Source organism: Centrocercus urophasianus, unplaced genomic scaffold (genome assembly GCF_019232065.1).
Source record: "Centrocercus urophasianus isolate 14NV4802_14NV808 unplaced genomic scaffold, USGS_Curo_1.0 seq_9, whole genome shotgun sequence".
In the NCBI taxonomy this organism is placed as follows: Eukaryota; Metazoa; Chordata; class Aves; order Galliformes; family Phasianidae; genus Centrocercus; species Centrocercus urophasianus.
In genome coordinates this window covers 31,015,359-31,140,856 of record NW_024885532.1, presented here as the reverse complement: position 1 = coordinate 31,140,856, position 125,498 = coordinate 31,015,359, and the positions used below count along the sequence as shown (strand labels likewise).

The 125,498-nt window shown below is 41.9% G+C and overlaps 2 protein-coding genes across 7 annotated transcripts in view; both read left to right on the top strand.

The window, feature by feature from the left end:
- Positions 1–5,756: 5,756 nt before the first annotated feature.
- Positions 5,757–71,522, top strand: CDK8 (cyclin dependent kinase 8). Of its 5 annotated transcripts, none has more exons than XM_042838914.1 (13): positions 5,757–5,917; positions 24,249–24,324; positions 31,472–31,582; positions 33,072–33,212; positions 50,395–50,452; positions 53,216–53,347; positions 55,794–55,937; positions 57,944–58,013; positions 59,066–59,138; positions 64,699–64,796; positions 66,153–66,231; positions 66,354–66,509; positions 70,224–71,522. In XM_042838914.1, the coding sequence occupies exons 1-13, from the start codon at positions 5,790–5,792 to the stop codon at positions 70,347–70,349; spliced, it is 1,392 nt and encodes a 463-aa protein (XP_042694848.1). In that variant the 5' UTR covers positions 5,757–5,789; the 3' UTR covers positions 70,350–71,522. The 5 variants fall into 5 exon arrangements, with proteins under 5 accessions (XP_042694848.1, XP_042694847.1, XP_042694849.1 ...); XM_042838913.1 differs by having other exon boundaries at positions 66,351–66,509; XM_042838916.1 differs by having other exon boundaries at positions 5,785–5,867; positions 66,351–66,509.
- Positions 71,523–115,210: 43,688 nt separating this feature from the next.
- Positions 115,211–125,498, top strand: part of WASF3 (WASP family member 3) — a 62,568-nt gene continuing 52,280 nt past the window's right edge. For both annotated transcript variants that reach the window (XM_042839265.1, XM_042839264.1), the window contains exon 1: positions 115,211–115,263. The gene's annotated coding sequence lies outside the window, so the exon portion shown is untranslated. The remainder of the gene's footprint in view (positions 115,264–125,498) is intronic.

Genomic DNA, 125,498 nt, shown 5'->3' with positions numbered 1-125,498 from the left:
AACGACCGTTGGGTCGCGCGCCGGACAAAGGCCGACGGCCGGGGCGCGCGCCTGGCGGCGGCAGCGCGCCAAGCTGTGCGGCGGCGCGCGGCCATTGTCGGCTCGGAGCCGTTACCGGTCTGCGGGGCGGCCGCGGCCGATCGGGGGCCAGGAGCTCGGGGAAAAAACTCCTCGCGTTCGCCCGGCTGTCCGCGGGCAGCCCGTGAGCTCCCTGCACGGCCCCGCGCCGCCTCTCTGTACGCGTCCGCGCTAACGCTGATCTCCTCGCTCCTAACTGCCGTCCTCGACACGTTCTCTCCCGTTAAACGCAGAAGGAAGTCTGCTCGGGTGTTGGCGTTTCGTTAGCCAGCCCGCTGTGGGTCACAACTCGCATCGCTGTCTCCAGGCGGGTGTGAGCCCTGACTGAGGGCGGATAGACTTTCACAGGCAGGATTTCGCCATGCATCCCTTCTCGGCACCGGAATATCCTCTCCGTTCCGGTGATCACTGCTGCACGTTGGCAAACCAGCGTAGGACTGCAGCTTCAGCTGCTTCTGGTGCTCCATATCTTATTCTTTACAAGAGCTGGCTTTTTTCCTGCTCTTCCCTTCCCAGGTTTGCTTTTTTTGGATAGGATGATTGTATTTTCCATGTGACTCTGTGCCTTTCCTTTCTGCCTTTCTATTTCCTTCACTTTTCTGCCATTGTCTCCCTTCACCTTTTCCATTTTCCGAAGAGAGCCTCCAAGAGCTCAGTGCCGTTGCAGAAGCTGTGACTTCAGTCACTTTGTAGCATAGAACTTTGCACACAAGCTCCAAACGCTATTACAAAGTTGACGTGCACACTGCTGCTATGCTAACAACGTGCACAGGCTTTCTTTCCTGTGTTGCTTCCATTGGTAGCTTCTACGCTAATCCAAGGGATGGAACACCTCCCTAGAGGACAGGCTGAGAACTGGGGCTGTTCAGCCTGGAGAAGAGGAGGCTATGGGAAGACCTGAGAGCAGCCTTTCAGTGTGTGAAGGGGGACTGTAAGAAAGAAGAGGTCAGAATCTCTAGCAGGGCGTGTTGCCATAGGACAAGGGGAAACAGTTTCAAACTACAAGAGATTTAGACTGGATGTAAGGAAGAGGTTTTTTTACAATAAGCATGATGCGGTGGCCCAGGTTGCCCAAAGAGGGGGTAGGTGCCCCATCACTGTGCAGGATCACAGTGGATGGGGGTCTGAGCAACCCAATGGATCTGTAGGTAACCCTGCTCACTGCAGGACAGTTGGACTAGATGGCCTTTAAGGGCTCCTTTCAACTCAAAACGATTCTGTGATTCTACACAGGGCAGAAGCTGATGGGCTGTGACAGATGGAGCATTCCACACCTTGTATAAACTATTTGAATCAGCAGAACAGGAGACCTCAGTAAAATCACCTCGTTCCTAGGATATCCAAATTGCTGGTACTTTTGCTCAAATTTCCTCAGAGAAATAAAATATGGATATTCTGCAGTTGGTCTTGATGCAAAAACAAGTCCTCATGAATAAGGGAGGTGATAGGAAGGGCTGAGGGCAGTGTCCAGGAAGACACTTCTATTCCCTTCTTTACATACTGCACAATTTGTGTATACTTTTTGAGAAAGAAGTGTAAGGAAGAGTTACATTTAGGTTTCTTACTAGTTTATACTGTTTTTTTTTTTTTTTTGGTGTGTGTGTGTGTGTGTTTTTGTTTGTTTGTTTATTTGTTTTTTGCCAGTTCATGCTATCTATGTAGGGATGCAACAGGAAGGACACTTTTAGCACAGAGGCTATTCTGATGCTCAAGGCTACTCTTTTCTACTAGGTTTATTCAAGGGTTCAACCCTTGTTATTCATGTTTCTCATCACACCATAAAAGTCAGTGATTGCTGAAGTGTGCTTTGGCTTCCTTTGCCTGATATAACTAAAATATGTGTTTCCTGAAGACAGATTTCACTCTTGTAATAGGAGTCTGAGTATCTGCCTTGCATACAAAGTAGTGCCCTGCTCCCTTGACAATTTCTTCATGGTTTCCTGTTGTCCTCTCCTGGCAGTCCTTTTCTCTCACACTCTGATGTTTAGTAATCACAGTCAAACTCAGCATCTTCTCTGGTATCAAGGCACACATGAGCTGCTCATCCAGAATAAGGTTATGCTACGTTTTGGGAAGATAGATAAATAATTCCATGTTTCTTTACTCAAAGCTTAGACTGAAACAGTCCTTTTTCTACGGTGCACAATTCTCTGTTCATTTCCTACTCATATTTATATTTCACAGAAGTGCAGTGTAAGTATTTGATTATTTTATGCTCTTATTTGTGTTGTTAATACCGAAATAACAATAGTAAATCTTTCCTCTAACATTATTATTGTTGCAGCAGCAACTTCCCCACACATAAAATACCTCTTTTAGGACGATAATAGAAGTAGCCTGTAGAGGGCAGCAAACCTCAGGAAACTGGTTTTAATCTTAAAGTAAGCTCTATAAACCTGGTTTCATTCAATTATTCAGTCATTTAATTTCTTTAGAAAGTAACTTTATGCTATTATGTGTCGGGTTTTTTTTATATACAGTCAGGAGTGCACCCCTGCAGCAAGGAAAGCTAATGACACACATATGTTGTTGGGAAGTGGTTTCCTCTTACTTGGTGCTTGATTGCCGTCACGTGGAATACCATGCTACCATGCTATGTCTGGGGGGTCTTCAGCAGAACAATATTCATACAGAAAATTGTTGACAAACTGGAAGGAATTCAGCAGACAGCACCAAGATGCACGGGCTGCACGCTTCTATGTGAGGCTGTGGGCACCTGGGCTTGTTCAGCTGGGAGAAGGGGCAGCCTGCCAGCACTCGCAAGGAAGTTGCTGAGAAGACAGAGCCAGACTTTTTAGCCAAGTGCACAGTGGGAGGGCAGACGGTAGCCATGAATTTGATAGACGTTCAGCATCAAAATAAGGACAAGTGTTTTTATCCTGAGGACAGTCAAGAGGCTGTGGAATCTCCCTCCTCAGAGTTTTTTTCTCAAGCAGCCTGAATTTAATAGCAATCCTGCTTTAAGCAGGATATTAAACTAACAAACCTCTTAAGGTCTCCTGCTATGATTCTTACTGTTGAACTAACATACATCTCTAACATAGTTGTCAGTATTAGAGTTTATTTCCCTAAGAAACGGCTCTAAAAAGTAGACAGATGTTTGTTCCTAGGCAGAATTTTGAAGTCAAGACTCTTGAGGACCAACACTCTGGCTTCTTCAGGGGCATAAAACAATCAGACAGATAGTGATGATGGTCATGTGTCTGGCAAACAGATGTTCTGCTAACACAGCTCTCCGGATCTGGATCCAAACTACAGGTGTATGTTTGTTGATGACTTGCACTCATGCCAGAATCTAAGACACCTTGTTAAGTGCATCAGTGGTCTGATCAACTTTATAGCAAAGGGCAGCTGAGCACACAATAAAGAGTACTTAACTTTATATATCAATTTGTGGGAGTAGCACTTCAGCTTCTTAAATGCTGTCAGTATTCAGCTAACATAGCTGCATGTTATCAACTGCAAGGTTCCTAGGAAATGCTCACACTATGCAAGTATAATAGCTTTTCTTTACACACAGGAAAGTTAAAAGAAAAGACCACAAACACCACATCATTCATTTGCTTTCAGCTTTCACTGCTCTAAGCAGAAAAAGTACAGTGTTTAGGAGGATTGGCTCTTTTTCACTCAGTACCAACCTGAGAACATCTAAGCTACAGAATATCACTTTGGGGAAATAAAGAAAAAATTTAGCCATTTCAGAGTGGCTATTCTGAAATGAAAAAGTCTCCAAATAGCCAAAATTTGTTCAAATTTGGCAAATTGGTAAATGGAGCAAGTGGATATTATGGTGACATGGGGATGTGTTGTGGTAACTATCTCCAACCCTCTGCACATGATCAGTGCTAACATGGCAGTGGTTGCTTTTCTGTGGAGATCTCTGATTTTCTTTAAAGGTGTGGTTGTAAAGAAAAAAATGTCTAAACTATGTGTGCTGGAAACATTAGAAACAACACAAGCTTGGGACAGGACATTGTAACACAAGCCAGAAATGCTAGGAAAAAAAAATAGAATAAAGTAGATGTTAAGAGTTGTTAAGAATTTATTTTAAAATTGACTTCTGAGACAGCATGAAAGGAAAGAAGGCAAAAGAATAAGAAATAAGAAATGTTATCAATTTAAAGAGCCACTGTGGTACTTCAGGAAGAGCAGATTGTGGCCTGGCCATCTCTTTCTTTTTAAGAACAGATTCCTAAACTAACCTTTTCTTAAAATTATGTCATATTTTGACAGATTTTTAAAATAAATCACACAAGAGTGTATTTTTTCATGAAGCAGAATTAAAAGTTGGTCTTGAAATGTCCATGTTGGTTTCTTGTCGTTAAGAAGTTCAACTTGCGCTTCGTTTGAAATTTCTTATGACTTCAGAACCACCCATCTGAATCGATAAAATTCAATGCTGCCAACAATTGAAGTGCTGGAAGCGCAAACAGAGTGAAGAAGCAGAGAAAAAATCCACCAATTCTGGATGGTGCGCAATCCCAGTGGTGGGAAAAGCTAAAGGAAGAAAGATCTGCAGAAAGACAGACTTCTGAACATTCCTAGAAAAGGAAAAAAGTCCTAAAAGAGAGGAAAAAGTTTTTTTCTGTTGTGGTTTTGACTTGTGAGGTTTTCTTTGTCAAAGCAAGGAATTCTTTCCATATGGTTTATGCAAAGGAGACAAAGAGCAGGAGTCTTCAGAAGGCCTTCTGGCTGCCGCATCCTTGTGTTTATTCATGCACTCATTGTTCCTCCACACCCCACGGTGCCGCAGCTGGGACAGCCTAACCTCACCCATTACTGCCTCCCGGTAACAGCAGCTGCGTGAAGGAGACTGCAGATCTATCGCCCCTGTGAGAGTGCTGCACTGCGCACAGCTCGGCCAGCAGGGCTGCGCTCTGGCGCTGGCCGGTAGGAGCGGGGTGCTGGATGAGGCCGTGCCAGCTCGCTCTGCTCACAACGCCTGCCCAGTGCCCTTCCAGCGGGCATCAGGTCCCTCACGGCTACACAGCAATCCCACAGCTGGTACTGGGCCTGTGGCACAGTGCCAGCACAGGAGGCTCGTACAGCCGTTCCTCCAAGTTTCAGGAATCCTGAAGGTGTAAATTAAACACAAACGCTCTCTGGGCGGTCCACAAAACGTGGTTTCTTCTTTCAATACCCGGGAGCTGGGCCGGCAGGACTACAGCTGCCAGCATGCCCCGCGCCGTGCCCCTCCCCCAGCACTACAGCTCCCAGCATGCCCCGCGCCAAAGTCCCTCCCCCGGCACTACAGCTCCCAGCATGCCCTGCGCCGTGCCTCTCCCCCGGCACTACAGCTGCCAGCACGCCTCGCACCGCGCCGCAAGGCACGCCGGGCCGCGGGAGGGTGGGGCTGTGGTCGGAGCCCGCTGCCTTCCACGCGGTGCGCTGTCCGCCGTGCCCGGGGCGGCGCCCGCTGTTTGCGACGCTTCTTTGCAGCAGTGCGGCCAGGCGCGGCCGCCGTATTCCGCGCGCAGCCCGGCTGTTGTGCCGCGAGCCGGCGGGCAGGAGGGGAGCGGCCGGAGACGGAGCGCGGAGGGAAGGAGCGAGGAGCTCCGCCGCCGCCGCCTCCCGGCCCTGCATGCTCCGCGGGGCGGCCCGGGGGCCTCCTCTTCCACCTCTTCCTCCTGCCGCTGCTGCTGCTGCCGCCGCTGCCGGGGGGCGGCGGGGCGGGGTGCGCGGCCGCCGAGAGGCGTCGCGGGGCGGCGAAGATGGACTATGACTTCAAGGTGAAGCTGACCGGCGAGCGGGAGCGGGTGGAGGACCTGTTCGAGTACGAGGGCTGCAAGGTGGGCAGGGGCACCTACGGGCACGTCTACAAAGCCAAGCGCAAGGACGGGTGAGTGAGGAGCGGGGCTCCCTTCTGACCGCCCCAGTCCCGGCCCCGTCCCTGCGGCGGCGGCCGCCGCTCGGCCCCTGCGGCTCCTGCCCCCCGGAGCGGCTTTCTGCACCGCCGCCCCCCTCACCTCCTCCCTCGCCACCGCCCCGGTGCCGGGCTGGCGGCCGCTGGAGGAAAAATGCCACGGCTGGGATAAGAGGCGGCACTCAGCGGGTTTTCCTTTTTAAGAAGCCGGCGGCCCCCAGACGTCAGCCCGCCCGCCGGCTTCGTAAAGCTGAGCTCGGTTCCTCTTTCCTTTTGAACGCTTTTTGTCTGGTTTATTCCTTGTAGTCACCATTTTGGGTGTTGTTGCCGGCTGCCCCTGTAGCCCAAGTCTCCTTTAGGATGCTTTCGAAGGTCTGTATTTGAGTACAGACCGCGGTAAGTGAATTTCCCCGCAGAAATCCCGTCTAGGAAGATGCAGGTGTGTCACCTGGCTCTCGGTGACACGGCGTCGGTGCCAGAACAATGGGCGGTGGGGGGCGAGGGCAGCGGGAGAGGCAGCGCTGTGCTCTAACAGGTCCCGCTGCTCCCTCGCACCCGGCTTTTCTGTCCACCTCCTCGAACTCCGTGTTTTCTCATTGAAAAGATGTGCGTTTGAAAGCCTGGGCGTTGTTTCTACCTGTGGTAAATCAGCTTAGAGCTGACTGTGGTCAGCCACGGCAGAAATGCGATCGGGTTCCCTTTATGTAAGCTCTTAGCGCTGTCTGCAGAGCGCTTGCAGTGGGGCTGCTGCCCGGCTCTGCACGCACCGCTATTCATCGGAGTGCTGTTATTTCACCATGGGTTTTGTCTGCTCCTGGGATTCAGATAACTACTTCACACCTTACATGTGAATCTTTCAGACCGTTGGCAGGAGTAATTCTTACCTAGTCTGATTTTTTTTTCTTTTTCTTTTTTTTTTTTTTTTTTTTTAGAGGGGGGGGTGCAAGGGCATACACTGCGGTGAGTTAGGTAAGCTGTTGCAGCAGATCTCCTTATCTGCAGGTGTTCTTCAGTTCCTCTTTTCCAGTCTCTTCCCCCAGTGCTTCTCATTTCTCTGCCAGATTGCTGAGAACTCTCAAATATGCTGGGTAATTGCATTTGGACAATATCTGAAACACTTAAGATATAACTGTCTGTGGATGCTTCTGTAGCATATGGCACAGTGGTACATAGGTGGCCTTAAGTGATGTGGGTGGAATTAGGATTGAAGGGGAAGATTCCATTTTGATTCCTTTATCACAAAGAAATGAATTACAGAAGCAGGTCTCTAATAGCAATTCAGTTTCCTGACACTATGATAACGTATGGATGGTCACTGTACATCTTACAGTGTGAGCTTATGAAAGGTAGAGCTCAGTACTGCTATATACAAAGCATCACTGCTGTAAAATTTCCCCACATGTTGTATAATGCTAGAGGAGAAACCTTTTTGTTTGTAGTTCTTGCACAGCTCAAACTTTCTTTGTGTGTGAAATTCTTTCTTCCTGCTGAATTTGCATGCGTTTTTCCCTTAAAGGTGTGCATTTACTTTAAATTTCATTATATGATTCTAAATCCTGTTTTAAATAACTGAAGTCCCATGTTTATTATGCGTCACAATTTTTTAAGTGCTTGAGCTACAGGACTGCAAATGTTTTATTAAAAATAGAGGCTGCTCTTTCTTAAATGACATTCTATACACGGATGTCTAATGAATAGGATAAACACAGGAAAGAACTATATTTTAATAATTCATCCTGTGCAAACGTTTAAAAACTCAGTGATGAATATCCATCTTACAAGCAAAAGGATCTAGTGCCTTCTGTATAGCAGTGGTCTTCACCCCTTCTTGCTGATTGCCTTCGTGAAACTAGATTAACAGGTATGGGTCCAAACAGTAGGAATGTAATTGTTGTAATAATATGTAAATAAATGTAATAGTTGTTAAACTATGAGGGGTTGCTTTGGGGGACAGTTACATGGTCATTTTGGTGCAGCAAGGAGCCTTAAAAGGAGTGAAGGATGCTGTGTGTTCTTGACGTACTGATGAAGGCGTAACATGGTTTTTATGCCCTGCACCAGCAAAAAAGCCAATCCAGCTATGCCTTGTCCTTTGCCACAAGGTGAGTCGTTGAGAATTTTGCACGGGGAGTCACCAGGTGCACTTCCGTGGATGTTTCTGATATAGTGCCTGCCAAAACTTGAACATAGCACCATACATGAGTACTCAGCTGATGCGACAGCTAAGCTCTGTGTGGCACATGGCCTGCAGCAAAGCTGCGTTCAGTTCCCAAGTTCTCATTTCCATTCCTTGTGTCATCAGCTTTGTAGCCCTGTGGTTGAAAAGAATCTTCCCGGCTTTTCAAGTGGTGCTGGTGGCCCTGCACCTCTGAGCAGGCTGACTGCATTGGTGACTGATGTAGCAGCAGAGTGCATGAGGTGGCAGTTCCTTCTACTGGCAGGCAGGAAGGGAACGGTGTGCCATGCTCAGTGTCACTCTGTACCTAAGGAAACTTGCTCTTGTCTCTAATGGCAGTAGGACAGTTTACTTTTTATTGTTTGGGGAATTTCAGTTATTTCCTGCATTGAAGCTGCTCTGCGTGCTGTTTGGGTGCTCATTCAGGAATGTTGCTCAGCACAGATTTTAAAACTACCTGTTTAACTTGCAGCAGAACTAGAAAATAGGCCAGCATTTTCTAGCTTTTGGGGCTAGAAACGTAGTTGAGGTGGTTGCTTTGTTTAATTGAAGAGATCAGACTCCTGCTGAGTTCCTCAGGAACTGACTCCCAGCTGATGGCTGCAGCATGCTGAGGTGCTTGGAAACTGGAGGGCTTGGCCCAGAGTGTGCAGCAGATGCTTTGTTACCTCTCAGGCTGTGATTTCTGTGCTGGCAGAGCACGGTGGTAGTGTGCTGACTCCTCAGTGGTGTCTGACTTTAATGGAGTTGATCTTGCACTGTTTTACTTGCTGTCCTGTGCCTTCGATTCTTAGCATATAGCTGATGTCTGAGGTCTCTGAGAAGCATATGCTGTTGTGCAAGGATGTCTCCTTCAGTGGCAGTTTGGGACTGTTTCCAAATAGCTGTTCTTCCTGTTTATTGGTTGTGGTTTGGATGAGAATAAGGAACTATTGAATGTCACTGTAAGGCCATTTCTAACTCTTTAATTACAGCAGCAGAAAATGACATAATTGAAAATCCCAGTCTGTAGTAACATCTCCCACGTGTTATTGGAAGGGAAGATCTTCTCACTCTTCAGGAGAAGAGGACTTTGGAGACTGTGCTCATGGTTGGGAACACATGGTCAGTAAGCTCATGCTTCCCAGCTTATTCTCAGGAAATACAAGGAGTGATCTAAGAGCCCAACAGAAGTACAGCTGATTTTTTTATTTTTTTTTTAATTCTCATTTCAGCCATTAGTTCTGCGTTGGAAGTATTTCTGTAAATGGAGGGACACATTCTTTCTTTTGGATGTACTAACACTTAGCTGAAAGCATGAAAATACATTTATGTATTGAACTTGTACCTTTCAAAGAATCAAATCCATATGTGGCTTTTCTTTTCCTTGAGGGTCTGCATGAGTTGTATTAAAAAAGCAGCGGCGGAGAAAGTAGTGGCATCCAGTGAATGACTGGTTTGCTTCATCTTCAGTATGACATGTGGTAGTTTCTACTTACCTGGAAAAGAGTATTGCAAGAATTACGATGATTCTGTTTCAGAAATGTGTGGTTTGAAGCTAAAGAGATGGAAACCATGTTTAAGTAGTATGAAACAGTGCATGTTGTGGGTATTTACGGGTATGTGTTGATTGACCTACTTGAGATCATAGATCGTTCACTTATTTGGGGCGATGTTAATATAAAACTGACTTTAGTGAGAGGAATGTGGAGCTTGGGAGTGCCACAAATAGAAGCAATGAGTCTAGCAAGGACATTTTGGCAAGAAGGCAAGCAACAGACCTAGGCTTCCAGCTTCTGGATTAATTCTGCGTTGAGTCTTTGCTGGAGCTGTGTCATGGAGTTCATCCTGTTAGCTTTCAGATTGAACTGACAAACAGCTCTTGTCTTCTCGCTGTTTAAGAAACACAGCATATTTTTTTCTTACCTGTATTCACATGTCAAGTTGAACTCCTTTGAACAGAAGCAGTGGCACTGCACCAGGTGATGTGCACGGAATGAAAGTGTGAAGTCAGAATGCAGGCACTTGGCTTGCCACTACTGTGAACAATGGGGTGGAATTTCTAAATGTCACAGACTTTATTTAGTGCCTACGTAATATGTCTGCATTATCTTGTTAAAATATATGCCCTGAGTCTCTTTTGGATCCATTACCATAGTTGTTGGAAATCTAATTAAATTCTATCTGCATAATGAGATATGTGTGCTGTGTTGCATTGAGTCTTGTGCTCTTTAATTTTTTTTTGGTAAAACTCATATAGCTAGCTATCTTCCCATCTGCTTCCTTCCCTTCTCATCCTCTTAGGCATCTCCAGGCTTTGTATCTTTTAAGGTCAGTTGGCCCATCTTCACCATGAGCTCTTTGCTGAGCCTTGGGCTTTCCTTGGTACAGTCTTTTTGTAATCTTGCCACATGCCTCAATTAATGTTGGTAGCCAGCAGCAAAGGTGGAACTGTGTAGCCTTGAGTGTTTCACTGCTATCTGAGGCCATTAGCAAGCACACAGAGGAGGGTGTGAGAGCCGAGATCGGTATCTGCTTTATTCTAGGTTACAAATTGGAATAATAGAACATGTAAATAACAGGGCATGTACTGCTGTGCCTGGTTTCTCATTAACAGATTTTGAAGGTGCTGATTGTAGAGAAAGTGTGTGTTAGAGAGTGCTGCCCTTGGTCAAATGGCACTGAGGTTGTATGCTTGCTCTAGCTCTTGGGTATTCTTGGGTTCTCGTGTTTAAACATTAAAGTTTACAGCTGTTTTGTATCTTTTTTTTTTAATGTCCTTTAGCAGAGGAGTTGGAAAGGCTGTAACTCGCAGATGGTTGAAGTAGAACCTGTGATTTTTTTTTCTTAAGAATAGGGTTTTGTTTTTTTTTTTTTTTTTTAAGAAATATAAGACCTACAATAGAAACACCTTTAGGGCACAGGAACTGGGGCTTGCCTATGTGAGATTGTAGCCCAGCAGTGTGTAATGATGGCAGGCGCTTCCCCAGGACTCCCAAATTACAGTACTGATGTGTCTGTTTTGTCGTTGAAGCCTGGTAGTTGTCTGCCATTGTCCAGTGTACCTTACAGCTGTGGAATTGCAACGATGTGGAAAGCAGACTGGAGTCAGTATGGCACCTGGGCTGCTGGGGAGGCTGCTTTTCCTACCTGTGCATGATTAATGCTGGTAGCTGCAGCTCCAGCTTCTCTTCGAATTTAAATTGCAAATGCATGAGAAATGGAAGAACTGTGGGGATAAAGGTTTAGAGTAGAGAAGTCCATCTGGTGTGGGTGGATGGGAGTAAGGTTGAGGCTTCTCCCCCCATCTGACTCTTGTGCCCCCCTTCCCTTCCCACTCTCTTTTTCTGCAAGAGCCTGGCAATGGTGCTGTGTTGCCACTGCGTGCAGGCTGATGGCTGTCCAGAGAGTTTTGTGTGCTCGCTGGCCTGCTGTTTTTACCTTGTCGTCTCAGAGGCTCAACAAATGGTTTCTGAGACCTTGTCAAGCCCCTCTAATAGCACATTTGGGATTACAGAATAGATTATCCATAGTGATGTGTTTTTGCTAGGTACAAGGCTGCTTATGAACTAGGTACTTTTGTGTCTTGTAGACTTTCCATTTAATAAATATATATTTGAAGAAATTTATTGAAATTTGTGTAGAAATGTGAAATCTTTCTTAGCTGATACAGGAGAGGTACTGGTTAGACAGTTTAACCTGTAGAGAATTCTGCTGATGTCCCTTAGAGCAGGGGACATCCCAGCCAAAGACTGTCCCAAGCTTTTGAAGATAAGGATGTAGAATGTTTTGTAGTTCTTGAACAGAAAGAAGCTGCTGTTCAGGCAACACTTTCAATTCAACTGCTTTAAACTACCTTGAGTGGTAAGAAGTATAGCAAGGTGTGTTGGGTGGTTAATTCAGTATTTGTGGGAAAAGAATGGTAAACCAGGATTTGAGCTGTAGATATGTTCCTTAAAGACCAAAATGTTCAAGAGAACATGTTGTTTTTTTTTTTAAGCTACTATGGATGATAGCCTAAACATCCAAAATTAAAATGAGTCTTGGAAAAAATGCACATGTTCTGTCAATATGGAAGAACACAACGAAAGGTCACTGAGACAATCTGCCTGTTTTTTTGGGAATGCTCCATTCTGTGTGCTTGTAACACCTTGCATACAAGATGTTGACATTTGAGTAAAGGACACTTGAGAGTTGCTGTAAAAAAGAAGACTCAGTTCATTACTGTGTGTTTGACTAATATGTGCGACTGAACTCAAATACAAAGGGATCTGAATTGCATTAAATCCCCAGATTCTGCCTTGTGTTTCTGGCTGCGTTTTCTGGGAGAGAAACCTTGTCCTATGAATGATAGCCCTTGCTGCAGGTGTACTTTCAATTAGAGTTTGCATTCAGACACTGGATAATCCCCCAGTGAAGCCTCAGAAAATCAGGTTTCATGAACGCAGTTGTTCTCACGGAGCTACTGTACGAGGTATGGAGCTTAATAGAAGCAACTGGGGCAAGTGCTGCCTGCGTGGACTTTAAGGCAGAAAGTTTGTCTCTGAATGTAATTTGGATCTTATCTAACTTTTTGTACTTGAACTGTTTGGAGTTCAAACTCTTTGCTTCCAGAGTGGACTGCAATCCTATTTCAACAGGGTTGGACAAAACAACTGCTCACAAATGAGTGCCCCAATAGTGGCATTCATTCTTGGGTTAATTCAGCTCAATTGGAAGCTTATCTGACTTCCAGATGAGTGTCAGATACCAAAGTACTCAGTTCAACCTCCCAAAAAATACCTGTTGCAGCACTGGAATCTGTACAGGTAGAATTCCAGGCACACATAAAGGACATGCCAAAAAAATAGCAAATAGCATTACTGCTGCCTGACTCTAGTTTGTCTGTGTAAGATTAGAGTGGCTGCAGAGCAAACAGTAAAGAAAAGCATGTTGCCTAATTTAGTTTAGGTAGATGCTCTGTCAGGGGGAGATACCAAGACAATCCTGGGGACAGTGAGTAGCTCCTTATGAATCAGCTGGTCATGGGACCCATGCAGGGAGAAACAACTCATGGCTTTGTCTGCAGTGGGATGTCAGAGCTGATTCTGAGTATTACTGCTGAGGGCTGTGACAAACGTGATTTGTTCTTTGCATTTGGAGGGGTGCTGGATCTAAGCAGGGTTAAGTAATCCACTAAAGTACCACTTAACTTCATTCATTCAATGATTCCTTTTTAAGAAAGGAGGTGGCAGTGGGAGGAAGATACAGCTTCTTAAAGCTAAAAGTGAGCTGAAAAGGTGAGATGTTGCAAGCTACTTGAGAACAGATTTAAATTTTGGTGGGTATGTATCACTCACCAAGATAATGTAAAACCATTGGTCAAAAGCATCTGGCACAGCTAAATAGTACAAGAAAGGAAGCTGTTGTGAATAAGAACACTGAAAAATTAAATACTACATTTTCTATGTGTTATGGAGATGGAAAAGAATGAAACAATAGGCTCAGTATGAAAATGCAGTGTCATAGCCCTCTGGCACCCTCTGCATCTAACCCTTCAAAACACACAAGTCTCAATCTCCCCTCTCAATCCTGAAGTGGGCATAAAATTAATCTTCCATTTTCTACACTGTTCTGAAGCATCTGTAACACCACATTACCTGTAGAACCAGAGGACCACTGATCTTACAAGAGAAGCATTTAGAGAAGGTGAAATGACAGCAGGAAACGAGCTTTGCTTTTGTGTGTTACAGAAGAACTTAAAGCATTGGAAGTTAAAGAATGCCACAGGAGATCCCAAATTGCAGTGCATGGAGGAGGTGCTGCCTGAACAAACTGAAGGGCGGTCACTTGTCAAGATGAAACATTCACACATCTGAAGGAGTTCAAAAGTATAATGGATTGCTAACTACAGATCATAACCCGATGCTTCGAATTGAGCCATAAATGACTGGAAAGGCGCAACAGTGACTTTTTTGAAGGAGTTATTGGAAGAGTGGAAACCACCAACTAGTAAGGTGGGCTGACAGCAGAGCTGGTGGACCCATAAAAGGTTCTGAGGAGAAGAGACAATTTAAGTTTTATATTGTCTGGAAATTACTTATATATAGTTGGGAAACAGCTTTGCCTGGAGGTAGTTATTTGGGGTAGTGAAGGTGAGGGCTGATTGTGAAGGCTCAGGAAAGGACCTTGCAAGACTGAGGGGATGGAATCATAGAATCACAAGGTTGGAAACGACCTGTAAGATCATCTAGTCCAACCGTCTTCTCATTATCACTGCTACCACAGACTAAACCATATCTTGTAGCTCCTCATCCAGACGCCTCTTGAACACCGCCAGGAATGGTGACTCCACCACCTCCCTGGGCAGCCATTCCAGTGCCTGACCACTCTCTGAGATAAAAAGTTTCTCCTTATGTCTAATCTAAACCTCCTCTGGTACAACTTGTGGCCGTTTCCCCAGGTCCTGTTCGTTGCCTGGGAGAAGAAGCCAAATCCCTCCATGAAAACTTTCATTTCAGGCTGGCAGTGAAATTATAGTTTTGTGGGGGGAAAAAAAAAGGGAATCCCAGGCATTCTTGCTTCTGTGGGCATTCTGTGCTGGAGTTGATCACTAGGATAGGTGGATGGGTTGTTCTGTTTCTGTTGTTTAGTTTCATTTCTTTTTGACTTGCGGCCAAGCACGCTCACTGTGTGTCACTGCTTCCAGAAGGGGAAACTGGCAGAGAAGCGTCTTTTCTCTTCCACCTCTCCATCTCCTCTACCATCCATCCCCTCATCTTTTGCTCGTACCACATGCTTTGTTGCTGGTTTGGATACTCATCAAACTGTTCTGTAGCCTAACGTACTTTGTTATCCAAATTGCTTATCTGTTTCTTGGGGATATCTCGTTGGAGGGGGTGAATCAGCTGGTGGAGGAGTGTGGCACAGATCAGAGTGTCAGAAGGGAGGGATTTCTGGCTGGGAGCAGGGAGGAGGAGATGGCAAGGAAACACTTTTCTTTTGACAGCAGCAAATTATCGGGTCAGAAGAACAGCATGTACAGTGTATCGTTAAATTTATTCCTTTACTTTGAACTTCTTGCCAAACTATGTGTTGTGGCAAAAGGTGTTAATTAAAAAAATAAATCAAAGAACAAAAGGAAGAAAGTGATAAATTGCCATTTGCCACATAGTATTAGCTGTCTCAGAAATGTGGTTTACTGGCTTGCTGTTGCTGGTTTTTCCTCCAGCTGTGGAATATGCTTTACTAACAAATAGGTCTGATTGCTAGAGGATTTGTTTTGAAGTAGAAAATGCTCTCTGCACAAGCCTTGCTCTCTGGTAAGAATAATGATGCTCTTCTGGCATATCAGCTGTGCCATGTTCTGCAAGCATCTTGGTAATAAAGAAAGCCTTGAATTTCTTAACTGGAGGCTTAACTCTCCCAGCACATCTTCCCTTCCATGTTTTTCTTTCTGTTAGTATTTCCTTGAGTACTATGGCCTTCTATTTTTACATGACATATTGCAAATTTAGTTCCAAGTCCACAACATGGGCTTCAGTCACAGATTGTGTTCCTTGTAATCTTTTATTCTTTTCTAAAGGTTTCTTTGTCTCCTTAAAGAATGCTATATTTAAAAATTGAATACTGAAGAGTTAGCAAGATTGAGTCACACTGGAAAATTTCAGGATAAAATGTATGTTTCTGAAGTAGGGGCTGTAATAGTAAAAAGAGTGCATAACTTAAAATATGCTGTTTTACCTGTTCTCATTTTTGTGGTTAATAGACATACCTTAAAAGGAAAAACATGCAGAGTGTTGAAATGCATCTTTAGGTTTGTTTTTTTTGTGTGCTAGGTTTCTTCAGGATTTAAATGTTAATGTTAGAAATTATTGGCAGACAGGTAATCAGTATATTACTTTCTTGATTCTTGATACTTTAATTCTCTAGATGAAAAGGAGAGAACAAAGCAATTAAACATTTCTGTCAATTTCTCTGAATTCTCAAATTTATTCAAATATGACTATCTGTACACTTTCTGACTCCTCAGGAGTTACTGTGGTCACGCATCACATAGAAACTTGGAGTGAGTAACATCCACGCAACTTGTGACATGACATGCCTTCATAAAATGATGTATTAGTTACTGAGCAGTTCTCCTCAGTCATAGGAAAGGTGTACTGACTTGTCTTTGACAGCTCTAGCAATCTTTAGAAAGTAAAGTAAGATGAGGGCATGTAGTGTTGATTTCCTAGTGACATGTTCCTGCTTCATCAGCTATCCACAGCCATTGTCTTAGAGTGAAAAGAAAATTGAGATCCTGGATTTCTGCTGCAGTGTTCACTTACTGTTGCTCTTGCTCTCTTTAGAACGTGGTGCATACATTATTTTTTGCCTTGAACTAATTGTATTCTGTTGAGAAAAGATTCAGCTGGTCGTCCCAATATTAGCTGTGTACCAGTTTCATTGAGAGCCCTTGCACATCGGTGACACCTGGAAAAAAAAACACAGATGCCCTGGAAGTGCACACATTGTAGTAGCACGGCTCTGCGGGTGTTGCACTCTGATTTTGTTATAGACCAGAACTCAGTCCCGAGGTCATTAGCTGCAGTGGGACCTGGCCTGGTGCTGCACAGCAGGTGCGGATGCCAGCAGCCACATCAGAAGCAGTACGGAGCACTGCTTCTAGTAGTAAGCACAAACAAGTCTGAAGTCACAATGTTTTGGGCACTGAATTTGTTGTTCTCTACAGCTGAACAAGTACAAACTGCTCTTTATTCACCTGTACCTGGAAAGTGTTCGTAGAGCAGAGGAGGATAGCTGCAAGTACGCTTCCAAGCTGACATCCTTTACAAAGTAGCTTTTCTGACTGGCAGACGTTATCCTTTCTCATTTATTAATACATAAGAGGCTTTCATGACAGAATCTGTTTTTTATCTGGTTTTTGACTGATATCTTCTGTGCAGGAAACAAGTAACAATCTGTGCTGGGATGAACCTTAAGCCGGTTGTAAATACTTTTAAATACTCTGGACTTGAATAAATCTGAACTTTCATATACAGCCGTGTTTTTGTTGTATACAGAAAATTTATAATAGAGAAGACAATTTTATCTTCTGTGTTTCACTTATGCTAAATAACTGTTCTCATTTTCATAGTGTTTTAAAATTCAGTCAAGTGAAGAACTAATTGTTTGACCTAATGTATTTAATTCAGTATTGCTTCATCCAACTTGTTTTAGGTAATAGTTTTGTTTTGTTTTAAAGGCAGAAAAAAAAAGTGTCTCATAGAAAATTCAGAGATTTTTAGAATTATTTCTTTGTAGTGATATATGTAATGCATAGAGCACCAGTGAAAGTAAAACAGCTTGAAAGGAACCTTCAGACAGCTAGAAGTACACAATGTAGTTTTACTTCAGGTTGTTTCTATATGTTGGAAAAGAAGTATACTTTAGTTTTCCCTCAACATTGCAGTGGGTATAGAACTCAACTGCGGCCTTCTGCAAAGGTGAGTGTAGTATCTCAAGCTGACTTGGAAGGATGATACTAGTTAGAAGACGTGCTAACTTAATCTTGAATGAAGCAGCTGTGCCTGTGTTAGTTCTGATTGATCTCTTCTTTCAGAGCACTTCAGCACTTAGCTGAGCATACAGCAGCCCCTTTTGTCCTTTTGGTGAGATTTTTCTCAATTTTTATCTGAAGGTATACAGCCATTGATCAGACTTGCTGTGTGTGCTAATTAGTTTTGACAAGTGTTTGGATTCAAAGTGTTTTCTGGTAAATCAGGTGCCTATTATGCAGTTTATCAAACTTTGTACCGCTTGTGTTGTAACAAGCACCTTGTCAGTGTGCAGTGTTCTTTGGGAGGTGGGGGAAGGCAGGCTGTGTAAGTCAGCCTCCTGTAGGGGTGAAAGGATTTTGTGATCTTTGTGTAAGCTAAAAGTATGCTGGTAAGTTATGGAATCTAAGTTAAAGCTGCTGAATTGCAGCTCAGGCGATTTCATTAAGGTTGGAAAGGCTGCTAAGATCATGGAGTCGCACCATCAGCCCACACCTCTGCTCTACACCATGTCCCTGAATGTGACATCTCCCCTTTCCTTGTATACCTCCAGCGATGGTGATTCTTCCACCTCCCCAGCCAGCCATTCCAATGCCTTACCACTCTTCTGAGATTTTTTCTTAATATTCAACCTGAACCTTTTCTGGCACAATTTGTAGCCTTTTCTACCTGTTCTATTCCTTTTTCTTCGTGTTACATGGGAGATGAGGCTGACCTCGTCCTCACACACCCTCTGTTCAGGCAGTTGTAGAGAGCAATAAGGTGTCCCCTGAGCCTCCTCTTACCCAGACTGAACAATCTCAACTCCTTCAGCCGCTCCTTCCATCTCACATGTGCAGTAAGACCACACAGCTGCTATGACCAGCTTCACTAGAAGTTTTCTTCTTTTCCTCTCCGAACTCGATTGCTACAGTTAATTCACAGAATAACTGAATTGTTTTTAATTTCATGTTATCTCTTTCTTCCTTGGTAGTAAATTAAATCTTTGCTATCGAATTCCATTTTGATGTTTATCAGTATAATAAAACCTCTTATTCGTCCATGCCCTTCTTTGAAGTTCTAATAGATAGGGCAACACTTAATATTTCTTGCATGGCTTTCTAGCATGTATGAAAGTTCCTGTCCACGTTTTACTGTTAATAATGGGGACGTTCTGCTGGTTGCACAGCTATGGGTTCAGTGTTACTTGACATTCATCTGATAAGCTGCTCAAAGCTAAGATGTCTATAGCACAAATTCACTTTCAACTGCAAAAACCAAGGTCATTGTCAGTAGAAGCCTGGGGCATGTAAGAATGGAGTGCAGACCTCCCAAGACGGACCGGGGGGTACTGCTGGATGAGAGCCAACAATGTACCTTCATAGCCCAGAAAGCCAACTGTATCCTGGGCTGCATCCAAAGCAGCATGGCCAGCAGGGCAAGGGAGTGATCCTGCCCCTCTGCTCTGTGCTGTGAGACTTCACTTCAAGTACTACATCCATATGTGGAGTCTTCAGTACAGGAGTGGCACATACCTGCTGGAGCATGTCCTGAGGAGAGCCACAAAAACATCCAGGCTGAGGGAGCTGGGGCTGTTCAGCTTGGAGAAGAGAAGGCTGTGGTGGAGACCTGAGAGCAGCCTTTCAGTATATGAAGGGGGACTGTAAGAAGGAAGAGGACAGACTTTAGCAGAGCTTGTTGTGATAGGGTAAGGGAAAATGATTTCAAACTAAAAGTAGGGAGAATTAGGGAGGATATAAGGAAGGAGTGTTTTACAGTGAGGGTGGTGAGACACTGGCACAGGTTGCTGGAAGAGGTGGTGGATGCCCTGTCCCTGGAAGCATTGAAGGTCGGGCTGTACAGGGCTCTCAGCAGCTGATGGAGCTGTAGGTTTCCCTGTTCACTGCAGGAAGTTGGACTGGATGCCCTTTAAGGATCCCTTCTCACTCAAAAGATTCTGTGATAGCACATTCAGTGGATTTTGGATTAATACTGCTGAGACTGAGTCACTTTAACAGTACTATGACAGCTGTGCTTAGGATTTTTTATTTTTATTACTATTGATATTAATGGAATTCTCAAAGGTAGAATGAAACATTCATTTTTTTTTAATCCTATGTTTTGTTAGTATCCTTATCTTTAATTATGAGCATTTTCATATTCTTTAGAGAATAAGAACCGTAAACAATTACTGGGTTCATTAATTTTCTACTGAATAGATGCTGCATTTAAAGTTCCCTTTGGTAGTTTTACGACAGTAGAAGCTGTTTCCTCAGATGTTTAGCTGCTGACAAATGTTCCATTTCCTTATTTTTAAAGAACTGTTCCTAAGTTATGACTAGTTAATTTCAAATTTCTGACCTGTTTTTAACAGTAGTGTAAATTTGGAATAACAACCATTGATTTCTAAGTCTTTAGTACTTCTGTTTTTATTACTCACTTTTTAACTGATCTCATGATCAGCATTTGGGATATCCTTTAGTGCAGTATCAGTATATTTGTACAACATGCATGATATGAAATAACAGTAACACTGATGTTTATTTAAGGTATTTTTTAAGCCCCCTTTTCTTCCAGGTGTAGCATATATGCTTATATATGCTTTAATTATTCTTTCTAACAAATGGTAAAAATACCAGGCATTGCAACACTAGAGCTGTGCGGAGTGCTTGCATTTGGCAGGCATCTGTTCCTACTCTTCGCTGCTTTTTGTTGTGTTCTTTTCACATTAATTATTCCTTTAGGTTCCATTGTACTTATCAGTTCAGTTTGATTTTGTTGTTGTTGTTGTTGTGGAAGGTATTATAGTACTTCAGAGGTACGGATGGGGCACTCACAGCTCTCTGGGCAGCTGTGCCAGTGCCTCATTGCACCCTGAGTAAGAGCTTCCCAGCAGTGGTGTACAAAGGAAGTTCCCTTATTCTTGTCACTTGACAGCTGTTACTAATAAGGAGTATTCCTGTGCTGAAAATGCCAGCCTACTTAAACACAAGAATATATGATGGTAGTAGCTGGGATATAATTGTGCAGATTTACCATCCTCTCTAAGCATGCTGTGCTGTGGAGGATCTGCTTGGGCTTACTGGAAGTCTCACTCACACAACTGAGAAAATGGTCAGGTTTTCCCAATGTGATCCTTCTGTTAGAACTGTAGGTAAACTACGGTTTGAGTCTTTCTGTGCCCTTAAAATGTAAGCTGATAAAGCTGGTGCTGTTGCTTAGTTTGCTAGGGAATACATTTACAGTTCATTTTTAAAAAATTTTTTCCTGCCTTGTCACACACACTGAGTATCTTCAAAGATAGTGGAACAGGCTGCCCAGGGAGGTGGTGGAGTCTCCTTCTCTGGAGATGTTCAAGACCTGCCTGGATGCCTACCTGTGCGACCTGCTGTAGGGAACCTGCTTTGGCAGGGGGGTTGGACACGATGATCTCTGGAGGTCCCTTCCAACCCCTACAATTCTGTGATTCTGTGATTATCCATGCAAACACAGAGAGGCTCTTTAGGCTGTGTTATGGTAAACGCAGACTATGGGTTAAGTGTTTCTAGAAGTTGTGTAAAATAAGCTCAGTCACTTTGACCTTTCCTTTGATTTCATAACACTTCAAAAAGTTCTTATTCCTCCCTCTAAAAAAAAAAATATTCTCCTAATTCTCATGATTACCAAGGAATTATGGAAAGCCAGTCTAGCTTGGCTCAATCAAACTTGGTTTCTCCTGCTTTTGTTAATGGAATAGCTGACACTAATGTTGTAGAGGGTAACCATTGCAGTTTTTCAGTCTCAGTGTAGAACAGATGTTTGAATATTGCTTTATAACTCAACTGCATGTGCACCATCTAGTGAATTTAAGCCTTAAGTCATCTGTTATTTTCTCTCTTGTTCTGGAAGAGAGCATAGTGCAGTGCTTACAGTGAGCTTTACCCCTAAATTTTACTTATTTTTTAACTGTATGCAATTATAGAATGGCCTGGTATAAGATCATTATACAGATGTTGTAAAGTATTGGATGATCATTATGCACACAGAGAAGTTAAGCAAGTAAGCTTATCACGTTGGAAAAGATAATCAGAAATGAAAAGTGCTCACTGGTGTTGTAGGCTTGCAAGAAACTCCACAAGAGGCAATCTCCAGAGAAAGATCCTTCCTTAGTGGCAGTCAGCCCTTAAATGGGGTCTAGGAGAGGTGGAGCCAGGCTCCATCCCTTCCAGTCACACAGCTGAATCGCCTTCACCTATGCTCCCACAACTGACTCAGTGCTTGCCAAAGGTGATCAATCAGAGGTTCAGGCCATGATTCAACAGTTCCAATACACCTGGGTTGAAAAGGACCACAATGATCATCTAGTTCCAACCCCCTGCCATGGGCAAGGACACCAACCACCATACCAGGCTGCCCAGAACCACATCCGGACTGGCCTTGAATGCCTCCAGTTCCAATGCATCACCACTCTCTGGGTGAAAAACTTCCTCCTAATATCTAACCTGAACCTCCCCTGTCTCAGTTTAAAACCATTCCCCCTTGTCCTGTCACTATCTGCCCTCATAAACAGGCGTTTTCCCTCCTGTTTATAAGCTCCCTTTAGGTACTGGAAGGCCACAATGAGGTCTCCCCGGAGCCTTCTCTTCTCCAAGCTAAACAAGTCCAGTTCTCTCAACCTTTCCTCATAGGAGAGGTGCTCCAGCCCTCTGATCATCTCAGTGCCCTCCTCTGGACCTGCTCCAAGAGCTCCACGTCCTTCTTGTACTGCCTGGATGCAGTTCTGCAGAGGGGGCTTCACAAGAGCTGAGTAGAGGGGGACAGTCACCTCCCTCTCCTGCTGGCCACCCTTTTTTAGTGTAAAATAAGTGTAAAATAAGCCTTCCGGGCTGCAAGCACACACTGCTGGCTCACATCGAGCTTCTTGTCCACCAGGACCCCCAAGTCCTTCTCTGCAGGGCTGCTCTCAAAGTGATCTTCCCCCTGTTTGTGTAAATACCTGGGATTGCCCTGACCCAAATGCAGCACACTGCGTTTGGCCTTGTTGAACCTGGTTAGGTTTTCATGGGCCCACTTCTCCAGCCTGTCCAGGTCCCTCTGGATGGCTTCCCTTCTGTCCAGTGTATCAACCTATGCTTATGTTTCCTCTCAAACGTTTGTGTAGTGGAGGACAGGGCAGAGCCTCCTTGCTTCCAGTAGCAGAGTGCAGCATTTTAGCAGCTGGGAGGAGCAGAGGAGCAAGTGGTGAAGGGGACACAGCCACAGAGAGCTGCATGGCTGGGCACAGCATCTCAGAGCTCAGGTCAGAAACTGTTCTTCAGTTTGAAAAATCTTATTTTTCCCAACTTCTTATTTCATCCAATGTGAGTATGTTCTTGTGAGGAGAAAGAGGACGCAATGTTATTGCACCCCCCCCCCCCCCCATTAAAGTGATAATTCTAGAACATTCAGCAAGAACAAATGCATGTGTTTTTTTTTCCAGTTTTGTTCTAGGAAACAGCTGAAGTTATTTTTTTCTAAGAATTCCCAGAGAAAGTACCATCTGTTATGGAAAATTTTAATCTAGACTTTTAATTTGGCAAAAAATTAATCAGTTAAAAATAGAGGTCCACAATCCTAAGTATAAGGCAGCAGTCAGCGCTACCAGAAGTGCTTGTAACACCATTTGTAGGGCAGCACTTCTTTCTGTACTGAGTTCTCCTGTTGCCGTGAAATCAAAGCAGGCAGGTCAATGGCAGACCCTCAGTCTGAGCGGTCCTGCGCCATGTCCTGTCCCTGGTAGTGCTTGTATGAGCAGCAGTTGTGTAGTAGCACTTCTCCTGCAATAACGATCCCTCCAAATACCTTGAAAATAGGGTGTGTAAGTGAATAGAACAATGAGAATAACCTCCTGTCCAATCCATTTTGCTTCATATTTATATCCAATAATGGCTGCAAGCCTTTACCAGCTAAGGGAGATAGAAAAGACAGAGGGGAGTTTTTCTAGCTCAAAATCATTTCACCTTTCATCAGCAGCATAGGAAAGCCCTGTGCTAGCTGCCTGGAGCGCTCTGTGAATCTCCTGTCCATCATAAATGTCTCATTTGATTTGAAGTCTGCTTATGCTTTTCATTCTTAGAACAGCGTCATCGTTAGGCATGTGGTTTAATTATGTGCGTAATAATGAAAGTTTATTGTTTTCAGGCTTCACACTACTAACATTCCTATAAGGTGAAAAATAGAGAATTGCTCCATATTTGGGTTTTTTTTGATTGTTTTGGATGTGTGAATGAGTTTGTGCTCATTATTGTCTCGATCTGTTTTCCAGGACAGTAAGTTTTAAATTTTTATCATATAGAAGCATTTTAATGCCTTCTGTCTTTGTCCTCCTTGCTCCTTTTTTCCTGTGTCAGCTCTTGTGTGTCCCCTCTCTTTTATCTTTCTGATTTGGTGTAATTGCCCTCTTGCTGAAATCTGTTCTCGCCCACTCACAGTTTCATTCCATTCTTTTTCCCCATTAACCATGTTCGTATTCTGTCCATTAATCTACTTTTTCCTCTTTTCTGTTTAGAAAGGTTGATGCGAACAGTGGGTTGTCTTTGAGCCCTGTGAAAAACCTCTTGGATGGACATGGTGGTAAAGAGCTCTCATTGAATTCGTAGTGCTATTTTTAAAACAAATTTCTTTTCTTCTTTCACAGGAAAGATGATAAAGATTACGCTTTAAAGCAGATAGAAGGTACTGGAATTTCTATGTCTGCATGCAGAGAAATAGCAGTAAGTAACAGCTCTTTCTACTAGCTAACAGGCTTATTAAAAGTACAGATTAAGTGCATGTTTTTATTTGCTGAATCATGTTATTCTACTATGGGTCCTATATTTGTATCGTGGAGGTATAAAACAAATAGAAATGTCATGGAAATGCATGCACCTGTTTTACTTGCTGGTGAATGCCTGTTTTTCAGTTAAAGTTTACTGCTTGCCTCAGGCAGATTAAAAGCAGAATTTCAAGATGTGATTGGAATCAGTGGTTTAAATGACTTATTTGATCTGACTTCTGCGTTACTACAATTATTTCTTAAAGAGATACTAATTCTTTTTGGCTCAGAAAAATCAGAGCATGCTCTAAAGGCCCCAAAATCATAGTGGAAGTGGTCATCAAGACCGAAAGGTGGAGTGGAGCCCAGAAGTGATTATGGGGATAGAAAGTTGGAGTAACCTGAAGCAGCACTTCTTGAGCACCTGTTGGCTCTGCTTTGTTTTCCATCTGAGTTTTGGTGTGCTGATGTGATCAAATTTCCCTGCAGTTGATTTAATAGTTCATCATGGAATTTAGTATTTGGTTTATTTACCTGTTTTTCCTTACTTTTCTTGTGATGTTGTTTTGGGGAGTTAAGAAGAAAATCACCTCCATATCCCCTCCAAATTATTTCTTCTTTTTTTTTTTTTTTTAAATTCCATTAAACAGATTTCCCCATTTCTGTGAAATAATGTTGTGTTTAAAAAAAAAATGGAGCTTCATATGGAGAAGGATCAAATCAAAGATAATACCTAGATTGTTTATATTATGTTGTTGTAATATATGTGTGTATGTGTATATATATATATATTACAACTACATAATATAAACTATATATGAATACGGAGTTAATCAGAAGTGAACTATATAAACTATATATGAATACTGAGTTAATCAGAAGTGCTGTGTCCTAAGATGGAATCTGTATATCTAATTAATAAACTTATTATTTGTCATACTTAAAATTCAGGTCTGAATGGCGGACTAGCAGTGTGTTCTAGACTATTCCAGTGAATGCTTTTTATGAGCACAGTGGTATTGAGAGGAAGTTAGACACAACTTGTTTTGTGTGTGAAATATATCCACTTCACTTTCTTTGGAGGCTGAAGCTTTTGTATGTTAGTCACAATAGCAGAATCACTTAAGCAATCACTGTGATGTATATCAAACTATGAACTCATTTTTTAGAACTATACAGTGAATATTCTTTCTTGTAATGACTATCTAGTTTAGGACTCAAGTGACCTTTTTAAGTATAAAAATGCCCATAGCCTACTTCTCTAAGTCATCTATTTGAGGCAAACATCCAGGCTGATGTCTGACGGTGTCAAACCATCTGAAAGTGCAATAGTTATTGAACGACATCAGTTAAAAGTAAGAGCTGTGACTAGGACAGGGACCAGAGCTGAAATGGCTGCCTTGGTTTATAGGATGAGCTTAACGCTGCGTGTGTGTCTGAAAGACTCTTGCTCTTCAGAGGGTGGTGATGCACTGGAATAGGTTGCCCAAGGAGGCTGTGGATGCCCCATCCCTGGAGGCATTCAAGGCTGGGCTGGATGTGGCTCTGGGCAGCCTGGTCTGCTGGTTGGTGACCCCGCATATAGTAGGGGGGTTGGAACTGGATGATCTTTGTGGTCCTTTTCAACCCAGGCCATTCTGTGATTCTATGGTTCAGTATTTCCTGAAGCTTGAGAATTTCTACACGCTGTTCTAGCTAATCTCTTGTCCTGTTGAAATAAGAGATTTTGTTGTTGTTGCTTTTACTTAAACTAATCAGCAGGTAGAATTAAGGGGTTTTGCTAAGGATGCTAATTGTGACTGAGTATAATATCAAGATAGTTACAGTTGGAGATATTGAGGCATTCTTAGGATTTTGTAGTATGATACATTAAGTTCATTTTCACCCAGTGGAAAGTTTTGTTGGCTTTCCATGTGAAGAAGCTGAATTGAACCCTCCTTCAATCATAGCATTGCTCAGTTCAACTCGGAGGAAGTGATACGACCTTACAGCGTGGCTTGAGTGTAATGCAGGCTTGCAGTCTGATGGTCATGTCTGAGTATAGACAAAAGAGATTTCTGTTTCTAGGGCAGGAGGCTCAGGGCCCAGTACAGCCCTCCTGCTGCCCTTACCTGAACAGAATGCCTCTGCAGCTGTCCTGTCCAGCTCTCCAGCTGCCATCATCCTGGCTTTCTGCTCCTGTGCCAGAAGGTGGTGGGGCAGTAGGGACAGGTGAAGCAGCAGCCCTGTGCCTGAGTGGGTGAGGAGGGAGTCCATCTGCCTTTTGAGTTGTGATCTTGGCTGAATTGACTTCAGTGGAGGAGGCAGGTTTCTCAGTTCATGGGGTGGCTGTTGTGTTCCTTCCACATTAGCAGTGAAAGCAGTCTCCCACAAAAGCAAATAGAGAAAAATAAATACAGTGCTCATCTTGGTGAGTGCAGTCCTTGTTTTAGAAGACAAGTAGTGGTTTTCTTGGCAACACTTCTGTGTGATAAGAGGCTGGAAAACATCTTTGATTTGACTCCCTTCGACCAGTCTAATGACTCTCACGTGCTGTAATTTAATTGGTATGTATACAGGCAATATGATAGAGAGATTTTGTATAAAAGGAAGTAGTAATAGCTCTGTGAAAAGGGAATAAAATACCAATTAAATGTTAAAAGTGGGCTCCTAAGGAGTAAACATTTTCTGTGAACAGCAGAATCTGCTGAGCTTGGTGACAGGTGCCCATGTCACTGGGATTCTTCATCTACTTCCTTAGTTCTAGCAGACCCTGAACATTTCAGTAACTTCTAATAGTTTGAATGTGCTTGGACATGAGAGATGCTGGCAAATATTGCCTTTTATGTGTGATGTGGAAGACTCAATTATTTTGGAAACCACAAAAGTTAAATCAGCAATATGCCTTTTTTTTTTTTCTCCTCTTGGCATTTTGTGTCATCAGGACACTCACTTACTGTCCCTCAGCTGCCCATAGGTGTGGGGTATTTCTGCATCTGAAGAGGGAGATAGAGGAACCTCAGTATGAGCCCAAGATTTGCTATTAGGATGCTATTAGGAACCAATTGCTGTTGGTTCTCTTGCTGTGTCTTGAACAATGTTTATGAAAACAAGGGCAAGCCCAGATGGGACACACATAAGGTTATGTCCCTGAAGTCAAACAGGATGTATCATCATCTTCATCAGCTGCAGATTTGTATTTCTTTGAATGTGAGCCAGGTTTTGCCTTTCTGATCTAAGTGAAATCTTTCTGCCTGTGGAAACAATTTTGAATCATCATATTAATTGCAGATGAAAAAGACAGTCACTTGCTGAGAGCTAGGGTGAACGATTTTTGTCTACTTTCTGTGTTTTCTGTAGAACTAAACCAGGGTATGAGAGTCCTTAGGCCAAGAAGCAATATCGTGCTGGTTGCATACTCTGTTTCTTGCAGTGTTTTTTCTTCATTGATCTCTGTCAGCTGCTAGACTTGAGGCAAATGGGAAAGGCACATGCTATTTGTGTTGGAGAGGCCTGGTTCATGGAGAGTGAGGTTGCTGGAAATGCAGCCCACGTGATGCATGAGCTCTTCTGTCCTGCAGACAGCGTCTGCATTTATTGCTCTGTTATCTCTGTCCTGGAGCATTTCAGCCTTTCCAAGACAGTAATTCAGGGATCGTCTGTCATCACTGCAGCAATCATTTCCTCATTCTGATGGTTTTGCTGATGTGCATTAGCCATCCTGTTCACTGAAATGCTTGTGGCTGTCTTGCTTTGACCAAATGCATCAGCTTTTAAAGCAGGCTGTAAGAATATGTGGTTAACAGCTATTCAGCATAAAAGACAAGGATAAAAAGCCAGCAGGAATGATAATACTGAGAACACAGATGCATGAATCATAAACAGCCTGTATGAATGGCAGTAACAAAAGCCAGAATTCTTAAAGCACTGATGATGGGCCACATAAGGAGTCTCTCAGGCTTATCCTTGACTAGACTCAATGAGGGCTTTGTAACTGGTGAGAGGGAAAGTAAGATGGCTGCAAGTATTACAGGAAAATGCGGAGGTGTTACTGAGTATTTGGGAGGGATGCTGAGGTTGTGTAGAACTTACTGTAGGATGATCAGGGAAAGGGTAAAAGGCAGGAAGGGTTGAGATCAAGGTGGGTTTGGGAGAAATAAGCATGTGGAAGTGGGGAGGGGAGATAAGTATCTGATTCCATGTGAGCAGGCTGGGCGTTGGCTCCTTGCTTCTCTGTGGCTGTGTTGCTCAGTAAGGTGGTGAAGTTTTGTGCCTGTGTGCCTGCAAAGGAGGTGCTGTTCTGTTGCCTTTGTTATCGGTGACTGGTCATGTCTGCACTTTGTGTGTTTACATGTACGGGTCTGTATGTGTGCCCATTTTGGAAATATACCCTCTGCCACTTAGACCTTGCCTCTGGCTGAATTTGGAAGTGGGAAAGCAGCAGCTTGGCACGTAGCAGATCAGAAGGAATGCTATGAATTTAATAATCCACAGTATTGGCTATTCCTGGCATGAATAAAGGAGGATTATGTTTATATTGCTTGGCTGTGCAGACAGGGCACCATTCTGCTGGGTTACTGGAGGTTTCTCATCTCTGCATTGTGTTCTGGTCCAGCTTTGGTGATAGATTCTTTTTGTGTTCTTTAAGATGGATGACATTTGATGTGAAGAGGATGGGTTTTTAAAGCTGATGATTTTTGTTACATGGAGAACAAGGAGTCAGGTGGACTTAAAATGGAACAGAAGGTGAAGAGAAGGGTAATGGATACTTTCTGGAGCCCTGACTATTGTCATCCTCTTTTATCCGGGAGTTGTATGGGTGTGAAGGGTTGGACTGCTGATTCAAGTGTCATCAGACCATAGGAGATATGGTTAGATTTTGGTCTGGGAGATATAATTATGTACTGTCATGAAATATTCTGGTTACAGTCAGTTCATCAAAATGTTTGGTATAAATTGGAGCTAGCACCGTGAATTTATACTGAATGAACAAAAAGTTCTTCTGGCTTTAAGGACTGGAATGGTGCGTTCTTGAGCCTTATAACCTCATTCCCTTTTAAGAGGTTGACTCCTACTTTTGGTCTTCAATGCTGTAGTAGGTCTGGATGAGATGAAGTTCATTTTCCTCATAGCAGCATGTGTTGTGTTTCAGATTTGTGACTAAAATAGTGTTGATAACATACCAGTGCATTGACTTGTTCTTACTTTGCCCCCACAGTGAGAGGGCTGGCTGGGAGGGGTCACAGCAGGGACAGCTGAGCCAGATTGCCCACAGGGGTAGTCTGCTGCCTTATAATGTCATTCTTGGCATTAAAAACTGAGGGGAAATGGATTTGGGGTAGGTCGCCATTGGTGGGAGGCAGTCTGCATCAGTCTGCTTATGGAAGGTGATGAGTTAGTGCTTTTAGATTACTTTCTTCTCCCGATTCTTCACTTATTAAACTGTTTTTATCTTGACCCAAAAGTATTCTCACCTGTGCTCTTCCTTCTTGGGGGCTTAGCTGCTGGCTAGGCTCAACCCAACACCAATGTTCCCCACCTGTAACGGACAAAAACAAACAGGCATTTCTGTGGTGTTCTCCCTCTCACCCCAATCCTTATGCTGTGTAGGGATCATAGACGTTTACAGAACTCCACACTTGTTTTTTCAGATCTTGCCTTAAAATTCCTCTGTGGAATGCTTTTAAATGTGTTAAGAATTTTAGCATACTGGAACTGTACAGTTTTCCTATGTACAGAACATTGGCAGGCAGGTTCAGCTCTATTGCCACAATACCAACATCCACCTCTGATGTCACGAGCCAACATCATGCAATAGGAGGTATTACTTTTGGGACAGCCCTTCTACTTTCTAAATAGCAGCTAAAATGTTAGCATGAAACTGAATTATCAATGGAAAGGAACTAATTATCTCGTTTCCTCTATTGTCTAATAAATCAAAATTCTCCTATTAGATTCAATCTTGGACATAAAATACTAATTTTCTAATTTTTAATTTTATATTAAAGAACTTGTTTGAATTGTCCTTGGCTTTAAAAAAAAAAAAAAAAAAGCTGGCCACTCTTTTATTTAAAATGTTATAATTTCCAGCAGACTTAACTGTTCCATTCACCATCTGTAATTCACCATCTGTAAGCTGACAAAAAATTCCTCCAACCTTGTGGATCCATGCTTGAGAGTAGTTTGCTTAGGGACTTGTGAGAAGTTTTTTTGTTTCAGCAATTGTGTGAGTACAGTAAAGTGTAACATGACTGGTAAGGCTTATACTCATTCTCTCTGCATTCAGTTCTTGTGCTGTCTGTTATGTTTTCCTTTTAAAGGTGACTAAGCTTGCAGTTTCTAAAGGCAGCAGAGCTGATTTAGTGGCCCGCTGCTGCTGAAAGTCTTTGCTCCAAGCTGTGTTCTGTCCTTTTGCTGCTGCTGGGTCTGCTGTTAGTGCCACGATTCACTGCAGCTCTGTAACCCAGCAGAAAATTGCCACCTTTGTGTATCTGGGTTAGTTTTCTTCTGAACTGGTGAACTGTTTTGGTGGATGGCTTCTGTGAGTGCCATAGCTGGCGTATGTTGTGGGAGGGAGCTGGGCTGCCTTCTTTTGGTGGAGCTGACCTTTTACATCAGCTGACTCCATCCTGTGAACCACAGCTTCATTTAGCTGACTGCATTGACAGGAGCTCCATGAGTCATGAGCTTCTGCCTGGAATGACTGCAACCAAAATGCAGGGTTTCCAAGATAATTTGGAATCCGGAGAAAATTGGATACCCCAAATGGCTGTATCAAAGATTAGAGCCTATAGGAAGGGGCAGCTGCCACAGCTGGCTATTCAGGGAGCATTGTGATCCTGGATAATAGTGAGATTTACTGAGATTTAAAGAAAATTAATAGGAAGTGTTTGCTCTAAGGGGGTTACAAACTCTGCGTTTGGCTTTGGTTTCAAACTAGTGACTGATTCTGTCATTTAAAAAAATAAGAAAAAAGGGGAAAAAGATGCTATTTTCTTTCAGTTTTTGTCATTGTTGTTTGTATTGTAGAATACATAGCAAATGCTATTATTACTCTTCATTTTTCTAGCCCTTCCACAGCTCTGGATGTGTGGATATAACCATTATGGTCTTTATTTATTTTGCAGTTGCTGCGGGAGCTCAAGCATCCAAATGTCATTTCTCTGCAAAAGGTCTTTCTTTCTCATGCTGACAGGAAAGTGTGGCTTCTCTTTGACTATGCTGAACATGACCTCTGGGTAAGGTGAATTACTTATAGATAACAGTCAGTTTTATGTGCAGAAAAGGGGAAAGGTCAAGGAAGAGGCATTGATTTAAAAACAGTATAGCCTCTTACTCTCAGTGTGTGTTGGAAACTTTTTCAGTACCAAAGGAAAAGCAATGGAAAATGTTGGGCAACCACACAATACAGCTAGCTTGTGAGCTCTTTAAGACAAAAACCTGCATTCAGCCCTCAGTAGCTAAAAATCTAGTTAAATGCAGATATAATCCTTTGCTACAGCTAAAATGATGTGTGTGGGGAAAGTGTAATTGGTGGTGTAAAAGGTGGATTGCCTTGGAAAAATAATATACATTGAGCAAATAGGGTAGAGTTTCACCTACCCTGTGTGTCACCTATGATTAAAAGATGTCAAAGTAACAGCAGTGCACAGAATGGGGACATCATCCATATGTTACAGTAAAAGAGCTTTTTACTCAATGTTGTTCTGAAATGTCACATATGTGCTGGGCACAGCTAGTGCAGCAGTTTGCTATAATGAGACTGGGGAGAGAACACTGTGTTAGAGGAGGGGTTGAGTAGTCAAGTACCCAGGGGGCATCTGGAACTTGAGGAACACAGTGAGAAGAGAGGACCTTCCTCATTACAATAGGAAGAACATGTGGCAGCAGTTTGAAGCCAAGTTTTGGGTGGGTGAGGGTGGGATTAGGTTCTGATTATCACATGAGTGTGATAATCACGTGAGCCATCACAGACAGTGCTTGTTCTAGAAATTACCCCTCTCTCAAAAGGACAGAAATGAGATAATGGTTACCAAGACTGACACACATGCTATGGCATAAAGCCATTAATGCTAGTGGCATCTGGGATTTGAGTGTTAGGACAACATAGGTTTTTGGACTCTCTCATGTTGCTAGATGTCGTTGCCTGTGTATGCAGACAATTGCTGAAGGTTTTTCTGTGTGTGGCCTGGTGACTGATGTTAAGATAGACAAACTTGTAGCTTTGTTCAGTCAGCAACAGCTCTTTTGTATGATGTTTTTGAGAGTATGGACTGAGCTCAGATTAATTTCTTGATTAAATTAAAGGTTAGAAACTCCTCATATAGTTTCAAAGAACCTGGCTTTAAATCTTGAATGTTAGTGTCACGACCGTAAGAGAAAACGTAAAGTAAAATGATCCAGGAGTAAAGTAATTTAATTCTGTGCTGTGATATATAGAGATATCAGCCTCAAATAAAAATATTCTCCAGAAACTTCAGACCTACGGAAGATCAGTGCGAGGCAGTTTGCACTGATGATTTCATTTCTGAGAGATGGTGTTAGTCTTATTTCATATAGTACTCATTTTCTAGTTCGTAAGGGTTTTTAATTTGGAAAATGAATTATGAAAGCTTGCAAAAAACTGTCATCTATGTAAGGAATTGGCTGGCAATATTTTTCTGTAATGCTGAAGTTTAAAAGAAAAAAATCTACTTTTTTAAATTTTGATTTCTTTCCTCTTTACAGCATATAATCAAGTTTCACAGGGCTTCTAAAGCAAACAAGAAACCAGTTCAGTTACCTCGGGGAATGGTGAAGTCACTGTTATATCAGATCCTAGATGGTATTCACTACCTGCATGCTAACTGGGTGTTGCACAGGGATTTGGTAAGTTCATCTGCAGTGGGTTTAGTACTGGGATGACAAAGGGCAAGGATTTTTTATTTTTGTTTTTTTTTTGGGGGAACCAATCTTCTGTGCTAAGGGCAAGTGGCCCTTAATTAAAATAAAATGAATATTTTTATACAGCAGTCAGCCAGCCCTGTGTGCAAATTTTCAAAGCCTGCTATGTTGTAATAAGCTTATGGAAGTGAAGCGTATCAGACGGCTGGTTTACTTTTTTCTAAATGAACTGTTTTTGACTGTTAATTTAAATAACAGGCATGTTGAACTACAGAATGTGCCTCTGGTAGTATGACTGCAGGCCTGAGAAATAGTTGATAGTGCATGCGGGTAGGTGTGAGAGAAGATGGTTGACTACAAGAGCTGCTGAAATGAAGATTAAACGAAAAATCTACCTTCCTAACACTGTCAGTTTCACTTAAGTTAATGGCATTCAAGAGTTAGCTTTTTAGAGCATTTATATCACAAATGTAGCCATACTAACTGCTGAAGACTTAATGTTTATCCCAACTGCAATGTAAGGAAAGCATTTGAACTTGAACTAGTATTTCTTAACCAACAGATTCCATTAAATGTTTTAAATGAGTAAATCCTGCCAATTCTTAAGTATTTGCTTCTAAAATATGCCCATAGTTTTGTTTTGGCATATGACAGTGTTCTATAATTTTGAAGTCTGGTTGTTTTCCTGACCCAGTTGTCCATACCTCTTACATATTATAGCGTTCTTCAATATTATATGATATGTGAGACTTCTAATTACTGAAATTTCATGAGAGCATAATGAGTTTCACCTGTCATTCCCATGAGTAGATATTACCAGCACTATTCTATGCTTGGTGCCTTCCATATTGCTCCTCAGGAACTGCTAGAATCAATTTTTGTCTTTGAAATAGCTTTAATAGTGTTCCTTGAAATCTGGTCAATGACTAGTTATTTTTTTGTTTCTGTGTCTAATGAATGCATCTGTAGTGTGCTAGTCTCTTTAAACTGATGGTGAAACATCTATATTTGAAAAAATAATAATGTTTTCAGAACTGAAGAACAAGGAAGCTTGTTTTCTTACAACAGTGTTGCATGAATATTGTTTCTAATTTGATCCTGGTTTTAGAAACTGAACAAAAGGTTCAGCACTGAGGGGAAAAAAATAATCTTGTGTTGGTTTAGTCATCACTCCATGAAATACTGGAGCAAAAAGTAATATAAGAATATATAGTATGTTACTGCACAGACATCTGGTTTTAAACCAGAAGGTAATGTCTTGCCCTTACTACATGCCTGCAACAGTACTCTTCAATTTTTGTGGCATATGGAAAACAAATGACCTGTCATCAAGAATCTGAATTTTCTGGTGTTTTACTTTATAAGGCTTCAGAAAATTTATGAACTTAAGTAGAAAAGTATTAATGTAATTGAGTGGAAAAAATAATGCATGTTGTTGACTGGATGGCTCAGGAGATTGGCAATTTATTACAGAGCCTTTCACATCTAGGTCTGTAGCTCAAATACAGCTTGTTGGCAACAGCCAAAACAAGTACCATCTCATTTTCTGACCTATGTGAAATGAGTTGGTGGTCTCAGTCCAGCAAAAAACCACCATCACAACCGAGTATCTTCTGGTAGCTAAGGAGAAGGCGAAAGCTTGAGGCAGAGTCTGAGAGGTCATTTAACTGGAATCTTGTCAAGCCATGTGGATGAGGAAGCATACGAAAGCTGTGCAGGGGCTGCATGCAGTGTCCTTCTTAGGGAGACCATTGGGTTCTTTACAAAATGTTCAGTTTGAGGTATGTGACTAATAGAAAACTTGTGGAGTATGGATGGCGTGTATTCCATGCAGCAGCAAAAAACAGAATTGTATGTCAAATACTTTCTTCATGTGTTCAGTTTTTGGAAATATCTTGAATAAGGGAAGGGGTTCTTGCTAATATTCTGTCTTAGCAAGACAGGGGCATATTGGTGCCTGGTTAATGCTTGTAAGTTGAGACTTTAATAGCATGCACATTCTGATGTAAAGCAAAATCATCTCAGTTGATGCTTATTCTGAGATGTTTCTGTTCCAGGATATCTGTAATATTAGCCTTCAGAAATGTTAGTCACCAGTTTCACCTCCTGACAGGGTGACTGGATAGACTGTCTTTTAAGTGGTATATTTATATCTGAACATATATGCACGCTGACACAGAGTTGACCAAGTAGCACGCTTATGTTCATTTCACATGTTAGCTCTGAGTGATGTTGTTTGGCTGTGGTAAGGAGCTGAAGAATATAATACTTTAGCAGAAAAATCTGTTCTTTGGTACATCTGTCTTACAGGGTAAGGATTTTTTTTTAAGATTAAGGTTTGTTTTTTGAGAAATTGGTCTCTGAAGTGCAATTTTGTAGTGTTTTTTAAGATGCATTATTGAAGTTAGCATTAGGTAGGTCAAGTTTTGGAGGTTTTTTGAGATCTGATTTTTGTAACCAGAAAGAAAACATAGCATAGAGCAATGTTCTTGCTAGCATCCACAAAACAGACAGTGAAATTCAATGATTATTGAAACCACATGAGCTTAGATTGTGAAATGTCTTCATAGCAGAGGAACTGGAGAGGCTTAATTTGTATAAGATTTGTATAAAGTGAGTGTATGAAATAGTAACTGCAGGAAGACATTTAATCTGCTCTTTTTAGTCCTTGTTTGTTTTTTACAAAGTGAATGAATGCAGACCTCAGCAATAACTTAACTGTCTTCAGTTTCTTTTTTACTACTTATCTGAAAGCCAGTTCACCATTTCTATTAGCAAGCAAGATGCTGATTATCTTTGAGTAGTGCTGTGCTGAAGAAGTTAGCTTTTTCATGTCTTTGAAACGTACTATGAAATTTCTCAGCAAGTGTCATTCCTTTCAAAATTTCATATTTGACTTGAATATTCTTTAGCTTTTTTTAATTTTATGATTGAAGCAATTGAAAACAGATTGTTTATTCATTCTCTGTAGCAGGAAGGAAATAAGAACACGTAATTACCACAAAGTGGATCAATTATAGTTTTAATATTTTGAATTTAGTTATCAAGCGTGCTTGAAACATACAGCGTTTTGCTGACTACTCTTCCTTGTCTTTGTTCTACTTCATTTTATCCAACTATCAGACTTCTTCCTGTACTTAGGAGCTTATTTACGCTAAAAATAAGCATAAGTAGAAAACTGGCCATAAATCTGTTTTCATCAATCTGCATTCTCAGCAACATAAGGAAAGAAAGGATGGTCTCTGCAGTGTGCTTGGAAGATTTCAAGTACTGGGCTCAAAATAGAGGCCCCTTTGCATGTTACAGCAACTTTTATGGTAATGTTGGAAAATGCATTATTATGTGACATTATTGCATGGTAGGCCTGTCCAAAGGTTGGTTCCAGTCTTGGCTAAGAGATGCACACTTCTCCATTGGTTTTGTGTGATGACAGTAAGATTAAGCTGTGATTTAACTTGATTTTCACCAAAAATATTTGATGTACTCACCTCGTAGTGCAATGCTGAAAACAAAAAAAGAGAATCTTATGGCTCTTCCTTAAAGTTCTGCAGCTGAGGTGCTGTTACAAGGCACTTTTTGTTGGCAAACCTTTGGATTATGTTGTCTGGCCTGTTACTTTGTGCACGGTGTGACTGGATGTGTTGCCACTTGGCAAGCCAGGTGTGGATGTCGGTAGCACAGTGTTGCATTTCTGCTTCCCATTGCTGTCCTCCAGTCTCTTGTTAAAGCACTGATAGTCTTCGTCAGGCTTTGTCAATAACATTAACGTCCTGAATAGTCTGGAATTGCATTATGATCTACATGACCATATGCATACTAGAGATAGCACATGATACTGCAACATTTTTAATGTATTCCTAGCTTGCAGCTCAGCTGCTGTTTTGGGGTGAGCACTTCTTGGTAATGAGCTTTCAGGTGGGTAAAATACAGTGCTGGTTGGAAGCTCACTTCCTCAGATTGGGCTCTTCCCAAGAATGCCTATTGCCAGCTTTGGGATCAGCAGCAATACTGAAGATATGCTTTCAGTAAGTGAGGAGAAGCCTCTGCCAGGGTGGTTTTTTTTTTTGTAGGCCAGCATCTTAGTCACTTTCCAGGCTCTAGTTGTGAATCACTTAAATAAGTGCCTTAGGCAAAGTGAAATATATGGAACTTTTATTGTGCCATTTTACCATTTTCCACATTAGAGCTCTTGAATCAAAGGATGTTAACCTCCATCAGTATTCAAACACTACTTCAGAAATGCAGGAATGCCCTTCAGTGCTGCTCTAGTGCTCACAAAACTAAGACCATTTGCACAAAGAGCTGATAGAAGCTATATTTGTTATTAGAAAGTAGTTAATGGCTTTTAAAAGCAGTGTGGTCTTTCAGTCTCTTTACACCTATAACCAGGTATTAGCATTGCTTACTAAATGGCATTTTACTGACTTACTGGTGATTTTTGAAAGGAGTTAAAAAGAAAACAAAAAAAACTTCAGTTGTCACCTGTTGCATTTTTCAAGGTTTTTGATTCCAAGGTATGCACAAGCATTTTGTGCACATGAAAGAATGTTTCTGGCAGAATATTTTTCTCTTGCTTAGGTTATGACAACTTGGGTTTTCCTATGAATTGTAATTTTGAATATCCTGTAGTTCAAATACTGTTATCTATTGATTCTTAATCCAGATCTTTACAGTGGCCACAACTACTTCCTTGCTTGCCTTTTTGAGTGTTTGTTTTCCCCCTTTTTTAATATTAGACTCAAAGTTCAAAACAGTAACTAAATAGAGTGGAAATGATCAGATTAGACTGCAAAAGCAAATATCCCATGCTCATATCAGTGACTTTTCAAAAAAAGAAGAAATAAACATGTTGAAGATCTTTACCATTTTTAAGACCAGCTCTGCTAACTAGAATCCATTTTACTTTGTGTGCTTCTTGGGCCTTGTTGACAACGGTCTCCAAGGTAAAACAAACAAAAAATACTTCAATAAAGTCTGTCAGTCTACAAATATGTAGAAATGAAGATTTGAAGCTAGAAATACAAAGTGTTGCTACCATGCTACCAGCCTTGCGGCCAGAAAAGTTGAAAGCATTCTTATCAGATCTTTGAACTCACCATAGGAAAGCTTATAGACATACCTTAAATCACTGGCTTTGTAAAATCAAGTTGTTTTAAGGCCACTCTTTGAAAGGTCATAGCAATCAGGGGAGGTTCCTGAGGGGTGGGGTGGGAAGGGAAGGCAGTGTCACCCCGATCTAAAGAAGGACAAAAAGGTGGATCTGGGAAACTACATGCGAGCTGCTCTCACCTTGATGACGGATCACATCTTCTTGGAAGCCATTTTAAAACATAATGAAAGACATGGTGGGAATTGAGAGTAGTTAGCATGGATTTATGAAGGTAAAATCACACTTAACCAACCTGAAAACCTTTTGGGACAAAACGGCTAGCCTGATGAATGAGGAAAGAGCTCTGGATGTTGTTTATCTTGACTTTAGGAATGTTTTCAACACTTCACCTTGTAGCATCCTCATGGACAAACTTAGTGAAGTACAGACTAGGTAAGTGGACAGGGAAGTGAATCAAAAACTGGTTGAGCTGATGGTCTTAGAGAGAGTCATGATCTGCATCACAAAGTCACGCTGTATGCCAGTCAGTAGCAGGGAATCCCCAGGGGTGATGCTGGGTCAATGCTGCTTAACATCTTCATTAATGATCTGGATAATGGGACAGAGTGTACCATTAACCAGTTTGCAGAAGATTCCCAGAGGTGCCTTCCAACCCCCGATTGTGCTGTACGTTCACAGATATGTTTACAGAAATTCACTTATTGCTTTCTCAAAATCTGAAATCTGGCTCACAACAGATCAATTAAAGAGAATGGGGTGGGGGAAGGAGTATTAGGATAGATGTAAGAAAATGAAAGATTAAATAGCTTATACAGAATGTGTCAGAACCTCTACATCGAAAATTTCTCCTATTTCTCCTGACTGCGGCAGGGAAAGAGAGGAAATTCATAGTTTTTGATTATTTTTTTTTTCCCTAGAGGAAAAAAGATGCTGTATCCCAAGTAATGTTTTTTGGAAGCTGTGTGGCTATAAAATAAAAGATGTCTTACTACTGGATTGTCAAATTGCATGAGAAAGTAGGAATTAGTAAGTGGGTGAAGGTCCACTTTTTATTTTAATCTTTAGGGTTTTTTTTTAGCCAGGAATTAATTGTCTTTTCCTTTAGGGCGCTAATTAAATATTCTGAACATCAGGATGACTCATTAGTAAATTACTTTTCCAGCTGCTTGCTGGGGAAAAACAAAAACTTGTCTTTATGTGGCTTTTTAACCTTTATATATTTGAGCCAACTTTGGCTATGAAGAACTTCCATAACCGCAGTAGCTCTAGGAAAAGATATTTGAGTTCTGAAAGAATAAAAAATGAACTACTTCTATGTTGATGGAAGTGTAACTGGATTTCATATTTTTAGAGCTCTCTTGGATTAGTGCTCTCATATTCTTGGCTGGAATATGATTCCTATTGTGCTAAAGTTGGTTAATGCTGAAATAAAACTTGAAAAGATAAATGAAAACACTGTATTCAAGTGCCTCTCCATTGGTATGTGGGTTTCCAATACATCATTTATTAGTGTTGTTTGTTTGTTTTTTTACAGATAGACTAGGTCTTTTAAAATTCATAGATCAATTCATAGAATTTGAAGGTTCCTGATTTTTAACCTCAGATCTTATAACCATGGGCAAGGTCACTGAATTTTTGGGTAAGAACCATGGAAAGGGTAGAGTGAAACTACAAAATAGATTATAATGTGTGAGATCAACAGATATACATGAAAATAAATCTTTATCCATGCAACCAATGCTCTTGAAAAATGGAAAACATTTTTCTAAACATTTTTGGTCTTTTATCTCACAGTGGTGTTAGATTCTTACAAAGTCAAGTGCTGAATAGGTAGACTTGTAGTAGTGGTTTTTCTGATTGCAATTAAGAAGCCTGTCTGTAGAGTTCATTCACGAGTGCAGGGAAGGTCAGAAATCTCCCAACTTCAAAAACGCTTTCCAAGTTCACCTCTTTTAGACAACTGCTTTTGTTCCAGATTATATTGACTTGTTGATAAAGTCCAACCTTATCCGAGTATCATAAAGATGACTAAATTTATTAAGCCTTTCATTATCTTATACTGATAGAGTCCAACTCTGATAGTTTGTCTTATGTATCAGTATTGACTTGTGGTTGGTGTGTTTTTTTTGTTTTTTTTTTTTTTTTTTTTGTTTTGTTTTTTTTACTGAAACCTAAATTTAGGTCATCAATACCTTTCCTGGTTTTTAGTTCGATATTTTTCTTCTATAAATAATTCTAAAAATAATTGGAGATAATAGTGAAGTCCAACATCACTGTAGTGAAGTTGTAATTTTCAGATGACAGCACTTTGGCTTTATGTGAGAATATCTTGCTTTGAAACTGCAGTAAACACAGTCTTTGCCCAGAGCTGCAGATCAAGGTGGAACAAAATTATTAGAAGTTTGCCAATTAAGCAAGGCAATAATGTGAGCAAAAGTAGGCAGACTTACTTTTAAACTGTTACTACCTTGAGTAAATGCATTTAAAGATTCTCAGTTTTCCATAGTTAGTGTAAACTTTCACATCGGCAACATATAAGATATAATAAAAAAAAGAAGAGTGGAGAACATAAGGCTGCTTATTAACCACCAGATGGCTCAGGGATGAATGATTATTTGGAGGCATGAAGTTACACTGCACTCATCTAACAGCGTGGATAATATTTGCAAACCTGCAGTCATTTACAATTCGTTGATACTTCTTCAGTGAGATTTTTCACTTATCTGCTGTGGAACTGTCAAACATGAAGCAGTGCACACAACACACTTTTTCCTGATGTTTCAATGTCATTGTGAATCACATTCTTTTTAAACTTTGACCTCAGACCACCTAGGTGTGAAGAATCTTATTACCTGCAGAGGAATTGCACGTCTGAGGATGCTGCTTTTTGTTTTCTCTCCTCCTTCTGCAGAAGCCCCTCAGCGTGGGATGGAATGTTTCAGGGCCGATGTTAAAAACTGTTTACATCCTCACCTTGCTGTGAAGTCAGGGAAGGCCTTTTCAGTGTCCCAAAGAATTAAATAATGTTGTATTAGTTTTAGTGAGGTTTGTCCTTGTTCAGTGGAACATATTCAGTAACAGTACCACAGATGTCCTTGTCTGCTTATTGTTTACTGATTTCTAAAATGAAAACATGGTGGTACTTTAGAGCATTTTAGAAGAAATGACAGCATTATTACTTTAATTTCTAGAGAGATGGCTGGAACAGCATAAGTGGGAACAAAGCTGAAATGAGTGTTCGGTTTTTGCTAGTTCCCTCACGTAACCTTTGTATTTATCAAATTTCAAATATATGTGATGAAAAGATAAAGTATCAAAGCCATGACGTTTTTTAGAAACTTCACAAAAAGAAGTAATCAGGTAAAGGAGAACATGTTTGGGGAGGGATGACTGGGAGCTGTACCAAGGCCATTTCAGTCGGGCTTGCCTTCATTCCTTTGACAGTGATTCACCGGGCATTTATACCACACGCCTCTCCTGGCTCACTTTACTTGGTCCTCAAAGCAGATAGGGGATGGGAGGGGTGCTAGAGGATTCTGGAGGTGGACAAGGGAAACAAGATGGTGCTGGAATGCAGTGAGAAATGCAGGAGAATGCAGGACTTGGATGCTGAGAACGTAGCATTGCCTTCAGGAAAACGCCTCCACTTGTTAAGGTGCTTTAGACTGAAATATGTAATGATGCAATGGAGAAAATGTGAACAGATTAATATATTAAATATGTGAAATATTTTTAATTTTATTTTCAGTGAAGGCTTTTAAGATTCCATGTCTTTGTCTTTTCCTGGAGTTATTGAAAGCTCTCAAGCATCCTTTACCTTTTCCCTTACAGATTAAGGACTGCAGTATCTTGATTGGTGCCTCAGATATTAAATTTGCCAGAGTTAATACCAGCTCCTGTAAATTGTGAATGCTCAAAAGGGCTCCAGCCTACTTAAAATAATGCATAATGTGTTTGTTTTGTTGGATCTCTGACAGGATGGGATAGCCTTTAGAAGCCTGATTTAATTGCGAGAGAAGGGTAAATAAGAAGCAAAGTACAATGGAATACGTTGACAATTCTTTGTAGCAAAAGTAAACAGGTAGTGCAAAAAGTGTTTGGAAGGTGTTTTCCGAGTATTACTACATTTAAATTGAAGATGTTAAGGATTTTTGTGATGAATGTTTGGATAAGAATATATAGAATGGAGAAACTTTTTAAGAATACGGAAGAGTGTTTGGGGGAATTTTTTTGACCCCATACTGATTACAAAAGCAATACATTTTATGTTCCGTGTAATTGTATATTGTTTTTTCGTTATTTTGACCATGAGAGAACTGGGCCATCAAAAAGTTTTATGCAAGTATTTTCCTTGGGAAGATGTATGAGCTCCTCGTGAAAGTTGCCATCGCTGTTTAGCTGTCCAGAAGGCTTGAGGTTTCTATTAATGGCTCTCTGCTAAGCAGCTTGCACAATTAAGTGTTTAAAAATACAGTGTTCCAAACTTCTTTAATCGGCTGCTCAAAACTGTTTGACAGATGAAGGATCCCATCTCTTCGTACAGGCAGAGCTTGGTATTTTCAGTCAGTCATAAACTCAGTAGTAGTTAATGCAGCAGTCTCACAGTCTGTTTTTACTGCTTTCACAAATGCTTCGGAAGAGAAAAAATAAGTTGTTTGTGAAAGGAACATGCATTATAAACCATGCTTGCTTTATTCTGCCATGCAATATAAAACATGGAAGTGAGGGGATGAAGCAACAGAAAGATGCATCTGTTTGAATGGAAAGAAAGATGGTCAGATGACTGTAATGTTCTTTTCTCGCTTGTATTTCATTTCCTGAATATTTATTTCTCAGCTGTCATTTTGGATGTTTTCTGTATTTCATAGCTATTTTTAACTGAAGTGTTGGAAACTGTTCTACTTCCTGCTAGTTTCAGTAACTGAAGATTTCTGATTTATTCTAATCCTTGATCTATAGCTGAAGATTTCAATAACTGCAGTGAAGATGCTTTCCAAACAGATGTAGTTACTATATTATTCTGTCTTGGACTTCGGCATCTTTCAGAAAGCAGGAAGACCATGTGCAGAACTAGCATTTTTATGTTTTGTTTATTATGTATTTTTAAAAATACTTCTGCTACTTTTTTTTTTTTACTTCCGAAGGATTGAAGTATATTGATAATGGAAGAATCATCTTAAGTGTCATTTAGGTAATACATTGAAGGATATCATTCATGTATGTATAATCGTATCATTTGTGTGTGTGTATTTGTGTGTGAAGACTTCACTAAAGTAACTTGAGTGGTTTTGTCCTTTCAAGGGCAGAAGTCCTGCCTGAGTTAGGTTGAATTCTTGGGATGCAAATACATGAACTGATGGGCACACTATACCAGATTTTTCTTGTCTGTAGTTTTAAATGTGTTCTTTTGTTACTAGCCTGGTTTTTCATATGATGGCTTTGCAAACTGTCCAGATATCTGATTGTGATGCTAGGCACAGACCCTGCTTCCAGTGTGTTCACAGGAAGCAGCCGCCCAGACCCACGGAGATGAGAATCGCTTGTAGCAAAATACACAGGAAGTGCATTTGTGCCAGTCTGTCTGTCTTAGTTCAAGTTTCTTATTGCATGTTTGGGTGATACAATAACCATGGTTTACATGCTAGTAACTTTTCTTGCAGAAATTGCTTTTCTTGCCTATGATATCTACCTTTTTGTCCTTGGAGACTTTGTACAGAAAGCTGCACCTTCTAGCTTAGTCTGATGTACACTTTTACTGGATGGGACAGTTGGCTTGAAAAGCGTAATTACATCTTCCAGTATGATGCATTTCTAATCAAAGTGATAGAAAAGCCTGCATGTTACGCACAGATCTTAATAAATTACATTGCCCCGTGTTTTCAGTAACTGAATAATAGTAACTGAAATAAATTCTTGAAGCTTGTTGAAAGCATTAAAAAAAAAAAAGCCAGCTTTCATCAGGATGAAGCAGAGATGTAATATGCTGATAGTACCTAGCAGAAGGATTCCCTGGCATAGACATGGCATCCATGTAACTTCTGTCCTGTACAAATACCTTTTGTACCTTGAAAATTTAACAGTTCCTGGTTTAAATACTAATTTTTAAATGTTTGAATATTTTCTTATCTCCAAAACAAAAAGAGAAAACCCACAACACCCAAGAAACCAAAAATCGAAACGTAACCCTCTGAGCTGTCTTTTTTTATAAGAAAATTAATTTGTTAACAGAATTCATATACTTTTAATTGAAAATACTTCAATGATTAGATTCAGTACACATTGAATTCTGTATTATTTTCCATTAAAAGTTACATTGCTTATGGTGGTCTTTTGATTATTTATGTTAAAGACCAACTCAGTTAATGTATCACTAAAAATGTTTCAGTTGTGAATGCCCATCTTTTAATACAAAGAAAAGATTAACTTCAGAAAATTGCTGATGCTATCAGCTGTATACAGTAATACTGATATTTTCACAGTGCTGCAGTGCTGTTTAGCATTGTAGTATTGAGTTTTGTTCCCAATGGAAGTGTAACTGAATTATTTTCTGTGACCATAAAATGCTCGAAAATGAGGTAGAATTGCTAAGAATGCAGCACAGGCACATGTCTCATTGAGGTGAATATTTTTAGTGTATGTTACAATTATTTGAAGACCAACAACGTTGCTCAGCAAACCAATGTAGCTTAAGAAGTGTGAGGCTTTGCAGCTCACAGACCGTGAAATTGGGTGTGAATTTTACCAGGCCAAACGAAGGCTCCTTTTTTTTTTTGTACATGTGTGTGTACAGCTTTTCTTCTCACAGGACCTCACTGTGAAGTGAGAAATAACATCAGGATTTTAGATTTCTGCTTCAGTCACAAAAACTGTTTTCCTCAGAAGGGAACAATTTGATACTGGAAAGCCTTTGCAATTGTGGAGTTGTACATTTGAATCTCTTCCTATATGGCTTAATACTTAAGAGTGAAATACTAAAAAGTTATTAATTCTTAATCTTAATAGAATCATTGCTGAAACTGATTGCTAAGGCAAAATAACTTAGGGATAAAACCACTGTGCTGAGTATTGTTCTCAAAGCTGCTGTTTCAAATGAAAACAAGCGTTAACTAATTCGGCTGTCTTGGCTCATCACACATAGAAATACATGGCATGGTCAGTTCTGAAAACTGTCTGTGAGACCATCAGATGCACGATCAGTGGTCTGGAAAAGTCAGTGCTGTAAGTCACCCCTCTACTGTTTTAGCAGCCAAACTATGGGATTAGCCCAAGTGAGAATCAGGATAATGCTTAAACCTTATTAGAAGTTTGCATTAAAACGGAAGTAACAAAGAAGGTCAGGCTGCTCTTTCTTTCTGTGTCAGACTACTGCAAACCTTTAATAAGTGGCAAGCAAAAAAAGGTCACATCTACATTATAATACCATAGATAAATCAAAGGAGTTCTGGTTATTCATTGATATGTGTATAGCCTTTAAAACAAACTGGTTCGTATGCAGTATAGTAGTGAAAAATATATAGAGTAGTAATTTCTACAGTCTGGTTCAGTGTTAAAAGTAGTAGCAAAACAATTGCTACGCTTTCCAAAAACTCTATTTCTTTCCCTCTTCACTGCTTTGAATGAAACTTACTGAAAGTAGATTCTGACAGTGCTTTTACTGGAGCACAAAAAATGCCGCATGGTTTCCAATCACTTAGCATGAGGACAAGTAATCATTTCCTGCTCTTATTTGTAACTCGCTGCAAGCAACACAAATGTCTTTTTTGATCTATGATTACTTGTCATTGAGAAGGATTGGTACAATTTTCATGTAGTTTGCATTTTTATCTTCAAAATAGAAAATGGAATACGTTTTAAAGCCTGGAATTCCTCTCTGAATGAACCTAAACATTTTTACTGTATGTTTAGAAGCAGTGTGGGAGTGTAATGTTTTGTTCAAATGGAGGAATGTTTTTAAAAAGCAGTTGTTCTGCAGAAAAGATGTGAAGGAAATGCATGGCTCATAACCTCAACGTGAATCAATCACCTTGTGACTGGCAAAACCATATACCCTTCTGGGATTGTATGTAAGGGAAGACTATATGCCAGGCATGTAAAATAATCACTTGTATTTAGCATTAGTGAAGCCTCAACAGAAGCAGCGTGCAATTTGGGGTGCTCCAGTTCGAATGAATAGGTGGCCCTGGGGCAGAACTACAGGGAGAGGAATCAGTAAAAAATATCCTACTAGGAAACACTGAGCAGAAGAACTTCTTTCAATCTGGATAAAGGGACTGAAAAGAGATGTAGGTATTCAAAGATGTCTGCTGAAGTTTAAGAAAAGAAGCAATGGATATAACATCATTGCTTGCCTGAAAAGTTTGGGAAAGATATTGCAGTAATAAAAGTGAAGGAAGGTGGTCTGCCTGGAAGGATTGTGCAGCCTTCTGTCCCAGACTTGGGGGTCAGAGTAAGGAGGCAGTGGTGTATTTCACATGTTAGATGAGGCAGATGGAAGAGGAAGACTGCCTGAAGATCTTTAATTCTATCAGTGTATCCTCTATTTGTTATAGCTTCTCTATTTGATATTAGCTTGCTTCTTAGGAATTGTGTGCAGTTTACAAATACTGATTAAAGCAAGCGTATATAAAATATTTTAATGAACATATTTATTCTCTCTTTAAAGATATAGTGATTAATTGCACTACACAGGTCTTGTCTAGGAGTCCTTCAAAGTGAGATTTTGGATAAGATTTAGTTGCTGTGCCATGGTCACAAATCTGTTTGTCCATGAGAATGAATTAGTCCATTACTGATGAGACTAAGTGGGTTGGGTGGGGAGGGATTAGTTTTCATCTTATAAAGGTATCTGAATGTTGCTTTATTAGTCTTTGCCAAGTACTCAGCAGTTCATTACTGCATGGCTTTTCACGTTTGGTTTAGGATCTCAGCAGTTTTCTCATTTATGTTTAGCTGGCATAATAAGCAAATTGTTTTATTTGAAGGCAAAAATAAATGTGTCTCAGCTGCAACAAAAATAAGTGACTTTCAAAAGTTACTTATTAGTAATTATAAAAAAAGATTACTGTTTTAAAATAGTTTGCTTTCAGAACTCAATGTAAAAAATAGCTGTAAGATTTTTTTTTCTTTGCTTGCATAGCCCAAGGGATTTGAATAAGCACTTTAAACCTTCATTTTCTGTGAATAATGAAAATTAAACGAAAACTACATTAAACTGATGTTTGTCTGGATTTGTCTCTTCTGTTTCTAATGATTGCTTATTTTTCTTTGCAATTAGAGTTGTCTAATATGTACTCAGTTTCTCCCAGTCTGTCTCTTTTGGTGGTGCTTTTTTCTCCAGATGGTGGACTTGGGTTGGAACTAGAGGGTCTTTAAGGTCCCTTTAAGCCTAATCCATTTTATGACTAGAGACAGATCTATATAAGAGTTCCTGACCCGTGTTTTGAATTTTGTTAGTGGACTCGATTGTTGTTTTTTTTTGTTTGTTTTTTTGGTGGTTTTTTTTGAGAGTCCCCAGTATGTTTTAGGAGTGCCCACGCTGTCCTTGTACTGCTTTGTGGTAGAACTTCTTCCATAGAATTTTGATATTGGGAAATTCCAGGTTGTAATCCTTGTTTTAAATATGATGTTGTCTCTCTTTACAGTGATAAGTATTGTCTGCAATAAGAATCTTTTTCAAACAGATCTTTTGCAGAGAAGGGCCTTTGACTTTAGAAAGAGGTGAACTGCTGTGAATGATTATTCAGAATTGATGGCTGAGATTTTTTAGTAATTTGTGGCTTCCAAAGACTCCTACATGGAATTCTAAATTGTCTGTGGTTTTAAAATTTCTCTGTGAATCCTGAGAGGAAAAATACAAACCCTGAGCATGAATCAAGTTACTTGTTGCTGTTGTTGCCTGTTTTGCTAACCAGTTCTGTCTCATCTTTGTATTTTCTCCTGTGCACCTACCCTGATCTAAGGGTAGAGGCATTTCAGGCAGGCGTTACCCTGTGCTGTGCTGATTAATCATCTGTTGTATTGGAGCCCAGGTGTGAGAATGGCTTCTTACCCCCATCACAGTCCATGTAGTAATTTTTATTTTTTAAGGTAAAAGAATAAGGAGGATGTTATAAGCATTTTTGTAAAGAGTGTTACCAACATGTAAAATATGAGGTTTCAGAATAGCATACGATTTACCTGAAAAACTTTGGTGCTTTTGTAATCTTTCTGCTAAAAATATATTAATTAGGCAAATAGCTCATTAACATCCTAGATACACTGAAGCAGCTTTCGTAAAATAAATGTATATTTTCTCCTTGAATCAATGTGTAGCAAGAGAGTGTGGCAGGATTGTCTTTCTTGAATAGTAGTTTGAATTGCTTTAAACTTCAGCATTACCTCTGGATTTGAAGACTTACGTGGCTTGCTTATTTCTGAGCTTCTCCTGAAACAACTGAATTTGATGCTTTGTGGGCCGTGTGCGCACATACTGCTTTTTTTTTTTGTGCTGAAGCACTGCTGGCATGGAATGTATACCTGTATGTAAAGAAAGAAAAAATAAAGTAAAAAAAAAAAAAAAATAAAAAGAAAAAAAAAAAAAAGAAAACAAAAAAGATGGGGTTGGTGGTGTGGGACACAAATTCTTCTGCACATCACTGAGCTAGTACAGCTCAGGTGTGCTCTGCTGAGCTGTAATTGCTATCAGAAAGTCTTTGGTCAGCCAAGCTGTAACACCAGCTTTCGTCTTTACCCTGTGCTCCATTTATGTATTCTGTACGTGGGTTGTGCAGCTTCAGAAACCCCCATTGGAGCTTTTCATTGGCCCAAGTAATAAAGTTTCTCAAGGATTTTTTTTTTTCCAGTTATTACCTTTCACCTAGTTTTGTGCAATATGAATTATTACTAGATTGGTATTTAACTGTGGCCTTCTAACTCTTTGAATGTGCTTTATGCCAAAATCTAATAGGTTCAGTAATAGTGAATGTTTGGTAGATCACACTTTGCTCTCTACAAGAGATACTAGGATTCATTCTCTTAATTTTTAAGTAGCCTAAATTTTCTTGCTGGACTGCTTTCTTCAGGTCCAAGTAAAGTGGGAAAAAGAAGCTAGATTGTAACTTCACCTTATTGCAGTTCTTCTAATGGACAACTGATTAGGACCCCATTTTGTCCAAGAATCACAGTATGAGTAGATATCTAAATCACTCAATTTAAGATAAAATTTAAAAAACAAAAACAAACAAAAAAAAATCACACTGGTATAAATTTTAAAATTTCATTGTGAATTTCATTGCTTTCTTCTTCAAAATAAGCAGTGAAGCTTGATTTATATGCAGCGTGTTAGCATGTGAGGAATCTTCTGACGGAGATACAGAGACTGGGTTATAAGAACTTAACTTTGAGAACAGAAACTAGAGGATGGGAGAATGGATTAAGGAGCAAGTGGTTGTCTTACTCATCAGCTGAGCTCCAGCTCAGTTCTGTGACTCACCTCTAGTAAAAGAAAGAAGGGGAAGAATTGGTATTTTTCTATCAAAATAACGGAGAGAAAGATAGCACAATGGGAACACTTTCTGGTTTCACGCTGTCTGAATTGGTATATACTTGTAAATAGGAATAATCCAGATGATCTTTGTCTCCCATATAAAACTGTATGGCAATGTACTTTTTTCATGGAAAACGTGTCTGCAGAGGTGCCTGATGACTCCTACACCCAGTGCCAAGGGATGCTGAGCAGCCAGGGTCTGCCTCCTGCCCAGCGCACCGGGTTGAATACCAGGGGTTCCACAGCAATGTGGGAGGCTGCAGAGTGCCTGCTGGGGTGGCTGACGGTAGGGCAGCAGCATAGGGAGCACAGTGCTGGAGCACAGCCATACTGGGAGGAAACGTGAGGGAGATGCAGTCAGGGAGAGCCCGTGGCTGGGCCCTTGCACAGCTTTACCGTGGTAGAGAAACTTGTCATTTTGATCAAAACAAAACTGGTTTAAAACTGGCAAAACAAAGCTTAACTAACTTTTCAGAGACTGTGTTTAGGTTTATCGTGGTATATGTATTGTATATTTATTTTTTTTTCCACAGAAACCTGCTAATATTTTAGTTATGGGTGAAGGTCCTGAGCGAGGAAGAGTAAAAATTGGTATGTTGATATCTTTGATAAGTCCCAGTGTAGCATTTAAGTTAGAATGTTCTGGAGGTGCGGTTGTACCCCTTAAAGTAGTTACTGTCATACTAGTATTTGCTGGAGACATTGTCTAAATGCTGTGTTTGAGTGACTGGCTCCTTGATGTTAGATCCCTGCCAATGAAATGTGGTAGCCTTACCAATCAAAGCTGGAAAATGTCAATATGTTTTGTTTAAATGGGTGTTTGTGTGGGGCGGTGGGTGTTGATGTGGGGGTAAGGGAGTCAGCAAGGGAGGAGAGGAGAAAGAAATGGGGTTTTAAAACTTCTCCCATTTGCCCTAGTAATGTCATGACATTATCTTGCTGCTGCTTCCAAAATCTAAATAGGAACTATCCACTGCTACTCCTAAAAACCTTAAAACTTCTTAATGAAATCAGAGATGGCATCAAGCCTACAACATGTTTTTGAAAGGGCAGACAGGTCTCTTGGAGATCAGCATGAGGGATCCTAAAGTCCAGAAAACACAGGAATTCAGACAAAACATTGACTGAGAACTCCTGCTAAATGCTCCAAATGGGCTGTAAGTGGGTAGGAGTGACCCAGCGCTTCCCCACTGCTGTAGAATTTTTTGTGGGAATTCCTGCTCAGAGTGAAGGGGATAACTCACAGAACTTCAATTGTTTTAAATTAAAGTAAATAAATACATAAAAACTAACCATAGCCTAACAGTACTAAGCAATAGCAGGCTGTGCATTAGTGTGTCAGTCCTGTGGGAACAGGCTGCTAATGCACAGCCTCCTTATATCTGTTATGCGAATACAGCCCCATCTTATAGGCTTTTATTTATTTTTAGTTTATTTTAAAGGTAGTTCGTCTTTTTCACTTCCCTCTGGCTCTCTTTTATGAAGTGGTTCTTCTGCACTGTTGCTCTGTACACTTACTGTTTTGTTTATCTGAACTATAACGTTAATCACTAGTGTAAAGGACAGGGCTATAGGACTTCCAGGGAGCGTTTGGTGCTGCTCTAGCTCTGCCCTCCCTTCTTGAAACCCAAGGGAATAGATAGGCCAGGGCTGAACACTTCTGCACATCCTACCCTGAAAGATTTTAGTGCCCCTCTAAGCCTTAGGGTTGACAGCAGAACTTGAGGTCTTTACGTACAAAAGAGGGACAGCACAGACAGCAGAAGTGACTATTTCTTCCTACTGCCATATTCTTCATGGAGCAGTTGCTTCCAAAATGAAGAACGTAGGTTGTTCTCTGGGCATGTGCAGTTTGAACTGTGGTGGTGGTGTTTGCTGAACACAGCTATTTGCTAATATTTGCACACAGACCACCAATTTATCTCTTAATGGATAGTTTTGAATTAATTTGGGAATAAGTTTGAACACAACCAAATTTAGTCAGACTGATCATGGACGGGTGAAAGATTCTGGATTGTACCACCAGTCCTCTGAGCCATCCATTCCCAGGGGGAGGAGGGTGGGGGGACCCTGCATTTCTAAGTGTGTTATCAAAATGTAGATTATTTTTTTTCTTATATTCTTAAGATATTACCACAGCAGGAAAAAAATGCAGAAATTAAACCCATAACAAGGGCATCCACTTTTCCAGTGCAACTAATTTCTCTAAAAAATACATAACTGGCATTTAACTTAAAATAACTTTTATAAGCTTTTTGCGTCATTTTGAGTATAAAAAAAAAGCCAAACAATTTCTGCAGGCTATTAATTTTTTATAGATGCTAGTGACTTGATCGTATCTTCAGTAATCTATAATTTAGAAAATGGCAAAATGTTTCTCTTTTTAAATGCATTAAAACAATCATAAATAGGAATGCATATGAAAAAGTAGTTCAAGTTGTCTAGTCAAGTTAGAGACCCATATTACACCGCAGATTTCCCCCCAGCCAGTGAGCTATAACAGATAGTTTCTTGCCCTCTGAATGGCTGCTCATGTCCTTTCAATCTTTCTCAGCATGTGTATACCCCTGCACCAGAGTCCCTGTTCTTGGGATTTGGGGAGCACTGGGTAGACAAGCAGATCCAGTGGGTGAAATTGCACATTTTAGTCTCTGCCCATTTTTTTCCTGTATCATTTCTATTGCCAGCTAGCTCAGGCAGCTTCCTAGGAAGATATATATATTACCAATTCTAAAAAGCAGTTTTTAATCCCCCAAGCACAGCTTAAAATCAGAACCTTAATGATGTCTAGTACTGTTATGTTGGTGCTGGAAACTTCTTGACAGAATTGCTAGGGAGGCAGGTGCTGTAGGCTTAGTTTCTTTTTCTGTGGAGGAAAACTTGCTACAGCTAACTTCACGAGTAGGTAGCTTTTGTGGCATGCACGTATGTATTATAAATCATTCTAACCTGTGCAGAACTTGTGTTTTGCTCACATGTAAAATGCTTCTTGAAAGACCATGCAGTATAATGGATTATTTTACCGGAGAACATCAGGTAAAATGAGTCAGGATTTACCAGTGTCCTGAGAGAAGTGAATGATACGCTTTTTCAGAACAATGGTTAATTCTTCGTTCTAAATGGCTCGTGTTAGTAATGATTTATAATGATGTACTTTATAGGTGATGGCATCCAGTAACTTCTACAAAAGCTTTAAGAACATGAAATCTGCTCACAGAATTCCTATCTGCTGCAGTCTGTCTTTGTGTTTATTTAGCACAGTGATGGTAGCTCTAACAAACTCAATCAGTTCATTATAAAAAATATATGGTAGTTTTCCAAAAAGACTAAAACACCTCTCTTTAAATTTTGCAGCTGATATGGGCTTTGCCCGATTATTTAATTCACCTCTGAAGCCTTTAGCAGACTTGGATCCAGTAGTTGTAACGTTCTGGTATCGAGCTCCAGAGTTGCTTCTTGGAGCAAGGCATTATACCAAAGCTATCGGTAAGTAAAATGGAGGATAACCTGCCGTACTATTGTTCATGCAAATTGCACCCAGACATTGAATACTATTAAACTGTACAAAGGTCAGCAGCTGTGATACTGAACTCTTGAGGAAACGCTTAACTTTGACAAGTTGTTTGTGGTTTCTGACTAGCTGTAGGAATGAAACATTTCTGGGTTTGGTTCAGAGTGCCCTGCAATGCAGTGTAATGGCTGCTCCTCAAGAATTTCCTAGCTGCTGTTAGATTTAAAGTGATAGGGATGCATCTTCAAACTGTTGGTAATACCCATGTGATGATGAGACATAATGTGTTGATTTCATTGTAGAGGTTTTCATCTAGTTATATAAATGCTTGGGAAATATACTTGGGAAAGCATAGGATGGAGAATGTATTCACTGCACTGACCTGTATCAGTGAAGTTTAATGCAACGTGGCATTTTACTTGCTACTCCTCACTTCTGCACCTGTCAAAGTTTGCGAGAAATTAATCATGTTAAGTTTGCTATTTGGTATGTGTTTCTCTTCAGTGGACGGAAGTTGCCAATAACAGGTTCTGATCTGTCAGGCCTGTTTTAGCCCATCCCTTGAGGCGTTCAAGGCCAGGTTGGATCAACCCTGGGCAGCCCAAGCAGTGTCAGCCCATGGCAAGGGGTTAAAGCTCAGTGAGCATTAAGGTCCCTTCCAGCCCATGCCATTCTATGATTCTGTCTTTTTGGAAGCACACAAGTGCCTCAGAATTGCTTGAGGCAGTGGTCAGTGCCCTGCAGCAGGAGGGGCTGTGGGCACACCCAGACCTGCAGCCTGGCAGTATGCAGGCACTGTGAGGATGGTGTTCATTCCATCAGCCGAATGCTGCCAGCTCCTTATTTCATCACTCCTACTCACCAGTCTGAGTGGCCATCACTGTGCTGGCCTTTCCCCTTGCCGCTGTGCGGTACGAGTGTCCCCAAATCCAGAGCCATGGTAGGCTGTGGCTGGAGGGCGGGGAGAGGCCTGGGCACCTGGGAACGGTGTTCACCTCAGTGAGGGGAGTGAGAGACCCTAAGGAAGAGATCCGGGAAATTTTCCGTCTCAAGCTGCTCGTTTTCAAAATCTGTGTTAAAGCTTGACACCTGTTTCTGGGGAAACAATTTCCCCTGCAGGGCTCCTCTTATTCTGCACAAACGTGGAGGCTGTGCATTGGCACAGATGTTGTTATTTCCGTAACCTGAAGTTCTCCTGTCAGACTGCACATTCTTTTCTTCATATTGTGTCAGTGTTTTTCTCAGAGATTTTAATCTTTGATTCAAATGTATTTTCAGCAACTATGTTAGTACCATATTTCTTGTATTAAGTACATTCTTTTTAACTGCTTTTTTTATAGTGTTTGCGTGTTCTTTTGTTTTATTGGCGTTTCCTTCTGGTTGCAGTATGTGAAACTGCATGGATAACCATGGCCTTTAGTGCATAATTTTTTTCAGCACTGATAAAAACTGGCTGCATGCAAGCACTGAGCAGTGGGGTTGTGTTCTCTGCATCATTGGCTTTTGTCCTTGTTCCTGACCTTTCCTTGTTCATTCAAGGTTTGATGTGGCTTTAGTATGTGTAACTTAGAAACTGCTCTTGTGTATACTAGGAAAAAATGGGGGAAGCAATTCAGAAGATTTAGACTGATTTTGCGGACTGTGACAAAGCAGTTAAAAATGAAAGTATTTTTGTTTTAAAAAATAATAACAAAAAAAAAAAAAACCCAGGTTGAGGAGAACATTATCCAGAAAGAAAAGCATAACTTTTTTTCTTAAAAAAAGAATTTTATTTATTTATTTATTTATTTTTTTAAAGAGGGTGAGATGCTTGCGCACAGAGCAGTTTTATTATTTTACTGCAAAACTTTGTAGCTGGAGTTTGGTTATTTCTCTATCACTGCTCATATTTTTTAGGGACCTTTCAGTATTTGTTAAAATGAGGGGCTGATCAGAGAGAGCAAATGTTTTGATGGGAGCAGTGTGACCTTGAGCAGGTGACGTGTTGGTTGGTTCTCCAGTTGTGTTTGTGTGGACAGCTAATCAAATAGCTTTTGTTGGGGTTTTTTTTCTTTCTTTTTTTTAAATCACACTCACTTTTACCAGTGTGGTAACCGTGTTTAAAAATGAGCAAACAAAAATAAATGAGCAACAGCACTGAACACACACAGACACACAAAAACCCACCAGAATAAAGCACACAAAATGAACAACAACAACAAAAAAAAAAAAAAAAAAGCCCCACTAAACTTGTATGATACTTGTGTTACTGAATTATGGACCTGTAGCTGAAAGGGAAATCTTAAGAAGTGTTGTACAATAGAAACTTGCAATTTTCCATGTAGGAACCTTAACCCATAAGTGGAAAACTAACATTTTACTTCACCAAGATGCTTTTGGAAAGATTCATTTGACGTTTATTTCTGTTCTCCTTTTCTAAAGATATTTGGGCCATAGGGTGTATATTTGCAGAGCTGCTAACATCAGAGCCAATATTCCATTGTCGACAAGAGGATATCAAAACTAGTAATCCTTATCACCATGACCAGCTGGACAGAATATTCAACGTTATGGGATTTCCTGCAGGTACGTGTTGTCTTTTTTATCACGGCTGTTCAAAGAAAGATATCTGTATTGTATTTTTTGCATATGAAGGTGGCAGCTGACAAAAGCAGCAAAGCTGTTTAAACACAAACTTTGTCATGAGTCACCTAGAATCTAATAGTTACATCAAATATTTTTCCTGTTATTACTGATGTGTTTATCTATGCCTATAAATATATCAATATTCTGTTTTTAAAAGATCTCTTTAAATGATGGATGATTAAAAACAGTATAGAATATTTCTGGGACTTCTCCAGGGTTGATTTTATGTTTGAAAAGTGATCTATGATTGTATAAAACCAAGAACAATACCTACATTTTCTGAATATTATGCATATGCTAAATTAAAGAAAGATTACATTTGGAATTAGAGGAGGGTGTTTCTTTTTTTGTTTCTCCCTTGTAGAAAGGTTACATTCTGGAGAAATAATATTTTGTCCAAATGAGAAGAAAGAACTGGTCACATGAGCCAAAACAAATCACAGTGTGGATGTCTCCTGTTGCATTTTCCTCTCAGTGTTGGTCGTATCTTTTATTCTACAGGCTATCTTGAATACTTTCATTTCAATGTTTTTCTTCTAGTACTTATATGATTGCAGGTGTCTGAATTGCAGGGGGCTTATTTTTACCTTTCAATCATCTTTCTCTTCACTGCTTGTGTTCCCTGTATTCTCTGTTCCCATTTAGTATTAGTAACCTCTTTCTTTGCTGTGCTGGTGGACTTTCTCCTTCTCATCACACAAAGTTTGTGGTCTCTATTTCTGTGTGATTATAGAATTTTGTTCTTAAAATTGCTCTCATGTTTTCCTTTGACTTTCTTTTTTCCTTTATTTAGTTTGCTTCCATACTGCTGTATGAGATTGCTATAAGTGTTGCCTTTGCACATGAGGTGGCTTAATTTTAATGAAAGCCCCTCAATCTATCCTCTTTAAGCAATACTTAACTTCTCGGTGTCTAGCCTAGAATTTTATCATTTCCTTGTGCTTTTCCTTCCTTATTTGGAGTTGATATTGTCTTTGTGTAGCTTACACAAATAGATAACAATCTCATTGTTTTTTGTGTTGGGCTTAAATAGGGCTGTTTTATGGTTTACTCTCAATTCTGTAGGTCTGTTTTTCTCACAATTACTGTTTTTTCATTTAATAGCAACATTTTTTTTGACTGACAATTGCTGTATTTGAAAGTTTCAACTGTCTTGAGAAGGGGCAGGGAGAGGAACAGAACAACAGGGAAAGTAGAGAATGTGGATTGTGGATAATACATACGGATTTATGTATTAATTTGATACTTCTGAGCTCCAAGGATTTGCAAATATGATTAGTTTTGGTAAAGATTTGACTTGAATCAAACTACTTGTCCATAGAATTTTTTTTTTAGTAGTTACAGAGCATAATCCATTTGAGGCTAACAGGTGATGTTGCTGAGTGTTGTTTTATTTTTAAAGGCATTTCAGGCTTTGTGCATACAAAGAGTTAAGATTAAATGTCATTTAATTGGAATGTGCTAATGTTACCCCGCCTTGACCTTTTCTGGACAAATAGGATTTCTTTTAGGCTGAAGCTGGCACAGATTTACACAGTACCTCCATGCATTTTCCTGTAACAAAACTATCAGAATGAAAATGAACGTTTACTAGACTTGGGTGTAATCCTACCCAGTGATCACTGTTGTTCCTAAATAAATTAGGGAACCGACCTGAAGGGTGCAAGTGCACTGGGCTGACATGTTTTTCTTCTGTGTTGTCCTTTGGTCATATGGAGATCTTCATTGTAGCTGGTAGGGGTTTTTTTTGGAGTTCTTGAGTTACATATAAATAGAATCTCTTATGAGCTGAGAAGATTAATTGTGAAGAGAGGGAATGTAAAGAAATAAGTAGCTATAAGCTTAGAGCAGCTGAATGAAAAAAGTAGGGTCCACACTGATACTTTAAAAGCCTTTGTTGTAGTTAGGAGAAAGAAAAATAAAGTAATAAATACTGATTTTTGCAGATAAAGATTGGGAAGACATAAAAAAGATGCCTGAACATTCAACTTTAATGAAGGATTTCCGAAGAAACACGTAAGTCCGTGTTGAAATGAGCTTTCTGAAGAATGCCTATTTTATTTCTCCCTCCTACTTTAAAGTTATAATAGTTTAGGTTGTTTTCATCCTAAGCAGTGGCTATGTAACTGGGACTTAGATTCTGAAGAAGTGGAAAGTTGGTTTTTAATGGTAAAGTTGGTCTGTTGAGTTGATGTGAATCATAGAAAAGTGGCCAGACATGGACAGCAAATGAGAGAGTGGCAGGTGTGAAACTGCTGGTGCCAGTAAGACCTCAGACAGCTCTGAGGATTACTAAGCATAGTTTCTCAGAGCTGCTTCCAAATCTGTGGTACTGAAAATGATTCTCCTGTGATAGCTGCGTATAAGCAGTGTAGCAAACTTACAGTATTTCTAACAAGCTGAGTATAATTGCCAGTCATGATACCTGGGGTAGCTTATGAAGGAAAGAATATGTTAAACATGTTGTTGTCACGTTACCAGATTCTAATACTTGCCCTTAAGACCCTACCACTGTTGTCTTTTTGCTTCCCTACTGATCAAATTGAGGGATTTGGAGCACTATTATTATATGTTTCTTGCATCTGCAATGCTATTGCAACAAACCATTTAGAGACCTTATTTCTGAGCTTCTGCTCAAAAAAGTGAGTTTGTGGACGTTCTTGTAACAACCTGCACATTGTAGGGCAGTGTTGACACGGACATGGCATTTGTCTCAGTGTGTCCTAATATTAGAAATATGTAGAATTCTCTGGATAGAATGAAACTGTTCAAACTGTTACAGTGAAGTGGCTAAAAGTCCAAGTTTGCTGACTGTACATGGTTTAAGAGTAGGCTTTTTATATTGATGTGATGTGTATTACACAAACATGTAAGAGGGAACAGATGAATTTCTGTAGTGTTTGAATGGTTTTTAAGCAGTCTTCTGGTCTTGGTAGTTGCTCTTCTTTCTGTGCTTAATAGATTAGCAAAGACAGCTATTCTCAATAATGTGTTTCTTGAGTGCTTAAGAAAGCTTTGTAGCATCACTGCTTTGCGTATTAGAAATGTAATTTTCTGTTCTTCTCTAGATACACCAACTGCAGCCTTATCAAATATATGGAAAAGCATAAAGTTAAACCAGACAGTAAGGCATTTCACTTGGTAAGTTCCTGCATTCACAAAATAAAATAAAAATCCTTATGTAAGTTGGAATTGTTTAGATTGAGAGTCTGTGACTAACTTTATTTTATAAATATTACATTTCATCTTTTAAATAAAGTTAGTAATAAGTGATATATGATTTGAAAGTTGCAAAAGCATATTATCTTCTCATAGTAGTATAATTCTGTGAGCTATTCATCAGATTAATTCAGGTATCAAGTGTATTAGAAGTTTTCAATCTTGAAACAGTATTAAATGTGTAGCTATATTTGCAATATTACTATTATTTTTGCTATTTTGCTGCTTTACATACTTCTAATAGCCTATTTTTTGTTTTAAAAATATCCTTAATCACATTATTTTCTACATATTCATTTTAAACTTGCCACTCTTGCCTGTTTGAAAACAAAACAACATGAATTAAGAAAATAGCTGCCAAATCAGAAGAGCCCAACATTTTACTTGAGACTTGTATGTTTAGAAAATTACATCATGTGTGTGTTCCTGGTGCATTAATCTTTAATAGCTTTTTTTACAGAAACTTTTTTGTATTCTTCAGTACTCTTACAATAGTTAGTTGTCTCTAGAACATAACACTTCTTTTTGTTTAGACTTCCATTAAATACACTTGCAACTGTAAAACACCCCAGCTAATTCCAGAAGTGGTGAATGCATGGATAAGTGTGGTTGCCAAGGATGAAATGCTTTCATTTATCAGCTTGAACTAAGTAGAGTTTTTCCTTTCCTGACACTGAAGTACAGGTTTCCTTGTCACATGCGGAAGTGATGTTACATGAGACAACTTTGACTCCTTTGTTTTTCCAGCTTATTTTTTTTCCCACTCTTTCTTTGGTTTCTGTTTTCCTGCTTAAATGTGCCCTGAAACATGGAGACCCAGCTGCTGCTCCTGGTTGATTTTTCCTTTTATCCCATGGCATGTTGTCACAAAGTCATATGAAGTATACTGTATTTTTCTTATGTTACTCAGGCAGGTGATCTTGTTGTTCAACAGTTCTTTATAGACAATATTTGTAATGCTAAGTGAAAAATTCATGTCTGTGCTGTTGCCTGAACAAGGGGACAGAATAGTTTGGATGTCTCCCACATGATAATGGCTACACAGTCATTAAACTTGTCTTGTGGTTTTTGTTTTTTGTTGCTGATGATTACAGAGTTTGTTCACATCTTGTCTGCACATGATGGGAAGGCTTTATAAGCCAATTTCCTAATAAAGTGCCAGAATTTTGCAATGTTTTTTATGCTTGAGGTGTTCTTTAAGTGTGTTGGCAATTTTCTTTTCTTTTTTCCCTTCTTTTCACTCCTGTGATTGCTTTTGAATTGTTTGATAATAGTTCCACAAAAACTTCATGCAAACTCGGGGAGCTGAAAATGCCTATTGTGACTCCTTGTGAATGATGTGAAAAACAAAGCTGGATTGATGGCAGTGCTGGGAGGCCTCTATGGATTAGCAAAGAGCTCCTGGAGTTACCTAAGCACAAAAAGAAAGTCTGTAGGGAGTGGAGGCAGGAACAGGTTACCTGGGAGGACTACAAAGAAGCTGTCTGAGCAGCCAGGAATCAGGTTAGGAAACTAAAAGCCAGATAGAATTAAATCTAGCCAGGGACATCAAGGGGAACAAGAAGAAATTCTAGAGGTGTATCAGTGATAAAAGGAAGGCCAGGGAAGATGTGGGCCCTCTCTGGAAGGAAAGTGGAGATCTGGTCACATGGGGTACAGGGAAAGCTGCTCAGTGTTCAGTTATTTCTTTGCTTCAGTCTTCATCACAAGGGTTCTGGCCACACTACCCTAGCTACAGAAAGCAAAGATAAGAACTTGGAGAAGGAAGATCAGCATGCTTTAAGTGAGGATCAAGTTTGAGGCTGTCTAAAGAACCTAAAAGTTCAGAAGTCCTTGGGACCCAAAGAGACCCATCCACAGGTTCTAAGGGAACCGGCAGATGATATGGTTCGGTCCTGGTTGGTCTCGATGATCTTTGAGATCTTTTCCAACCTGAGCAATTCTATGATTCTGTGATTCTGTGAAGTTGCCAAGCTGCTGTCCATCTTTTTAGAAGAGTCATGGCAGTCTGGTGAAGTTCCCACTGATTGGAAAAGGGAAAGCATAACCCCCATTTGCAAGAAGGGAAAAAGGAAGATTCAGGAAACTACAGACCAGTCAGTCTCACCTCTGTGCCTGGCAAGATCATGGAGTGGATCCTCCTGAAGGCCCTACTAAGGTGCATGGAAAACAAAGATGAGGTGATTGGTGGTAACAAACATGGTTTCACCAAGGGTAAGTCGTGCCTGACTTACCCTTTTATGATGGAGTTACAGCGTCAGTGGATAAAGGAAGAGCAACTAATGTCACCTACCTGGACATGTGCAAAGCCTTTGACACTCTCCCACATTATATCCTGGTCACCAAATGGAGAAAAATGGATTTGATGGGTGGATCACTTGCTAGATGAGGAATTGGTTGGATGGTCGCTCTCAGAGAGTTGTGGGCAGTGGCTCAGTGTCCAAGTGGAGGCCGGTGACGAGTGGCATTCCTCAGGGGTAAGCGCTGGGACCAGTGCTGTTTAACACCTTTGTAGGAGACATGGACAGTGGGATTGAGTGCACTTGCAGCAAGTTTGCAAATTGAGACCAAGATGAGAGATGCAGTTTACTTGCTAGAGGGAAGGGTTGCTCTCCAGAGGAACTTGGACAGGCTTGAGAGGTGGGCCCATGCCAACCTTACGAAGTTCAGCAAGGCTAAGTGCAAGGTCCTGCAGCTGGGTCAGGGCAATCCAAAGCACAGATACAGGTTGAGTAGAGAATGGTTTTGAGTGCAGCTCTGAGGAGAAGGATTTGGAGATGTTGGTTGATGAAAGATTCTGCATGAGCCAGCAATGTGTGCTTGCAGCCCAGAAGGCCAACTGTATCTGGGTTGCATCAAGAGAAACACGATAAGCAGGTCGAGGGAGAAGATTCTGCCCCTCTGCTCTGCTCTTGTGAGACCCCACCTGGAGTACTGCATCCAGTTCTGGAGTCCCCAGCACAGGATGGACATGGAACTGTTGGAGTGGGTCCGGAGGAGGAACACAAAGATGATAAGAGGGCTGGAGCACCTAACCATAAGGACAGGCTGAGAGAGCTGGGAGTCTTCAGCCTAGAGAAGGTTATGGGGAGTACCTGATAGTAGCTTTCCAGTACCTGAAGGGGGCCTACAGGAAAGCTGGGGAGGGACTTACATAAGGCCATGTAGCATCAGGGTGAGGGGAAATGGCTTTAAAGATTTAGACTAAGTATCATGAACAAATTCTTCGCTGTGAGGGTGGTGAGACACTGGAGCAGGTTGCCCAGTGAGGTTGTGGAAGCATTCAAGGCCAGGCTGGATGGGGCTTTGAGTAGTCTGGTCTAAAGGGAGGTGTCCCTACCTATAGCAGGGGATTGGAACTAGATGATATTAAAGGTTCCTTCCAGCCCAAAGCATCTGATGATTCTGTGATTTATTATGTTCTAAATCATGCCATTAGAACTGAAGGCTGAGGAGAGGAAATGTACTTTCTAACTTTAGCTGTCTGCCATTTGGAGGTCTGCACTGTGGTTGCATATACCCACTTACAGCTAGTGAAAGGAGATGATCAACTCATACATAGATTGTGACACTAGATCTTTATAAAAAGGTTAATCTCATGAAAAGTATGAAGAGCAACTGTGAAATTCATACTATTTACATATGTAATTTGTGCACATCTTGTTAGATGGCTTATTTTTCAAAACAAAGTGCTCTAAGTCAAAAGTGCAGCATTTCTTTTGAAGATCATTGTCTGTGACAATACGTCCAGTGGGTGACATACCTGCCTATGGCAGGTATGGGGGTTGCAACTAGATCATATTTAAAGACCCTTCCAACAAAACCATTCTGTAATTCTATGGTCAAGGTGTAGTTTTGACTTAGGTGCTGTATTCCATCATAATAATACATGAAGGATTTTTATTTTTCTTTCCCTGTTAATATCTGAAGTTCAGCTCATTCTGCTCAGAAAAGCTGTACATCTAGCACAACTATATTCCACGAAATAACTGCTGAATGGATGGACAGAAACAGATGCACCTGCACCACCCTTTTGAGAAAGAGAATCTTCTAAAATGCAGTACTGCTGTTTCAGTACTGGAGTTAGACAAAACCTCTATGGTCTGCAGATCCTAAACTAGAGAAAGATCTTACACATATGGAAAGAGCATGGTATTTCTAATGTGTTTTTAATTGAAAATTGCTGTTGAGATGTCACAGTGGCAGATGTGTGAAGTCCAGACAGCTTCTGAAAATGTTCAGGTGATTGCAAAATGAGACTAGAACAGCAAAACATGTGCAAGAGATGTTTTTGAAACCACCTTTCAGTCTTCAATGTTATGCTGAATTTAGACTTCAAGTTTGTTGCTGGTATTTTAAGTTGGTAAGGATGAAATTCTGGCTGTGTATCCTGAGCATTTCTCAAAGGCCGTGGATCTAAGTACCTGTGTTTGAAACTTTCCATATCATTTTCTCACTTTGCTTTGATTAGCAGGTTTGTTTTATTAAATTTTCATCTTTGTGTGTTACCTTAGGGTTTTGGTTGTGCTCCCTGTCACTGAAACATCTTGTCTGCTATTTTAAAAAGTCAGGCACAGGGCAAATATCGTGTGTGCTTCTTAGCCCTCTTTTAATACATTCCAATGAGAGCAAGATGTGCCATGTCAAAGGGTAAGGTTTTGCTGGTTTTTTAGTTGACCTGAGTTCAGCTATTTTCTGAAATGTACTTCACTTTGTCTTTTGCATGTTCGTACTTTATCGGCAATGATCATCTTCACTGTCTTTAACCAGCACAGATGTTTTGAAATACATTTTCTTTTCAAGTAGCTGGCATCTGATCTGATTTATCACCTTCATGAAATAAGGGCCCAGGTCTTAAACTGATAGAGAAATGGCGCTGGATCCATTTCAGCGTACCAACAACGTGTAGCAAACAGTTGTGTTGGAGAATCTGTGTTTATCAGAAGAGACAAATACGTGCAGGAGTGGGTAATAAACAGTTGTCTAGCCAGGTGGAGTTTTTGGATGTGCTGATGGCCGCTTTATCACGTTTTCTGAATTGTGACTTTATAGAGATTTTCTGTATTCTATGGATGACAATGGAAATGTATTGATGTGGCAATACAGAATAATGAGGAATAATGAGTGTGGCATCACTTTTGCTTATCAATTGCTACGTGTTAATTAAATAGTGTGATGTGACTTCCTGTTAAGTGTAGTTATGAAGCCAATCATGCACGTGTTGCATGTAGCAGGAAGTGACAGGCTGCGAAAACTGATGGTAAGTTATGGATGCTCTGTGTGGAGCTGTGTTTTTAACAAAAGAGAAGAATGTGGTTCCTGCCATTTATGGTTCAGGTTTTGACGTCGGAGACATTTGTATCAGTTGATCTTTCAGAAATAATGTAGTCTGAAATGAAATTCGTTTACAAGATGAATATTTTGTAAATTCTGTTATATCAGTTCTGATAATGCAGAGCTTTTTATCTTTCATTTTATGTAGCTTCAGAAATTGCTTACTATGGATCCAATAAAGAGAATTACCTCAGAACAGGCTATGCAGGATCCATATTTCTTAGAAGATCCGCTTCCCACATCCGAGTAAGTGGTCAGTTTATTAACCTATCAGTACATCCAGAGGTGCCTTAGAAGTGCATGCTTTCTCTGCTATAAATGTTGGTGAATATTGAGCTGAGTACTTACTGTCTAACATCCAAAGAAAGCTCTAACAGCTAAAATGCTGTTTGAGGATTTTAAAATTAAGTAGCGTTCTTATTAATCTCTTGCTTTATGGAACTTTGATCCTGTTAGCTGCAGCACTAATCTTGTTATTCACTGACAGGTTGATTAGGCATGCTACAGATCTTTGTAGACAACTGCTAAGTGCCTGCAGGTCCACTCCTCTGCTCCAGAATGCCAAATGACACTCACTAATAAGTTTACATTTTTCTGTCCTAGCCTTTGTTGTAAATTCAGTGGTGAAGAGACTCAGCTCTGTGTCTCTGTGTTGTCATCCTTAACAACTTTTCTGTAGATGCTCCCTTTTGTTTAAGCAGTGAGATTACAAAAGGAACAAAACTTAGAGACGATGAATAATTTCATTTTTAATGAACTTCTCCTTTCCTCAAAAAACCAACAGTGCAGAACATGAATGTGCACATCTTTAGAAGCGATTAGTGCCCATTGTGCATCATTCTCTACAGTTATTTAGGGTAGAATTTACAAAGTATGGTATGTATATTTAAAAGCAGTTAATTAAAATGACATTATATCACTAAAATCTGCTAAGTTATTTGTAACCTGACCTGCCTCTGTTATTTAATGTTGTCATGTGAATGATTTGATTGTGCATAAACTGGTTTTAGGCCAGTGCTTGACTTCTTTCTTGTATTAAGTTGGCATTTCAGAGCAAATGCACCATTAGTAATGCTAACAGGTGCACAGAAACATTATTACAAATGTTTTCTATTGCTAAAGGGCAGATAAGTCTTAACTTGTGCTAGCAGTAGCAAATTAGTGTGTGATCCATGAGATATGAATTGAAGATGAAACTTCTAGTTATTTTTAAGTGTTACAGGTGGTTTTGTTAATAGGCAGTGGACTTTACAGGCCAGTTTTTAACTGGATTTGAGACAGTGAATTATGCTGTGACTGGATGAAGGCAGCTCTGTGGTCCTCTGCAGATACCTTTCCAGCCATCAGTTTCATCACCAGTTACTGGAAACACTGAAAACTGTTAGGAATTTGGATGAGTTTATCAGAGGCAATGTAAGATTTAAAACTAATGTGAACAGGTTTACTGATGTATGTGATGGAAGTAAGAAAAGGAGAACTCCATTTGTTGTAGATAAAGGCTCCCAGTGAGGCTACTTGAAACTAGTGTGGGTGGAGTATGGATCTTACAGGTCTAACTTTTCTGTTCTAATACAGTGATAAATAGACTTTTCTGGGGGGCAGTGTTTTTGCAGGTTGTCAAATCCCTTACCCAAAACGAGAATTTTTAACAGAAGAAGAACCAGATGATAAAGGAGACAAAGTAAGTACTGGAAGAACGGTATCATCGTGCTTCACTGGCTTTCACACTATTTCCTGTTTTCATGTTTTTTCATGTACTGCTTTTGAGTTGAAATTTTTCTTTGTGTTTAAACAATTGAGAAGAACCAGCAGCAGCAGCAGGGCAATAACCATACTAATGGAACTGGTCATCCAGGGAACCAAGACAACAGTCACACGCAGGGACCCCCACTGAAAAAAGTGAGAGTTGTTCCTCCTACCACTACCTCAGGTGGACTTATTATGACCTCAGACTATCAGGTATTCCTTTTTTCCTTATCTTGTTTGATTCTCATGTTCACAACAGAATTTCTTCAAGCTAATAAAGTAGTCCTGTAAATGGTATTTTTTTGCATCCATCAGATCAACTGCATTTAGTTGATGGTTTGCCTGCCAATTAATATGCTGTTGCTTCTTAAGTTTGCAGCCCATTCAACTAAATTAGGATCAGAAATTATTATAGCTACTAATTATTGCATTTGTATTAGGCAATGCTGATTGTAGATCAGGGGCCTGTTGTGCTTCTCTCTGTATGACCTAAAAATAACATTGCTTATTTTGACAAGCCTGCAGTGCTAGGAGGCAAAGCATATTGCAGTAAACAAGCTGAGTTTGAACAAGGGTTTTAGTTGGGTAAATGGACTGAAAAGCAGAATTTTGGATGGCAAAGTTGACGTGACTGAAAACCAAGTGAGGTTCCAGGAAATGTAAAATAGGGCCATTTTCAGGAGCCTTATTGAGACTCTTTGTATAAATCCCAGTAAGCCATGGTTCAGTTCATCTTAGGACATCAGTAATTTATCAGTTTTCAAGTTGTTCTCCTAGAATTACATAGATATTGAGAGCTGTTTGAGACTGGTCCATCTTAACTACAAACTAGAGTGTTGAGCTGAATATAAAGATGGTCTGTCTTTTATTTGGATTGTGCATCACAACATTCTTACTGGAGATTCATCTCTTTCAGTTTGTCAGGCTGCAAAGTTGATAATAGTGCTCTTAGCTGGCTCTTTCTACTATTTCTGTGCATCTATTTTTAAGGCAGCATGTGCAATTGTAACCCTCTTAATCTTCATGTCATCTTGAGTCACATATCTAGGGAGTTTGATATGAAGGTTGCATGTACTGTGTCAAGGAGCCTCATTTACTTGCCCTATTTAAGCATCCTTCACCTAATTTTGCTGCTGTAGCTTGGCATTTGGAACAAACTTATGTTTCCACTTTTATGAGCAAGAGCTAAGATTGCTACCTGAGAAGTTGGACTGAAATTGCCTTGGAAGGAGTTGAACTAGTTTTGTCTTCAGTTTGTGTTCATCAAAACAGTTTTGTGTTCTCTGGTAGCCATCCCAGGACTGTAGATGGGGGCAGCCCTTTTCAACAAACTGAATTTCGGAGTACTTCTGCCTTGAAGTAGTGATAGCAGCTACTTTACTCCCTCAGGAGCTCGTTTTAGTAACTTGGTTGCTCCTAATTAATAGTTTTGCTTTCTTCAGGAAGCAAAACACTTGGTTCTATTAAAAAAAAAATTACTAACAAACAACAAATACAACAAAAGGAAACCAAAAAACCTCTGTTCTTCCTCCCCTCACCCCTCTCTTTCAGTCTCACATGAAGGAAATGGGTTTTGCTCTGATCAGGTTATCTGGAAAATACGGTGAGCAAAGAGAGGAGATGTGCACTTGCTGGCACTGGAACAAAAGCAGTTAAATGTTGCCCGTTGGTGGTTTCAGGTGTCCCTGAAAACATTCCTCAAATTTCTTAATTCTGATCCTGCAGCTCAAAGAGACTGCAAGCAAATGTTACAGTACAGCCCTGTGTTTTAATCCAGCACCTACTCTTTGTTCTTCATTTAATTTGTTGAAGTTCCCCTTGCGAAGAAGGATTGCCATCTTCTGGGCAGGACACACTACGGCAGTTTCCCTTTCCACTTAAAAGCTGAATTACTCTCTGCAGAGCAAGCTGACCTTCTAAATTCTTTCTGCTGTGCATAAAAATAGTAGACACATAGCATACAGACATCCTTGCCTTCTCCTTACATTTGCAACATGACACTTCTGAAGCTGATGCGACTAAATGAACTGAAGCAGTTCCAGTACTCTGCACTTTTGCCAGCTATAGCCCTCTGGGTGCTTAACGGTTTGTAAAGAGTACTGGCTATTTACATCTTGTCTTAAAACAAAAGCTGTTAGTTGCACTAAGTTTCATGAAAAGCATGACTTCTTTAATGAGCCCCACCTTATAACATCAGTTATAGAAGTAGAGATGCAGAAGTTGTTTACAGCTTCAGTGAATGGTGAATTTTTAAATGGCTGTGCTTGTGATATTTTCCAGTTTCCTATATACGAGAGCCACTTTTGAGCAAAAAGACTGCCAAGGGGTTGGTTTTTTTTTCTGCTCTGTGGAATGCATCCTGTGTCTGCTCTGTGGAGAGGGGTGACCCAGAGCTTTGGCACTTTCACTGAGTCCATCTCTAAAAGAGAAGGCAAGTGTCTCAGAAGTTCTGTCGCTGTGTTAATGGTGAAGCTCAGCAGTGCTAATCTGTTCCCACTGTCACTAAGTGCTGCTCTTGCCATTTCTTCTTCTTTACACTATGCACCTCTAGAGAGCCAGCTCCATCCAGTGAGCATATGTTAGCAAGTAGAGTTTGGCTTTTGATTTTTCCTTGCTCAACATCCCAGTGATAGTTTCCACTCTATATGCCAAATGGCAGAAAAGAAGCAAACAAACAAAAAGCCAAAACCCAGTCCTGTTATTTTGTTTTCCAGCTGATGACATCGTTAAAGCTACTTTAATATTTTACTTTTTCAGGACATTGTTTAACCTCAGATTGGTGTATTCAGATCTCAGTAGCTCCACCTTGGCCCTGGAGTTCTCGCTATAGAGAATTTTCCCAGCCTTTAGTAGGAGCTGCTTTTGCTAACATGGGTCTTGTGGTATCAAGAGTTCAGAAGTTGCACAGCAGTTTCCAAAACCTGTGATTTTTGTGTGTAAACTTACCAGTGATCATATGCTTACATTCAAAGTCCTGCATGCAGTCCTTCCCCTTTATAGTTCCAGCTGTGTAAATAACTGACTTCTAGGCTGGGATTGAGTTAGACAGCTGCTGACTTGCTCAGGTCTCCTTGCAGTGCTCCACTTGGTAAATAATCATAGAAATGCTGGGTGAAAGAGGCCTCTGGAGGCCATCCAGTCCAATCTCCCACTTGAAGCAGGACTGCTGCTAATGCTAAATCAGGTCAGCCGTGGCTTTATGTAGCTGAGTTGTGGAAAATTCCATAGACAGCCACAGAGACTTCACCGCCTTCCTGGACAAGTTCTCCTAGTGCTGTGCTCGCCTCCTTGTGTATATTTTTTCCTTAATGTCCAACCTGAACCTCCCAAGCTTCTGCCATCGTGGCCCTTTTCCCTTGAAATATCTGGTTCTACTGAGAAGAGCTTGGCTATCATCTTTAACCCAACTCCAAGGAGCTATAAGGCTGCTAGGTGGCCCCTTAGCTTAAACACACTTATTATTTTCCAGCCCGTGCTCCCAGGCCAAGCAGAAGGTTGGTAAACACATCCTTTGTAACAGGAGGTCTGAATGATTCCAACTGGCTCATCAGCACTGAGATGCACAGATCTGAGCTCCAGCCCCAAAATACTTTCTTGGCAGTGTAAGGGAGCAAGTGGAGAAGCCTCTGATGTGGCTGATAGTAGCTTTCTGTAACATGCAGCTGTGCCATACCTACCTGGAGGGCTGTTGGAGTTTGGCTCTGATGGGTGTGGATTCCCAAAAGGTAATTCAGAGTGGATAACTGACTGGTGGTAGCAGTGCCTTTCTAACCTGCTGTTCCTGATGTTCACATCTGCCCTGTGGTAATTGGAGTACAGGGACAGCAGCTGCTTTAGGACTGCGTGTGCTCAGTACCTCTTGAAGAAGTAACTGTAGACCCAGCTGATGAGAAGGATTACCATTCCTCTGCTTTTACCCCTTTCTAGCGTTCCAATCCCCATGCTGCCTACCCCAACCCCGGACCAAGCACATCGCAGCCACAGAGCAGCATGGGATATTCAACTACCTCCCAGCAGCCTCCACAGTACTCACATCAGACACATCGGTACTGAGCTGCATCCCAATAATGTCAGTGCACTGTTGCTAATGCTGCAGGACTGCGCAGCTGCCTGCCTGGAACCTGGCCTGGGCCACAAGAATGTACTGTACGACCACACCTTCAACACGTCTGATCGCCAAGTTCCACCACCTTTCACAGAATGGAGTAGTGGCTCCCAGTTGTACCTGTTGTTGGGTTAGACTTGAAAAGAAAGTGCTAGCACAGTTTGTGTTGTGGATATGCTACTTCCATAGTTTACTTGACATGGTTCAGACTGACCGATGCATTTTTGTTCAGTGACAGTCTGTAGCAGTTGAAGCTGTGAAATGTGCTAGGGGCAAGCATTTTTGTTGTCGTATGTGGTGAATTCTCTCGATGTAACAACCTTATCTGACCAATAGTACACGACATCTTTGACCTGGTACTTGAAGCATACAGTATGTGTTAACATGGCAAAAAAAACAAAATAACCGTGATTCCAACTGAAATTATTTTGGTATACATTTATTTTTAGTGACTTTTGTGGGTTGGTTCATTTTCCACTTAGGTCAATGTTTGATGACCAACACAATTGCTACGATGAGGTTTTTTTATGGACATGAAAACGTTTGCATTTTTTCCAGCAATTACAAACGTCCCAAAGATTAATTTCCAGCGTAAGTTTTTGGTTTTGTTTTTAAATCTATGACTTGACTGGTATTAAAGCTGCTATTTGATAGTAAAATAAGTATGTTGTCATTGATATAAACATGTTTGGTTCAGCAAACAAGTGAAAATGATTGTCATAGACAGTGTTTTATTATTTTTTTTTCCTGTTGGTGTTAATGATTTGTGAGCATGCTTTGGGATTAAAAAAGCATGAGTGATATTCCCTGAAGAGGTGTGGCATCCGTTCAGATATTTCGTCATGATTTTTGAGAGCAGGCTTGGTGTAGTGGACTTCAAATTTCGTTCAGTTACTTCTTTTCTTCTTTTTTTAAATGTCCGCACGTTGTTTAGGGGTGCCATCCTTACAGCAGAGGATCAAGGTGTTAGGAGAGCCTTAGAATTTATGAGGAAGACCTTACCTACAATGTACTGTATCAAACTATTTTACATGAATGACGCAAGTATTCTGAATAAAAGAAAAATCGAACATTGTTAAAACAAGGTGTTATGTAATAAATTTATTTTTCATAAATCTGCACATGATCTTTGCCTGTATTCCTTCAGTGCGCGGCGCCCCAGTCTCCCGTTGTACGAATGTATTGGGTTTTGTTTTCACAAACAGCATTTAACCTGCATTTCTGCTGCTTTTGAAATAGCAGAAAAAAGATAGATGCCTTCATAAAACATCATTGCCTCCTGCTGGGGACATCTGGTTGGTCAGCTGGAGGTGCACTGAATGCGGGTCCATTGCCAGCTGTGTTTTATACATCAGACAGCTCGTTCTCATCTGCAAAATCCAGAGACCTTCTTGCTTAAGTAGTTTTTCTAAGGTTTCGTTCACTTTCTTGCCATCTGATACCATACCACGACTTTACAACATTAATATCTTTTGCAATATGTGCAGGATTTTGTCTGCGAGTGTTTCATGGAGAGTGAGCGTCCAGTTGTACAACCCATCTGTCCCATGAAAAGGGCAGACAAGTTGGGCACTAAAAAATGCACAGAGGTGGGGGCTGGGTGCAGCCAAAGGAGAAACAAATCTGTAGCCAACCCAAAATGCAAACCAGGGGTAAGTTTGAGGTGTAATAAAAGTAGTGGAATAGAGAAGAGGTTTAAATGTTTTTGAGATGTAAGACAAAAGAAAAAAGGCAGAGTCCAAAGTTTATGCTGCTTGAGAAAGAGGAAGTTCAGCGATAGCGTGAGATTCATCGTGGACTTATAGAGTCAAAATGTGACTTCCTCAAGTCTGGAATAAACTGAAATATGGAATTGGGAGTGCTGTAAAATTCCTTCTGGTTTCTTTTCACATGAAAGCTTTTCCCTCCTTCCCTAAATATTTATGTAGACTTTGAACTTGTGTGTTCAGTGGCTCTCACAGCTGCTGAAGGGGTGACAAGAGTAATTTTTATGCAGTTTTATTTCTATTAAATTTCTGTCAGCCCTGATTTTTTGCTTATTTGGACTTACTAATGCATGAGAATTAGTATTATTCATATTAATGCTAATCTTACTTGATACCAGTATATTTTGATGTCTCCAATGCTTTGTTTGAAAATAGCAGGCCAACATTAATTTATTTTTCTATAGGGACGTGCTGCCAGCTGACAAAAAGAACCCTTGCCATTAGTTTGCACTTGAATTTAATTTTCCCATTGAAAAGGTTATTTGGAGATGCAGGCACAGCTTATCATCTGATAATAATGAAACTAAATTATGCCCTACATGTAGTTGTAAGCTGTCTGCTCCTCCGTTTGCAGTCATTTCATTCATTCTACTCCATTCTTGTAAACGTATCACAGGTTGCTTCAACAAACTGCAGTCCTACAGGGCAGTCACATTTCTGTACCAGACTTGTTCTGATGTCTGGGTGTCACCTCCTTCTGAGGATGAGTTTGGGAATTCTTTCTCCAGAACAGTGGGAATAGAAGGTTGTCAGTACTTGGTGTGACTCTGCCTTCAAGAGAGGATGTATTTCTACTGTTGCTAAGGCTAATTTTGTTGTGTTGGTGACAGTTATAAAATTATCTTCTGCACCAAATAAATTTCTTAGTTCTTAATGCTGTCTTAACTGTAGGAAAGGCAGGAAATTACTATCCTGAACTATTCAAAAACAAAAGCATAAATTCATTCAGTCCGGATTTGGCTTTGGGGAGCTTTTAATGTGAGGCTAAGGGAAGGTAAGGAAGAAGAAAGCATCTTTGAGAGCATTTTAATAGAGCAGTTGCAGACTGGGGAGAGCAGCGAGGCGGTGGCAGCTGGCGTGCGAGTTGCAGCTCTCCTTGCACAGCTGAGCATTTGTTGTGAGATTCAAGAAGTTCAGAGCTTTTCATTTTTCATCAACAATTCTCTGGGCCAATCTGAGCATATTTCAAACACCTGGAGCCTGGGACCCAGTCTTTGTTTCTCTGATTAAAGAATAAATTATTTTCCTAGGGTAGGCTTATGCTGAAAGTGGGGCTACAGGTTTAACTCAATCATTAGGCTAAGTACACTTTTGCACTTTGATTCAGCTTGGCACTCGCAGCAAGCCAAGCCTGTGTAAAACAGAGCTTATTGTGGTCAGAATTTATTACACTTGCTAAGGATGCATCTCTCTAAAAGAAATAGAAAACATTTTTTTGCAAAGACCTTTTTTGAAGAAGGTTTCAGTGTTAATGGAGGTGGGAGGAGCAGCAGCAGAAGGAAATGAGACCCTTTCTGCCCTTTGCTTTTCTGTGGTGTTGTATAGGAATTGAAAAATGCTTGGTGAGTTCACAGAGCTGCCAGGGCAGCATGCTGCTGGGTGGCAGGCAGAGCTCAGGTTGGGTTTTCCTTCAGTTTGCTTTTTCCTTTCTGGGATGCGTGGTTGAGTTGAGCCTGCTGTGAGCTGGGAAGATTGATGTGGAAGTGGCAGGAGCAGTAGGTGCAAACACCACTTCCCTTTCTCTTCATAGCACCTGACGTAATACTCTGACAGAACAAGAAAGAGCAAGTGCCTTCACATTCTTGTGCTGAGGGCTATGAGCAGCCCAAGTGTCTCAGCGACCTCGTAGCTTTGCACAGAGCAAAACACAGAGCAAGGTGATTCTGTGAGACTTCACTGCCCCTTAGCGTGGTGTTTGATAGGAAGCAGTGCAAAGGGAACTCCATCACCATCTGAAGTGAGAAGACAACAACAGAGCATGAGTGGAGCATGTCGAACCACCTGAAGATCTATCAGAAGGGATCTTGGAAACTCTTCTTTTTTTCACCTTGCTGTTTGTCTCCTGCCAGCTCACACCCGAGTGTAAGTGGCAATGAGAGTGAGGGCTTGGGGTCAGTTGCACGTGAAGGTTTTATGGGAAGAAATTACCTGTGCTGTTCCCCAAAGTCCATTGATTCCTTTCTGAAATTGTTCCCTAAATAATGAGCCACTTCTTCTGCCTCTCCCCAGGCCCATCCTGGCTCTGCTGAAAGGCTTGACCTTTCATGCGTGGTGGCTGCTGGTGATTTTATGGGCACTGTTAGGCAGTTTGACTGCCACCAACTGGAATAATTGGGATAATTGGGGAGGAGGAGCTTCGATTGGTTATTGCCTTTCAAAAGGGGAGGTCACAGATTGTTTCTTGGAGCCAACTGTGAAGTTGCAGACCTGCCATTTGGACAAAATGTTGCTGCTATTGTAAGTTGAGCATATTTTTTGTGGAAGGACTGACTGTTGTGGTGCTCCCTGCTTGCTATTTTAGTTACACCTCTGAATGGAGTCGTCCTTTTGTCAGGCAGCATAACCATCTCAGCATCTTCCTTGAGGCTGAATAGCAACAGAGCTTCAGGAAGCTGCTTCTGAGACAGTTTAATAGCCAATATCCCCTGAGACCAAGGTGGATGAGCTTGGTTCAGCATAATTTCTTGTCACAGCTACGGATAAAGAACACTTTGTGAACATGGCAGGCATCTGAATGACAGGATGTACAAACTGCTCGAGCAGCATGGAGGCAGACAGCAGGTGCTTATCCTCTGAAAGCAAAAAAAATGCAGCTGCTTCTTCCACCAAGGCTCACTTGATAAGTTCTTCACAAGGACTTGAAGCAATCTGTATTTTGGCTGTCTTCAACAATGGCAACAAGCCATTCGGAGGGTTCTGTGCTGTGGAACTTGGCACTGGTGTCAGTGAGGCTGTTGCCCTGGGGCAGCACACCAGCTCTCACCTAGGATGTGAACATGGATAAGCTCCACCACTGCTCCAAAAGCTCCCAGATCGCAAAGTACCAAGCAATACTTTTCAGCTTGCCATGGTCAAAGTCTTCCCTTGGCTCCCACGTGGAGCCTAATTAGCCTTTTACATTTCAGACCCTGCTTAGGGGTTGCACACACACTGGGCTGCATGAGGCGGAGGAGGGGTGAATGCAGCACAGAATGCATTGGTTCATCATTCCCTGCCTCCACAGCAGTGGAACATGTATACGCTTTCTTGAAAAGTTTGCTTCCACACCTAGGGATGTGGTGAGGCCACACCACCTGTGTTTTGGCCACATGCTCCTGCAGATCTGTCACACTGCTCACACATCCAGCACATCCTGGGGAAAGCCTCCTTAGGTAACTTCTATGTCTGGGTGCCAGCAGCAGTCACCTTGGCACTGTGTGGGCTGAGGCGTGCTCACCTCTGTAAAGGCAGTTCGTATGTGGCTCAGGCACTCCTCACGTCCTGTGCTCAGGGACTGGGCTTTCCCCTGGTGTTCTGTCCTGGGTCTTCTCCAGAAGATCAAGACAAGGTGAGAGGGGTTGATAATGCAGCCTGGAAGCTTAGAAATTCCCTTAGAAGCTCCCCTTGTGTCCTATCTCCTTTAGCAGTGCAGGTATGTGTGATATCCATGTATTACATTTGCATACTGGACAAAACCAGCTGTTGTTAAACATCCCCCTCATTGCTCAGCTGAGCGAGCTGCTGACATTTGAAGAGCAGCCTGAATGTCCTGTGTCACCAGGCTGGTGATGTGTCCACAGCCTGGGGATGATGAGCAGCTGCTGGGTCAGGTGTCATGAGGTTCAACGAGTCCAAGTGCAGGGTCTTGCACCAGTGTCATGGCAATCCCTGCAATCAGTACAAGCTGGAGGATGGAAGGATGGAGCACAGCCCTGCTGAAAGGGCCTGGTGGTACTGGTGGATGGTGGTGGTGCTACTGGTTGGACATGAGCCAGCAACGTGCCTTCTCAGCCCAGAAAACCAACTGTATCCTGGGCTGCATCCAAAGCTGTGTGGCCAGCAGGGTGAGTAAGTGATCCTCCCCTCTGCTCTGTGCTGGTGAGGCCTCACCTGCAGTACTGCATCCAGATGTGGAGTCCTCAGGAGAGTCATGGAGCTGTTGGAATGTGTTGAGAGGGGGGTTATAAAAATGACCCAAGGGATGGAACAGCTGTGAGAACAGGCTGAGAGCTGGGGCTGTTCAGCCTGGAGAAGAGAAGGCTGCGGGCAGACCTGAGGGCGGCCTTTCAGTATATAAAGGGGGGCTGTAAGAAAGAAGGGGACAAACTTTAGCAGTCTGTGATGACATAAAAAGAGGAAATGGTTTCAAACCAAAAGAGAGGAGATTTAGACTGGATATAAGGAAGAAGTTGTTCAGTGAGGGTGGTGAGGCACTGACACAGGTTGCCCAAAGAGGTGATGGATGCCCTGTCCCTGGAGGCACTCAAGATCAGGCTGGACAGGGCTCTGAGCACCTGATCCAGCTGTAAGTGTGCCCTGCTCACTGCAAGGGGTTGGAGCAGATTATCTTTTGGAGTCCCTTCCAACTCAGATATTCTGTGATCTCATCAATCCTCAGCTCTGTGGGCACAGAGGAGGGGGCTGTCAGTGGCCACCATGCTCGGTGGACAGTGGCACTTCACACTGTGTCACAGAAAGGCTGCAGGTGGAGTGGGGCTGTTGGGCTGTACACTGCTGTGTGCAGCTCAGCCCACAGGTGCAGGAGCTGTGTGGGAGCAATTCAAAGTGCCACACGACCTGCTACCACAGGTCCAATCTGCTGGGAACAGAGAGGAAATCCCTGACAGAAAATCTGAACAGAGCAGGGACAGCAAGTGCTGTGCTCACTTGTGAGAATGGGTGCCTGAAGTCAGACAGCAAGGTTGCCCAAGCAGGGTCTCTAGGAGACATGATGGGATGCCTGCTCTTGGAGTCGCAGCATTTGGTATCACTAACACCAGCTCCCCAGTGTGTGTGTGTCTGTGGGCATCCCCCCATCCCAGTGCTGTGTCCTTCTTGGGAATGAAACACCAGTGGTGGGGCTCTCTCAGTGCTGAGAGTCCTGAGTGGGACATGGGCACAAGCAAAACAGAGGGTTGTAATCTGCAGTGGAGAGTCTAGTTGGAGGCCTATAACTTGCTATGTTCCCTGTCAGTGCTGGGTCTGGTCTTGTTCAACATCTTCATCAGCAACCTGGATGAAGGGACAGAGCCCACATTCAAGAAGTTTGCTGATTATACGAAGCTGGGAGGAGTGGCTGACATACCAGAAGACTGTACTGCTATTGAACAAGACCTGGGCAGTCTGGAGTGTTGGGCAGGGAGGAACCTGAAGTTTAACAAGAGCCCAGTGTAGTGTCTTGTGTCTAGGGAGGAGTAGCTGTATGAACCAGTACAGGTTAGAGTATGATCTGCTGGAGAGGAGCTCTGCAGAGAAGGACCAGGGTGTCCTGGTGGACAAGAGGTTGGCTGTGGCCAGCACTGTGCCGCTGTGGCCATTGGTAACCTAGGGTGCATTAAAAAGAGAGTGGCCAGCAAGTCGAGGGATTTCTCTCTACTCTGTCCTGGTGAGGCCACACTTAGAATACTGAATCCAGTTCTGGTCTCCCCAGTTCAAAAAAGCCAGGGAATATCCTAGAAGGAGTCCAACGAAGGGCCACAAAGATGATAAAAAGTCCTGGAGCATCTCCCCTATGAGGAAGGGCTGAGTGAGTTGGGCTTGTTCAGCCTGGAGAAGACTGAGGGGAGATCTGATTAATGTTTATTAATATCTAAAGGGAGGTTGGAGGCAAATGGATGAGGCCAGGCTCTTCTCGGTGATGCATAGCGATAGAACAAGGAGCAATGGCCTATAACTTGAACATAGGAAATTCCATACTAACATGCGGACAAAATTCTTTGTGGTATGGGTAACAGAGCACTGGAACAGGTTGCCCAGAGAGGTTGCGGAGTCTCATTCTATGGAGATATTCAAGACCCTTCTGGATACCTACCTGTGCAGTTTACTATAGGGAACCTGCTTTGGTAGGTGGGTGGACTCAGTGATGTGGGAAGTTGCTTTTTCTTTCCATCTTTGTACCTGAGTGAATCTTTTCAGCTGAAAATAAGTCAAACTTCATGTCTGCTAATAATGATAAGAAATAAGAGCAGTTTTTCAGCAGACTGAAGAACAATCCGAAAGCATCATTCCTTTTGTATGATTGCAGGAACAATGTGAAAAGCAGCTGATAGTTTTCATAATTCCGTGAATGAACAGAAGTGCACAAAAGGGTGCGTGATTTGGGGTTTCGTAGCTGTCTGCAGAGGATCAGCACCTACAAGAGAGGTTCTGCATGGCCCCAGGGATAGAATTTGTGCCTTTACTTCACAGACCTCAGGCTGAAGCTCAGCTGGGCAAGTGTGCTGGATTTACAGCATTGACAACTTACAGGTGTGGAATCAGGATCCCCTAACTGGAACCTTGCAGGCACCAGAACCTCTCGGGGTTTGAATTCAAACAGGATGATATGATAGGAAAAGAAAAACGCACACACAAAAAAATGAGGGTTATCAAACCACAAGGCAGGAAAGGAAATATGTTGAAATGATGTCAACTGTGAAAATACCAAAGGTGAAACTGTGATAAGAAAAGTTAATAGGGATGCAAGAACAAGAAACAACCAGAGGAAAAGGCAAGCTGCTGGTCTGCAGGCGATCTGGAGTCAAACCCCTCCCTGTTGTAAGTGTGGTGCTGGTGGAGGCTGTCCCTGGCCATCATATGGGCTGGCCTAGGCTGCAGGGCATGGGGAGAAAAAGAGGGAGAAAAGAAGGCTGCAGGGTGCCCTAATTGCAGCCTTTCAAGTACCTGAAGGGAGCCTACAAACAGGAGGAGAATCAACTCTTTGAAAGGGTTGATAACAGCAGGACAAGGGGAAATGGTTTTAAGTTGAGGGAGGGAAGATTTAGGTTGGATGTCAGGGGGAAATTCTTTATAGAGAGAGTGGTGAGGTGCTGGAACAGGCTGCCCAGAGAGGCTGTGGATGCCCCGTCCTTGGAGGTGTTCAAGGCCAGGTTGGATGGGGCCTTGGGCAGCCTGGTCTGGTATTAAATGGGGAGGTTGTTGGCCCTGCCTGTGACAGGGGCGTTGGAGATTCATGATTCTTGAGGTCTCTTCCAACCCTGGCCATTCTGTGATTCTGGGTGCTCATCATCAGGCTTTGTGATGTGTAGGACCTTGAGATGCACTACAGAGGTGGGGGGGAAGAGAGGGTGGGTTTTCCTCATGACAGACTGCTCTGTTTGGAGTCTTCTTTTGTCACCCTGCCATCTCATCTCCTCACCACCCCTGAGGGCACGAGCATGGGACACTGGAGGAGACCCCCAATGGGTGCAGCCAAGGTCCTCCAGAACTGTGGTTGTAAAACGGTGACCATCCTGGGGAGATACTGCTGAACCTCAGCAGGGACTTCGGGCCTGAGGTCAAGGCAGCCCCCAGTCTTGTTCCTGGGAAGCAGGTGGACCCAGTTCACTCATTTAACACAAGAGCCCAGCTCCATTGCAAGCCCTCTTCATTCAATACTGCTCCACCTGAGAGAAAGTCTAAAGTGAACAAATGTGTCTCAAAACCCATCCCAAGTCCTTACGCTCGAGCCTTGCACAGGGATTGTTACTTATAATGAATATTTTAGGCTTCCTTCAGAGGCAGCTCTGTGCCCCTGCTGTGTGCTGTCTCCCAGGAAGAAGCCACATTAGCTACTTTGGATATTCAAATGCTTGATATATGGTATCTGTTCTATGGAAAAGTGCCTCAGGGTGAAATGCGTTTAATAGAGAGAGGCTAACATGGTAGTGATTTATCTCATTTTGGTAAGTTCATGCCTGTAATTCAATAACCCCATGAGCTACACTTAACTGTATTCAATAAAGATGATCTAAGGGTGCTGTTCATGCAGGTGAAGGATTCAAGAACTGGAGGAAAGGATGTTAGAAATAAATGGACTTGAAGTAAACAAGGAGCTCAGGCAGAACCCTTCCCCATGATGAATGTCTTGAGCATCGTTAAACCCGTACAAATGGCTCAGCGAGAGGCAGAAATTTCTTCCTCCGAAAGGAAAAAGCTGTGCGAGAGACTTTCGTTAAAGAGCAAATACCACGTTATGCTCCAGCCGTGACCCAAATCCTGCAGCAGCACTTTGCAAGCTGTCATCATGTGGAGCACTCCTGGGAGAGCGTGGTGTATCATCACGGAATGAGGATGTGCTGCAGCGGGCACAGGAAGCCTGGTTGCACGCAGCCAGAAGAAAGAGAGGTGATAGCCCACGGCTTTATTCTGGATGTGCTTTGGAAACCTTTAGACAAACAACTGGAAGCACAAAGCAGACAATGCCGCATGCAAACGGTACAGCAGCATGACAAAGAAATACGGTACCTAAACAGCTGCTCAGGGCTGTAATTGCTCAGTTTGAATGTAAACCCAAAATAAATAGCATTGGCAGCTGAGTCACACAATTGCAGACCTGAAGCTCTTCAAAGTGAGCTCTAAAAATACTTTGTGTGCTTTAGAAATTACTGGCTGCATGCAGAGAAAATGGGCACTGAAAGCGAAGTACCGCGGCATTGACTGTGGCTGTGCAAAGGACTTTCAAATAAGGTGTGGCTGCCGCTGGTGTGCAGGGCAGTCTGGGGAGAAGAGCCGGTGGGCACAGATCCCTGCTGCCCTAAGTGGGTGCACTGTCACTTGTGGGTCTTGGTTCCTCCTGGCACCAGGGACACCCTGCACAGTCTGCTCTCACTCGGCTGTTGCTGCTCTTCCCTCACCATCACCAGCGAAGGGAAAGCTCAGCCCAGCATCACTGCTACCAGTGCTGGAATGTGCTGCCTGAAACCCAGTGTTCAGTGTGGCCTCCACAAATGGGAGGTGCTGGGAGACAAGAGCATTTCTGGACTTCATACACAGCAAGTGTAGTTGGGCATTGGAGCAGGCTGTCCGGGGAGGCGGTGGAGTCACCATCCTTAGAGGTGTTTAAGAAATGCACAGATGTTGCACTGAGGGATGTGGTCTAGAGCAGTCACAGCTGTGGGTTGATGGTTGGGCTAGATGATCTTCTCGTCTCTCCAACCTCAGTAATTCTGTGATTCTGTAAGGAAGGAGCCCTGTTGTACCTATGAGTTGAGCTGCACCTTATTTGAGTTTCCATCATGAGCTGTACCTCATTGTAGGTGCCAAAACTCTGCTTCTTGGCCAAAAGCCTGGGCAAGTGGGCATGGAGTGGTGAGGTGGTGCCAAGACCCACAGACGTGTGCTGCAAGGAGGAGATTCTCCAGAATGTGAGGAGACACATGGGGATATAGGGCTGCCCAGGGAGGTGATGGTGTCACCAACCCTGGAGGTGTTCAAGAAGCATTTGAATGTTTTACTAAGGGGCACAGTTTAGTGGGGAAATCGTGGTGGTAGGTGAATGGTTGGAGTGGGAGATCTTGGAGGTCTTTTCCAACTGTGATTCTATGATTGTATGACCCAGAAAAAGCCCCTCTAGCCCAGACGTCTCTTGACCCTCAGCCATGTCCCTCTCCCAGGCCACAGCCCAGCAGAACTCTCTCTGTGACATTCTCCTTAGCTCTGGCTGCTTGGGGTTTTCCAGCATTGGCTGCTTCTTACTTCACACCCAAGTGATATTTTAATGGAGTGAATGACCTGCCTCTTCTCAGACCCTCACAAGGATCCTGGGCATCCACAGCCCTCTCAAAGACCCAAAAGCCAGTGGCAGGAGTTGTACTGAGGAAACGGTGACATTAAAGCTTCAGCCAAGGCTCAGCTGGACATTCCATTTGGCTGTGGTCACCATGGCTAGAGCACTGGAAGATTTTCCAGAGCGTGTGGCAGAGCTGACCACTCTGTTTTTCCTGCTGCTTCCAGAAGGGACTTTCCTAGGCAACAACTTCATCTATATGACTCAGTGAGGCTGTCCCCATCCCTCACCCTGTGTGGGACACTGGTCACCAGCAGCACTGTGCTTGAGCCTCTGCAGTACCCAGGGAGGATAAACCTGGCCCCACTGGTCCCACCTTCTCCAGCCCAGAGGCTGCAGGAGCCCAGAGGCTCAAGAAGAAGCCCAGATGTATCCCAGAGAAGGGGTAAAATGTGTGCAATTTGAACTGTGCTTGTCGGGGGGGAAGGATGATGAAAGTCAGCAGTAAAACCCAAAGGAACTAGTGTGAACTCTGAGCCCAGGACAACCTCCAAGTGCTTCTCTGGGTCATTTTTTATGATGTCCCAAGTGTTTTGGTAAGTACATTCTTCTCAGCTGATTCAAATACAGAATAGGATCAATGTGTTTTCCTAAAGCTTTCCAAATAGGTTTTTGAGCAGTTGTACAGGCAGGAGGGGAATGACGAGCTTCCACAAAGGCCCTGGGAGGCAGAAGGCTTCTGGTCTGTGTTGCATTTATTCCACAGCCGCACAGAAAACAGCTCGTTGAGTAATCTTTTCCCCTTTGGTTGTCATTCTTTTTAGTTGTTGAAATGTTTGTAGTTTCCGTTTGCATAAAACACTCTCCTAATGCTTTTCACAGCTGCCTCTTCAATCAAAATCCACCAGAATACTCAGTGTTGTGTCAAGCACTGATCTGCCACTGCTGTGAATGTTCTTCTTTGGACACTTCACACGCTTCTGTTCACAGAGCATTTCTGTTTGCTGTTTCGCCCCTCCACATTGCAGCTATTCTGCGCCTTCTGTTGCCTCCCAGCCCTGCACAGAGGTGCCCAGGGAGGTGGCAAATCTCTCTCCTAACACATCTGAATACACCAATCACTATAAATATTCAGTGCAATAAAACCATGAATGCAGGATGATTAAAAAGTTGTGGTTCCCCCAGCAACCTGAACTCACTGCCTCTCGCACACCAAGGCTCAGAGATTACCGCTCTGCCGTTGCACGAATGCCTCCATCTCGCTGCACCGAGGCTGCAGCCGGGCTGGGGTTGCCATGGGAATGGAAGGTTGGATTTTGTGCTGGTGTGTGGATGTAAAGAAACTCACCGGTCCTGTAATGGCCTGTTTTAATGCTGCAGCGACCTGTGTCAGTGCTGCTGCTCCATGGTGCCTGGCTGGATATGCACTGAATCAGTCACAGGATGGCTGAGGTGGAAGGCAGCTCTGGAGGCCACCTGGCCCAGCCCTACTCCAGCAAGGGCACCAGAGCAGGGTGCCCAGGGCCACATCTGGGCAGCTTCAGGCGGTCCCCAAGCAGGAGAGCCCACAGCCTCTGGGCAGCCTGTGCCAGTTCTCAGCCTCCTTTGCCATGTTGCTTGGAGCGCTGCAGCTCAAAGCTTCTTCCTTGCTCTCTTCCTTAGTCCTGCAGCCCGCAGATGCTTGCCTCTGCCTGGTGCCTCCATTTCAACCCCCCTGTCTTTTGTCTTTCCCAGTACCACTGTTCCCAGAGCACTCACATTTTCAAAAACGTGACTTTTTTTCTTTCTCAGGCCACATTTCCTGATGCATCTTCACAGACTGCCTGCAGTTTTCTCCTCAATTATCCCCAGATCAATTCTTTTTTTTTTTTACTTCCCTCTCTTTCTTTTCACACTACTGCAGCATCTCTTTTCAGATGAAGGCTCAGCAAATCATTTCTATCAAACCGTACATGAAGAATAGAATGAATATTTCAGCATTTCCAAAACTCGTAGATGATTCTACGATCCCATCTGAGATGTTTGCTCAGGGCTATCCATGACTGTTCAACAAACAGCAAATGATCCCTGTGCCACTCAGCCACCAACAATGCAACACTCGGCCTGCTTTTTGCAAGGGAGCTCTGTGAGTAATGTAACTAAAGGACAGCGAGGAAAGGAGCAAACACCAAGTGAGAGCAAGGTATGAATTTTGAGAGGGTAATTAGCTTTTAGGAGATCTCATCCATGAGTTCTCCGTCACAGTGGGGCTTTTATCAAGATGGAGTATCTTTCCCACTCAGCCACAAATTGCGAGGATGGATGCAGGGATCACTGGCTGTGAGTTTATGACTGTGCTATACAGGAGGTCAGATAAGATGATGGTAATAGCCCCCTATGGCCTTGCAATTTATGACTCTATGAATTTCAAACTGTTCATTCGGTTGTAACGTTTGCAATTTATCTCAAATTAAATGTCATCCGGTAGGTGAACAGAACCAAGCCACCTGACTGGGGCAGCCCTGGCTGGGGCGAGGCAACTGCCAGCACACAAACCACAATTTGCTGTGAGCTGCTCTTCAGCCACCACAGCCCATTTTGGAGGAGTCTTCCCCACAAAGAAATTGCCAAGGCCCAAATGTTCCTTCTCAGTGGGACCTCGAGTGGAAAAGGTGCGTGGGCAGAATACTGAGCTTGAGCAAAGTGTGCGGTGATCTTCACAGATCTCTTTACAAATATTCCTCCTTTCCCTCCCTTTCCATCACTGCCTTCCCTAGAAGTAAGCGTTCTTCTTGCTCTTCCGCTTTTCTTTCTACATTTTCCATGTTAAATGATACTTTCAGTAAGACATGGCCACCTCTGCTTGCAAAGTGTCCCCAGTGAGCTGTACCATGACGATCAATCCAATTCCATAACATCTCTGTGGTTTATTTCCAACCATCATATTTCTTTACAGCATTATTCAGGGATCATTATTCCAGAATAGCAAATAACTTCTCAGTCTTTTTTTCCACCCATTTTTCTTATAACCTGAATGTGATCAGAGCTGTACCTTGTTCAGCCACATAGGTGAGAGGCCAGGAGATCCAGTTTAAATGTCACCCACAGGGCAGGCAGCAAACAGTGTGTGGAAAGGGGCCTTTGTCCTGGGGAAAACACGCTGCGTTGAGCTGTTTCCTTGAGCTGGGAGCCTTGGGAACTCCTTGCAAATGGGGGTCCAGGGCTTACAAATAGCTATCCGACAGTTTCTGCCTTGTTTCTGTCGTGATTAATGTGCCTGAGAGATCAGGGATTTGACACCAAAAGCTGTATGGCTGGCACGGGGCTTGCACACCAGCCATCACAACACCACTAATCATATGCAATTTCTCCTGGAAGCGCTAGAGGGAAGACAGGTGAGCAGTTCCAAAGTGATTTGTTTATAACCCACCATCCCCTGTGTTACTGGGAAGTCAGGAGCTACACTGTTTTTCCTAAAGATTTCACCCATGAAGTCATGTAATTACATAAGAAACACAGTTTTAATTTTTTTTTTTAGAAGGGAGATATTCAGGGAAAACTTGTAAATGAAAGGTCTTAGCTATACTGGGATATCCTGATAGGAAGTGTGGCTCGAGGTGATTTAATCCAGGGACAATATTTATCTGATGAGGACTGTGCAAGGGGAACGAAGCATTAACTCCCAGCCCCCATTCACAGGACAAGGGCATTCTGTTAACACATCTAATTAGCTGTCCTATTAGCAGAGCTGCTGCTGGTGCTGTTGGAGAGGGCAGCTGGGAGTGCATCTGTGTGAGCTGCACAGGGGATGTGCTCCGATGCGCACAGCCCCAGGGCTGCATCAGAGCACTGTGCTCCCCTCCATTTTGTATGCTGCTGATGGTAACTCCGCAGAGCCTAGCTTCGGGGTGACTGCTCAAGCATTTGTGAAGTTTATGAAAATCGTAAACTGTGAAGAGCAAAAGAAATTTTCTACACTGAGAACAATCAATCACTGGAACAACCTCCCCAGGGTTGTGGCAGGATCTCCAGTATTGGAGTGTGCAGCGTGCAGTGTGCAGTTGCACAGGATGCTCCATAATCTCACTGAGGATCCTTTTTCCCCAAGACTTCGACCTGATGATCTTTCAGGATCCCTTCCAACCTGGGCTGCTCTATAATTCTCAAAAAGGGATAGCTCCTTTAGCCTATGGGCAAACAGCCCTGTTCTGCTCACACCCACAGCATCCCTCTGCAGGGTGAGGAGATGCCCTGAGGAGGGACCACAGTCACTCTGAGCACAGCTTTAGGGAAAAGAATGTTGTTGGATGTGAGCTGAAAAGGACTGGCTGGGAGCTCTGCCTTACTGCCTTACTTGCATGGCTGTCTTCAAGAGCCATGAACAGTTACCTCCTCTTCACTCATAAACTGAACAACTTTGTCATCCTCTTCCTGCCCTCAGTCTTCTCTGCTAGTGATTATGCCACTGTCTAATTTCCAGCCCATACTTATTCTGGGTCTCTCATGTTTGTGGCAGTTCAGTTCATGTGTTTTCCATCTATCCCCTTGTCTGCTCCGCAGCTCAGGTGGGCTTCCACCTCTGTCACTTCTGAGCCCAGTTGGAACAGCACAGGTTGGAGAGCTTGGAAATGAGCATGTTTGTGTAGTACGGGATCGCACCATAAGAGGGAGATGATTCCCTGTGGATTTTCTGGGGGACACGTAGCCCTGCCATGACCAGTGGGTGCCAGCATTTGGGTGGAAAAGTGGCTGATGGAAGCTAGAGAGATCTGGTAGAGAAATCCAGAAGGGGACACAGCTGGGAGACACATGCTCACATCAGGAGATGAGAGCCTGATGTCCTTCCAGTGCGTGAAGCCTCCAATGGAAGCACACCCGAATATTTTCCAGTCTACCTTCTGACATTCATAAAGATTTATTCTGAGAAGCCTGCTTATATTTTTTCAGATCATTATATTCCACTTCATGCTGCTTCATTTATTCCCAGGCCAGAGGAAGCCCTGGGACAGCCTCTGTGGGTAGTGCTGCCCCAAGCTCAAAGGAACTACAAGGGGCTGATGCTACAGGAGAGAAACATGGAGTGTGAGATTCTGCCTTCAGCCTCTCTCTGCTCACTCTGACTTATTAAGGATGCTGCCTGCACATGGGCAGACTGGGGCAGAGAAAAGGGCTCTCCAGGGAGCTGGGGACAGTGTCTGCCAAGCAGCCACCGAATCAAAGGCACGCGGTGTGGCTGCACGTCTGTGTGTCTGTCTGTACCCACTTGGCTCCTGTGGAATGAAAACTTTGGCTGTCTGAAGCACAGGAGCTGGAGCAGGATTTGTTCTGTGGGTCTGGGAAAAGCTGTTGTACCTGAAGGAGAATTCCAGGGTGTTTTAAATATGGTTCTTTGTAAATTAGTTTCTTATAGCTCCACAGTAGAAAAAACAAAATTTGTCATAAAACTTTAGCCAAGAAGTTGCATTTCTTCAAGAAGGAGCATTTCTCCAAGAAGGAGCATTTCTCCCAATATCTGAAGTATGTATTTATGCCTTATGAATCATATTTCTTGAACTTCATCAAAAGAAGGGGGAAAAAAAGGTCATCTGAAAAATATGTACCAGTGAGGGAATCTGGCATTATCACCCACGGCTGTCTCGAACAACAACCCTGTACTCTCCTGTGCTGTTCATTTCTGGAGCAGCTTTGAATTCAGCGACAAGGTGTAAGACACTTTTAAAAGTCTTCATTACAGTGCTGAACGATTCCCCACCTCCTCCTCTTCTCCTTTACACCTTCTTCTTTCTTCTCTCCAAGTCTTGCTGCAGGAGGTCAAGGAGCAGAATTACATCAACTTTCTTTTTTTCCTGTCCACGTCAGTCTCCTGAGCTTCAGACACTGTTTATGCCAAGACTGTTGGAAACTGGAAAGGGCCTGAACTTGGCAAAGCTCTGAAGTTTCTGCAAAAGCCTGAAGTCACTCTGAGGCATTCAACATGGTGCAGGGACATCTCCTCCCTCTGCTCCCAGAGATAATGTGTGTGACTTCCCAGGCCATGTCTGCCCATGGGCTCCTCAGTTTTGCCCATCTCATGCTTTGGACGAGGGATGGGACAGAGGGCAGAGCAGCATTCTGCTGCTGGAGGATACAGAGGAGACCTCTTTGCACGTCTGCGGGTATTCAGGGCTGCCAAGCCCTGGGAGGGTGGGAAAAGGGCAAAGGGGAATTGAGAGCTGCCAGAGAAGGTTGGATGAATGGGATCAAGAGAGCCTTGGAGAGTAGGACTTGGAGGACAGGGTGGAGAATGTATCTGTTGGGCTTGGTATCCCTGTGTTCCCATTCCACAAGAGCTTGTGTCAGGGAGGTAAGTACTGGCCCTGGGCAGTAAGAGCTGTGGCAGCAGTAATACAGCCCTCCAGTTCTGCACTGAGCACTTCCAGGAGAGGGAAGCATCCCTCCTCCCAGTTCTCAAGGAATGTCACACCAAAGCAAAAAGATGTGTCCATTGCACTATAGCTGCTAGCAAATTTGCTCAGGGTAATGAAGACTAACTCAGAGGTTAGACTAACTCTGCGCTTCACACAACCTTGGAGCTCCTACATGACATGATGGAAGAGGCAGCAGGACTGAGGTACCATGATATCACCAACAGAACTTCACATTTCATCTGTTACACCTTAAAAAGGAATGAAAACCGTAAAGTAGGCAGATTGAGGCAGCAGGGCACATGGAAATAACCAGCAATGACTGCATGGCTTCACATCTTTCTTTCCCTGAGGTAAGAGTGACACAAGTCTAATCTTTCCTGCAAAAGCTATCAGCTCTAAGTATTCCTCAAGGTCTTCAGCTGTCACTACTTTGACACCCTGGGAAAGGTAAGTAGTTCACTACTCATTAACTCATCAGAGCAGCTCCAGGAGCAACCACTCCCCAGGTGTGACATCAGAGGGACAACTGAGCAACAGGAGAGTGACTGGCAGTTTCCCACAGCTTTCTCTCAAAGCAAGACTAGGCGATGGGAGCTGTAACACTGTTTTGCCAAAAAAATGGGATTCTAGATAGGATTCTCCAGTGACCCTCAAAGAGAAGCAGCTTGGCAGGACACTCATCTCCTATGCAAAAGGTGCTGCTGATCTCTTCCATGCATGAGGTTACTCTCCAAATGGTTGCCTTGTTCTTCGGGACTCTCTAGTTCATGAGTAGTTCCTACTTCTTTATGCTGGGAGCAAATGAGGACATGAATCACTTGGGCTTGCCTTCCCATTACGATCAGGATGCCATACAATTGTGAGTACTTGTTCTCCATGCTACAAAATGGCATCACTAAGACAGCTCCTTTTCTAGTATATCATTAGAGAAAATGGCCGAGTGAGCAGTCTAAGAAAAAAATGATAAGACCATCCTGTTCCTCTAGTAAGCATCCACTTAGGTCACAGAATCATAGAACTGTACAACTGCTGTTGCTGGAAAGGACCTTAAAGATCATCTAGTTCCAACCCCCTGCCATGGACAGAGTTGCGACCAACCAGCACAGGCTGCCCAGGGTCCCATCCAACCTGGCCTTGAGCACTTCCAGGAATGGGGTATCCACATCTTCTCTGGGGAGGCTGTGCCAGTGCCTCACCACCATTCGTGTAAAGAATTCCTTCCTAATAAGTAAGCTAAATTTCCCTCTTCTAGTTTAAAGCCATGTCCCTTTGTCCTATCACTATCAGACTGTATAAGAAAGTTGGTCTCCCTCCTACTTATTAAGCTCTCTTCAAGTACTGGAAGCTGCAGCAAGGTCTCCCCAGAGCCTTCTCCAAGCTTAGCAAGACCAACTCCCTCAACCCTTCTTCACAGGAGAGTGCTCCAGCCCTCTGATCATCTTCATGGCCCTCCTCTGGACCTTTTCCAACAGTTCTGCATCTCTCCTCTGCTGGGGGGGGGATCCCCCCAGATGGAGGATGCAGTACTGGAGGGGGATGGTACTCCAGATGGGGCCTACCAAGGGCAGAACAGAGGGGAATAAACCCCTCCCTCTCCCTGCTGGCCTCCCTGCATCCCTTTTGATGCAGTGCAGGATACAGTTGGCCTTCCAAGCTGCAAGAGCACACTGCTAGCAGATCCATTGTTTTATGCACAAAGCTGAAACATACTGATGGAAGAAATAAGGGTGATTGCACCCATTGGTGCAGGCAGAGCAAGCCTTATCAGCTGCCTCTGACAAAAGGGAAAGAAGTTCTTTAGCCCCCCCAAAATACATTTGTTTTCACAAGTATATTTTTATTTTAATTTCCAGGTGAATATCCATTGAAATCATCTCTTTTCTTCCAAAAAAAAAAAGAGTGTTAACAAATTTCTACCCAGAAACAAAAAGGAATGTGAAGTCGATATTTTTTCACCAAGCTGTAGTGTTCTGATTGAATTCTCCTTTACAGCTGTGCCCTTGGCCCAGTTATAGAATCATGGGAGTTGCTCAATAGTCACCAGCTGGACTGGGGCTCCAGTGACCCTGGACTTCATCTTATGTTTGTGAGGAAACAGTCAGCATGACATTAGCTTGATTGCAGTGGAGTTCACACCTCAACCTGTCACTGCAAATGCTGGTCAACGTTCTCCTTTACTGTTGAGATGAGAGGGATCTCTACTGGATTATTTAAGTAGAAAAGTATCAGGAATGGTGTGGTCAGCAAGACTAGGGAAGTCATCCTTGTGTACTGAGGCACTGGTGAGGCCTCATCTCGAGGTCTTGTGGTTGGACTCGATGATCTTTAAGGTCTTTTCCAACCTGAGCAATTCTATGATTCTATGATTCTACAAATGTCTACTTTAAGATGACTACATTGTCCACAGGAGCCAGAGACTGCCTTGACCATAAAGGCAGAACAGGCAAATCCTCACAGGAGAACTCTCAAATGCTCCTAGATGATTCCCCACACACAAACTCACTCTGTCATAGCAGTGTAAATAGTTCTGGAGTACAGGGCTTATGAGGAGCAGCTGAAGGAGCTGGGAATGTTCAGTCTGGAGAAGAGGAGGCTCAGGGGAGACCTTACTGCTCTCTACAACTACGTGAAGGGAGGTTGCAGTGAGCTGGGGGTCGGCCTCTTCTCTTGTGTAACTGGTGATAGGACCAGAGGGAATGGTTTCAAGCTGAGCCAGGGGAGATTTAGGCTGGATGTTAGGAAATACTGCTTTTCTGAAAGAGTGGTCAGGCATTGGAGTGGGCTGCCCAGGGAGGTGGTGGAGTCACCGAGCCTGGAGGTGTTCAAGGAATGTTTGAATTCTGTGTTGAGGGACGTGGTGTAGTGAGAACTATTGGTGATGGGTGGATGGTTGGACTGGATGATCTTGAAGGTCTTTTTCAGTCTTGGTGATTCTGTGATTCTTCCAACACTCTGAGGACACCGTGCTAAGCCTGTGTCCTTCCAGATGAGCTAAGATCTCTGAGATGGTTTTCCTTTCTTTTGTTCTCATTTCCCCTGGGAGAGGACATTCTTATAAATGAAGCTGTTTAAGCCTTTCACAGCCCCAAACTGTGGCTGTGATTTGACAATAACCAGTCCATGTCTCCTGTGGATGGTGTCAGTTTCTCTTGATGTTATCTGGTTGGGGAGAATCATAAAGATGCAAATTGCCCTATGATATCCCCAGAGAAACATCGAGAGATGCTGTTTTCTACCCTTTCTGTTCACACAGCCCACTAAATAGGGTACTGCCATTTTGAGTAGCAGGATACAGACTTTCATGATAACTGAACAATGTCTATGCCAGGCTCCATCTGGAGCAGCAATAGTCTGGAGCTCATGTTCACTTGTTGAACTGTAAAAGCAGTTGTCTAACAATGAAGTGGCCATTATAATCTTTGTTTGAGCTTTAGCTTCGCCTTGTGCAGTGGGTTTAAATTCCTAAGTGTGAGATATTTCCATCACTAACAGACAGAATACCAAGTCGTTCTTCTGTGCTGAGTGAACTCCCAATGACCCCAGAGGATGCTGTTTTGCTGCACAGCTATTTTACCCTAGGTATGTGCAGGGATGTTTGTCTCAATAGCAAATTAAATGCAGAATCAGCCCCTAAAAGATAGTTTAGATTCATGACAGAAAAGTTTGTATTTAATTGTGCTTGCTGACATAGAGACAAACCAAGCAAACTCTCTGGTAGCTGTTAATTAACAGCATTAGGTCATCTATAAAACTGCAGTATATCAATAGTGTGCAAGTTTTCTCTCACCATTACAGCACCAGAGCAGTGTGGTTTTGTTTTGGGTAAGAAAAAAGCGTCTTTCTAAGGTTGCTGTCTGTTAACAAGGGTTCTGCTAGTGCACAAAATTGGGTGAGCTAATTATTCATGCCTTTTGTTTGAAAATTTATACAACTAGCAAGTCAGAGTTTCTTTTCAGAGGGTTTGAATGGTATCTTTTCAAGAGGTCAAGGGAGGAAACTTGAAATAATAGAGCAAAACCAAATCAGAATCCGCTGCTTTCAAGTGCAGCCAGGGGTTACAGTAGCTTGAATGTGATTTGGGAACTGAGGAATTTCTCATTGCCTGAAAATGGTGTAGTAAAAAAAAGGCAAAGATAGAGGAGGGAACTTATGAATAGAAACAATGAGGTGTTGCATGGGCAGCTGATCATATCTCTGCAGTTAGGACCTGATTCTTTCTGGTGCTTGAAGCTGGGTTATGCTGCAGATGCCGTTTTGTGCATTTATTCAGTTAGGGCCATAGCCTTGCAGATGGAACAGTTTTTCCCTTTGGCTTCATCCAGGGGTATAATACTCTGTTTAGCCCATGTAGCTTCTTTCTTTTTCTAACACAGCAGTCAACACGAGAGTGCTTTTAAATTCTGGATGCAATGTTCCAGCTAACAGCTGGGAGGGAATTTCACAGCCATTAGCCAACCTATGGAAATCCAAGTAGTAGAACTTACGGACACACAGAACCCATAATTCTCTGAGCTGCATGCTGTCAGAAGGAATTCATACACATTTACTGCGGAGGTGTCAGTCAGGAAATGTATTGTGTCTTTTTAAACTAGCCTTTTCAAAATATGACTATTTCTTTCTATTGTCTGTGCATGGTTGTTTTGTACAAATGAGTGCTGCAATAACTCATCGCTGCTGCAACAGCTCCGCTTCATTTCTGCCTCTTCTCCACTGTCCTGTCCCCAGCAAGGGTGGCTGTCTCACCCTCCTCTGTAGATTTCAGCACTCATCCATCCCCTGCCAGTGTCAGTTACTGCAGTGGCTCAGCAGAGAAGCATTCCCTGCTTGCTTGGACTGCAAAAAATCTCTTTGGAGCATGGGAAGCATGGAGTGCTGGGTCTTGCATGCCTGACACATTTCCTACTGTCGTTTTCAGTCTAACTGACCTAGAGATTTCACCCCAAGGTGTCAGCCAAAGCTGACCATGTTTATTCAGCTGTGTTAATTTTCCTCCCCAGCAGTGCTTCCAAGCTGCAGCCCATTGGTACTGTTTGGATTGCTTTGTGCTATCAGAGAAATACAAAGCCTTCAGAAACTCTGCTCTGCTGACTGTGACATTTGCTGGAGGGGAGGAGAAAGAAAACAAGACATTATTTAAATGGGTATCTGAACTGAAAGTATACAGAAATTCACATGAACTTCACAACTTTTTTTGTGTGTGATCAATTATAGGTGAAGTATACAACAGCAATGTTACCTTGTACAGAGACCAGAGGAAATATAGTCTGTAGATCACAGAATCACAGAGTCATTAAGGTTGGGAAAGGTCTCTAAGATCATCCAATCTGACCACCAACCATCCCCTCCAAACCCACTAACCACGTCCCTGCATGACACATCCACACAGTTCTTGAACACCTCCAGGACTGGTGACCCGACCACCTCCCTGGGTAGCTTGTGACACTGCCTTATCACTCTTTCTGAGAACAGATTTTTCCTAATCCAAATCCAAAATGAGCCTCTCCTGGCACAGCGAGGCCATTACCTCTCATCTTGTGTGCTGAGAATGGAGGTCCTGGCTGTTTTGTTATTTCCATATTTGATAGTCATTCCTCAGATGGCAGGTAGCCAGGCCATGAAAGACCTTCTGCAGAACCTTAGATCAAATAATAAAACACAACTCCCTTGAGTGATAGCAAAAAAGCAGTAAATATGTAGTGCAACTGTACAGAGTGTCAGAGTGATCAAGACAGTTTTGGTTCCATTTGTTAGCATTTGTACATGCTTTATATATGTTGTATATCCTTTGAAAATAGCTTGTCATGTTTTGTCATTGAGGGCAGTTTCATTGGGCTGCTAAACAATTCTGTACTATTAATTGGTCATTAGTTTGAATACTCTTTGGGCCTGGTAATATCCTGGGAGAAGAGGCTGAACCCATCTCATCCCACCCTCCCTTCAGGCAATTGGAGAGAGATAAGGTCTCCCCTGCGCTTCCTCTTCTCCAGACCAAGTAATCCCAGTTCCCTCAGCTGCTCCACATCAGATTTGTGCTCCAGATCCCTCACAGCTTCATTGCCCTCCTCTGGATACATTTCAGGGCCTCAATGTCTTTCTTGCAGTGAGGGACTCAAAACCAACTATCGATATTTATCTGGCTTTCATTTCTAATCTGAGTCCCAAATACTCGGCATTTGTCTCTGTACCTGCAGCTCAATTTCTACAGACCAGACCTGCTCAGGGGAAGAGCTCTCTGCACCTGGACAGGACAACATGACACAGGGATGGTGGGACAGTGCTTCATCCCTGTCTTCTAGGAAGGGCACTATGTTCTATGAGGCTGAGATTAAAAACCATATTTGGGCTTCATTGGTAAAACTATTTGCAGTCTTCTAACAGAAAACTGACCTTATCTCTTTCTGGGCAAATGCAGCTTTGTCCTACCAGCAGTGCCTTTGTTGATTCTTGAGTTGGGATCAGAGGAGGCAGACAAGGGGAGGAAGAGGTACTAATCTGTAGTTATCACAAATATTTGATAACGTAGCTTACAGATGCTATAGAACCTTCACCCTGAGGTGCAGTTGGTTCCCTGAGGACTGCTAAACACCTGCAAAAGCACCTCTTAATGCCAAATGCTGGTGGAAACTTATCCTTAGCAGGCTTAAGTCTCTTTTCCCCAGCCTCCTTTCTCCTCTAGGAATTATTAGCTGAAATGTCACCCATTATTAGCAAACCTGAACTATCACTCTGTCTAATCCCATCATGCCCCCACTGGACAGGAGCCTTGTGAAACAAAGCCTTCCAAACCCATCCAAATTGCAGCCCAGCATCAGAATTTTGCACGTTCTGAGGGTCAGGCTGTGTTCCACTGAGAGCTGTTGTTTCAGCTGTTTGGTTTGGGGTTTGGTTCGTGTGGATTTCACAGTGTCTTCTGCATTTCCCGGCTGCTACGGAGCTGGGAGCTTCCTATCCAAGGAAGTATTGACCATAGCCAGAACATAAAGCCTGCCAAAACAGGCATCTTGGTAACAGATGCCTGATAAGTATGGAGCAGCATGGGCCACACCTTACCCTGAAGGAACCACAGCAAAAGTTCCGTTTTAGGATATGCTAGAAGAAGGCATATTGTATGTATGAAATGACTTCAGGGTGTAAATATTGGTAATAAAAAGGGAAAGATTTTTAGTTCTGTTATACTGCAGTGAGTTAGGATATGGGTAGCACTTTGCTAGATTTATTCCTGACCAATTACGCAAAGATTACTGACAGATGCTGCAGCTTTCTTTAAGAAAATAATAAAGCAAAATAAGCATTTTGTGCTACTAGATTTTTTAAAGCAATCTCTCAAGTCAGTCTGTACTGCTTTCTCTCTTTTGTGCCATTTAATGGCAGAACAAGATAGCAATACATTTTGAAAAGCAGCTTCAACAAAGAATTGCTCTGCAAACACAACTTTCCTTAAAGAAAATTAATTTGTATTTTTATTTAAAATGATACACAATGGTCTATTCATCAAAGCATGTGAATAATTTTCTAATATCAATTAACAATGAGCTATCTTTTAATTATATCATCTCAGTATTTAACACTGTCGGTCGTATTAGCTTTACAACACCTTACCAACCTTACTCTTGACAAATAAATACAAATTCATAAATGTCATATCAAGCAGCCTGACTGCCCAGTCTAAGCTGATATCCTTTAGCAGATCCCAAGCCTTTATTGACCCACTGTTCAATGAAATGTTGCTATTAATTGGTTTTAAAAGAAATAAATAATTTACATTCCTATTTCTGTTTTACCAAGTGAAGTGGATTCCTCCATGGTGGCCTGTCAGGAGCCCTTCTTACACACATCATCAGATTTAGAAAAAACTTCTCAGATGAACAGTGGTGATGCTGAAGAGCACAGCCCTGTCTCTACCATATTGGATTACAGTTCTTCATGGAGTCGGGTGAGAGCTATAGCCTGCATGCCTCCCTGTCTCATGATGCTGCAATGAGAAGACAGACATGGGATGTAAGGTAGATTTGGCATTGCCACATAGGTCTATTTATAAGCCCAATGGATAAAACAATATTTTAGGGTAAAACACAGACTCTTCAAAAAGGAAACTATTTTCACAGCACAAGAAAATTGTTGAATCATTGAATATTTTTTCTCTAGTGAAAAGATACATTTGAGCTAAGGAAAAGAAAGATGATGGAGCACAGAAGAGGAAAAGTGTAACTATTTGAATGCAACACTCCAGGTGACACACTACAGTGCAGAGGTACAGGAATAATCTGGGAGCCAAGTACAGTGTCATGGATCCTGAGCAATTGCGTGTGGGCCTTGAATAACGGCATTGCAGCAGAGCTGAGTGCTCCCCTTCCTCAGGTCTTTGATGACACAAAATACTGTTTCTGGAAGGAGTCGCTGATGGGAAAACTCAGTAAAACCTATAGCACAAATCAAAACAAATTTAAAAAAACAAAAACCAACACCTTTGGATTTGGCAGATGAGGTTCCTACATGGATTTAAGCAGTATCTTAATTAGAAACAGACCTTAGCCTCTAGGCTCGAGAAGCAGCAAACATCTCTCATTGTAATCCTACCTGCAAGGCTGTGTGCAGTGACCGTCTTTGCATACATGCCTCCCTCCTCAGAGGTAAGAGGCGATGCATATTTTACTTGAGGAAGCAGTGAAGTAAAACGTTCAGCAGAGAAATGGCCTCTTGTTGTGTGAGGGTACGCTTTCCAAGCTCATTCAGCGCTGGCACAGATTATACACTCTCAAAGGAGCCTTAGACCGCTCTGGGTAAAGCCCATCTATTTAACCCAAATCATCTTCAGACAGTTTGATCTCGAAATATCTCTGAGATCCGTAATGGAAAAGTACATTTTGGAATGATAAATTGCAGGTCTCTGTTTTGTTTGCTAAAGCTATTTATTCAGCTACTTGAAAATCGCATACAACAGGTTTGAGTCATTGCTGAACAGCTGAATTATAAAATTACTGATCTAAAGGCTAATTGCACTGAGGGTTTGTTATGTCAAGTTTTATTAGATGCGTGTGGTTTATTTGTTGCCTGATACAAACAAAAATGATTTTTTGTGGCACTACCCACTCCTACCTTGTACTCACTACCTCTAAGGACTTAAAAATGGCTGCTGCAATAAAATTTTAAATATTCTTGCTGTAATCTCTTGCTTGAGGGGCTAATGCTGCTAAACACAGAGGGCTTTGTGTGTAATGAGGGATGATCCACAAGAGAAGAATTGGAGTAACAATACCGTTATCACCAATTGCAAACCTCTTCAGAATCATGTTTGGCAGTTAATTGTAGGTTGTCTGCAACTTCCCTTCTGCAGCTCTGAGTTCACTGTTTGAACACACAGCCTTAAATTACAGGGCAGAGAGAAAGATGGGAAACACAAGTAAAATGCATGCACACTGTAAAGGCATATATACCGCATGCAGGGGGTAGCTCCCTGTTCCCACTGACTATCCTTTCCTCATTAAAATTCCCCTTTAATTCTCTTCTTCTGCAAAGGATTTAGGAGCTAATCTGCCAATGAAAACTTTTTAATTTGCTAACAGCTGCATTTTTCCACAAGTAACCTGAAAATTTCTGCAGCAGACAGATTTGGTATCCTCTTCACCAGAGGGTACTGTTTCTCCCAAAGACGTCCTCTCATTTCATTTGCTATTATCCTTTCCAGTTTGCCTGTGGCCTAACATTTTCTTATTGCTGGACTTTCAGAGGCACCGAATTCCCACTGAAGCTCTTGCTGTTGGGTGAGACTTGCACATAGCAGCTTTGGAAATGCAGTGGATTATTTTGATGATTTCAGAAGGAGCTGCTGGAATTTTCTTTACTGAATTAATCTATTTCAGCAAAGGTTTGGAAATTTCTAAGGAAATGTTGGAAGTGCTGAAATAATAAGGGGAAAAACAACTCCATGAAATCTGGTTAGCGTTACAGGGAGGAGTAGCCTGAGCAGTTCGGGCTACTTTCAGTCAGCCTGCTTTGGACACTTTTCTCCAAGCAATAAAACCAGCACAGTAAGGAAGTGACTTTGCCTTTGTGGGCATGAAACTGCTGTAATTGATCCTGCATGTCCAATATCATCAGGGGATTTCTTCTGCTCTGTGATTCTTGGCTGAAGACCATTTTGATAAAGCATGCAGTAGCTTTGCCATCATGCAGAAACAAAGATGCTGGTTGTTTTTCAGTCATCCTATCATACTCAAATCTTGGGAAAGCAAGAAGAGAACATTAAAACACACTAGTGTGTCAATGGGAATCATCCGTACACATTGCAGAGACGTGTGAAAGAGTAATGTTTCTTGCAGGAATTAGCAATTTATACCAGAGTGGGTATTTATGGCCTCAGTGAAGGTGCTGCTCCAGCTGAGTGGCTGTAACGTGTGCTCTGTGGCTGCTGAGTGTTTTTTCCCTCTCTTACTCACATTGCTCTGGGAGAATGATGATAATGTCAGTGCCTTCAGGTGTCTGCTGTGCAAAGCTGTTGGCAGAGAGAGAAATCAAAAACTGCCCAAGTCTCCAAAGCATCATGGATTTATTGCATGTGTTAAGCTCAAAATGTTGCTATGGGCACAAAGAAAATGCACTTCACATGCAGAACTAAAACTCAGTTGCTTGCAAAATTCAAAACCAAATGATCTAATCAAAGAACTATTACTATTCTTGATCTAAGTACTGCGAAGAAAGGAAAAAAAATAATACGCAGAATGCTACTGTAGAAAATATTTCAATAATAATAACAGCTAAAATTGTTATATCTAGTCCTAGTACACAGTCCAGGTTTTGCAGCCCGTCTCACTACCCTCATAGGTGCTAAGACATCTTCAGTTGTGAGTTCCTTGCTTTGTTGATGATTCCTTCCTCCTCAGTGACCCCCTAGGGTCACTTCTCTATGTGAACTTATTTCACACCTTGCTTTGCCAGGCTACCTTTTAACCAATTTTTATATATAGTACCTCTCATTTGTGTTAAATACCTGTTCTTTGCTCTGTTTTCCACCCCTGAAACATGCTTTGTTCAGCTTCGATGATTTCATTTCTTTGCCTGATCACTTTGTGTTGTTTACAGCCCTGGGCTCTGCTATTTTAGCCCTCGTCCTTTTTTCTTATAATCCCATGCCTACACATTGTGTCCTTTCTCCCAATTTTCAGGGTTTCTACTATCATGCCCAGCTTGCATTCCACTACAGAACTTCATTAAGGGAGTCGTAAATATTTTGTTCTTCGTAGAACAGCTATTTGTTTCTACTGTCGATGTAAACATGATGGTTATACTATGCAAAAATAAGCAAAATGAAACAGGAACACCCATCTGGCCATTTGAAAAACTGTGATACAGCCAAACAGGCTAAATAACAAAGCTCTAGGCAAGTGAAGGCAAGTTCAGACTAGCCTGATGAACCTCAGTCCTAGACCTCAAAAACTCAGCAGAAAGCCTACAGCCCACTGTGAGCAGCAGCAATGCTATATTTACAGGGCTATGGGGCTATAAGTTCAAGTACTTAATATCTCAGAGCCTCTCAGGAAAGCTTAGTACACGCAGATTTTGGCTAGTATAGAAAGGGTATAAAGCTGAGCTACTTAGACATCATCACTCTTTTGCTGTGTTGGCCTCCCCACAGCAAAAGCTCACCAGTGAGACCATTTAGGTGTACATATAGTTGCATACCACATATATGCTTATAATAACAACAAACTAGCAGTTAACAAGAAAGAATCTGATGGTCAGGTATTAAAGAAAACAGACAATATTTCTAAGATGAAAATGTGTTATGATTTATAAAAGGTCTAAGGAAGAAGAAATAGGAAAGCTGAAGGTGTATAAAAGCCCAGGAAATGAGGTTTTCTAATAGACAAAGTAGCTAAGGAACACAAATGAGAAAATGTTATTATCTTTTAATCCATTGATTTGCATTTCTGGACCAACTAGCTCAAAAATTTCTCCATGCTAGTATGTAGGAGAAGGACAGAAAAGGCATCAAAGGCCATTATTGCTCTCAAAGTGGAAATACAAGCACCCAGGGGGTCTAGCCAACAGAATAGTTAATAAAGAAGGAAAGGTCTCCAGGACAGACTCAAAGAACCTGGGTCAAGCGAGTCTTCTGCAAAGAAAAAGTTTCTTCTGCACAGAAATGGCAGCAAAGGGGCTTAGAAAGATTCTCATCCAAATACAGCATTTTAAATTTCACTGGAACTTCAGCACTGAAAAAGGCTTGTGGGAAGCTCTGGCAATTTGCACTGGAACTGTGGATCTGATCTTTAATTCAGGTTCCCCTGTCTCATTAAAACACCACACTTTGAGGGCTGGCTGGAACACGAGTATTTTCTCTTGTCAGCCATGTAATGCAGGTACATGAGTGACAGAATGGGTTATGCTTCAAGAGAGCTGTGCTGGCAAAGCAGACATTGCCAATTGCTGCGGGACCAGCACAGGTTTCAGGAGATGGCAGTTCTCTGTGCTGCACCCAAGAGTTGGACTTTATGTCAATACTTCATGCCAGAAAAGTTGGACAAGTTTTCAGGCACAGCTGGGCAAGAGCACCTTGTGCTTCTGCCTTTGGTATCCTGTGGCACAGCCAAGCCATGCCTGTGGGGGTGGAAAGAGAAGCTCTATTCAGCTCTTTCTAAAGAATGCTGGCAAGGAAAAGGAACTTTGGCTGGTGGAGAGCAGGGCACCCTTCTGAAGACAAAAATAAGTACTGAAAGGGAAGGTAATTATAAAGCTAAAGCAGCAGGAGTAATCTGGGTCTGTGTTGTGCCTTCTTGGAAAATTTTCAAAGCCTTTTTAAGCAGTTGGCATAAAGAGTTCTTATGGATATAAAAATCCCTTTTGAGAATTGTCTCCCATTTTCATTTTCAGAATTCATTCTTTTAATAGGAATATTGTACCCATTGAAAATGCAGGCTTGCTTGTTGGCCTGAGAGAACAGAGCTCAGACTAAGCAATGTCAGTAGGTGTCTCTGCGTTATTCCTGCCCCATGTTTATCACAACCCTACCTTGAAGAGAAGCCTCCTAGAGAGAAAAAGCAGAGCAGTTTGTAAGGCTGTTCCTTTGCCTTTCTGCTGACTATGTATGAAATGAATTATGGCTGTTGTAGTGCCTCTGATTGTGGTATTTGTTCAGAAGGAGCTGCACAGGGTCAATAAGCTAATTTAACACTGATGCAATAAAGCTAGATGACTATCATTTCTGGCTGGATTTAAGCCAGCAACCATGACCATGATGCAGGGCATTTCTCACTAGGAAAGCACTTCAGTGTATGTTACATTTCACACAAGTTTCTGCTCTACTGAAGCGAACGGGAGCTCAGCATGTAATAGATTCAAGCATATATATAAGTACTTCAAAAAATGCAGTTCTACCCATCGAAGACTAAAAGCTTCCTCTATGCCTTCCTTTATGCTCTGCACAGCTTTGAAGCTGGAAAGTCATCTTCATGAACCATCACTAGAACTATCTACTATCAGACTAAGTTGCGCTCAGCACTGTCCAGGCTGCTGCCACAAGATGTGCACAGGTCTTCCCTCTGCTGCAGCAGTCCCAGAGTGCTAAGCTGATTTCTGAGACAGCTGAAAGTAAATTAGAGCAGGCCTGAGGCTTCTCTACTCAACTTCAGTGCTCCTACTGGCTAGCTAGGCTCCTTTTCTTGCCAATGGATAAAGAGTAGGACATGAAGTTTGACTTCTACTCTGGCTCAGTTTTGGGAGCTGCTGGTGTCTTCTCCACTCCCAATGGAAGTATAACCAGACATGCTAATTAACTGAGCTGCCTAAAATCACTGACATGAGCATTCCTCCTGCGTTCCTATATGTGCTCCTGTGCCAAGCCCAGCTTGAGTAATCAATGCTTCTGTATTCCACCAGCAGTCTTTTAAGCTTTTCAATATCTTCTTTTGAATGTAATGTCTTTTTTATACTACTAACATGAGTGCATAATTCAATGTGTATGTTTTGGTAGTGGGAATCCATGAGAATGCCAAGCAAATCAATGAAGACTTAGCACATCTAAGTCTTTCCACACACGATGCCAAGAGGCATTTATGTATACCCTTTTATAGGGAGGAAGAAAAAAAAAGAGAGAAAAACTGTTTTATATATATATATATAATAAAATTTGATTTGAGAGGAAGAGTTTGCATCTGAATTGCATGAAATCTATTAAAATTTTGGCCTTCTTTAGACTAATAGGATTATGCCATTCCTGAACTGATTGTTTCCAAGCAACGATGCAGATTCTAGTTTGTGTTTGCTTATCTTTTTGGTTTGCTGCTATAGCAGAGAAGCTTCCAAAGATAGTCCCCAAACTGATGCTATCAGATGTTATACATAATTTCAGGACTATAGCACTGTTTAGAAAAAAAAGTTGCATTTATTCTTCCTTTGGGAATTGACCTAAAAGAACACATTGGGGCTTATTTAAAGTTACAAGCAAATGATTATTATTATTTTAAATAAAGGAAATTACCTAAGCTGCCATCAGACTGCCGTGCTTCAATATGTCATTTTCATTTGGATACAAAAACTTTGCTTTAGTCAAGGAGAATTGCTCTTTCTGAGGAATAAATCCTAAACTGTAGCTATTAAAAGGGCTGCAGATCTTCATGAACCACAGTTCAGCTATGTTCTTCAAATGTTTTCATGCATGGCTGTCTAAATCTCCTCTGCTTTACTAATTGAAATTTCCCTTCATGTATTATAAAGAAATGTGTGGCTATATAGCCTTGTGCAATAAATAATAAATAGCCAGCTGCAAATGACATTGCTATTTTATATCCAGAACCATCCAAATTGTGTGGAGATTTTGAAAAGTGCATTAAGGGTATTTTCTCTCTTTCCTGGCTGCTTTTGGATTTTATGACCCCATGGAATAAATATGATTTAGGAGCCACTGTCTACTATTTTGGCTTTCAAAAAGGTTTCCTAAAGAGCTCAGTTGCTAAATGTCATTAATGCATTTTATGTTAGAGTAGGAAAATTGTACATTTATACATATTTCAATATGAAGAAAGGGTTTTATAAAGTTCTCTGTCATCTACATAAAAAATAAAATGCAGCTCTGTGTATGTCTTCATTTCCATAGAAGAAACCTGATCACCTCAGAAGAGAAATACGTCAGCTATATAGTGGTGCAAAGCAACAAGACACAAAGTTTAGAAGTGGAAGTGAAAACACTATTATTGGTAGAAATTTTAGAAGGAGATCATTGTAGCAAAATGAGATTACACAACTGAGTGGAGTTCTGTGGTTTATATTTATGCATGTGTAAAGTGCTTTCAGATTATTAATAACCAGCTTAATTGCTTATACTCATAGTAACACTTCTGGCAGAGCACAAAGCACTGCAATGATCTGTCACTCCAGTTATTGTGTTACTGGCTGTAAGATCTGCTGCATTAGGCTTGCTTGGAGACTTGTGGTTAGTGAGCAGGCAAATGCAACCCCATTACTATTCACACCGTGGTATTACCAGAGATCTAATGAGGGATCGGAGCCCTGGTGAGCTAGATGCTGAACAATTCTTAAAATGGACAGCTTTCCCTTTCAGACTTCATAATTTAATTATATCATAGGAAGAAAAAGTAGAGCAGAAATGGAGGGCTATATTATAAGAGTTGTGACATTTCATATAATAAACACCAACCAGAGTCCATCATATGCCTACACCTTTCACAAGACCACTACTTGTGGAAATCAAAATATCTTGTTTATATATTGAAGACAGACAAATTCTTTGCTTTTGTACATCAGCAACAGCTGAAGATCTGCTGAGATTCTACCACTCAGAGCTTGGATGCCCAATGAGTTGCAGTCAAGATAAGTAAAACATAAGAGATCTGAAAATATCACGTAGGATGTGATGGCTTTCACTCTAGTTTGGCTCCCCGATTTTTTTAAAGAAGTGAGGCAGTGAGGAAAACATAGGTGTGCTTTAACATTTTTCATTCCTGATTTAATGTTTGTGCACAACAACTAAAAAGAACAATGACATGAGAAAGATGACATGTATACAAGTGAGGACAGAGTGGGGGAGAATGAAGCAGAGATTGATGTAAGGAGAGTAAGGCCAAGATGAAGACTTTTAAAGGACTTTCGAAAGGTTTATGAGCAAAGATGGAGGGTGTCCCAAGGGAAATTAGCAGTGCAATGACACCTAATGCCTGACTGTCTTTGGAGACTATTTCTTGCATTTGTTTAAGCCAGTTTTGTCACTGTCTTGAGCCTGAGGATGACAATTCCCATGCCAAAAAACGATTTGATATTTATATGCAAAATTACATTGTTTCTCAAAGGAGTGATACCATATTCAGAACAGTAAAATAAACTATAATTTGACAATTAAAGGAAAAAAAATGCAGTGAAAAATAAGGTAGGAAAAATGTAAAACTTAAAAATTAGTTTAAAATCATCAAGCTTGACTTCTTTAGCTCTGGTGTAGATCTGGAAAAAGAAACCAGTAATAGTGAGAGAGCTGTCTGAATATAAAGCAATTTAACAAAGAAAAAAAATGGACTGTTGTCCTTCCCCTTGGAAAGGCAGTAGGTTTTAGAAACTGGTTGCTTTGAATGGTCCAGAACTGGTTTTATTTTGTGCATGACATTGGCTGATGCTTCATATCTTGACAGGGTGCACACTCCTCTATTGGTCTCTCTTTTTTTTATTTACTTTCATTCATGCTGAGATCGCCTCTGTTCTCCCCCCTTGCAAAACTGCCAGCTGCAAGATGTGCAGCATTATAGGAAAAAAAAAAAACAACAACCCACAACCATTTTCAAATTGACCTTTTCAAAAGGCATGACGAGATAGGGAAAATAAAACAGAGGCTTAGCCATAAAACAAATGCAGTAAATGAAGAAGTGTCATAAAGCCCGCTGCCCTTCACGGCCGGCTCTGACTCAGCCTGAGCGCCCCGGTTGGCAGCGGGGGGGAGAGAGGCAGCGAGGCCCACCTGGCCCAGGCCTCGACGGTAGAGTTCGGAAAGCTTTCACTCAATAAATGCCCCCAAGGCAACCCCGTGGGATCGCCGCCCGCGGGGACAGCAGGGCCGCCGGCCGCGCTCCCTTCCCGCCGTCCTGGGTGGCGTGCCCTGTCCATGGTGCTGAGCGGCGGCCGCGTAGAACAGAGCGGGCGGGAGACAGCGGGCTGCGCCCTTCGCGCCCGTCCCACGCTGGGCTTCGTCGTCAGCAGAGGAATACCGAGAGGAGTGTTTTCCTTCAGGTTGCATATGCACAAACCCCGAATCGCTGCTATGCGAACTGTGCAACAGATGTTTTCCAGCCTGGATTTTCCTCTTTTAGCCACTCTAAGAAGCCAGGGAGATTAATTAAAGCCAGAGTTGCCGTAGGTGAATTGCTCTTCACGTGTTTGCAGGGGCTATCTCGTTGCTCCTGTTTATATCTTCATCAGTTGTTTACGCAGGATGGATGATTAAATCAGCACTCTGAAAATGGCTTCTGCTTTCATTTATTTACATTTACTTTTAATTTTTAGGATAACAGCAGAAATAATGAGAAACAGCGGGGAACAGGAAACCGATTGAGATTGATCGTTTTGTGCAGCCAGCTTGTGATGACCTTTGGGGAAAGTGGATATTTAATTTTTACTGATGTTGTAAAGGCACAGACAAAGTCCTGACCTTTCTGATCCAGGGTGACCACTATGAGCATCCCACTGAGAATTAATTACAATTGCCTGGAGCTGCTCCAAGAAGCCTTTATTAGAGTACTATAAATGTGGTAAAAGCGATCAGTATGTCTGGGAGAAGCTATTCCATGTGCCTGCTGTGATATCCAAAAGAAGCTCAGACTTGTCAGCTTGTTGTTTTGTTTTGCTGTTCATTAATAAGACTGAAACTGGAAAGACAGCATTAGAACCCCAGGGCGAGTGTTTCCTATCATTCTACTCTTCACACAGATACTTTTGTATTAGATTAAAGCACAGTAGATACAAATAGGCAGTACAAAAATCAAATATCCCCCCAAGACACAGTGCAGCTCTCTACTGTACAAAGCAGAATACAGCAGCTTCTTCTACTAGCTTCCTAGCAATGAAAAGTGGAAGTGAACCAAGAGTGCCACACAAAACTCTGAACAAGGAAGAATTTAAATTCAAGGTATGCTACAATGCTGTTGTATTTCAACAACCAGCAGAAAGCCAAGGCTATTAGTCACATGGGAATTTGCATTCCTTTCCCCCAGAGATCAGTCTAAAAATGGAAAATAAGATGCTCATAGAAACTTTAGGAAGAAGTATATCATACAGGATGCAATGATTTTGTCAGATACTTTGCCAAAAGAATTGGAATTCAATAAGAAGGTTTAAACAAGAATTGTAAAACCATCTACATTTGTTTTGGAGGAGGATTTAATTGGGAATGATGATGAAAAATCCAGAAGTAGATTAACCTAAAATGGAAAGGGCAGCCAAGTTACAGCAGATGTCTTTTTATTGTACTTTAAGTGCCTTATAATAGGGAAAATATGCTATGTAATCACAGTTGTTTCTAAACTGTCTTTTTTGGGGGGGTGAGGAAACGGGGAGTTGGAGGGGAGAAGGAAGGAGGGATAAGGTTTCCAATGAGGCACTGGTTGAAAAAGCAGAATCAAAAAGACATAGCTGCAGACAGTCTGTATTGAACTGTTTTTATTACAGAGTTCCGGAGTTTGGTTTGATGTATGGTAGGAAAGACAGCTGCCTCTGATTCCAGCTAAAACCCAGTGAGCAAACAGCCTCTATTTCTCCCTTCCACCTTGCCTTCTCAAGCATCTACATTTCATAAGGGCTCTGTCACTCTCTCACAAAGCTTTCCAGTAACCCTTGCTGTGGGTTCACTGAGATCTCTTTATTCCGACAGGTTTTTGTTCTAACTTGCTGTGATTGCTTTTCTTTCTCTCCTGTGTCAGTGAAGAGATCCTCCTTTAATGCTGTTATCCAAATAATAGATTTTCCTACACATGAAAAGCTGATGTTAAGATTTAATCAAAATTTCCCCTTCATTCCCTTAAAAGAAAATATTCTACCCAAAATGAGGCTGAGGGGTGAGGGAGTGAAAGATAGTAAAAGAGACAGGCTATCCTGTAAGACATATGCTCAATTTCCCAGCAAGGCTTAATTACGATTGGAAGTTTGCACTCCTGTTCCCTTTGACAAACCAAGTGCTGTGCTGTGCAATGCTCTTGCATATTACAGTTTGTGTGCACACAGGTAAGATCTGCTTGTGTATTATGGCAATTTTACATTACATTAATTGTGTATGAGAACAGAGACTGTAGATTTCTCCTCTGAAGACTGTAAGCATACACGTGCATTCCAGGCAGAGTGAAGAACCACAGAAAATGCTCACTTTCATGCTCCTTTAATATAGGTTTAGTCCTGCAAGTAATTGAGCTTACTGAACCAGGAGGTACAGGCGGAACTTCTAAATCTACACATTCTCAGCCAAAAGGCCCTAAGATAACACTAGGACAAGAGATTTTTTCTATTGGCAGTACCAAATGTATGACTGACATTTGAGGAGACTCACACCTCCTGCTCTGTGGGTACACGAGTGTGATTGACAATGAGAGGCTTCAGATAGAACATGCAAGATGGAGACTTAATGTGGTGTCTTCCTCTCAGCTCTGCATAATGAAATGTGCCATCGTGTTTCGAAGAAGAGAATTATTTTCCTCACTTTCTAAAGTAAAACTTGCTTGAAGTATACCAGTGTCAACCAAAGAACAAAATCTACAGAATTTAAATGCCAAAACTATGTGCGTAAGGACAATTACAGAATAAGTGTAATAAAACAAATCCAAGAAATGTGACATTTTGAATTTCATTAGAAAGAAATATTGCTGTTTTCGAGATTAAAAACGTGTCTACTTGCGAAAATAAGCCTTTCTTTCCTGTTTTCAAGCTCTACGTTTTAGACATCTGCTGCATCTCAACTTAGCTAATTTCAGTAACATTCCACACCATTAGGTAAGCTTATTGTAAGAAAAGAAGTACTAATTAAACTGTCATGATAATTAAACAGTTTAGTTTTATATTTATTTACAAAAAAAAAAAAAATCTCCAGTGACATATTAATTATGCATAAAGCTTTGCCTTGTAAAAAAGTTGGTTGGTTTTCAAATACACATCTCATCTCTATTTATTTTTAGAAAGCTCCTCTTTCAAACTGACAGCATTTCAACTATTTTAGTACTTTGACAGAGATCTAAATTTCCCTCTGATTATTTTTTCAGTATTAACACCAGGTGGCTTTTCTTTCCTTTGTAATGAAAATACAGCTACTTGTTACTTCTGAAGCAGCAAAAAGCTTCACTTTTAATCTTGGTCTTCATTCAGCCTTGCCCTATTCAAGTCACCTTCTTTTCCCAGAGGACTGCTCAGAAGATGAGTTCAGTCTATAACTCTCTGTATATCTGGAGCTCTGCCAAGGAACAAAACCTTTGGAGGGCTTATGGTAGAAAAATATTCTTAGAGCAATACAGCTCTTTGAGGGGAGTAAGGTGAATATTAAAACCTCCTGAAGACTGCTAATGTTCCAGTCTATCACAACAAATAGAACTGGCCAGTCTTTGCAGTGATAATATCATACTCATGATGTCAATGAACTCATTGCTCACCTTCAGGCTAACACTTCCAAGGAATGCAACATTGCCAGATATGTTACTGAGTGATACTAAGAAAGACTAGGAAAGTGATAATCTATCACGGAATCATAGAACGGCCTGGGTTGAAAAGGACCACAAAGATCATCTAGTTTCCAACCCCCCTGCTATGTGCAGGGTCACCAACCACCAGACCAGGCTGCCCAGAGCCACATCCAGCCTGGCCTTGAATGCCTGCAGGGATGGGACATCCACAATTTGCAGTATTAGAGATGAAAGGAGGCATCCCAGTTTGAGTAAAAGTGATACAGTCATGCAAGCAAACACTCAAAGTCAAATTACTGTGTGCTCAAAATCTAAGAATCTTACGATCTTACGTGTGCAGTTTTTTTGCCTGCTGGTGTCCAAGATGGCCAGCTTTCACTGACAATTCTGAAACATCCTTTTGTGTCTCTTATACAAAAAGTGTTGTATACTAGGTACAAGAGATATTTAATAAACATTAACATAAATTAAGGAAATGTTTTACTTCACTTGCTTAGAAGATGCTGGTATTTTTTTTTGCTAAGTGACATAAGCAAGGTGGAGAAAACCTTGTTGAATGATCCTTTTAAGATGCTGGAGAAGACTGTTTGGAAAGAAATAAACATAGAGCAATTATCAAAGGTCACAAAACTTTTAGGAAACTGTTGGCTGAATTTCTCAAAGAATATGTCCTGAGTTTGGTAATGTTTTATATTTTTGTCAGTGTCCTGGATGATGGAACAGAAAGAATACTTACATATTTGCAAATGTCTCAAATCTAGTGGCAATCTAAATGGTTTCGATAAATGGAACAACTGGTCCAAAAAAAAAAAAAAAAAAAAAAAGGATGAACTTCAAAAAAGAAAATGCAAGGTCTGCATTTAATCTGGAAAAGCTGAGTGCATTAACACAAGATGAGAAACAGCTGACTAGGTACAAGTTCTGCTGAAAAATACGTTGAGGTTACAGTGACTCATAAGTTGAACATGTATCAACAATGTCACACTATTTCAGCAAAAGCAGAACATGCGGCATTGGTACTGAGTGATGCATGTTTAGTTCTGTGCAATGAACTTCAGCAAATGTGGAGGCAAAAGAAAGAAAGGAAAGTGGCCAGGGAACTAGAAAACATGTCCTGTGCGGCAGAGCTGAAAGGAGCTAGGGATTTAATTTATTGAATGAATGACTGGAGAGACATGAGAAGCCTTCAAGTAATCAAAGATTATCATTTCTTGTCAAAGCCCACTGTGAATAGAACAAGAAAAGAATGTGCTAAAATTATAACAGGGAAAAATCATGTTACTAAAAACTTTCTGACTGTAAAAACTAGGCAAGAAGGCAGGAGGAAATTGTGAAATCTGCTCTTTAGGTTAAATACTTTAGTCTTGTCACAGGAGGGTGGATCAAGATATCATTTTGCTCCGCTTTCTGTGTCTGTGTCACCAAACTCCCTGTTTAATTTCATCGTGAACTTTATTATTTGTAGTTAATTTATACATATTTTTGAGAGGTTGTCTCAATAAAAATCCATCTCACCTTGTTCAGATCTATGCACTTGATTTTCTTCTGGTGTTCCCCTATTGTTACCTCCATAACTCAATTATTTTTATCTCATCTTCTTCCACACTGGAACCCTGGATATTAAGTTAACTGGGAATGGGGAGCTGAAAAACACATGCCAACTGGAAGAGCCCCTCGGGAAGGCACTGGGAGGAAAGGAGCAGGGTTAACTGCAACCTTATTTCAGTCCTTCGCAGTATAACAGAAAATAACAATATATATCACAGTGCATATGTCATAGGACCCTGTTTCCCTGGGGAAACATTCAGGAGTGTTTTGTGTTAGCTGTTGTGCAAGCTTATACACGCATTTAGTCCTTGTCATGAAAAGAAGGTAATCTAAGAGTGGGTTTATAAACGGCTGTGCTTGTTTTGAATTTGATTCCTATGAGGTCAGCAATGAAGGTGTTACCATGATTTTTTTTTTCCTTTTTTTTCTGGTGAGTTAAATATACTTGCATGGTTGAAAGACTGGTATTGTATTTAATTTTATTATTATTTTTTTTTTTTTCATTTGTATTCACCGCTATGACGTTTCAAGTTCTTGAGCAGTTCTTGACTCAGGATCTGAAGTTCTGTTGGATAAACCAAGGTATCCCTAACAGTGTAGTTCCCAAATGCACCTTTCCATGGCTCTTGTTCTGATCCACAAAACAAGGTAATACTATAGTTTCTGACTCCCTTGACAGATGATTTCATTAGCACTATCAATTCCAAAGTCTTAAGCAGGGAAGAGGAAAAAAAAAAAAAGAAATTAAGATAAATGTAAACCTTGTGATAATATGAGATACTCTCTGTATGCATCAAGAGTTGCTATAGACGTTGCATGGAAAATAAGGAACAAAAGAGTACTTTGAAACTTGCTTATTTTGAAGGGGTCAGCTTCCACGTGTCACGCCTCTGTATCAGAAGCAATTCACACAGGTTCAAATATAGGACAAAGGCACTCGATGGTCAGAGAGCTTCTGTTTATGCTCTGGCTGTATCTAACTGTCCCTCTAATTTTGTCAAAGAGAAAGATGTTAGCAGAGTAAAACACTGACTGATGCCCTGACTCATTTGTGTGCTTCTGTGAACTAGAAGAGAGATTTCTAAAGGCACATGGGGGAGTTAAATGAGAAACTCTTGCTGAAAGTAAGTGGAAAATGGATGATTGCAGACCTGTTGGTAAATTTTACCCACGATACTACAAGAAAAACAAATCAGATGGAGTGAGGCTACTAATATCTATCGGACATCGGGCCGGGAGCAATCAAACATAGCTGTCATAAATCTTCCAATATCCATGTCTTTTTATGGGATCAATAGAGTGAGAAAGCAGCTAGGGACTTCCTAAAACCCAGCTGCATAAATCCTCTGACAGCAGGCAACATGCTGCTATTCCTTACACCTTCATTTGTTATCTGGAAGAGCTGATTTTTACCCAGTAAGAGATTTTTTTTTTTGCCTTTGATGCTATACCTCCGTTATGATTGGTGATGATAACACAACAACTTCAGGGAAAGATGGCTGGGTCTGCAAAAAGCATCATACATCAATAGTGAATCCAGACAGGAAAAACAGAATTTAGTTCATCCTTAGCTTGTTGAAAAAGTGTTCTGTTCAGCACACTTTGAAACAGCTACTTAGGGATTTGTGAGTTTCCCTTCCCTTCTCTTATTTTGGATTGGACATTCACACTCTTTGTTTCTTAGTTTCATCTCATTAGTCCTAACTGCATCTTGCACAGTACAGCAGCTAAATCAACAGCCTGTTACTAGTTACATCTTTTTGTATTTCATTTTTTAATCTCCAAAGAACTTGGAACTGAGTCTTCTGTGGGCTTATTTTTTAAAAGGGAGCTTATTCAACTGACAATGCCATAAAACCATTAAGAGACTGTGTCCATTCCTGCTTCACAGGATATCCTAATCCACTGCCATACCAAAGTGTCAGAGCCAGCAAATAAAAGTAAGTGTTTTGCATAGCAAATAGTTCTTATGACTTACTCATAAATAGCGAGTGGACCTCACTATTAATTAGTAGAATTACAACTTTTGTTTGGTTGATGAATGTAGCTGTCTTGAAAAGTTGCTGGCCTTCCTTTTGTTCTTGTTTTCCTACACTTTTTTTTCCACAAAATCGATTATACACAGTGCCTCTTTGAACTTAGATTGAATGTTTCCTTTGAGGATCCACTTGCACCTTGCTTTCACAGACTTTGTCAGTTTCTCAGTATTCCAGAAATCGAGGTATATTAAAAGGAGAAGAAAAAAAAGCAAAATAGTTAATAGTCTCAGGAAATATTCCTGGAAAATACGAATAGAATGAAAATATCAATAATGAATGTAATATTGAGCATATGAATAGCACAAGAAATATTTACACAGACTTGTCAAGGCTAAATAGTTTTGCATTAATGGAAAAGAAATTCCATTAACAGACACACAGTAACTCATGAAGCATCTTCTGTTGTGCATCGCATATATCCTCTGGCCATCCTAAATCAATTACCTCATTCACAACTTGGAGGCCCTTTCTACAGGGTGGGACTGTGGCTGGAGGCAAAGCAATTTATTGCAAGAGCTGATTCAGCAAGAAACTCTTCAGGGGCCTATCAATGTTCCATTAATAATCAGAGATGCTGTAATGATTATTGGTGGCACCGTAAATCATTTGAATAACATCATTTATTTTAACATTACTCAGCAACTTGGTGTTTCCTGAAAGAGAGAAAGGTTTCTCAATCACACAATATGCTCTTTAGCAGGAAGCAACAAGAAGTACAAAACTTTCAAAAGGTTGTTTCTTCTTATGCTGCACATTTTTTTGAGTGAAATCAATTACACAAGAAGAGGAAGTCCTTACAAATCTGATTTAAGTCAGTGTGAGCACTGCTAGGAAAATTTCATGCTCACTTCCGCTAACCCATCTTGACTTTGGTCTCCAGTAACTCTGCCTTTTCATTACTCCCTGAAGCCTCATTCTGCCTTCAAATGAAATTAATAGCAGAAAGATCAATCCTGGATATCTTTTGGTGCACCAGTCCAAACCTGAATCTATTCGCTTCAGAGGGCTTTTATGCAGCATCATTTTACCTGAAAATTGTAACAGTTAGACAAAAGCTGATAGAGTTATTCCCTGCAGATAATTTTAGCACTTTTTCCTTTTTCTGTCTCAGGATGAAAACTTAGTACAGATTAAATGCAAATTGATTGCCTTACTTGCAAATTCCAAGGCAAGGGCAAAATTGCATTAATAAAGCTCTGCCTGAGTCCCATTTTTACAAGATTTAGATATTATTAAAAAGAGCGATGGGTGCTGAAATGTCACAAATAGAGAGAAGAAAAATAAAAGGGAAGAAATCCAAGGGACTGGAACACGGGTGGATCAAAATAAACGCTCTTCGATATCTTCCATCACACAGGACACTTGCTTGTGTTGACAGAGCAGAAAAAAATAACCGGTAGCGACAGGTCTGTTTGAAATTAATATATTTTTCCAACCTCGAGAGCTCATTTTCAATATGGAAAAAAGCTGCCACTGAACGAGCATTAATGCAGCAGCGCTTTAACGATGGTCATTTAACATCGGTTTTATTTTGCGGTCTCTGAAAAGTTTCCTCTTTCCCGCTGCACGTCTTAGGGAAAACAGCCTCCTTTTTAACGAAGTGACTTTTATCTCCTATGACCGCGTGCAAGCGAGCCCTTAGCTGAAGAAAAAGACCGTGGCTCCCTTCTTTAGCTTTGTTACTCGGTGACTCCTCTCCGTTTGCTTTGCCAGCGATCTTAACGCCGTCACCATCTGCACTACAAAGCGCAAGTAAAGCCGCACGGCTTAACGCTTTTGCCATATAACCTTCTGTGATTACATCGGCGGTTCTCAAGCTGCCGCCACTCACCACGTTTGATCGCGGCGATTTGGGATCATTTTTCCCCACAGGGCAGCAGCTCCGAGGAGCCGCCCGTGAGCCCGACCGCCGCGTCGGAGTCGAGCAAACTTTGCGACGCCCCACACGCTCGGCTCGGGGCGGCTCCAGGCAGCCCGCGTCCAGCCGGGGTCACCCATCGGCGGCCCCGAGCCCTTTGAAGTCCGGAGGCGATTGTTCCGCGCCCCCCGGAACCTCGTTCACATGGAAACGTCGGGGCTTTTTTCTTTTTTTCTTTTCTGAAGGCTTCGCGGCGACCCACAAAAGCCCCCCGCCCCCGGGACCGCCACAAAGGATGCAGAGCGGACGTCGTCTGGGCCGCGCCGCAGCTGCGACTCGCGCAGCCCCGGCCCCCGCCGCAGGCCCCAGGCCTCAGCGCGGGTGGGCGCGGGCACGGCCGGGGCGCGCACTTGGGATTCGCTGGGAAGTGGGTCAGCGGGGCGGGCGGAGGGCGAGGGCACGGCCCGGGCTGCCCGCCGCCAACGGCAGGGAGGGAGGCGAAGGGCGGGAGGCGGGCGGCAGGCCGAGGGAGAGCCGAGATCGACCCCGCGCCCGAGAGAAACCGCCCGCCGGCATCCCTAGGCCGGGCTCGCCCCGAGTGCGCGAAGCGGCGAGCCGGCAACCCGCGGACAGCCTTCTTGCGAGCCCCAGGTAGGGGCCGCTGATTGACGGCTCGACCCTCCCTCCCGGCGTTTCCATTGATTGCTTTTCACGCCAATCAAGGAGGTTGCCGGCGAGACATTGGCTGTCGCCCGTCCTCCTTGTCCCGCCCCTCTTGGCGCGGGCCAAAGGGGGAAGCGAGGGGGCGGGGCTTTCGGCCGAGGGGCGGGGCGGTGGGGGCGCGGGGGCTCAGCCGGGGAAGGCTTCGCGCGGTGGCGGCGGTGGCCGTAGGGGACGGCGGCGCGGGATGGGACGGAGCGCGGCGTCAGGTGGGTGAGGGGCCGCGCAACCGCCGCCACCTTCTCCGGCGGTGGTCTGTAAACCGAGGTCCGTGCTGTGGGGCCAACGCCGGCCGTGGGATGCGGTCGTGAGGTTCCCGGGCAGAACGCGCTTCGCGCGCACGGGCGGTTCGGATTTGCGCTCCGTGCAGGAATGGGAACGCGGCGTGTGACCGCGTCTTTGTGCCGCTTTGTCAGCGGTGGGGAGCGGGGAGCGGGGAGCGAGTCCTCCCGGAGGGAAGGATGGGGCGGATTGGGACGCAGCCGGGAACTCGGGAGACTTAACATCCGAGGGGTGGTTGTGCTTCGCTGTGTGCCGGGCTGGGCTCTTTATTTTGTCTTTACGCGGGGAATCGAAAAGCGTTGTTTTTTGCGTGAGATAGCGGTGTTGTTCTGACTTGGCCTGAGACGGTGCTTTCCCTGGTAGCGCGGTGCTGCTTGGAGGAGGGAGTGAAGTAATGGAGTAACGGTACGGCTGCGCTTCTCCAGCACGCTGCCCTGCTCCACAGCCAGCATCTCGGAGCTCAGCCATCCGGCTGCTGCTACGTGGATCGGTGCGATGTGGGACCATTAGGTTGTAAGGACGAAGTGACAAGTTACAGCGCTGGCAAACTTGAGGATCCAAAGGATTGAACTCTGTATTTGAGCTGTGGAAATGTACTTTGTTAGGTGTTGCGCTCAGTTAGCGCTAGCTTAGTTTGGCATTTAAGGAGAAAGCAGACTTAGGTGGAAGAACCGTCACTTGCACTGAAATGGAGGCCCCACGTCGTTCTGGCTCTGTGAACGTGGCTTTCAAGTAGGTCCTGCCAGAAGGAGGCTTTATCTGTAGCTGTTCAGCCTGTCACCAGGACCGGGCTGTATTCCCGCTGAACAACGTGGAAGCAAGATATATTTCCAGAAGCATTCTGGGGTTCTGTTATGCAAAGCAAACTCTTCTTCTGCTGGCTGAAGGGTGACTTCAGAGGGGTTTTTTGCTGTTTGCATGGCTTGTGGAAGTGGGAATGTAGTTACTGGGCAGTGAATGGAGAGGTTTTGTTGTATGTGAAATAATTGAGTCAGTCCTTTTTCTTCTCCTTTTCCACAGCTATTTTCTTCACATAAAGAAAATTAGAAAACACTTCTTAATCAGATGCTGAAACAATGGTCTTGATTATACACAATAGTTACGGAAGTTGTGCGGTCTTTGCTAATCTTTCTGTTTGTGGAAGTAATAAAAAATGACTTTATTCCAGAATTAGAATTGCTTGTGTTATAAAAAGAGACTTTCATAGCAGGAATAAGTTAACAGGGCTTCAGGTTTGATTTATATGGTTCAGTGCATACTATTCTCTATAGTTAATGGTAGCGTAGCCATGCTCTGCTTTTTAGAATATGCCCTGTCTGTACAACGTATCTTAAATAAACAATGATGATGATTTTAGGAGTGCTAATAGCAACTTCTTACGCACCGGTTGTTCTTTGTTGACTAGATTAGCTCAGATGTATATGGTTTGTTCTTCAGTGTGAGGAAGCATACCATGTATTTATATGAAACAATTAAGTGTCTGCAGGCATTATTTCTCTGTAGAGGGAAGCAAAAGAAAAGCCACAGATGTGACAGATGATAGTAATGTTAGCTCAAAGCTTCTTGTATGCAATGATTAGTAGGGCAGTGTTTGAAAAAAAAAACAAACTCCAGCAGATATTGCAGAGAATTACAGAAGAGCTAATAGCAGATGAGCATTTAAATCGCTGTGTCGGTGTCACCTGGACAGTGGATTAGCTCTCATGCTTCTGCAAGTATTCCATTTTGTCTGAACTTCCTGTGTAGACAATTCAGTCTTGGTAGAAAGAAGAGTAAATGGAGTAGTGTAGACTGCTGGAGAGAACTGCTTATCTTATACTAAGTAGATGTGGCTCTTAGGGATGTGGTTTGATTGATGTGGTGATGGGTTGACAGTTGGACTAGGTGATCTTGTATGACTTTTCCGGTCTTAAAGGTTCTGTGATTCTGAAATAAACATATGCAGTTAAATCTTTGTTCTTTTGAACCCACCCATAGCACCATCTTCCAAAGCTCTTGTCTGCTTATAGCAATAAATGGGTGAAAAAGAAATCGTACCAGTGAAGTCTGTTCTTAGTTGCTGTGCGATTGCAGTACAGTCTTGTAACTGAATTTGAAATAGATTTTGTAACACAGCACTTCATCATCTCTTTCATTCAAAGTTGTATCGATATTTCACCTAATTCATGGGTGGCACCAGTGAAGTTTTGGACTTTTTGTGGTTGTTACTAAGAACTTGCTGACAGCGGATGGGAAGACAATGTTTTCACCTGGCTAATGTCTTAGAATCATAGAATTGCTCAGGTTGGAAAAGATCTTAAAGATCATCAAGTCCAACCACAACCTAACCATCCTACCCTAACTCTAACAACCCTCTGCTAAATCATGTCCCTGAGCACCACATCCAAACGGTTTTTAAACACAGCCAGGGATGGTGACTCAACCACCTCCCTGAGGAGCCTATACCAGTGCTTCACAACCCTTTCTGTAACGAAGTTCTTTCCTGATAACCAACTTAAACCTCCCCTGGCACAACTTGAGGCCATTTCCCCTTGTCCTGTCACCTGTCACCAGTGAGAAGAGACCAACCCGCTCTCACTGTAAACACCTTTCAGATACTGGAAGAGAGCAGTAAGGTCTCCCCTCAGCCTCCTCTTCCCCAGACTGAACAGCCCCAGTTCCTTCAGTCTCTCCTCATAGGCCATATTTTCCAAGCCCTTCACAATCCTTGTTGCCCTCCTTTGGACCTGCTCCAGCACCTCCATGTCCTTTCTGTACTGAGGTGCCCAAAACTGAACACAGCACTCGAGGTGAGGCCTCACCAGTGCCGAGTGCAGGGGCAGGATGACTTCCCTAGTCCTGCTTACCACACCATTCCTGATCCAAGCCAGGATGCCATTGGCCTTCTTTGGCCACCTGGGCACACTGCTGGCTCATATTCAGCCGACTGTCCATCAGTGCACCAAGGTCCCTTTCCATCAGGCAGCTTTCCAGTCACTCCTCCCCAAGCCTATAGGGTGTCCGGGGTTGTTGTGACCAAAATGCAGGACCCGACTTTTGGCCCTACTGAAAGTCATACAGTTTATCTTGGCCCATTGATCCAGTCTATCCAGGTCCCTCTGTAGCGCCCTTCTCCCCTCAGGCATCTTGAACCTTGGCTCTGCAGAAAGACTGCTACACCACACATTTTTTCCTGAGAACCTAGCCTGAGTTTAGAGGTAACGATGAATTAATATGAAATAAGACCATGTTTATTTGTTCAGCACTAATGTGTGAGCGCTTTCCTTCACGCTTACTGGCATTTAGATCCAACTGTTCAGAAGCCAACCTGTTGTAAAAGCCTCTGAAATGTTGCATGGGGTGGTTGTATCTGCAGACGTGGTGTTGTTTTTCACCCCTATAAAATCTGAAGTAACTGAAATGTGTTTAGCTGTTCACTTCTTTTTCCTCCTCTAAAAGAAGAAACAAAATGTTTGGGAAGAAATATAGAAATATGTGCGTCGGATCAGCTAAAGATCAGAAGGGAAGTCTTTGTGGTCACTTAAAGCAGTGAAATCAGAGCTTACCTTGGTCAGGTGAAGCTACTGGAGAATTTTTGTGAAGGTTTATTAGTATGGCAAGCATATATTAGACTTGTTTGTGCTTTGGAAGACAAATCCAATTTCATTTGTGGTAGGGATTTACAGGGATTCTTAAACACTTGGCAAATCAGTTTTCCACTGAAATGTTCGACATTAAACTAATGGTGTTCTCTGGGTCTGTGGTCAAACATGGTATTTTTACTTATTTATTTATTCATAATGGAGTTTATATTTAGCAGAATTCTGGTTACTAATTTTCAAGATTTTGGAGCAGCTTCCTACCTTTTGAGTACAGGTGTGACGTGACTTCTTTGTTCTCTTATGGGTTTGATAGCCAAATGTGTTTGTAGGGATCAAGACTGGGGGAAAATGTGTGATTCTTGTAAGTGTGGATTATCTTTATGCCATGTTGATTTTATTTTTGAGTTGCCACTACTGATGTTACTCTGAGTTAAGTATCTTTTAAGTGCAAAAAAGTTGAGTTGCTCAGGTAGAACTTGATTAATGCTTGTGTTTGTTTTAAACACAGAAGTCAGTCAAAACCAAAAAACGTTTCCCCAGCATTTCATAAACAGGTTATGTTTAAAATATGTTGGTTCTCTCCTAATCATTCATAATTTCAAGTTGTCTGGCGAGATGTGGCTGTTGTGTTGCTTTTTTTAATTGTTTATTTGAAGTACTGGAAAGAACTGGCAGGAGAACTTGAGTGCTGAGTTACAGAATTGACTAAGAATTAGTGAACATAGTAACGTAACTAAAGTAAACATCTTGGATGTGGTCAGCATACAAGTATTTTGGCTTTAGCTATTGAATTAATCTTGCATTCTGTAAATAGTTAGATTTTTGTAATGGTCTTCACAATGTGATGCAACCTTTAAAGTCCTGGTAAGTGACATAGAGAGCGTACAGATACTGTCAGTAATTTGAATCTGTCCTAGGTTCATGTTTTCTGGTCATTATAATGGACATAAATAGGAGTAATCTATCTGACGCAGTCCTAACTTCCAATGAATCTGTCAGAAACAGCATTTTAGGTTGACTTAAATTTGTTTTTTTTTGTTGTCCTGAAATAAAAATATTCTGGTGCACAGAGTTATGGCCTGACTTGTTTTCTCTCTAGTTCCATAAATCAGAACTAGATTCAGTTTCCCTGTTCTTTGGCATGACATTTTATTGCGCATCCCTGTTGTTGAAGTTGGCCCTGCACAGAAACTATGAAATAATTTCTTGTGGTAGAACTCTATCAAGCATCATTTATTTGCACAGCAGTCTGCACAGATAAATTCACATTAATGAAATATATTTATCACCATTAAGTTCAAATACTGCAGGTTTTCTTGGAGGCTCATGCAGTCGTCGTCTCCTCCTGTGCAGCTGTAAAAGCATAGTTTGGCAGTTGTAAATAGCGTGACTATGTTCTGGGGGTGCTTTTTTGATCTCTGAATACACACTTTGTTTAGAATGATATATGTACTATGTTTTTTGTGTCCTCTCAGTTTTAGATTGCTTGACAGAACTTTGGAACTGGGAAGGAAATTTCGTATTGTAAATAGTGAAAATGCTATTTCATGCATGATCTAAATGCAATTGATAGATAAATTTCTCCAACTTCATGGCAGCTTCTAATGGTTATAATTGATCAGGCATTTGAAATTTTACATGGATATTCTTAGGTAGGCAAAGAGTGGTGAAATCTCTTTGCTGTCATTTGGCCTTTTTTTTGTATTTTTTCCTACTGATTTTTTTTTTCTTGAAGGTCATTCATCTGGCCTTTCTGAGGTGGTGTCAGAATTTCAGGTATTTGACTATGAGTATATGAAGCCATTTCTTATGTGCATTGTAGCTGTTGCTGAGCAGTTGACTACAGAAACAAGCTGCTGGTTGGAGTGGAGCTATGGTAGTACAGTGTAGAGGCTTCTCCATCTTCACTTGCAGTATTCAGTTTGGCTGGGTATGCTTCTAGGCGTGTTGGATTTGCCCAAGTGGAAACCCTCATCTTTTGGGGACGTGTTTCTTTCTATCTAGCACAGTGCTACCCTGTTGTTAATGTGTCAGAGATTCTTGGTTCTGGGAACTCTTTCGTCTGCTCGTTGGGAATTGAGTGATGGTGGATTTTCTTAGATGCTCAACTTTGTCACTTCTCATATTTTTCAATGTTTTTCTTCAGTAGCTTGTCCTTTAGGTTGTTGAGTAAATAGATAATAGTGTGCAGTAATATTATGGATTAAATGAGCATGCTTACTTCCTGGTTTATGGAGCCTATCTAACAATCTTATTGTTCTGGTAGATTATGTAGGCAGAGATCATTGATGGCATAAACATACAGCAGTGGAAATGCAACGTGACAGGAAATGCAACGTGACAGTGACAATGCAACGGTGTTTTGGAGGCTGGAGTCCCACAGACTGCTTACAAGACAGCACATGCAGCATGTGCGTTGATACGCGAGCCTGGAAGTCGGACGTATCTAAGCTGTGCCAAGTTAGAAACATCTCCTTCACATTAACAATGTCAGTGGAGTTTTTCTCTTTGGCAGGAGGCCCTGCTTGCTTCTTGCCTGACCTCAGAGGTGAAGCTCAGTGTTCTGATATGATAGCACCTCACCAGAAAGTGATTCTCAGGGCACGAGCTGTACGGGATGTACTGGACAGAAGATGATATGGTTTTCTTAAACACTGTAGTACCAGCTGTCTTTTATGTGCTGTGCACGAGGAGCCTCATTTATTTATATAAAGACTGAGTATAGATAGTCAAATTATTTGCTGTATGCTATGGCTGGTAGATGCTTGTGGATCCGTATCCTTGGGCAGATTAGATCATCAAAGCAGAAGTGCGTGCTAATGTAACAAAACTTAATCTGTCTGTATTCTAAAAGGACAAAAATATTTCCTTTTATTGTTGGGAATTCATAGAAACTGAAGCTGAACAAAGCACCACATCAGTGAAGACTGAGAAGCTTGTATAATCTCATCAGAAATGTTTTATGCAAGTCTGGCTGCTAATGCAAAAAGGACCTAATGTTAATTAAGACTGCGTGTGAAGGACAATGAGCATAAGTTGGGAATTACTGGAACTCTGCCATATTTATAGTAGAGAACAGGAGATAAACTGTAACCATCGGGGCTGTCTTCCCTGGACTCGTTAACCCTTTGCCTGCTCGTCACTCGCTGCCGAGGGGCTCTTTGTAGCAACTGGAATCTGGGGGTGAAGTTTATTCTGATCCTGGTTATCGTAATGGCGTGCTGGAGTTTGACTATTCCTTTATTTGAGTGTTTCCAGTTAACACATATGGTTATAGTTGTTGTCTGCAGCTGTTGCTCGCTCATCCTTCTCCAGTAGCTTTTTTTCTTGCAGCCTGGAACTGTGTTGCAATGCCTTCATTTGAAGGCTGAAAAAGAGTAAACCCTCTTTTGTCTTGTGTTTGTAACGGCCTGTAAGGTAAGGACCTTGCCTTTGTGTTACTGTTGTACAGCTGAACTGGGAGTCCTTGTAAAACAGTTGAACAGCTATAGCCCTTCTATCTAGAACTCCCTTCATTTAAAAACAAACAAACAAACAAACAAAACCCATAAAAAAATAAAGGCTGGAAAAGGTGCAGATCCTCGTCTGTATTCTCATGACTTGGAAATTTAATTAACATTACAATATATGGTTTGCTCATAGCCTGAGCCTTCAGTTTGTTAGTGTCCCAGGGTTCTTGTACATCTCCATAGTGACAATCATTTTCTTAGTAATAAGCAGTAGTTGGTTTTCTCAGTAATAAGCAGTAGTTGGAGAACTTGTATTTGCAATGGGTTACAAACAGAAAATATTCATGTATGTTTACATGAAATATTGGATATTTTTTTTTAATCTTTGCTTTGGAATCCTGTGGTGGAAAAGGTCATTATTCCATAGTGTTGAGCAAATTTGTTAGTGTGCCTTTTCCTATCAGAGCAGCAAGCAGCTCTGGAGACTCTTGTGCCACAAGACAAGGCCTGGGAGCTTCTTTTATTTAGAGCTTTTAAATGGCCTTTGGAAACACTCTGAGAAGCTTTTCTGCATATCGTTACACGTGAATGAAGAAATGAAGAGTTTGAACTTCTGAATCTGAACTTCTGAGCTTCAGAATGGGAACTCTAGTGAAAATCTGTCTGTCTTGTTTTTTTGTAGCAGTTACAGCTTGCTGCTGAGCTTCCTACCAAATGCTGAAATCCTCCGGAACTTCTGTCAGAATAGGTTTATTGCAGAATTATTTCCTGGGAAAGTACTGTTTTTCTTCTAAAGACTGAGTGCTGCTCTGAATACTTAAACAGATGTAAACATGGAGGAGATAGCACATCACTTCAAATAAAGCCTGCATTTAATTATTCAACTTCTGTGCTGGATTTCAAGATGCTTGCATGTATTACTGTTTTTTTGCACATGGCTTGAATATTGAAATTCCTTCTAGCCTCCATGTGCCAACTTAAAGCTGTATGAATGGGGCTGTAGTTAACCCTAAAATAGATTTTAAGCAGGTAGTCTTGGAACAACAGTACAGGTGGCTTACTGTTAGTTCTGGGTTATCTGTGTAATAGAAGGGTGTTTACCAGGCTGTGCTGGACAAACAGACCTGCAGATACACAGAAAGCATCGTGCTTTGCCCACTGTTCTTTCTACAGGAAGAAGCAGGCACAAGAGTTTCTTTCAGCATTCAGCACCTTCCTTTGTTTTCTCCATGCTTGGAGATGTCTCCTTTGGCTCAGCCACCTTGTTTCTCTGCAGGCTCTCCATTGTGCAGACCTTACCTGTCTTAATCATCTCTACTGAAGCAATTGCTTTGCATTTATAGCAAGTAAAGGGTTGGAGACTTGAAACATTGCCTTAATATTGTGGCTTTCTGAAATACACATAAGTAAGTCTTTAAGAAGTATTAAGTGTCTCTACTGCTTTCTCTGTCTCTTGATCTGAAATGACTTCAGCTGCAGTGAAATAACTTTGCCTTTGAAGGGCAAGTTCTGGTGGTTTGGTTTGTCCTGCCCATGGCAGCAGCAGCTGAAAACCCCCGGTTTGATCTTTGCTTCTCTGTCCTATATTTTAAGATGAATCTGCTAACGCTTTTTGTTGCGTGCCACTTCCTCATTTGGATTTTCTGTTCCCCTTCCTCATGCTGCAGATTCTCTCCTAAGCATTTCTTGTGATTTCTTCTGAATTCTTCTTTTACTTCCCTCTCAGTCATTCTTTTATAACCTATTATTCCCCTTAAGAAAGAACTGCTTTGTGGTAAACTGCTTTGTGCCATTTCTGGTTAAAAAAAAAAAAAAACAAACCACAACCCACAGATGCTTTTCGTATTTTTAAGGAGTGAAATGCTATGAGATTAGAAACAACAACAACAACAAAACAATGAAATAGCAACACAACAAACCCTTCCCTCCCCTGCTACAGTCATCCCAAAAGAAACTTAAAATGGGGGAAAGTAGATGTAAGACTTCAAATGCATTGCCAAATGTAAACACTTCTTTCTTCTGAGCCAACTGCCTACTATCAGATATCTTTAAACCACAGAATGTTGTTTTTGGCAGGGACATCAGAAAGAGTATTTTCTCTTCTAAACAGTTGTTGTTTGGAAAACAAGCATATGTCTGGCATCATCATGGATCTTCAAATTAGGAAAAAGTGATTTTATTTCCAAAACGTAGTAAAACAGTTTTCAGTGAAATCAAATGTTAAATGGTTTTTGGAAGCTTAAACGTAATGGTGTGTCATTACAGTTGATGAGGTTGAAACAACAAGGGCAGCTAGCCCTTGAACTGCTAAGTGTTAATCATAGCCTGGCAAGGTTTTTGCTCAGCCCAATTACTGGGCTCCAGAGGAGCACACAGCCAAAAACAAGGCATCTTTTTGGAACTTTTCAAAGCTGAAATTAAATGTTGAGGCTCTGATATAAATTGACAGCTTATTTATTTGTAAGTGACTATAAAGTTAACCTATAGATATGAATGTGCAATTTTAGCATCTCTCTTCTTATTTGGCTTTGGTTAGAGCTATTGCTGCAATAGAAAATACATTGAAGTAAGCTTTGTGTATTTAAGGGATGACAGCCTACAGGGTGAAAAGCTTTGATTTGTTGGTAAGAGATAACTTTATGCTGTGTTACAGGTGAATAAATACAATGTATAGCAGTTCCAGATACCCAAAGAGGTTAGTTTAGGCTCATTAACTTACGGGGAGAAGGTAAGAATGGAGAAAAATAATACGCTTTGGCAGTGAGTGGGGGACGTTGGGGAGATTTAACTCTGAAGGTTGGAAATATGGGTGTTGAACATGGAGGAGGAAAAGCAGGCAGCGTAATTGAGGCTTATTTTAAGTGGTCATATTCCCTTTGAGATGTTCAAACTCCCTGTATTTTAAAACTAAAATATGTGTGGGAAGCATTGAAACTAAAACTTGATTGAAATACAGACCCTGAAGGACCAGTATTCCTTTGTTACATGTGTGCTTTTGAGTCTTCTAAATCAACTTTGAACAAAACATGAATGTTACTGCAGGAAATACAAGATTTGTAGAAGTAATTAAAATCTATTATGGATTAATTTGCATGGTATTACTAATATTTCATTAAAAAATCTTGCTTTTTT

Excerpts from the sequence above, each read along its gene's own strand:
- CDK8 (XM_042838913.1), top strand. The coding sequence starts at position 5,790 with ATGGACTATGACTTCAAGGTGAAGCTGACCGGCGAGCGGGAGCGGGTG. Across the intron at positions 50,453-53,215 it reads GCGAGGAAGAGTAAAAATTG|CTGATATGGGCTTTGCCCGA; the intron begins GTATGTTGATAT and ends TAAATTTTGCAG. Across the intron at positions 66,232-66,350 it reads CAGATGATAAAGGAGACAAA|AAGAACCAGCAGCAGCAGCA; the intron begins GTAAGTACTGGA and ends TAAACAATTGAG.